At 43.3% G+C, this 121,896-nt stretch overlaps 9 protein-coding genes across 12 annotated transcripts; 2 read left to right on the top strand and 7 right to left on the bottom strand.

Annotated features, from left to right (window-relative positions):
• Positions 1-6,984: 6,984 nt before the first annotated feature.
• Positions 6,985-12,357, bottom strand: tspan34b (tetraspanin 34b). Its single transcript, XM_076753013.1, has 8 exons — positions 12,140-12,357; positions 10,216-10,293; positions 9,437-9,652; positions 8,470-8,544; positions 8,270-8,377; positions 8,048-8,185; positions 7,847-7,939; positions 6,985-7,551 (listed from the first exon to the last, which is right to left on the bottom strand). The coding sequence occupies exons 2-8, from the start codon at positions 10,270-10,272 to the stop codon at positions 7,492-7,494; spliced, it is 747 nt and encodes a 248-aa protein (XP_076609128.1). The 5' UTR covers positions 10,273-10,293; positions 12,140-12,357; the 3' UTR covers positions 6,985-7,491.
• A 3,229-nt stretch (positions 12,358-15,586) lies between these two features.
• Positions 15,587-21,061, bottom strand: znf653 (zinc finger protein 653). Its single transcript, XM_076752715.1, has 10 exons — positions 20,732-21,061; positions 20,508-20,548; positions 19,406-19,723; positions 18,772-19,277; positions 18,508-18,685; positions 17,117-17,201; positions 16,845-16,962; positions 16,633-16,747; positions 16,455-16,554; positions 15,587-16,219 (listed from the first exon to the last, which is right to left on the bottom strand). The coding sequence occupies exons 1-10, from the start codon at positions 21,034-21,036 to the stop codon at positions 16,042-16,044; spliced, it is 1,944 nt and encodes a 647-aa protein (XP_076608830.1). The 5' UTR covers positions 21,037-21,061; the 3' UTR covers positions 15,587-16,041.
• A 250-nt stretch (positions 21,062-21,311) lies between these two features.
• On the top strand, positions 21,312-22,877 carry swsap1 (SWIM-type zinc finger 7 associated protein 1). Its single transcript, XM_076752718.1, has 2 exons — positions 21,312-21,664; positions 22,168-22,877. Exons 1-2 carry the CDS (start codon positions 21,395-21,397, stop codon positions 22,735-22,737), a joined length of 840 nt encoding a protein of 279 aa, XP_076608833.1. The 5' UTR covers positions 21,312-21,394; the 3' UTR covers positions 22,738-22,877.
• A 37-nt stretch (positions 22,878-22,914) lies between these two features.
• On the bottom strand, positions 22,915-28,839 carry epor (erythropoietin receptor). The gene is made up of 8 exons (XM_076752716.1): positions 28,636-28,839; positions 28,297-28,432; positions 27,789-27,955; positions 27,193-27,344; positions 26,906-27,062; positions 26,646-26,733; positions 26,423-26,510; positions 22,915-26,019 (listed from the first exon to the last, which is right to left on the bottom strand). The coding sequence occupies exons 1-8, from the start codon at positions 28,736-28,738 to the stop codon at positions 25,279-25,281; spliced, it is 1,632 nt and encodes a 543-aa protein (XP_076608831.1). The 5' UTR covers positions 28,739-28,839; the 3' UTR covers positions 22,915-25,278.
• A 1,179-nt stretch (positions 28,840-30,018) lies between these two features.
• rab3db (RAB3D, member RAS oncogene family, b) lies at positions 30,019-41,856 on the bottom strand. The gene is made up of 5 exons (XM_076753170.1): positions 41,565-41,856; positions 38,548-38,784; positions 33,630-33,748; positions 33,326-33,450; positions 30,019-33,163 (listed from the first exon to the last, which is right to left on the bottom strand). Exons 2-5 carry the CDS (start codon positions 38,782-38,784, stop codon positions 32,976-32,978), a joined length of 669 nt encoding a protein of 222 aa, XP_076609285.1. The 5' UTR covers positions 41,565-41,856; the 3' UTR covers positions 30,019-32,975.
• Positions 41,857-43,948: 2,092 nt separating this feature from the next.
• Positions 43,949-46,302, bottom strand: tmem205 (transmembrane protein 205). Its single transcript, XM_076752669.1, has 4 exons — positions 46,178-46,302; positions 45,276-45,384; positions 45,020-45,183; positions 43,949-44,910 (listed from the first exon to the last, which is right to left on the bottom strand). The coding sequence occupies exons 2-4, from the start codon at positions 45,373-45,375 to the stop codon at positions 44,608-44,610; spliced, it is 567 nt and encodes a 188-aa protein (XP_076608784.1). The 5' UTR covers positions 45,376-45,384; positions 46,178-46,302; the 3' UTR covers positions 43,949-44,607.
• A 1,129-nt stretch (positions 46,303-47,431) lies between these two features.
• elof1 (elongation factor 1) lies at positions 47,432-49,763 on the top strand. Of its 2 annotated transcripts, none has more exons than XM_076753067.1 (4): positions 47,432-47,508; positions 48,108-48,239; positions 48,318-48,388; positions 48,792-49,763. In XM_076753067.1, exons 2-4 carry the CDS (start codon positions 48,124-48,126, stop codon positions 48,854-48,856), a joined length of 252 nt encoding a protein of 83 aa, XP_076609182.1. In that variant the 5' UTR covers positions 47,432-47,508; positions 48,108-48,123; the 3' UTR covers positions 48,857-49,763. The 2 variants fall into 2 exon arrangements, with proteins under 2 accessions (XP_076609182.1, XP_076609184.1); XM_076753069.1 differs by lacking the exon at positions 47,432-47,508 and adding an exon at positions 47,896-48,015.
• On the bottom strand, positions 49,754-61,011 carry cnn1b (calponin 1, basic, smooth muscle, b). Its single transcript, XM_076753066.1, has 7 exons — positions 60,758-61,011; positions 55,224-55,345; positions 55,046-55,112; positions 54,018-54,155; positions 53,506-53,622; positions 53,024-53,170; positions 49,754-51,954 (listed from the first exon to the last, which is right to left on the bottom strand). Exons 1-7 carry the CDS (start codon positions 60,815-60,817, stop codon positions 51,709-51,711), a joined length of 897 nt encoding a protein of 298 aa, XP_076609181.1. The 5' UTR covers positions 60,818-61,011; the 3' UTR covers positions 49,754-51,708.
• An 8,953-nt stretch (positions 61,012-69,964) lies between these two features.
• On the bottom strand, positions 69,965-107,525 carry tlcd4b (TLC domain containing 4b). Of its 3 annotated transcripts, none has more exons than XM_076753003.1 (7): positions 107,427-107,525; positions 82,119-82,591; positions 79,714-79,803; positions 75,705-75,763; positions 75,194-75,288; positions 74,998-75,071; positions 69,965-74,892 (listed from the first exon to the last, which is right to left on the bottom strand). In XM_076753003.1, the coding sequence occupies exons 2-7, from the start codon at positions 82,262-82,264 to the stop codon at positions 74,544-74,546; spliced, it is 813 nt and encodes a 270-aa protein (XP_076609118.1). In that variant the 5' UTR covers positions 82,265-82,591; positions 107,427-107,525; the 3' UTR covers positions 69,965-74,543. The 3 variants fall into 3 exon arrangements, with proteins under 3 accessions (XP_076609118.1, XP_076609117.1, XP_076609119.1); XM_076753002.1 differs by lacking the exon at positions 107,427-107,525 and adding an exon at positions 85,537-85,894 and having other exon boundaries at positions 82,119-82,271; XM_076753004.1 differs by lacking the exon at positions 107,427-107,525 and adding an exon at positions 84,572-84,787 and having other exon boundaries at positions 82,119-82,271.
• Between the last annotated feature and the right edge of the window lie 14,371 nt (positions 107,526-121,896).

Raw genomic sequence — 121,896 nt, 5'->3', positions numbered from 1 at the left:
TACCCATAGTTAAAGATCAGAGGGGGTTTTGAAATGAGTGTTGAGCGCAGCGTTAATAAATGAACTTTGGGCTGCAAAGTGAACATGGAAATCTGGGAGTACAGAGAACATTTGTTTGTCGATGGTATGCTGTGCTTAAGCTCCACGATTCAGAAATGTGAAATGATGAAAGTCAACTCCAGCGCTCTTCCTTATATTGCAAATTCTTAACATTGGTTGGACAAGCGATCCTCGGTTGGACAATTCCTCCCTCATTGGCTTGTCAGCGGATCTCGGAATACAGAGAAAATTAAGTTTACTCGTAGAAAAATAACAGTCTGTATGACAACCATCCATCCATCCATCCATTTCCACCCGCTTATCCGGAGCCGGGTCGTGGGGGCAGCAGTCTGAGCAGGGACGCCCAAACTTCCCTCTCCCCAGACACTTCCTCCAGCTCGTCCGGGGGGACCCCGAGGCGTTCCCAGGCCAGCCGAGCGACATAGTCACTCCAGCGTGTCCTGGGTCTTCCCCAGGGCCTCCTCCCGGTGGGGCATGCCTGGAACACCTCCCTAGGGAGGCGTCCAGGGGGCATCCGGTACAGATGCCCGAGCCACCTCAGCTGACTCCTCTCGATGTGGAGGAGCAGCGACTCTACTCTGAGCTCCTCCCGGGTGAGCTCAGAGTAGAGTCGCTGCTCCTCCACCTTATCGTGGTGGAGGAGTATGAGTACCCGAATGATCCTAGAGGCTATGTTGTCCGGGGCTTAATGTCCCTGGTAGGGTCTCCCAAGGCAAACAGGTTCTAGGTGACGGGTCAGACTAAGAGCGGTTCAAAAGCCCTCATGGATAGTAAAAAAAACGAGGATGTTCACGTCGCCCGGATTGGCGTCACCGGGGCCCCACCCTGGAGCCAGGCCTGGGGTTGGGGCTCGCAGGCGAGCGCCTGGTGGCCGGGTCTTTGCCCACGGGACCCGGCCGGGCTCAGCCCGAAGGAGCGACGTGGGCCCGCCTTCCCGTAGGCCCACCACCCGCAGGAAGGACCAGAAGGGGCCGGTGCTTTGCGTTTTGGGTGCAGTCGTGGGCGAGGGCCCCGACGACCCAAACCCTGGACAACGACTCTGTATGACAACCGACTGATAAAATCTGAAAATGTAGTGAGATAGCCGAGTTTGATTTTTAAGTGTCACCCATATTCAATCAGAACAAAATGACTGAAACATAGAAAAAGCTGTAGTGACAACGGAAATAAGATAGAGATAAGGCTGAAAATAAAAATAAAGACAATGCATAAAACTGCACAATAAAATTTAAAAAATCAAGGTAAAAATCGAATAAGGCAAATCACAGAATAAAACGGTAAAATGTTGTTAAAGTAGATGACATAGAATGCATAAAATCAAGTAAAATACATTTTAAAAGAAAGAATGACAACGGAGGAATATGAGCAAAAATGATTTTATGTGTTCACTGACAGAATGACAGAAGAAGAATTTAGTTGTCTTCATTTCTTAGGCTCATCCGCAACACTGAAACGGTTTGGTCTTATTATAGTGGAGCCAGTCCGTTCTGTGTGGTACGGTACGGAATCCATGTTTGACAGACATACGGAGCTTTACTGAAGAGGAGGAGCGCGCCGGTCTCCCCTGTGTCATCGTGTTTCACGAGGTTTCCGCCGTGGAGACACAAACTCTCGATCGCTCTCACGTCGCCTATGTCCTCCTCGCGGACAACGACGGAATGCTCAGTGTGAGCAGTCTGCCTGTGGCTGGCTGTCTGAACCTGAGACTGCAAAAACTGCTCCTCCTCCTGGAGCCAGGTGACTCACCTGAGGTGACATCACAATGGGCTGGACTCTTCACAAACCAAGAATTGGCACATAAGGAAGAGCGCAGGAGTTCACTTTAATCACTTGTGTTGTGTGTTGTGCAGTGGGCTCTTCTCACTCATTTCATACATGAAAGCTTGCTGCAGTTATATGTTCACATTGAATCTGAGCACACTGTCAGCACTGGTTGTATTTTTAGTTTGTTCAAATACTTGATGTCACTTGTGAGGCACATAGCTGGAATTTTCTTGTTATTCTGCCTACTTTGTTAAATAAGTTGTTGATTTATTTGGTATCGTTTTATCTCATAAGTCCATTTTGAGTCAATGCTGTGCAAAGAAGTGATTTCTTCAGAAGCAACTGTTGCTTATTGGGTTGCATGATATTCTTCTTATTATTTGATTGATTTCTCCTCCTTTCATAAACTAGACACACACAGACACACACACCCTGTTGTGTCGGGTCAGAATTAAAGTTTTCCTCACTGGAAACTCTGGACTGTGTGTGATTTAAGCAGTCACTTCAGTAGTGGGCCGTGATTTGTTGGAACCCCAGTAGATGAGAGAAGCCACTGTCAGCCCTTTAACTTTATCTTACTGAATGACAACCGGCTTCTAAAATCTGAAAATGTAGTGAAAGAGTCGTGTTTGATTTTTAATTGTCGTCCATATTCATTCAGAATAAAATGACTGACAACAGAGAAAACAATGCAGTGACAGAGGAAACTCTCCTCCGACAGCGTCTCCAGCACATGACGGAATGTGAGTCTGTGCGCGCTCTGGATGGCACAGAGGCGCACAGCGCCAAACAAGCAAAACAACAAATTCCACAAACGACTAGCAGATGAAATGCTGTGTTATTCGGTGTGTTGGTCCGAGATTGTGTTGCATTTTCTCTAAAGTAAGTTGGGTTTGGATCGTTGTTCTTAACTCGCCCTATCAGACATCCTGTGGACCGTGCGTAAAAGTAGGCGCTGCGGATTTACGCACAGGTGTTTTCCAGCGTGTGAATCAACGGGAGAATGTCGCAGCTCTGCCGCTTGGCACATTGATGCTTGATTTTCCATTGGCACATTTCTCTTCAGACATGCTCCTGAACTTCTTTCCCTCCCAGTTCTCATGTGTTTTGTGTGACGGGGTTTTCTGCCGTTTAAATTCTGCAATAAAAGCTAAAAAAAATTAGGGGTGGGACTCGATTAAAAAAAATAATCTAATTAATTAGAAGCTTTGTGATCAATTAATCTCAATTAATCGCAGTTTAATGGTATAACAATATTTGCCACAAGAAGCCACATTTTGCTTCATTTGCTCCAGTGTGGGTTGCCGGCACCGCTTGCTCGTACTCGGACCAGGACTGCTAGCACTAACAGCTCCGGCGGATTCTGTGCTCGCTGCAACATGCTTTGCATTCAGGTGGTACCGTAGGCTTGATGTGCGTCGGTGATATGCAAATTCTTTTTGCACAATTTGCACAAAACCACGCTCTTATCTTGGACTTGGGGCAGTCACGTATCTCAGAATGCATTTCGTAGCAACGATAGCAGAGGACTCACAATTGTAAAGTTACAAGTCTCAAAATACTACTGTTTTAGTAGTACGGAATGTGGTTTTAAGAATATTTTATGTGAGAAAGTAGATGTTAAAACTTAAAATATGTGGTCGATTCATCACGATAGCGCGTAGTTTAAAATTTGCTCCAAAGTTTTCGGAGATAACCGGCAGCGATGGTGACGTCATCAAGTACGCTGCCGTCCCTATTGCAGAATGACCGTCCTGCTCCTCCCGTCCTGGAGAGACTGTACTCCCAGGTCGAACTTCCTAAGTCCGAACTTGGCGTACTTGGTATTGAGAAACGACCCTAGCTCTGACGCGTCTTGTGCATCAGTGTGATCGGTGGACCAGGAACTCGTGCACTTACAAACGTTCCGTGTTGTCTGGAGTGCAAACTGCGATTAAATGCGTTATTTTTTTTTGACGCGGGTTTTTTTTTTTTTTTTTTTTTGTAATTAATTAATCGTAATTAACGCGTTAAAGTCCCACCCCTAATTTTTAGCTTTTATGCCAGAATTTAAACGGCAGAAAACCCCGTCACACAAAACACATGAGAAGTGGGAGGGGAAAGAAGTTCAGGAGCATGTCTGAAGAGAAATGTGCCAATGGAAAATCAACCATCAATGTGCCAGGCGGCACACCTGCGACATTCTCCCGTTGATTCACACGCTGGAAAACACCTGTGCGTAAATCCGCAGCGCCTACTTTTACGCACGGTCCACAGGATGTTTGATAGGGCGAGTTAAGAACAACGATCCAAACCCAACTTACTTTAGAGAAAATGCGACACAATCTCGGACCAACACACCAAATAACACAGCATTTCATCTGCTAGTAGTTTGTGGAATTTGTTGTCTTGCTTGTTTGGCGCTGTGCGCCTCTGTGCCATCCAGAGCGCGCACAGACTCACATTCCGTCATGTGCTGGAGACGCTGTCGGAGGAGAGTTTCCTCTGTCACTGCATCTTTTTCTCTGTTGTCAGTCATTTTATTCTGAATGAATATGGACGACACTTAAAAATCAAACACGACTCTTTCACTACATTTTCAGATTTTAGAAGCCGGCTGTCATTCAGTAAGATAAAGTTAAAGGGCTGACAGTGGCTTCTCATCTACTGGGGTTCCAACAAATCACGGCCCACTACTGAAGTGACTGCTTAAATCACACACAGTCCAGAGTTTCCAGTGAGGAGAACATTAATTCTCCTCACAGAGTGGACCGACAGCTGTTCAAACCCTACGCATATGTGACGAAATGAATTTCTCAAGTGATACACATGTGATTTTCGTGAATCTGGGTAAGATGAAATAACGTAATCAGGTACGAATGAATCAAATGCACATTGTGACTTCGTACACCAAGTGTTCTCATTTTCTCACTTCCTAATAAGTCATCATGTCTGCAGTTTTAGGATTTAATTTGAATTGATGAAAGCTAAAGCTGAAAAGACAGAGCAAGTGTCATGCTGGAGGAATATTTTTCACAACCTGGCAACCCAAACTTTGTTTTCACAAAACCGCCCACCATTACTTGCAGTTTAGAAGCCCTTTACAAAGGGTGGTCCTGTCCACAATGAATGCTTACCTTAGGTGCGGCTACTTTAGTTATAGTGGAAAATCCTGTAGGTTTGTATTTGTTACTACTCTGCAGAGAAAATTCTAAAAATCAAGCGCAAGCACAAATAAAGTGGGCCCTTCCAAACACTGCACAGCGCATTCAGTCTGTTGCCGTTCAGCAGTCTCTGGATTGGAAGCATAGTCTGACATCTTTTGGACAGAAACTGTAATTACAGGCAGCACAGTCCATGCTGTTCAAATGGACTTTCGAATGACAACGTAACCCATAAAGAAATACACACTGCATTTTTGTAAGAGTTGAGAGCTTAAAAAGGTTGGGAGCATCTGGTTTAATCTTTAATAATTCATTGTATTTTATAAGATCATCACGTGTTGTTACAGGTAAAATCTTTATGCACAAATTAATCAGCAACAGCTTCTGTCATCAAAATTGTGCAGTAAAAAGTAGAAACGTTGTGCCGTACAAGTATAAAATGGTACTCAAGTTCAGTACAAGGGCCTGCACCTCAAAACTGTACTGAGTAGATATAATTCGTGCTCCGCTGGACTAGTTTAGTGTTTGTAGCGTTTGACAGAGACTTCTTGTGCCTCCTCGTGGCAGGACTATGATATAGCACGGAAATTTGAACAGAGGAACCACATGATGTTTGTGCCTTTATGTGGATAAACTACTGATATGACGTATAATTTTGCACAGCATTACAGTGAAGACTATGCTCTATCCATATTTAGTAACACAATAACACACACAAACATACACATGCAAACATAACCACGGTGTGTGTGTAGTACCATATCGGCAGGAGGTGTAATATTTCCACATCATGCTGTAATCCTCATTAATTACAGAAGGGGCCTCAGTGCTCCTTAAATTTACCTGAACAGATGTTTGCATGTCTTTTTTTGGTTGGTATGTTCATTAGCAATGGCATTTACGACATCACTACTTGTGTGGCTTGATGAAAGAATTATCCAAACATGTCAATGAAACATTTTCAATGGTTTGATATACTTGTCATGCCCATTTGATGGTATCATATAGGCATGACAATATGACATTGCAAGAAAAATGTATCAAAATTTGATATCCATTGATTCTCTAATCATGTTTGCTCATGTACGCAGCCTGCATTGTCTTCTTGATGCCTTGGTAACATTAGCTAAGCAGTAGTCTATGGTAGGCACATAGCTGCAGTATGATGGCAGCTGGCTGGAAAATTCACTATTACAAGTACTCCAGCAATTCAGCTTTGCACTCAAAGTCCGTGTCTCAAACAAGGCTTTAAACAAACATTTTCCACATATGCAACAGTAGTTCCCACGATCTGTAAACAAACTGATGTGTAACATCAAATCATCTATACTGTAGCAGGTGTCTTTATTCAAAGACAAACTTGGTGTCAGCACATCAGCACAGCTGAGTGACAATAAACAAAAGAGGTGATTGACAGCACATGATTAAGATGATTAAAATGAAACAGCGATGGCAGCTGGCCTGGTACCAAAAGTGCAAAGTCCAGAGTGATTCACAGCTAACTCATGTTGACAAACTGCAGGTTTTGGACTCATAGCTTTCTTAATGGTGGCTGCTCCTTGATAAATGCATGCTGCAGATGCAAAAGCCAAAAGCTTATCTAAAAATAAGGGTAAATACTATATGCTCCAAGTTACACATTAACCACTGCTGTTTTACTTTTATTGAACTAAATAAACCAAGATAATTAGCCTGAACCTATTTCAGATAAACCATACTTGTGTTGTATCTTATCTTGTCTAAACAAAATCTCCAATCTTATGATGGGAAATGAGAGCTCGTGTTTCTGTACTGGTGCTGCCACAGTGGTTTCAGCCACAGAATGGGACCTAGTGGCACAAACCCAGTTATATTTCCAACTTAGCAGCTGAAAACACACTTTTAACCCTCATGTGCTTCTTGGCAAATGTGCATGACAACAGAGGAAACAGAAGAGGAATGACTTTTAGCGACTCGTTATCTGCAGTTTGTAGGTTCTCCTCAAAAAAAAAAAAAAAAAAAAATCCTCACCAGGGTCTACAAAGACTTTGCACTTTATTTCAAAATTGATCACCTTACAACATACGTACAAACAATGCATCATTTGTGTTGCTGTTTTAGAAGCTACATCACGGTCAACGTTCACAATAGAGGGTCCTGCGTCCGACATACCAGCCTTTGTTTCATTATCACAATGAACGGCGCTGTCATGTAATTCCTCATTAACTGGCCATGCGTTACAGGTAGCAGCCCTGCTTGACATTCTAAAATAATCCCAGGTGAAGCAGACAGTGTGTGTAGCGTGTTTTACAAAAGTAGTATTCTTAAGAAAGAGGTACATTCATATATGGCATCTATTAGACGGTGTAAAAATAGATTTGTTATGTCATTCAATAATTCTGATTGCACAAGAGGTGAACTGTTCTAGATGATGAGGCATTTTTGCAAGATAAACGCATGGCCCTCTTCTCCTCTAGAGGCCACATAAGAAGCAGAAAGGCTCCAGCCATTATAATGATCCTTCTAAAGCTTTGGCCATGTGCTCTCAGTCACTCCTGGATTTTATTCTGCAGAAAAGGATCATGGAGACAGCCATGGCACATATCTGAGGAGAAAATACATATTAGTGACACATGCAATTAAAAAGCAAAGTGAATAAATGTGTAGAAAAATGATGTCGAGCAAGTTTTTAACAGCTAATCAAATGTTGATTTTAAATCAAAACGTATTAACGTCTGATAACAGATATTTACTACCTCACATTCATGCATGACATAGACATTAGTCATCATATGCTGAATAATCCTACACTTAAAGTCATTTATCCTCTCTCTATGATGAGCTTCAGCCTCATCTAAAGTGAGTCCTACAAATGAAGAGGATGAGACACAATGTCGTACCTCCAGTGCTGCAATTCCCAGGGCCACTCCCACAATAACCACTGTGTTGTCATCAATCAGCTTCTTGATCTTTGGGAAGCAACCAGTGATTGTCTGAGGAAAATCAAGAGCGGAGGTAGAATAAACACTCGTTCATTCAAAAAGTTTTGGAAGCACTCAGACGGATGCTTTTGTTGTTTCCGCTACTTCCAAAGCCCATACCGTGACGCTGTCAACCGCCGTTTGATTACACGGTCTATCGGCGCCTGGACAGCACTGTGGCGGGTATTGTTGGTTGTGGTCCGTATAAAATGGAGAGCCCACGAAGTCTGAGGAGTTGTAGAATCCACAACATTTTAACTAATGTGGACATAAAAGAGAGTATATGTTACACAGAGCATCGGTGAAATGATGTGAAAAAGATCACATTGTGTCATTGCATACTGTGCTCATTGTGGTATTCCACAGCCCCGTGATGTCTGGATTTTCCCCATAGTCCTTCTTGATGTTCTGGACTGCTGCTGTGCCAATCTTGCTAAACAACTCATCTGCCTGAAATGCAAGCATACATCAGTTTTTTCATCCAAGAACCACAAGGCAGCACCAACATGCTCTGTGTGGCAAAAGATCCTTAGTTTGCTTACCAAAGGTCTGAATACCAAGATCACCACTGCTCCTGCAACCTCTGCTATGAAGACCAGCAGGATGATGATGAAAAACTGTGAATCAGATCAGAGTGTTAAACATTTTCACGGAATGGGATTTTTAAAACCAGCATTTTCAAAAGGTGAAATTTGCTGAAATTTATTGTATTGTATGAATGCTTAATCGGCCTGAAGTCAGATTAAGTGCATTCCCTGCCACCTGTTTGTCTGCGCTTTTCAATTTGCACATTAAAAAACAGAGTAGGAAAAGACAAAATCTCACAAAGACATTTTTATAATAGGATGAAGTTGAAAAATGACTGTTATCAATAGAAGAAAAATACGACTAAGCTCAATGGAAACAGACTGAAACTTAACTTCAGTCATGATGTAGGCCTTTATGAGGCCTGTGACATCATCACTCAACAGACAAAAACTAGCAGCAGATGAAAACATCGGATCTGTGTTGTTGACCATGAATGGTGTATTTCCATCACATTTTCCGCTGTTAGAGCTTTGACTACTCTTTCAATTACATTATCTCATTACGCCCTGTTCCTCTGGATCAATGGAGTTAGCACCATCATCTGTTAGTCACAATGATAAACATGCTCATGATGCTACATGCTCATGATAACAAGTTTGCATGCACCAACAATCAATGCTTAAATTTCAAAGGAAGTACATTTATTCTCCCTTCCTAGCTGCCAGTTTGCTACCAGTAACAACTCTTTCTCTGTCTGCTGATTGTCCAACATGGCTTCAAGGTTCGGGTTATATTGACACCTGTTGGTTTGTCATGGTCTTCACAGTGCTTTAATTTTGGTTTTGCATTTTCATGGGGATGAAGATGGTTTGTTTATACTGCTTGCTTGTGTGGACATGATTTTTTTTTAACTCTCGACAAGAGTGAGGAAATGTTGAACTATTCCTTTCAGCCTCCACAAAGTAGCGGACAACAACCTACCATGAGCAGCATGCACTTGCTTTCTCTGACGGCTCCGCAGCAGCCTAGAAAGCCGATGACGAGCAGGAGCGCTCCTAATGCAATCAGCAGGTAGCCCACATTGAGCACCTGACCGAGCTCTCGTGGTGCATTTTCAATTTTCCCAAGGAGGCTGAGGATGGAACCACTGTCCACCTTCACCCAGATCCCAACACCCAGGATGGCAGCACCCGCCAACTGAGGGAGAGTGACAGAGAGAAGAAGAGACAGGAAGAGAGGAGAAGTGAGGAAAAGCTTCAGGATTGAAGAGAAACTCCAGTTTTACACATGAATGTCAGTTACTTGTCATGAGGGGGTGTCGACATTAACCAAGCAGGGAGGATCGAATGAAAGATGAGTTTCATTAGGGGGAATTGTAGGAGCATTTTGGAGCTTGTCCCACATTAGGGACTTAAACTCAGGTTGTAATGTCCTCTGCAGCTTCTAATTTGACCAGTCTGTCAAAAGTCGACTTTAAAGGACTTTGTGGAAGTGCAATATTGAAGTGAATAACAGCTGCATCACATAGAGGGGATGTTTTCCATTTTGTACACTTTTATTCAAATCAAATCCACTCTTTCAGGTCATGAAATGCCCCATTGATTCATTTCTGTGTCACAAAGTTGTCATTTTTTCTTCACACCTTGCTTACATGTTCTCATACATTTCTCTCACTGCAACCCACTGTTCATGCACACAAAGGCAACCTGTTAAAATAAAACCGTAGATTGAAATATTTCAAATGAAATATCAAAACTTACAAAGATGATGCCATTGAAAACAAACATCATGACTTTGAGGAATCCAAAACATCCCATCTTTGCTGTCGATTGTTCTACCTGTAGAGGAAATAAAGGGGAAAAGGACACAGTTGGTCAAACAACACTGTTGAGCATTTTCTTGTTAGCTTTCAACTTATTTTTACAACCATGCTTTTCATACAGTGAGTCTCAAGCTCTTATAAGGCAGTTTAAAGTTCTTACCATTTTTACCATTTTTTCTTTATTCATTCACTGTGACAGCCGTGTTTCACTGTGTCATTACGCAATGCCACTTAGGAGACAAATGAACTGTCGGACTGAGCTGCTTCCTCTGTGAGGTGGGAAGGGAGAGAGCAGGCGACAGGGAAACACCTGCCACTTTCCCAACTCCTCACCTTTTACCCTTCAAAAGCTTAATAACTTATCTTTCTCAAACACTCAGAGTGCCCTTAGCCTTTCATTTCCACTCTAAGGACATTCACTGGACACACATCAGCTCACATGGAGCTGGGGTGAGGGTTTTGTTTAGTTCAGAGTTGGCCAGGGGTATGCAAATAAAGAGAGGAGTCAAACCTGGAGTTACATATCAACACTATTAACGTGGAAATGTTTCCCCTCTCTGCATTTATTCCCCCATTTGAATTCAAATTCACACCATTTTGCTACAGTACTTGAAAAAAAATCAACTTAGCGGTGATATGGTTGAAATTATATGGACACAAATGTGGCATATCAAAGGAACAAAGACTCTAGTGTGTGTATTTGCATAGAGAACTCTGTGGCCGGCCGGCTGAGTCACCACTCCCAGCACTCGGGGATGACTACGATGCTAATTTTAAGAACCAACAGGGGTTCAGCTCATTAACGAGATTGATATCTGTCGACACACGCGGACACAGCAGGAGTGTGTTCACACACGTGCATATCATTGATCTTCCTTCATCAAACCCATCAAACACAGACACACACACAGTATCTGCAAATCCTCTCCTCCCACCCCCTTTTACAACCTTGACTATTCTAGAGTCACTTCAAGACTGTCACTTTGGGGGGGGGGGGCTCCCTGATGGGGAACAATGCTCTTTGTGTGGTGTGACAAAACAGACAAATTGTTATCCCCAACAACAATGACTGAGCACTACCCTGTTGTTTATAGCAGCCGGCTGCCTTCTGAGAATCGGCTTCTCCTCACTATTATTTCACTTTTCTGCTCCAGCCGTCATGGTTCTTCTCTTTGCCTGACAAAATCTGAATATATCAAATAACCCCAATCCAGGAAGTGGCTTGTCAGTTCATTTAGCCTGCGTCAGCTGTTACTGTAAAGCTGGTTGTCATCAAGTTAATCATACATTCAGGGCCAGGATGCCCTAAGAAACAGTAACGAGTGGTTGCCTTGACTCCCCAAACTCCCTCTATCATTTCACTCCCCCATGCTTTTACCACTTCCTCATGGTCTGTGATTGCACTCTGACACCCAGGAGTCAGCCTGGTGATATATTAACAAGCTAGAATCACATGCAAGTCTTCAAATGGCCCAGCAATGACAGAAAAAAGGATGCAGCGTGCCTGTCCGTTGTGTCTTAGAACACACGTCAAATACAAAAAGAGATGCTCCAGGTTGGAGGTGACATATTTACTTAATGTGTTAAATATATGAGCAGATAGAGGGGGTATATTTGTTGCTCTGAGATCTCTGACTGACCAACTTTGACCAAAAAAACACAGACAGACAAATCTCAAAGGACACCATTGAATGGAATAATGCAGGCAGGTCTCAGGAGACAAAGGATCATTGTTGGATGGATCCCTCCCTCTGTTGGTACGGCACTTGAAAAATAACCAAAACACTTCAAACTCACGTGGAGAAGCTAGCACGTAACTTTAAATCACAGTCAGGCCTAAGTTAAGTCACTCTTAGGCTTACCTTTCACGGGAAATATCCGGGGACAGTGCTCTGAGGCTGAGTCGCTGCTAGGAGTCCTTCACTGTGGTGATGGAGGCTGCTGCTGTGGGAGCAGACTGACTGTGAGATAACAAGAGTACAGTAGTGTATTATTCTGCTCTCCTCTCAAAATGACCCACAATATACTGTCGCTGTTAGATATGAAGAGCCTCCGAGCGCCTGATTCAGGTTTCTGCTTTAATTCGAAGGCTGCCGGCTGGTTCTAAGCCTTTGGAGGGGAGGGGAGAGCAGGTGGGTGTGACCAAAGCGGCTGAGTAATAACACACATCACCATGGAGTCAGGCTGGTCACCCGAGGGCGGGGAGGCGAGGAGCCAGAACACCTGTACGCAGTCACACCAGGCTTCTAACACACATATTGTATGAGCCTCTGCTTCAAGGTGTTCATTTGAAAACAGTTTGTAAACATGTCGAAATAATGTGAGCATTTCCGTGAATAACTGGATTATTATCATGTTTGCATCTGCAGAGCTTACAGTGCGTTCCACTCTGGTGTCAGATCTAACCACAGCGCTGATGTTAAACAGCTCTTATCAGAGCAATGACCTGAAGATCAACAGTGACTCAAAAATCATTTCCATTGTAGTTTTGCTTGACCTTGATGCTGCCGGCATGTTTGAGCATGATATTATGTGGAATTATTCAGTTGTCTCTACACTTCAGTCAGTCCTGTTTCAAATCAGCTGAAACATTTTCTCAGGGCTTCATCATTATACACATTCCCACTTGAGAGCATTAAAGTTGCATTAATCAATATTTTTCTATTAACAGTGGATCAATTGACTACCTATAATGTAAAAGGTGTCGCTCGTCGTGATCAATCCACTGAGAATCATCACTCTGCAGTTCATCTCAGCCACATAGCTGAGGGAGAACTCCTTGTTGAAGCTCCTAGTTTTAGTTGTATGACCTGAAACTGTTCACTCGCTCTTCGCGCTATCACCGGCCTTGTTTCCAGCCACAAACTCTGTGAACAACCTCTGATAAACCTCTGCTCTCTACCTGGCCCGCACTAAACAGCAGCTGGCTCATGGCGACCCAAACAGAGCTATAAGGAAAGTCAATATTGGATTTCCGTTCACCAGGTGGACAGAAGCACAACTTCACGTAAATGGTTTCACAAATTACTGAAACTAGTTGTGACGACGCAACTTGAAACACCCACACCGACTTGAAATTGGAGGTGTTAGCATTTCTAATTAATCTTAATAAACATTCATGTTTCTGAAGTGCTCAGAACGTCACCACACGAGCTGATACATGACCCCTCGCGCTGGCAGGGTGTGTTTTTCTGCAGAATGGAAAGGTAAAAGAGGCTGTTTACCTTGATGACGTGTTGGAGGTGTGCTCATTTTCATAACGCCGCAGAGCAGAATGCTCTCTTTCAAAACTGCCCACACAATTAATAGAAAGGCTCATAAAAAGCCAGCGGAGGCCTCTTGTGTACATGCAAACATTCGCCTCCAGTACTGAAAGAAAATTTACCTGCTGAAGCACTTAATGGTTTGGTTTCCAGTGTCATTTCTGGCCTGCTCACTGAATACAGTCCAGCCTGACCGGTCAGGATCTGGTTCTCTAGTGTGTGTGTCTGGCTGTGGTTTGTGTCTGCGGGCTGGATGCAGGGTTTATGAATTTCTTTTGGAGGGATGATGGTCATTTCCTCTAATTTCTCTTTCCTTTTATTGCTGTTTGTGCTCTCGTTTTTTTTTCTTCATTACACTCGTATTCATGTCGCTATATGCATTTCACCATAGCACAGTGAGTTTACTTGGAGTGAAATTCTAATATAAAATATTCATGCTTTACTCCTCAGACTTTGGCCTCGTGTTTGTTGCATAGGACAGTGTGCCATTTGCTTCACGTGAAGTTCACAATCCTTTTAAAACAAAGTTAAAAGAACACTGTGGCAGGCGGAAACGACTAACTCGACCTCAAGAGAACGGAGAACAGGCGATTTACAGCAGCAGAACCCTGGTGATCAATCACAGCACGTTAACAGCTGATCGGAGTAGGTGTGGGTGGGCTTTTCTGAGGTAAATGAATGAATAATAATAACTCATCACAGATTCAGATTCTTTATCAAATCCATTTTATATTACTTAATATTTCAATCTTAAAATCCCAAACTGAACTCCCACACATGCCTTGGTCTTCTTGTGACCTGAAGATGAACTCATGTTCCTTCATGCTAAACTTTACTCCCATACAAACATCAGGAAACAAATTACATGTCCAACACTGAGCTGACTGAAAGGGTCCAGTATCTGTGAAGTGAGTTTATGACTACGTGTCATGTCACTTATGCTTTTCATGCCTTTTCTTTCTATTTATGCACACCCACACCCACCCTTGAGTGCATTATGCAAGAGGCATGAACACGCTGCATATTATTAACCATTCGTGCCAGCAAAAGTCTTTCAGAAAAAAGATACAAAAACAAATACAAGTCATATTCACATATTTTAGTGATTCATCAGTGATCAAAACTGACAGGATAGAGTAAAAGTGCATTTGCTTAGAAAACACAACAGACACAAGAAGAGAAACAGAGGAGGACAGAGGGGAACTTTCCTGAGAAAATGTCACATTAAGGATTTCTCGTTGGTGCCGTGAGTCAGGACACTGGGATGGTGACAACACATTTTAGGAAAACGAAGATCAAGACAGCTGGCCGACACAACAGATGCTCAACTCTAGAACAAATGAGATGCAGGAACCTATGGCTGTGTCAGCACAGGCAGCGTGGCTCAACACACAGCGCTCAAACCTCAAAGGCGTCACCTTCACAGCCTTCATTTCAAGTGTGTTTAACAGTCGTGTAATGATCTCTTAATGTTCACCCAACACGCTGGTATGTGCTGTATGTGGACTTTTCATGGAGAAAAGGACAATGAACCAAGCAATCACATTTAAATCATCCTTAATCGTCTTTAATGGACCATATCCGTGTTTTAACCCTGACATGATGTGCCCTTTACACCACTGCACGACACTTTCCAATGCTACATTTCTTTTTGCTTTATCAAGTTTGTTATTGACCATCCATTAATTTATTATTATTATTATTATTATTATTGTTCTAATGTAACTCTGCTTCAGGTTAGCTGCTTAGCTTACACACTCAGACAAGCCAGATAAAGGTTAGATTTCTGCTTTATTTGTGCGCATATTTTCAAATAGTATGTGTTACTTTAAACTTTTTGGATGTGAACTAAGTTTGGAGAATGTAACATTATCCCGAATATCAGGTTTAGCTGGAGTTGCTGGAATGTAAAGTTTCCCAGATCCAATACGGAGCAGGACAGAGCCGCTAATGTTATCCTAGCATCCTGGACTGGCTCCCACACAGTGGGGAATACTACACAGTGAATGTGCTATCGTGAACAGGGCTTTTTTTGTTTTTTTTTTTTGAATAATGGATGAAAAGATGCTGCCTTTGGAAGTAACAGAGGGTTACTACTGTAGGTAGTAAGCTCGTTAGGCAGCCATGCTAATGTTGGTTACATTAGAGCAGATACACACACTGTTTAATCCATCTCTTACAAGTGCCGTGCCTGGTTCTGGATGTTAAGCTATGAGTTGTTTGGGGGAGGGGTTTCACGAACGGTCAATTGGACATCATTAACCAACACTGGATTCATTTTTTTTCCCGCTGTACTGTGTTCAAATCCCACGTCTGGGCGCTGTGCTCTGGCACAGCTTGTATTCTGCACAGCTGTTAGACTGGCCCACTGCTTTTGTGTTCGCAGGTTCCTGGACATGAGAGGCAAGACAAACACAGGAAAGAAGACACTGGAAGCCTCCCTTTGGTTGTCCAGGGCCAGCCTATACTTGTTTAGCTCCTACCAACAGTGTCCGAGCACCTCAGGTGGCCTGCTTGTCTGGGTGGCTCTTTAGCTTATGGAATTTAACACTGTCCAGCTTCTCGAACCTCTTCTCACAGAACTCGCAGGTGAAGTTGTAGTGAGCCTCTGGAGTGTGTTTCTTCATGTGCCAGTTCAGGGACGCGCGCTGGCGACACTGGTAGCCACAGATTTCACATCTGACAGAGGACGTGGGTGAGGAGACAAGAAGGAAGGAGCAGGAGGGAAAAGAGGAGTGATGATTGTGGGCTGTGCTGTATTTATGAACTTTTATCCTCTAAAATCCTGCTTAATTTTCATTCCTGAATCCATGCGATGAAATGAATCCAAGTTGTGAAGCTGGACCCTCAGTCAAACATGCTCAGTGATAAAAATGCATTATGCTCGGATCTGTTTTCGGCTGTAATAACTTACTGGAGTGGTGTCTCCCCTGTGTGTGTCCGCCGGTGAACCTCCAGGTGATTCTTACGCTTAAACGATTTTCCACATGTCTCACAGATGAAATCTCGGACCCCTGCAAACATATTCTGTTACATCCAGAGGTTTCTGATGACGACACTCAGACATGACACGTGTGTCTTTGTGAGCCCACCTGAATGGATGATCATGTGCCGATGCAGGTGGTTTGACAGGTAGAACTTCTTCCCACAGCCTGGATGAGGGCAAACCTTGGTCCTCCCTTTCCTGTGAACAAGGTTGACGTGATTCTACAAAGAGAGGGAACCAGAAAGATGGTTATTTTAATCTCAGGTAAACAAACTGAAGCTGAAATGTAAAGTATGAACGAAAAAGCTGTTGTTTTACCTGAAAGCTGCTAATGGCTACATAGACTTGACTGCAGCCCTCATATGGACAGTGGAACATCTTGAGCATCCCATCTGCCTCAATGACCGGGCCTCGCCGGTTTCTCTTTGACCTGACACTGCAAAAACAGCCACTGCAGACTTCAGTTCACAAAAACAAGAAGACAATAAGGGGAGTGGATCTCTGCCGAGCTCCTTGACTTCAAATCCCTACCAATGTGTGTGAATGTCACCCGCAGTGGAATTCACCACGCAGAGCATGTGGGCACTAACCTGCTCAGACTCCGCTGCAGCTCTCTGCCACTTCCCAGCTCCAGAGCGTCGACAGTGGGCTGTAGCAGCTGTTTGTCACTCAAACCTGCAGAGAAACAGTGCGAAGACTGATTACGGAACGACTCAAGCAGGTATTGGCTAATTCAACATGTCCGCCCTCTGGAGATGAGGACTGGGTGCTCCAGGACTTCTGTCATACTAGTCAAATCTGGAAGAGCGCCACACAATATACACTATAATATGAGACGCAGATGCAAAGCAGCTCTGCCAGCATCATCCACTGCAGCAAGCTGTTGTATCGGTAACTGAACCCGCTGGCTCCAGCTTTATTTTGTGGCTCTGCAGCTCCAGTGTAACAGTGTGCGGTCATTGTTTTAACACAGTACAAGTTGGCATTTTTGCCAGCTGTTGTTCAACGATCAAACATGAATTTATAACCAATAGCTCGACTGTGTTAATCAAAAATGCCTGGATGGACCCAGAGCCTGTGGTTACCTGCTTTCACTTCAATGGGTCTCAGGGTGTAGAACATCTAAACTTTTACTGTTATATCTCTTGGACATACGTACATGCACTGTATTCTGGTCTTAAGAGTGTCCCAACTTTTTTGGAATCAGGCTTGTAGACTGAATGATAACATGTTTGCCTGGAACATAAATGACTGCCCAGCTATTCATGACTGTGTATACTGTACAGGATTCTTACACAGTGGTGGAAGCAAACTAATCCAGTGGGTCACAGAAAAGGTGGCAGCCAGTGGTTTCAATTAATGAAACAGCTTATCATATCAGCCTGCACATCCCTGCCAGCATCAGGAGTGTAGTGCAGAGTAACAGTTGGTTTTCTTAAGCATCAAACTGGCAATTAAGACCTTTTTTTTTTTTTTGCTTTAACATATCGTTATGAAACTAATGCTGATTGCACAACGTAATGGTTATTGGATAATGGCACCATGTGCAATTATATATGCTCCATATAAGCCTCACTTTAACTGTGCAATTCTGTCTGCCACCAGGTACAATCTCCTGGGAAAATGAAGGCTGACTGGCGATCCTGTCTGGCTGGCACCATTTCTACCAGCTTTCAGGTCTCCATTATAGATTAAATAAATAAATGAACTCACACTTTCGCTCTTAATGTTTTCTTCTACACCCCCCAGCCTTTTTCATTGAGTAAAATTAATAACAAAATTCTTTGTCTTGGCACCCCTGCAACTGGTGGAAGTGACTGCCAAGCTCATCTTCACCTAAAAACCGCCCTTACATCCATGATGATGAGGTCTACACTCTCAGTCTCTACTAATCTGCAAGTCCCACATTTGGATTGAGCCATCCTGTGCACATTTTAAATAGAGCCCAAACAACGCAGAGTCAATTCTGAATGACGCGCACCTGTCATGGAGTCTTCATCCTCCTCTGTTCGGAGTTTGGAATCAGACGTGCAGACCTGGTTGTAGGTGACACCCCCGATGACAGTGCAAGTGACTTCCTCCACGCTTCCGCCGCCCATGTTGAGCTGGATGCCCTCTGATGCCAGGGCCTCGTAGCTGGGGCCAGTGATGATAATTAACTAGGGATGGAAAATCTGGGGTAACTTTTGAGAAAAGAAATAGTACGGTGCATACCGACATCTATGCAAGGTGCTCAATCAGCTACCTGTGAGCCTTCTAGCGTGGTCCTCTGGTCAGGAATCTCACAGCTGGTCACCACAGTCTGCAGAGTCTGAGAGTCAAACAGCTCACTCTGCTCTGGAATGGGAGGCGGGACCGACAGTTCCGGCTGAGCTCTCAGTGGGACTGAGCCACTCAAGCTCTGTGACAGCACAGAGTCCTCGTCCGTCTTCACCAGCTTATCAGCTAGGGACGCTGTCACAGTAACACAGTCGTAACCGTGCGGTACAGTCCTGATCTCTTTGTCTCCCCCTTGCCTCAGATCCTCAGCCTCCTCAGCCTCCTCCTCTGAGGGGATGGAGTGAAATGCTGCAGCAGGGGAGCCTTGCTGTCGCTCCACAACCATCTCCATCTCCCAGACAGGCTGTCCTGTCAGTGGAACATCTTTGGAAGAGGCCTCTACACTGGGCTGGTGGTTCAGAGCTGCAGCCTGTTCTGCCGGGCTCATGGTGTTATTCTGTACCTCAGAAACGTCCATATTTTCTTCCACATCTGCGCAAAGGCAAAAACATGTAAAGAACTTGTTGATCATCAAGGAATTCAGGATGTAGCAGCTACTGATACACATTTAACTACTCAGAAAATCAACAATGAAAGTGAATAAAGTGATCATTCTGCACCTTTGAACTGTTTGTGGGCCTCCTTTCTCCTCTTCCTGCTCACTATGCCTTTAGCCACCGTCACATGTGTTTTTGCTGCATTCTCTCCATCACCTTCTCCGTTCACTTCAGCTTCATGTTCAGAGTCACTTGCCTCCCTCGGTGGTGAGGAAAGGTATTGCACAAATGAGTGGTTATAGTCACACTGCCAGATGGCAGCTGTGGAGAAGTTGGGCTGGGGCTCCAGGGCTCTGAGCTGGGGCTCATGAGGGCAGGAGCGGGAGTGCTCCTGATACCAACACACCAGGCTCTGGAGGCTGGAGACACGCTCCTTCCTGCCTGGGAAACAAGAAAAGTTCGCCGAAGGGACCACTGCAGATGAGTGAAAAGCTGGACTTTCAGAGGATTTTGTCAAGTTCCAATGATATGTGTTGTTTGTGCTTTTTAAGTCAGGTTTTAAGTTATAATTTTGAGACAGAGCAAAAATGGGTTTAATTACGGACTTACTGTCTCACAATTTAAAACTTTTCCGCAAGAAGTCAAAATTACAACTTATCATTTCACTCTTATACTTTATTCTACTACTTCAATATTTGATTTAATCAGAAAAAAAAAACTTTGTAAGGCAAAAATGTGATTATTTACTGACAGCAGTGTTTGGAAATGTAAATATCCAATACAAATATTTAGAAGACAGCGTAAAGACTCTTGCTGCTTTTAAGAGCTGTGACCAAGCTGCATCATCATTTTAATTTATCTGTAATATTATATATAGTATTTTTACTTTGTCATTTCTTAGATTTCTTGTATTCTCTCTCTTTATCTGGTACTTTCTGGCTGTCCAACACAGTTTGGATTTTTGAGGCAAGATTAGTAGTTGGCCTTTGTGAAATGTAAACACTCTTTTGATCTGCACAGCTGATATTTCAAGTCTTGAAGCTATAGATGTAGTAATGTCCACCTGGAATCAGCTGCCTGTTTGCATTCAGTTTTCTCTCTCAGATCCTTTAGCAAAGCAGATTTCAGGGTGAAGAGTTTCAGTAACAGACAACCAGCTATCACACACATCCCAAAGCTGTGACTGATTTATGAAATAGTCCACTCTGTCCATGGCACCACTCACCTTTTTTCTGTTTTACTGAGACTTCTGGAGCAATCTTCTTCCTGAAATGCAAAAACATGTCAACTTGGACAATGACTGCTCAGTTAAAGCAGAATAAAAAACATTCTCAGTGTCGCTAAGGGAAAAGATAACGTTAACAATATCACAGCAGACAATTTGCACGGTCTGATTCGGTTGTGTCAGAGAGTCAGAAATAAATAGGCCATTGTTTTGACGGCACTTACCCGCAGTATTTCTGCTGGTATTTTTCTCCATAGGTGGAGTTGAGCAGGATCAGATACTCTGCCAGTCCAGCATCACTCAGACTGGTCCGCCGGCGGAGCTCACTCCACAGCTTGTGCGACTCTCCCAGATAAACCCTCCTCACATCGTACTTCTTTCGGGATTCAAGGCGCCTCTGAGCTCGGTCGGAGTCTGTGAGTCTGGGTCGTCCTCTGCAACGCCTCAAAACGCCTTTCTCTTGGTCCCCGGCTTGGTCACCGTCCAGGGGAAGTTCCAGCTCTGCTAGGCTGTGCGCCATCTTGGCCATAGCAGCTGATGTTGTGATTACCCGGCATCCCGGAAGTTGTCGGACCTAACAGGAAGCATTGTTACAGACGAGTTTTCTGCGTGTATTTCCACACCATGGATTTGTAAACTTTAACCAAACAGTTTCGAATACAGTCGTGCAACACATGGGTAGGTATCTGTCAAAATGCTGAGGGAAAATACTTCTGTGTGCACCGGGAGCCGCGGTACGTTCCGAAGCGGAACGGTACAGTACTTGAAGTGTTTTCCACACGGACCGCAGTAGCACGAGCACAACGTGAAACATGTAAACAGAAGCGGGAAGCTTCGGCGTAAACATCGTTATCAGAGGACACGTCAGGAGAAAACGTGTTTCAGTCATGACAGACATTTTAACGCTTGTGTTTAATACTTTTACGTCACAAACGGACGTAAGGAAAGACCTGAAAGTCACTCCTCCGTCACCGACAACATGCAGCGCTCTGGTGGTCGGAGACCAAAGCATCAGCCGCTCTGTGCTGCTGCTGGCGGCCGTGACGGCTGCCTCAGAGATGGGGATGAAAGTTATGTTCTTCACGCAGACACAAATACAGAGCCTTCCGGCTTCTCTGCAGAAATGTGTCCCCAGTCTGAGCCCAGAGTGTCTGAAGGTAGAGATTACTTTTCTCTAGGTTATTAGAAATGGCCTGTACGGTGTAACTAATGGATGTCTTTATGGTAAATCATTTACGAGTGCTTTATATATTGATAAACCATTTTTGAAACCGATGTTTAGATCATCATGGACTCAAGCACAGTTTTTTGCATTTTGCTTGATCAATAACTTGAATTCATCTATTGATAAAAGTGATGTCAGTTAGTTGACTAATTGTGCAAACATTTCGGAACGTCGCTTATCATAATATGTCAGATGTTTAAGCAGAACACATTAAGCATAAAACAGTACGGCAGCAGTGGTGCTTGACTCGTTGGAGTCTTTGTCTTATGTGATAAGAAACTGAATATATTTTTTGGACAGAAGACACTGGTCTCTGGCAAACTGTGATGGGCACTTTCATGCTATTCTTTGACATTTCATAGACTAAACAATCAAATTACTGACCAGCTACTTTGACTCATTCAGTTTCTTTCTTTCTTTTTTTTTTTTTTTAAGAAAATCAAATTTTCCTATCCCAGGACAGTGGAGGAGCTGCTGCAGCAGGTGGCCAGCCTTCACGAGTCCACCAACACGTCTCCCACCCCTCCCTCGCTGATCATAGTCGACAGGCTGGAGGGCTTCCTGTGTGCCCCTGGAGGTGGCAGCCATGGTGGATTTCACCCAGGAGAGCAGTCCTGTGCTGCACACCTGTCTGCGCTGCTGTGTGACAGTGCTGCCTTTCTCACACGTCTCCTGAAACAACGCTCCTCAAGCTTAGCCCCCTGCCGTCTCATCGCGTCTTTCCAGTCAGAAGATGACAGTGGGCAGACCAGCCGTGAGGCCTCCGCCACAGATCCCATCCTTGATGTCCTTGATCGCTATTTCCGGGTGCGCTGTACACTGGACCAAGACAGGAGCTATGAGGCTGCAGCAGCTGGACTACAGGAGGCATGGCACATTTACCTTTCTGGGACGGGCATCGCAGAGGCCTCTAGTGCCAAAGACCTTAAGGATGGACCAGATGGAGCCCAAGAGTGGCAGCTTTTCATTTTCCCTGATGGTTTAATGGAGTTTAGGTTGGTTTAAAAATGTCTGTATCAAAGATGGGTGGAGTTTTTATTCATCCAATATTTGTTAAGACTCCTCTGACATTTGATAAAACCAGCCACTCACCAAACCTTGTTGCCTCATCACTGTTAAATCACTGCATGATGTAAACTGCTGCTCACGCTTTCAGATATCAGTTAACAGCACCACAGTGGTAGTAGATGTACAACATTTAATGCGTTAAAATTTCACATGACCAAAAGCTTTATCAAACGCAGTATAAACACAAACACAATACGATCTTACACCAAATCACAAAGACACTGAGGAATGGGATACTTGAACAGTGGTTACTTGCATTTTTGACTTCCTGAAACCAAGCAAAGACTACTTGCAATCCCCCCTAAAAGAAAAAAAAAGAAAATGTCGACAAACACACTGTACATTAAAATAAACATATTTTTGTAAAGCATATTAATGTATTTTCTTCTTTCTCATCTACTGAGTCATCTTGTGACCCCACAGTTTTATCTGCGACCCTTTAAGGAGTCCTGTTCCTCAGGTTGGGAACCACTGATTTACAACACTGGAGCGACTGGTATTTGTTGGAATCAAGTGGATGATATCACAGTTAAAGTGTTTTACAAATCAGAAAAAAAAAGATCAGAATAGCATTCTGAATGTGACCAAAGTATCACTTGACTTCTAAATAAACTACTAATGAGGACATTTTTATTAAAATATTCATCCAAAGAAGATTTTCACCATGTGAGTGTGACAAATGTAAAACTCTTTCTCTTTGAATGTATGTTACATAATAGAAAAAAAAAAAGCCAAAACAATCTGTGATCTACAGATGTGAAACAGCGGTTATGAAAGAATAACATTTTGTTTTTATCGTCTTTGGTAAGTCATGAACTGCTGTTGTGAAAGGAGACAGCCAGTGGGTTGTGGGTTTTGGGCTTTAAACCCTTGTTTCTTTTATGTGTCACACTATGCTATAACAATTTCTACATAAATATGCAATAGAAATGTAGTTATATAACTTTTAGAAGAAAATAATTTCAGTTAAAAGATACTTTCTGAAGACACAAATACTAGCAAGCATGAAAAACAGAAACTCGGACAAGAAATGTTTTGAATAGAAATGATCAGGTTAATAACGAGCTTAACATGGTCTGCTCTTTAGACTAAAGGACTAAAAACAACTTTGACAAGTTCAAGACTTCATAAACAACTACAGTTAAGCAAGAATGAATACTGCCTTAAAACCTACAGTAGTAGTTATTTGACTTATTTTGTTTCAGGTTTCTGTGTTTGGGAAATGACTTCAACTGACTGATTGTCCTCTGAAACAACTGTGATAAGATACAAAAAAGCATCACAATAGTATTTACAAATACAGTGAGTATCTCCAGATTTAAGAAATGACATTGATGACATGATGAGTGATTTCATTTTGCAGGTATTTTAAGGTAGAAGGCTGACAATATTATGGATTCTTTTATTGTCAGCAAACCCAAAAGCCAACAACTCCTACTTAAGACGTAACTCTTTAAAAATGGGTCTGAAATATGTAGTTTAATTAAAAAAAACAAAACAGCTGGGCACTGTAGTTTTTAGCAAACATTAGTCAGGCAAGTAGACAGGAGTACCTGTGAATTTGACTCAAAAAACCACCGTACTCATGTTCATCTTAATGAACATAGCGCAACCACACAGTGCAATGGTTGACTGATTCATATATTGCCAGTTGCTCTTAGTTTCCTAGTGGCAAGTTTAGACCTGGAGGTTGATATGAACGCTTTTTACAAGTCAGAATCTTGCAACCACGATAAATCCAATATGACATGAATGCTATGTGAGTGCAGCCATACAGAGCTGCAATGGCTGTAGACAGAAATGCAGTGTGTCATAGTGGAATAAACTACATCGGGTTTTGTCTACACAGGCAACATTTGAAGATGGATTGGTTCATTGATGTTGGTATCTGTTGAAAATGCCAAAAAATCTAGAATATCAACAGCCCTGCCATTTAAGACGTACCAGAGGAACAGGGGAAGAGCATTGGCCTGTATTGTTCACAATCTTCCATTTCAGGATGTCTACTCTGGATTTTAACCAAATAGGCATTCTTTCATTCAAGCTTGAAAATAAGTGCACTTAGCTCAAATATGAACCAATTACTGCGGACACATGCAAACTTGAATTTTATTGAATTCTTAAAAAAATGCTCATCTGATCTACTGGATAGGATACTTACAGATCAGCATGCAGACCTTTGCACAGAATATCAGTATTTTGGTGTAAATCATAGCTGCCATGTCGTGTATTGGCTTTGTCCTGTACAGATCAGGGATGATTGGGATAAAGTAGTAGAAATGATGTATGTTCATCAAGTGGACTCTTCTTCCTGAGTCCTGTAGCTTACACTTTGGTATCAGTCAGCTCCTGAACCCTTGGTACACCTTTCTTAACAGTTAAAGAGAGGCTGTGTAGCTTTTGGTGAATATTCAAATAACCTTCACTGAGCCTGCTTCAAGCTCAGTCCATATGCAGTCTGTCCAGCTGAGCCCCTTTTCAGCCGTCATCATGGACAGGGTGCTGCCTTGACAGGAAGGGTCTCCTATGAGCAGGGATCTCGTTCTTGTACTCATTGGCATAGATCGCCACTTTTCCAATGTCGTCTACTCTGCTCATGGGGCTGTAATCCATAGAGACCCCAGAGTCTGCCACTGCCATGTAGGTGTACCCAGGGCCTTTGGGCATCCAGAAATGGTTTGGGTACTCAAAGCTGGACTGTGATGAAAGACGACCAGACCCAGAGCTCTGCTGAACGGATCCCAGGTCAGAGTGAGATTCACACGATGTTGTCTTTCTGGAGGCAAAAAGCACCTCAAGGGGTAATGTTTCCTCAAGAATGTCATCCAGCTGTTCGTCTTCGCTGCGGTTGTTGGCATTGAGGGTGACGTAGGCATCTTGAGACTCCAGCAGAGAAGACTGGGAGCAGGGAACGGGGTTCTGGTGGAGCGCCCGTAAGCGGTCCATCAGCCAATGGTCATGTGGTGTGGCTCTCCATCCTTCTGTCAGAGCTGAATCACCCCTTTCCAATGGGTCTCTCTCATCGAGCCCTTTCCTTATATTCTTGTCCTCCTTTCTGCTTGTGGTCAAAGGTCTAGAGGCCTTGGGTGGCAGAGGTGGGGACGGCAGTGAGGGGCAAAGGCTGAGCTCTGACAGGACTTCCAGAGGAGAGGGATATTCTTCAGAGCTGAAGAAAGCTGGAGTCAGCCATACGCCTCCGTTTGTCTGCCCCAACCACTCCTGTACAAAAACACAACAAAGATTCATGAAACTCTGGCTTTGACTTAGAATTCAAAGGAGTCACTCTCCTATAAAGCCATTAACATTAACAACATTAACAACACAATAACATTTATGTTATTGAGTGAAATGTCTGAAAAGTATTGGATGAATTACCCTGTTAAGTACAGACATTCATGGTCCCCTTATGGCTGAAATGTCACAATTTTAGTGTTCCCTTTACTAGCACCACCCCAGTTCTCTAACAAATATTAGCATGCTAACTTGCTAAACTAAGATGGTGAACAACATGGTAAACGTTTTACGTGCTAAACACCAGCATGCTTGTTGACGTTAACACTTAGCACAAAGCCTTGTACCAGTACAATCTTGCAGAGCTCCAAGACACTTGCTTTGCTCTTACCTGGAAATTCCCACCATAAATAGTAAAAAGGCCTTGGAACCTGCTGTCAGGAGTTGGAATAGCTGGCCAAATCTTCTTTACAAGAAACCTGAAAAGAGCACAGATGTTGAAAACACAAGTCTACTTTGTCTTTTTCCATTAATCATTTCTGTGAAGTTCTGACAACAGTAACCAAAACATTTTCATGCCTAGTACATAAGCTACATGTTCCTGGTTGACTGACCTGCGATGTGACAGGAGCATAGTGAGAGACAGTCCGATGAGGACAAAGGAGATGATGAGAGTCAGGGACACAATGAGTAGATCGAGTTCTGGTGAAAGCACAGTATGGGAACACACAAGACAAAAGAATAAAAACAATGCACATTGTATCTTTGCATGTGCAGTGAAAATACAGGACCACATATTCCCTTCCAAGGGCTACCTATGCTGCTGTGGATATGTGACACATTTTGTATTGTAAATTTGCGAATAAATACACACCTGCGGGCAGTGTTTCCATGAACACCGGGTCACTCCAGGCACTCCAATAGCCATTATAACTAATCCCATCCAGCTTTACACGAACTCGCACCTTGTACTTTGTACCTGGCTGCAGGCCTCTAAGGATCAACTCTGAGCTCGCTCGTGCCACCTCTACCTGTAAAACAGTCCTCATCTCATCAATACAGATTTGTCCACCTACTATTCACAAAATCTGCCAATGAAAGCTTTATCCAACCCCCAACATATCAGTGAGGCCATGGAGGACATTGAAATAACCACCATACCTGTCCCACATGGCTGTCCGCCGTAGCGTAGCTGACCTCGTACATCATGCTGTCGTCCATGTACTTGAGAGGGGGAGGCACCCAGCTGACATTCAGCTGGCCTTGATGACCTGTGCTGTTCACGGTCACATTAGCTGGAGGGTCCAGTAGAACTGCAGTGCAGATAGACAGGAGGTAGCTTGTTAGGGAGGATTTTGAAAGAAGTCGAGGAAAGAGTATTCCTTAACGAAAAAATCTGCGACACCCTGAAACACCGCATCAGTCAGTTACATTCCCTGATGTCGCATGCATGTTTGGCACGTGTCAGTTGATATGGCAAACACTGGAGTGACTATGTAACTGCTGGAGTGTTTACACATCCAGTAGATACATAACAATATTAACACTGATTTGTAGTGTAGCATTTGTGTCCACTTGAATAATACAAATTCAATATTCACTCTCTTTTTAGCTCTGTTTTTGTTCTCCACCATCTCCCGACGTTAATTTCTGGCTTTTTAGCAGCTAAATGCTCAACTATGTTCACCAGCTAGTCGCCAACTTTGTCTGTCCGCTGTGTTGGTGAACTGAAAAACATCTGCAGTATAATGACTCACAGAGAAGCTCGATGAGAAGGCTGCGATTGTGGATCAGTATTCCCTCTCGATGAACCTTTATGTCCATTTGGACAAACATCTGGGTTCGGTTCAGATGGCAGACGAAAAGCCTCTTCCCACCTGCTGCAGGGAGGGCTCTCAGCGGACACCTGCTGCTGTTTTCATTCCTGTTGGGGCCAGATGAAGACAGATGTACTGTGGTCTTAGAAAGGGCTTTTATTCATCTATTTATTTTTAATGTGATAATTATACTGATACAACATCTAGACAGATATATTTGTGTTTTATTAAACATCAGGTTTCTAAAGCAGTTTGTAAAAACTGTTTGTAACCCATAAATTACAAGCTCCCTGGTTCATCAACTCCTAAATAGTTTTACTTGTGGCCTATTGGTTGCAATAGAAAAAAACTTAGTATATGAATGTCACCTTTAAACAACTACATAGTAACCATAGTGGACACCACATGGCTTCTTCTTATACACTGTCCTGGAGTGAATGTGACTTACTGGTAGGTGTACGTGAAGGAGTACTGATCCACAGAGCCGGCCCTCTCCTCATCTTCCTCCCAGAAGCATGTGAAGTCTTTCCTGCCTTCAGCGAAGCACTTGGGGTTTGCTGGCTCTTCCTTCAGCATCATAGACACTGAGGAGGTGAAGTTAGGGGTGTAACAGACAAGTATGAGTGTAGCCAAAGGGTTTTTTTTTTTCTTTGCTTACTATTGTCATCTTAGACATGATATCCAATCATCTATATTGACAGAAATAACGTGGTGTATCCAATAAAGGTTTTGAGAGATAGTTATGGTGTTATTTTAACGGTAACAGTATGCAAAAATGTTACCTTACCCTTTTTTTCCAAATCTCGTGCGCCCTGGACAACGGAAGGTGTTCGCGTGGCGCAGAATATCACGTAAAGTGCCAGCAGTCGGCTCAGATGATGGCATATCATCCTTTTGTCTTCTTTGTGAACAGACAGACTTTGGCGTTTTGTTGTCCGCCTACATAACTAGTGAATAACCTGCCTCAAACGCGTCTGCTGCAGTTCTCGCCCGGGGAGGTCTGTTTTTTTGTTTAGATACCATGGATAGCGCGACGTGGTTACGCGCCTGCTTGTGAGCGATAAGGTGTGTACGGCCGAGCTGTTTACTTTCTCCTACAGTCAGTGAAGGAGAGGTGGGGGCAAGATCAGCCTTTCAAAACTCTTTACTCTCTTGTCAATGGGCGGGAATCAGGCGCTCATTGATGTTTACGACTTGTTTGTGCCGCTGTGCAACGAGAGCCTTTCACTTGCGCCGTGCGTAAAAGCGCGCAAATGTCGATAGATAGATAGATAGATAGATAGATAGATAGATAGATAGATAGATAGATGGGTTTATGCCAGATTATATGGGGAAGAAAAATCTACTACTTTATCTAAAATAATAGATAAAAAATATTTTTCTATTTTTTATTAATGGGTATGTCCAGAGCACCTGTGTCGTGGGTGAAGCTGAAGCTGACGCCTTTCATGATGCCATTTGAGGAGGCGGAGCTCAGATCCTGGCTGGCCCCGGGCCACTTTAATCCCTGCTTGTGCCCAAGTAACGGAAACCGCACTCACACACCTAAACAGCAGAACCAAACGGTTTCTTATCTACTCACTGCACTCACATGTTTTCTTCGTTCGACCAGCACTATCAGGGCTGCAGACGTCCCTGTTTCTTCATCCATGATAAGTAGCCTAGGGGGGGCGTAGCGGCCCATCCCCGTCAGTTTAAATGCAATGAAACGTTTCTTTACATCATACCAGAGGGGATAAGTGAAGGTGCTGATGTCAAGAAAAGCTGTATTTCGTTCACATGACGACATTCAGCTACAGATGATGACATCTTTCAACATGCTTAATTGAAATCAACTCCACAACAACCAGTTCTGTGAAAATTAAACTCCAGATAAGTCCAGTTTGGAAAGTAAATAGGGGCCCTGCACAGGAAAGGTAGCTGTGTGCCACTGACCACGGTGAGCGGAAGAAGAGGATGAGGAAATCTGTATTGTTGTGGAGGACAATGGCAGAGTGTGGTTTCTCTGGTTTGTCAGATAGCACGTAGGATGAATGGATGATATATGGCCATAAATTACACTTTAGAAGCTGCTGTCACCACAAACACTTCCCAGTCATGTTGGACAATTTGTGACTGATTTGGTAAAAAGGACTGAAGACGTAGATTGAAATTACACTCTAGTTTCTGTAATGAATATATTCATTATTTTAATGTACACATTTCAACATATTCAGTTTACTTTTGTGTATAAGATGCATTTTCTCACAATGCTTCCATTGAACACATCCAGAGCTAAAGGGTTCAAATGATCTGATCTTCAATCAGTCAGGAATATAAGACATAAAAACAAATGGATCGTGAACATAAGGAAGAAACACCCAAGACTAACCGCTCTGAATGCTACAGACATATTTGTACAAAAGCATCAGAGTCAGTAGTTTTTCAATATGGCAAATGCAGGACAAAGTGGTTAAAAAATCAGTATCAGTGGGAGTTTTAGCACATTCAATATGTATTCAAGCAACAGCCGCCACTGTAAGCTCCTTTAGTGAAACTACCACAGATATTATATGCTCTCTGCTGTCTATACATTGCAAACCTGCACAGTGCATCATACACAAATGTTGTAATACAAATGTAGTGTTACAAGTCCCTGGCCTTGCACACAGCTTCCATGTTAAACCCTGCATGACAGCTCAACGTGGTGCAGATGACAGGATAATATCAGCTATCTGATATCAGCAAAGCTATATCACTATTCAGCAGCACAGGCCGGCAGGAGAGATAACTGACCACAGGCTTATACGACAGTAGGCAGTGAGCTGACCACCAGTTGTGACCCCAACCCCCGAGCTGTGTGGAGCTACGATGGGCTTTGGCAGTGCAACGAGAGGCTGCTATCATGATGCAGAGGTTGTGGTTGATACTAACTGACAGTCAGTAGTCAGCACGTGGACGGTGATGGTCAAATGGCACTGGGCACTGTAAATGACAACTAACAGAAAATAATAGCCAAAAAAAAAAATGTGTACCTTAGTTTTGTTTTGTTCTGTTTTTTTTTTCATTCCTGTAATCCAAAGTCACTTCCAATTTCGGCTTCATCAATCAGGACACAGGTTTCGGCAGAGGGAGGCTGACTGTTCAATACTGAAACGTCAAAAAAAAAATGTATAAAAGGAACAAAAAAACCCCCAAACTATTAAATGTACAGTTTAACCGATGGCAAACGTAACATGATGAAATGAAGATAAAACCTCACTTTATTCACTTCAATGTCAAGATGAGACATTACAGTAATGGAATATGTAAAGTGACACACTCTTAACATTGTGCACCTGCTCATTGCTTTTCTTAATAGTGGCAACAGCACAGTTGACGCCTAGACTTCAGTATTCTTCCCTTTCTGAGGACACACACTCTCTCTCTCTCTCTCTCACACACACACACACACACACACACACACACACACACACACACAGTGCTGCTCCACAAAACAGTCATAATGTCAAAACAAACCAAAAAAAGATAATTCACCACTTTGTAAATACTCAGTTATTAAGCATAGTAGGTTTGCCGCGCCAACTGCTCTGCCATGCTGCAGTTGGGGGAGCAGTGTGTGTGTGCGAGTGTGTGTGTGTGTGTGTGTTTGCTGAGAGAGAGGTGGTTTTAAAGAAAGAGTGGCACAAAGGGGTGAGTGAGGACAGGACACAGGGCAGGTCATGTGACAAGTGTCACCAGTGTTAAACGACTTCCTCGTTCGAGCACACTCGCACTGTAAGAGGCTCAACGTTTACCACAGCCCTCCAGACGTCTCTGCATAACTGCACAAGAGCAGGCTTCAGCAGCCTCCGAGAAGCACTGAGGGACAGAGGGCAGCATGAGACTGGCATTAAGACTCAAGTCAAGATGAGCTGTTTAGCTTACCTTATCTTAGCGCAGGGGGAAACAGCTAGCGTAGCTCTGCCCAAAGGTAAAAATGTCAAAAAGTTATATCTTATTAGTTTATTCATACAACAAATTATGCTATTCTGACAGGGATACCCGATCCATGTCTTCCCAAGGACACCTCTCCTTGTTTTACATAAGGTTAATGCTGTTTGTGCATTATCTCTGTTCAAATGAAGAACATTAACATGAAAAAGTCTTTGTGATGCCCTAAGCTAACAGACTTCTGCAATTCTTGCAAAACAAAGCCAATATGCAGATTTCCCAAAACAAACTATTCCCAAACCCTGCAAAGCTAAATATGCCTTTGTTTGAGGCATACATCAATTAAAGAAGGCTGTACAAAACTGATACAGTCTTCTTTCCTTCGATCAGTTGTGAACATGGAGTGCCCTTAATCAAAAAGCACACCACTCTCTGAACTGTCATTTGGCAGCTACTGTGGCATTTTCTTCTATGTATCTACCAAAAATAACTTTCTAAATAAATCTGAGGGACAAAAAAAAGGGCCTAAAGTTGTAGAGACATCATTCATTCGGTATAGTATGGTTTAAATATCTGATCACGAGAGACAATCAGATCATAAGTATGTCAATAAATGAGCTCAACACATGTAGAGTGTCCACTGTAGTAGTAGTAGTAGTAAGGCAAACCTCAGTACACATACTGTATGAAAAAAAAACAAAAAACAATGAATGCCAAAAATACAGCAATCAACAGACCCTACTTGGCATCACTAGCTTCTAGCTATCTGCACAAATATTTGGCAGAGGAAATGAAAGCCAGCCAACGAATGTTTCAGATACAGTACATTTAAAATGTGAAATGGGCAGCAGGGATCAAGGCGACTGATGTGGTGGGTGGACAAAACACAGAACTGATGGGTCAAGGCCACAGAGGCAGAGTAGGCCTCTTTGAGGGAAAAGACAGAAAAACATGCCTGGGGAGGAGAAGGGTCTGACAGCACTGATGAAGAACATCTCAGCTAGCTGTCCTTTGGTTCATGCTGTGCTGTGTGGAAGAGGCAGAGCTGGGCGGTGCTGGAGTGATGAGAGAGGAGGAAGAGGTGCTGCCCTTTGCATGGTTGAGGCACAAAGAAGGAGTTGGTCTTTATGTCTGAGCATCTGTGTGTGTGTGTGTGTGTGTGTGTGTGTGTGTGTGTGTACGTGTGTTAGGGGCCTCGTTACAAAGGCAGGTGGTTTAGCAAGCACAGCCCCCTTGGCTGTCTGAAGTGGAGTCTTTAAGGCCCTGGCTCCCGTGGTTGGATATGAGGTTGATGTCTCCCTCCATGCTCTCGTTCATCTTCTCACAGATGACATCCACCAGACGCTCAAACACCTGCTTCACATTGATGTTGTCCTTAGCGCTGGCCTCGAAGAACTGGAAGCCTGAGGGGGAGCACAACATGATTTCATTTCATCTATGTACAAATACAGTGGATGTATGCGTCTTAGAATAAACACAGATATCATGCATGCATGTGTCCAATATCTGTAGAAGTTTTACAATGAGACAAAACTGTTTAAAAAAGGGAAAAGGAGATTTTTTACCGAGCTCCTCAGCCAGTCGCTGGCCGTCCTCTGTGGGTACGAGCCTATCATCCTCGAGGTCACACTTGTTACCAACAAGGATCACCTGAGCATTATCCCATGAGTATGTCTTAATCTGTGTCGCCCTGTAGGACAGACATAATGTTTAACAGACTGCGTGATTTGTGTGACTGCAGGTCACAAAAAGATCCATTCAACTCTTTTTGAGATAATCTAAATTACAACTAAATGACAAATGGGTCAAACACATCATATCCTGGTGTTTGTATTAATATATAAAACTGTTCAAAAATGTCCAACTCACCAGTCCTGAACTGCGTTGAAGGAGTCCTGGTTAGTGATGTCATACATGAGCAGGAAGCCCATGGCTCCTCTGTAGTAGGCTGTGGTGATGGTGCGGTAGCGCTCTTGCCCTGCTGTATCCTGCATTTACACACACACACACACACACACACACACACACACACACACACACACACACACACACAGACACAAATATATTTATGCTATGCTTCATACATGTTATATTCATCAAGGTCAACAAAACCAACAGAAATCCTCAGTTCTCCTGTGATCATTCAGTACACGATTTGAAACCACAAGGGGGCAATATTATCTAACCACAGCTTGCTGCTGCAACGCTTATCTGTTACAGCTGTGAGATGCCACTGCCACAGCGTAAGAGCAGTGGATCCATCATTTAGCAATTAGAGTGAGTGGTCTACTTCAACGGCACTGTCTAATTCTAGCACTTTGTCAACACCATCATGTTCCAAATCAGTTAACTGGAACTTGAACTGGATGTTATTTAACACTATTAACTATATAAAAGTGGATATTGTTACAATATTCTTTTCATACAATTCAGCTTTAAAGCTTTAGATGTGGTCAATGAAAAGCTTGACATTTCCGCCATTTATCTATTAGTGGCATGGCACCTGCAGAAGTACTCTACTGGTTTAGTTAATAAGTGATAATGGTGGGATGGTAAACTATTACTTCACTCTCAAACTGACACTGATTAACATAACACCCACTCCTACATGAGGAGAAGCTTGTAATAAGGAATTCGAGTCATTAGAAGCATTTTCTAATTAAAATAAAGTAGGTAAAAAACTGAAGAAGATGCTTATGGATCCTGTGCACTGGGAAACATATGACTGCATTCTGTGAAGCCTTCCTGCTTCATTACCACATCAAAATGTCACTTGCGCCATTCCACACAATCGAGCAGAAGACGGCTTTCAGATGTGAGCTCCTGCCACAGTAATTTCTCATCACACCAGGCCTTCTGGTTCGCATCAATAACCAGCCAGCAAGAAGAAACACACAGATGACAGAAATGCGAACGTCAGAGTCAGAGGAGGACTGGCCACTGTGCGGTGTTGCCTCCCAGCCACACTGAGTTTAGGCGTCTTCTAAATGAAGGTAATGTGTGATGTCACAGTTGACGGCTCCAAATAATTTGGCGGATGCTCAAAGCAAAAAGATGAAACAGGTAGACTGAGTTAGCAGAGCAACTCCCCTCCACTCTCACGGTTACTTGGTAACCTGTCGCAGTCCTTCATTTGCATCAGGGGGCCTGTGTGTGTGTTTCTGTGCTTGTATGATGTTTTCCTCACAGTGAGGAGGAGGAGGAGGTGTGGGTTGTCTGGGTAACCTGAGACCATTGAGGGTTATGAATGTTCCATTACAGCCAGGACTGCTCCGGGTGGTCAGCCCAAATGATCCTTCTCACTTTACAAAATGGGCAAGACAGAGAGAGGCCTGCTGCATAAATCCTTCTATCAGAGACAGCAGAGGGGAAAAAGCACTGCTCTGGTGTGATTTATTCTTTTATTCTTTCCAATGTCACAGTCAGAGTCTGCTTTCTGTCCCAGGTTCTTTTTGTTTTAATAACCTGTGAAATATTCCAGGTCCATCTTTATCTCATCCACGCAGAGATGAGCAAATATTTGGCAGTGCACTGGGACATCTAACCCAATAGACAGTCTGCAGGGTTGCTATAATCAACCCCAGCCAGTAAACAAAAGCTGCTCCTTCATGTGTATATGTATGATGACAGATAAGGAAGGGGTTGAAATCAGGCCTCTGCGTGCTCTGACGTCACTGGGACCCTGATATTTAAACATGCGTCACCTGCGTTTCTATTAGCTGCCAACACAAAGCAGTGGCAATCATCCCCTGGGTTACCACATGCAACATATGTGTGGGCGTGTTTATGCAAAGTGTGCAAAAGGTGTGTGTGTTTGTTCAAAGATCAGAAGCATATTTCCATGACCCAAAAAGGGGGGATGTAAACAATACGTGCACACAGTGCGAACACGTACTGTTTACATGAAAGCTTGAGCTCTGCCTATTAATGTGCAAGGGCCATGCAGTGTGTTATCAGGGTAGCCTGTTTCCATGATACGTAAAGGGAGGCTAGCAGCTGGCAGAGTGGAATCATCAATAATACTCTTTGTCTGAGGACCTGGTGAAATTGCTTACAGATGGTGTTCAATGGGAGCGAACATGAATTTAACAGGCATGAAATTTCAGAGTTGATTATTAACACGACATGGAGGAGGACTTGAATTCAGACATGCCTGCTGGTCCCACACCCTTTAAACACACTGTTGAAACAGCACCGCAGTATATCTTCGTTATGTCTCTGTCAAATGCTGATAGGGAACTTCCTCTGCTTCCTGAGCTGAGGAAATAGCAGCTCTCTTTGTAATTCAACAGCACCACCAGTTGTTATGTCAAGGCCAGGCACACACAATAAGCACACCTTCTCAAAATCCGACTAGTCACACAACTACCCAAAGCACATTGCAGAGTCATTATGGTTAATTCTGTGGCCCTCTTCGTCAGCTGTCAGAATATCACACACCACTTACACTGCATGTGGTTTTACCGAACCACATGCTTGGTTGGGTAGGTGAATGTGTGTTTTGGCGTGGACTCCTCTGCTGCTGATTCATCCCGGTCACCATTAGTTGTATCATACAGTGCCCCACACTTTGTTGGTTCAAATGAATCATCTGTTTGCACAGCCTTAACAATGTACATCAATAGGATCTGTGGTGTACTGTGAGGAATGAGCGGGTGGTGGAGAGATAAATTAAGGATACACTTTATAGTAAAGTGGAAAAGCCCTACAGTGAATACAGCCATTAAATGTTTTATTCAAACTGTTGATCTAGCTTGATCTAACTGTTTCTCACTACGGTTTCCCCTTGTGTCCAGTCTTCAGGCTAAGCTAACCAATAATGACCAATAATAATTACCATATATACATGAGAGTCGTGCAACCAGCTTAGTATTAAATTTCTGTAAAGTTGGGGTATGAAAAAGAGAACAGACCAAATCAAAACTGACTTTTTGTGCCTTGCAAAAACATCCCACATTTCCTATAATTCATATAAATCATGGTTTCCGTTAAACTCATCATTAAGTCCAAGATGAGATAACCCTCAAGGCATCATCACAAAGCCCCTTACAGAGCCACTGAACACATTATCAACACATTACTGACCGTTTTCCTGAGGAAACTAACTTTTATGACTTTAAGCAGAACTTGTTCAAACTCTAATGGCTGGCATTCACCTTACTTGCGTAGCAGCCTTTTAAATTGTGAGTTACAGCAATTGCTGCGTGCTTTGCTGCAGTGTCACTAAATAAACAACCACAAACTGAAATAAGGCATTGACAAATTCTCAAAACTCATGACAAGATGTGCTACACACATGAAAAACTGAGTTAACAAAGAGGAACAGTCGGACACAGTCTCACGCAGACAGACCAGCACTACCACTGCAACACACATACGCGTAACAACACAAACTGCAGCTGAATCAACAGCTGAAGGTCAACAAAAAGACACATTCTGACTTCTCCTGTGCAGCCTCACAACATATCATAACTGATTCTATATTTGAAGAAGAAATATTACCCCAAAACATGCAATGAAGGATACAGACGTTTATCGTGATCAAATTAAAACTGCATGAGCAAATTATTATCTAAATCCACAAACCATGAATCTAGAGCAGCAATAATCACTATTTTTACAATTACAATGGGTCAAACGACCATGTAATGTGGGTGAAACCCACAGAGCATTAACAACGATTTGCAGTTCTCATCAGCTTTATGGAACTTTTCAGCATCCTACACTTCTGTTTTGACTTTATGAGTCACAACTTTACTTTTAGTGTTTCAGTCTTACTGTCCTCATAGCATCATTTTCATCCACAGCAGACAGCAAAAAAAAACTTATCCCAATGTACATTATTGTTCCTGCCCAAGAAACAGCAGACAGACAAAGGTAGCAACCCACTGTTGAACATAGAGGAACATTTAGCTGCTAAAAAGATATTCATGGAGTCCAAAAACAGAGTAAAAAACAACTCCAAATAAATGAAACTGTGCTTTGTACCAGATGTAAGTATCGCGTATGCTAACACATTCACCACATCAACGTAAAAGGTGATCGTGTGTTTGTACTGTGTTCACAAGCCAGTTTCTGCTGCCCCAAAGTGGCCTAAAAATCAATTATTGCGGATTCAATGGAGGGCAGCATAACTCCAGATCTGAGGCAAGACAGTTTCTAATTGTCTCTGAACCCTGATCTCCAACTGGGCTCTGTAGCACCAATTAAAAGTATGGAAATATGACACCCTTTTACTGCAGTACATCCATCTTACTTATACAAATATGCAAATATGCAAGTACCCTTACCAGATAAGGGAGGAAGAACGTGTATGAAACCATGAGGAAGTCATGCTTTTTACACTTGCACAATTCACAAGCTAAACTTGCACAAGGGCCAAACCCACAATTCTAGACAAACCTGGTCTTCACAGGCCATCCCTAAATTGGCTGAAAGGGTTTTCTTGGTACTAACAAGCATTTCACATGCGATAATTTTCTTTATCTGGTGTTTTATTTTATTTACATTGAAAGCAATAAAATCTAAGAGACTGGAGCTCCCACTTTCCTTAACAACTACAATTTAAATTAAATGCACATGGAGGTGGAGTGTAGAACAGACTGAGAGAGGCAATGAACTCCTCTATATTACTTTACAGTAAACAAGCATTAATTGTTGTGGCTGTAGTTTGCCAGCCAAAGCCTGTTGTTTACTTGTCTGTTTGCCTATGACAAATGGCAGTGTGGTAACACAATGCAATACAACAAATAAAAACAACAATGTATCACAGCTCTAATCCACTCACCCAGATCTGCAATTTGATCCTCTTGTCATTACGGAAGACAGTCTTGACCTTAAAGTCGATGCCCACAGTGCTGACAAAGGCGGAGGTGAAGGAGTCGTCTGCGTAGCGGAACAGGAAGGAGGTTTTTCCCACACTGCTGTTGCCAATGATCAGCAGCTTGAACATGTAGTCAAAGTTCTGGTCGGCCGCATCCTTCTGGGAAGGCTGCTGCTGGAGCCGCGAGTCATTTGATGCCATCTAGAGAGGAAGGAGCAGCCAATCTCAAAACTGAACGTAACATGCAGCATTTCCAAAGCACCTGACAGCAACACGACTGCAGTCAGTTTCTGAAAAGGGTTAGAGCCAAGTAGGGCGGCAATTTAAGATTTAGTGACACAGTAATCTCAACTCAAGGTCCCTTTACTAGCTTTGTCAAAGCTTTGAACCACATCTCAGTGTGGAACATCGGTCAGGTGATTTCAAGTATATAGTAAATGGTTTCAGAGGGAAGAGGCCATGGAAGACTCAGAGGAAGAGGACATGTTCTCTCTGTAGAGGTAAAGGGTTCATCCTTGGGTAACGAAAACACATTTCTGCATACCATGCATTTTCCTTCCTGAAATTTCTTTGATCAACACTAAAAGAAGTGTAGCAATGTTCCACCACAGCTAACAAGCATCGATGTGAACACGTCATGATTTCAGCACATTTGTCAGTCCTCAATGAAACACACAATGCATTCTGGGGTGTAAAACTGAAGATTCAGATTTAACCCCGATGAACCAAATGATCAACTTGCTCAACTCTTTGGAATATAAAAGAAATGCAGTTGTTATCGATCTACCACTGAATCAAAGCTTGGCCAGATGTTAGTGAAATCCATCTGCGATCAATGTGATGTTACGACTCCACTAAAAGGGTTTGTCGTCGATACAAAAACATAACAGTGGGATAAAGTTTAGAACAGCCAACACTTGTGCTTTTAAATTATGGGAATTATGGTGCCATCTGTCCATCTGATTCATTGCAACCATTCATCTCAGTGTAATCTCTCCTGAGGGCAGGTATGAGATTATCTGCCATTAGCGCCTTTTAGTGTCAGTCATTCAAACGGTGGGAGAAAGGAGAGCCGCCGCACCGCTTTGGGTGCGAAAGAGAGAGCAGAGGGCTTAGCCATGTCCGTCCCTCTGAACACACATACACACAGCTGATCAATCAGTGCGGCTCGGCCCCTCCTCTCTCTGCTGAGACTCGTCTCCATGGAGACTCAGCTAGGACTCAGCTGCCAACAAGACCCATTAGTGGTCAAAGCAGTCAGTTCCCTCAGCTTTTAACTGGCCAGATGGAGGTCTCCAGAGCAGGATACAGATATCTATCACACTACCACCACGGGCTATGGAAAAAAAAGGAGAGGAGAGGAGATGAAGCTCGTTCCTAAGAAATTAGAGAAGCCTGGCAAAAGTGTTTACTGTGTGTATACACGTCTGCTCTCACAGTAATCACAGTGCCAGGGGATGAGAGGACATCTTCTTCACCTGTATACTGATAGCTTGTCTTGTATACAGCTGTGTGTCTGTTGAAACCGATGTTACGGGACTGCATGAGTGAGAAAACACCACCAACCCGAAATGTATTACTCATAAATTATTTAATATGTGCTACAAGAAAATATTCAGCTGCAGTGACTTACATTTAACTTTCAGTCCACGAAGGCATAAAGCAGACTTTCTGCACAAACCAGCCAGTGCAACCTTTTGTTCTGGATGATGTTGTAATGAGAAGCTGTGTTCACTGTCAGTGGGAAAATAACATAACACTCTTTCACAACTTCACTGCTAAATCTAAAGCCCAGGAACGTGCCCTATAAACGCAATCCATTCAGGTCAAAAGTGTTCTCTGGGTGTTACATAAAGGCCCGTGCTCAAGTCATTACTCCCAAGTCTTTCTAATCTCTTGAAACATTGGCTGTGAAATCCCAAAAACACATGATGCCTGTGCTGTGTAAGGGTCTCAGAGGGCACATTTTTTGTGTGCTTAGATCCCATAGGTTGAATCCACTCAAAAATGTATGTTATTTCCTTAACTCAACTCAGTTAAAGCCTGAGGTAAACCCAGTCACATGTCTTTCATGTTTACTGTTCAACCCAGACGTCTGCAGGCAAGTAAGCAGGCTCGTACAGTCTATCCCTTTTTAGAAACATGTCATATAAATTCCAAGATTTACATACAGTTTTCATGCTACTGTGTGGTGTAGCCGAATTTTGTGGTGTCAAGTTCCCTCGATATATGTAAATAACTGCTAAGAATGACACTAAGCCTATTCAAAGCAATACTACTGACTGCGATTAGAAAGCCTTCTTCTTTCACATGATGGAAATAGCTGATTGTCTGGGAATAGTCAGTCTGGGGACAATGTAATGCAACACTGGATAGCAGGTCCCGCTGAGCAGCTGTGATGACTTTGGTAAGGGACTCCCACATCAGCACCTGCTATGATAGGAGGACAGTCGACATCCATATCAATAAGATAGCCGTGTCCTGAGCTGCAGCATGGATGAGAATGGGAGCTCCTTTGTGGCACACTGCATTAGCATTATCTCCAGTAAAACAAATACAGGCATTTATGGCCAATGGAGCCTGATGTTGGTGCAGCCAGGTCCCTCAGCTGGCACTATCTGCTGAGCCAGGAGCCAGTAGTCTGCCTGCCCCGCAGGAAATGTCCAGTATTGATTAGTTGGCAGCTGTCACATCAGTTCTTTCATTAGCGGGAAGAATGAAATGCAAACATAAATGGGCGACGAAGGTTTGGACATTAGTTTTATTCGAAATATCCTTTCTTTCTGCAGCAATACTGTAGCGGAAAAAAAACAGGTTTAACCCAAACAATAGATATCATTCCGCAGGGATAAACCTGGTAGCCTCAAAAAAAAAAACAAACAAAAAAAGGAAACGTGTAACTTAACTGAGTAAAGGACTCGGGCAAGAAGGAAGAAGCAGTTAAAAGCTCCTGAACTCAGAAACTTTAAAAAAAAACTTACCTTCTTGCGGAAGAAAGCAAACTCGGTCCCCTTTCGACGCTGCTGTCTTCCGTTCGGCGGCGAGGTGCCGGCTAAAGTAGCGTACGAAAGTAGAGCGAACACCTGAAATATCCCACCCTGCTGCAGCAACAGCGCCAGCAGCCGGACCTGCTTTCCTCCCTCTGCTACAGGCTACTTTCTTCCCGGTTCTTCGTTCGCGGGCGTGGGCAGCTCCCGGATCTCGGTTGAGTGTTTGAAGCTGACAGCGGAGCTGGAGCCGCCTCTGTTCGCCCGGACACTGACGCGGTAGTTCAAAGCTCTGAAGCTGTGCCAGTCCACGAAGCTCGAGGACAGGGCTGTCCCCAGAGCGTGCGCACGTGAGCGCGCGGCACAACTCCTGCGCACAGACCGCAAGAAACAACAAAAGAAGTTTTGTGCGCGCGCGCGCGTGCGTGCGTGCGTGCGTGCGTGTGTGTGTGTGTGTGTGTGTGTGTGTGTGTGTGTGTGTGTGTCATATTTATTGTACAGTATTCATTATCTCTGTCGGGAGTTTATTAGTTATTAGATATTTTCCCTCCTGTTGTATCGTTTCTTCAATAATCCCATAATCAGAGAGGGATTAACCTCCTAGGGGGGCTCAGGGCAAAAATGAGTTATGGCCTCCAACCGACCCACATCCCACATACTGTATGTACCCTATTATGTTCAAAGGAATACTTCAACATTTTAGGAAATGCGCTCCTTTGTTAGAGAGAGTTACATGAGAAGACTGATACAACTCACATCTGTAGCTACAGTTAATATGCAGTAACGGCCTGCAGCTCATTAGCTTAGCTCAGCATAAAGACTGGAAACAGGGCTAACAGCTAGCCTGGATCTTGATTCATTATTATTATTATTATTATTGTGGAGTCTCAGAATTGGTATCAGGAGAGGCCATGCCCAGTTGGCGCATCCGTAGTGTATTCTTTTGAAATATTCCTACAAAAACTTGGGATAAAAATAATAATCAACTATTCAGTATGTGTTAGTCAGTTATGAGCCATTTTCTTTTCTATATCATTTTCAAATACAATCTCTGATGCTGTGTGTGTGTGTGTGTGTGTGTGTGTGTTTTTAATGGTGGTATCAACTGAGCAGCATTTGATGAATTGCACATTCTTTTAGGATGTCAGTGTTTTTTGCTGCATCCAGGTGCATATCCATCACTGAGACCAGACAATTGCAAATTAGGTCTACATCTCTACGTTACAGATGATAAAACTGCATGAGACTCCCAGGCTCATAATTAATTTAACACACCATATTACTGCAGGGCTGCTCTGCAGTATAACTGGAGTTCCAAATAATGGTCCCTGAACTAGCAGCAGTGTTCAGACTGTGTGACTGCTGCAGTGACTCTCCTTCTTAGACATAAACACACACAAATTCATTTCCTTGTGTGGGTCAGGAATGAGGGAGGATGGTGGAACTTGTCTGGTGCAAGTCCTCAACACTTCCTTTTGTTTCTCTACTTCCTTTTGTTTTGCTTTGCACACACAGAATTAAGGAATTTTTAAACAATGTACATTTTCTTCATGGTCCACATGTCATACTTGGCTGATCCAAATAACCCACATATTGCTATATACACGCCACTTCTCAAGCTCTATTGAAGACATGAACATTTCACTCGAAATCTCTCTCCAGTGATGCCATCAAGAGAGGAGTAGATAAACCTGTTCTCTGTCTGAATGGGGTGTATTTCCTGTTGCCACTGTAGCGGTCAACTTCACAGGACACCTGAAGACCCAGTGTATTTTCAAAGAGTCTCAGAATGTGTAATTGGTTTCCTTCCTCAAGACACTTGGACTAACTTCCTTGTGTATTTTCCAAACTGATTACAGGGCACATTATTACGATGTCAGTGAGATAAAAGTGTTCAGAGTGAATTCTGTCTATATTTTTATTAACTAAAAAGGAAGAACATTTAAAAAAAAATCTGACTCAATGATGACTAATTTCCTGATCACAGATGGAGGAAACATCTTAAAACGGCCAAGATTAATTGCATTTGGCAAAATCTCATCCTTTTACTTTCAGTCCCTGCTCTGTATATTGAAATGCCTCCATTATAATCCATTAGTGCTGATATTGTAGCTGGAACAAGGGCAGTGCATCTCTCATCCTGTAGCTGGCCAGCAAAGCAGTGCTCTCCGCATTCAAGGCCAGTCCTCTCAAAACCTGATGTGCGTCACTGGCAATTTAATTAAAACCTTCATCTTCCAAATCCAGGCAGGTCTGGATTCACTCATCAGTATGAATCTATTAAAGGACAGTTTCTTTCCAAAACAGTCCCATAAAATAGCTGTGTAGACACAACAAACAGACCTGTAGTACCAAATTTAAGGAAATAATAATGGGTGCACATGTAAGAATACATACTGTTTAATTTCACAATATCAGTGTTAATTAAACATTGTTGACACATCTAATATAAATCTAATTGAAAACATATGGAAAAACAATATTTTACAAATAAAATTCAGAATGCTGTGCTGGAGCTCCAAACTTTCCTCACTTGGATACGCTTGTGACCAAACATCGCCACCTGCTGGGGATGCAAGCACACTGCCCACATAACACCTGAGGTTTGGTGATTAAACATTACTACGCATGTTTTTAAAGAAATAGAATTAAAAGGCGGTAAGATCGTGAGCAGTATAGCCATAATTAAAAAAAAGAAAGAAAGCATCCTATTTTCCGAGACAGCGTTAATTAGATACTGACGGACAAGATGAAAAGTGCTTAGCCAGATAAACGTGCAGCAATGGTGCGTTTCTTGGATGCTCAATGGCAACAAAGGCATTCTCCCTCTTAAGGACACTTGGGACACCTGCAGCTCCACCAGTGGTTACAAAAATACAAAATGTCACTTACACTTTCATGTGTGGGCATATTTAACACAATCTGTATATAAGAACCTTGTTGAGTCACACATCATTTTTGCCGTATGATAACAAATGCTGTGATTAAAACAGACATTGACAGCGAGATATTTTATGGATAGAAGTCTGTTCTTCTTCTAAATGGTGGATAAATTCAGAGCTGTGTAGATCAAATTAGTTGTAGTGCAGATGAAACCTATCAGGTTGCAGAGACTGGACAAGCCGTGGTAGCGGCCAAACGTGCTCCTGTAGGCTCTGTACTTGGGGTCTTGCTCTCTGAGCTTAGCATAAGCCTCCTTCTGACTGCCCAGGCCAATCTGGTTCCCCAGGCCATGCTCCTTCTCCACCTCCCTCATCTGGAACATCACCTCAGTGGCTGCTGGGCCAAACCACTGGCCATTCAGACCAGCCATGATCAGTGCCACAAAGTACAGACCCATCTGCAAGACAAGGAGAGACTTACTGTAAAACAACATGGTGATTATTTGCCTGCAAAGGGTGTCATTATAATAAGTACTTAGAATTGCATGTGCACGTGCAATGTCTGACCTGCACACTTTCATGCCAGTCCAGCAGCTCTCTGGGGTGGTACACAGCATACACAGCCAGGCTGACAACACTGCTACCCATCAGACAGTAAAAGTACACAGGGAAGAGTTTACTCTGCACCAGGCCAAAGGTGTGCCGAGTTACCTTCCTCACCAATGCAAAACCTGCAGGCACAGGCAGTGAGATCGAGAAATCTAAATGTAGCACTGAAACACATATGTTACAGCCATGACTCTTCTGTTTGTGCACTTCATACCTGCTATGAAGGAGACCCAGGCCTGCATACCCCAGGAGAACGAGAGCACCAGCAGGTGTAGCACTTTCACCAAGTCCGTGGGCTCCCCCTCTGTTACCATGGTGTTCCTCTGGAAATTATATACACAGATGCATTAACCCTTGTGTTTAGATGATAATGGCTTTACTTCCTCCTTACACCACTGCATATGCACAAATAATAACTGCAAAATCAACTATTTTGAAGTGGCAACCCTTTCCAAATTTTTGACAACACCATATTGTCCAAATTGTTATTACCAATTAAAAAGAAATTTCATGTTAATATGGGCATGAAAATATATATTTGGAGGCGAAGGGCTGTCACAGCCAATCACAGATATAGAGCTTATAAGCAAAAATAAATAAATAAATAAATAAATAAATAAATAAATAAATCATTAAATATCAAGCTGATAAAACAAATGTCAAGGTAGGCTATGTGTTCTTGGGTTATTAAAGGCAGCATTCGGTCTCCAGGACCCCAAACAGGACATTGGGGTTAACCTCCAGGCCACAGAGATAAAGGTCTTGTCTGTCTGTCCAGCCTGCTGCTCCACTCATGAGCAGCACTGATAACAGCTCAGAGGCAAAGAACAGACGGTACGTTTCGGAATTCACTGACAATTATAATCTATTTAAGCATTCCCTCAGGCAACGACTTATCGGCATGAGCTGATAAAAGTCAATGCATGAAAGCAAAGCAGCGAACCTGGACTGTCCACAGCAGCTAACTTTACTGTTCCCAGCATGGCAGTGACGAGCTAGCCAGCTTTAGCCTCTGAGCTAATGGGGACTTCTGACTTCAGTCGGCAGCGTTATGTGCGACATTTTGCGTGTCGCAAGTACAGTTATTCACTCCACGTTACACAAACCTGCACCTACCTTGCTTTCTTCTTCTGTCAGTTATTAGGACTTCAAAATGCGTATAATTATAAACGTAATGACGGTCCAAGGTTCAGCTGAGCCACTTCCTCGGTCATGTTATGATGTGAACGAACCCCGCCCCCGAGCGGAGAGACGGACCAATGGTATGGTTGAAAATGAACATATTATAATATTTAAATCTGTTCATCCAATAGCGTTGAACTTTTACCTACGTAATTACCTGTTTCACCGCATGTGTATACTCGAGGTCAACAACAACGAAAGCGAATGATGTTGCAATGTATTTACATTGTTAAGCACAAAAGTAAAATTTTAATCCGTTTCAATATCCTCTTACTTCTGACCCCCTGCCCTTTGCTGCTGAAGCTGGATCTTGGCCTGTAGAATGAAATGTGTCATATTCTGTGGCTGTACGAGATCCTACCTACCAGTTAGTTTATACCTATTAAGTTCATGTGTTTTATTATCTTTTTATTTCCTCCATTACGGAAGACATTTTATTATAGGAGGTCAGAGGACAGACAAGCGAGTCAGTCAATGGTGGCTAAGTTGGGGTAAGGGTGACAGAATACGTGACAGAAGACAAAACACAATGCTCCTCTTACAAATTAAAAGTTGAAATTGTAAGTAATCAAATCCATCTTTTCTCAGTTCAACACAGGGATTTTAGTGCTTGTGTTTTCTTTCAGAAAAAGATAAAAATACTGCATTACTACTTAACTGAGTTGTAAATGTTTAAAAGTTCTGGGAGAGAAGCCACGTTAATTAACATTCATAAAGGTGGAAATACAAAAAAATACTACATTAAGTATCAGACAGCAGCCTAAGCAAGAACAAAAAAACAACAAAAGTATTGTGAATTTTATTGACAACATTTTAATGTTATGTCCAGGTCTCCTGCCATTTAAAAGTCTAACAATACCTCACATTTTACGACCAGATTATTTTCTTGTATCTCACTCTGCAAAGTAGCCAGTGTATAGACATAGCAGTAAAATTCCCTTTGATGGCTTACTTTAAGAATACTACACTGTAGTATAAGAGCATATAAGAATAATAAGGAAAACTCTATCTATCTATCTATCTATCTATCTACCTACCTACCTACCTACCTACCTACCTACCTAATTTGAGGCATATTACGTTGAACTAGGGGGAGGGAGTTTACGCAGAAGACGGGATCCACTATTGGATGTATCAACTATCAGTCTCGGTTTTTGAGCCAATCGCACGTTGAACAAATATCCAATCAGACGCGGCCCCAGAGAGACGCCGTACCCGGATGAAAGTAAATACTTCAGCATCCTCCGCTGCAGGACATCTCTTTGGTAAGACAGAAAACAGTTACATCATTGATTCAGTCCATAACAGATGAAGCGCGCTCTTCGGTGTTGCCTTTCATATTCAAAGTCTTTTTATTTTAAGCATTCTGTTTATGTCATACAGTCTCTATCCTTAGGCTAGCATCTGTTAGCGGGTTAGCCTGCTAGCATGTAGCGGTAGCCTTTTGGCGCTTGAGCGAAAGTGTTTTTTTTTTTTCTTTCTTTCTTCATCCTGTTTGGCTGAAACTACAGCTGCACACTGGGGTCGTGGCTTCATTTAAACGCAAGTTAGATTTTGCCGGATAAACGAAAGGCAGCGTTAATTACCGTCCACGAGAAAAGGTGTAACTTAATGTTATGACAGGAGCAGGAGCAGGAGCGTTAGTTTTTGTCTTGTGATTTCGCCTGCCCGTGAGCCAGGTGAGCAGCAAGGCTCGGTGAAATAGCTGTTAAAAAAAAAAAAAGAAAAAGAAAAAGCAGGAAATTCACATTTACTCATCATCAAACACACAGGTACATACACATGGGTACTTTGGCATCTCTGTGTTTCATTTGAGTGTCTGGTAATATCCACAGCTGATGTCATATTGTTGTCTTTTCTGCAGATACACATCATTAGAAATGGGGCGCAGGAAGTCAAAGAGAAAGCCACCCCCCAAGAAAAAAATGACAGGTAACCTGGACACCCAGTTCACTTGCCCGTTCTGTAACCACGAGAAATCCTGCGATGTCAAAATGTAAGTAGCTCAAAATGCTTTGGAAATAGAGAGAAATGCATCATGAACATCATAACTAAAATACTAACTGTTTCCCAGGGAGCGAACCCGCAACACAGGAATCATATCATGCAGCGTTTGCTTGGAGGAATTCCAGACTCCTATCACCTGTATCCTTTAAAACATTGTAGTATCACGTGTGGTTAAATGTAATTACTTCTATCTGCCAAGGAGGTTGATTTTGGTCCCATTTGCTGTGAAATGCAATGTAAAAAGTTAAAGTCAGGTCAGGAATCAAGGAACAACGATTCGTTTTTGGTTTTAATCCGCACATTTTTAATGCATTTCTCAATATTGCAACATTTTCTGAATGTGCTTTATGAAGTACTGCACCGAAGACAAAACATATGCATGCTTTGATTGTTTATCTCTATGTGTAAATTCAGCTCTGGATGTTCATGCAGATGGAACATTTCTAAGTACTTCTGATCATTAGAAGTTAGTTCATCCTAGGTGGAGGTAGTGTGTGTATGTGGTCTGCGAATGGAATGTCCCTTAACCTTTTCTCAACAGATCTGTCAGAGCCAGTGGATGTTTACAGTGATTGGATAGATGCCTGTGAAGCAGCCAATCAATAGTCATGCTTTCCTGTGGCTCACCTTCTCTCAAACCTCACGTACATACACCCCCTTCGACTGGCAGCATTATGTTTTGACTCGATGTGTGTGTGACGTGCTTAACTTGACTTCGGTGTGGCTTGCTGAGCATGACACGCTCCTCTGGCTGGGCCAGGGGTCCCCATGTTGTTTTGTCTGCATCACAGTTCTCATTGGAAAAGTTTTCATGTGTCAGTGATTAGTGTATGAGAAGTGTTTTTTTTATGTTTTCCCATTTTTTGGACTAATTTGTCATATAGTCAAGTTTAAAGTGTAATCAGATATTCCCACTAGTGTACAACATTTCATGTCCTCCATCAGTATTCTTTGTGATTTATGGGTGAAGAAAAAAGAATTCTCTTTTCTTTAGGCTGTTGTACAGTTGTATTTAGTAGATTATGATGATACAAACATGCGTTACTTTTGTGGAAGTAGTAGTTGTTTTTTTTTACTTTTCAACCCTGCCTCTACTGCACTGAAACATTTTTGTTGGTTGTTTGTTTGAACTGCCAAATCTTTTCAAATCCTTTGTTTTTTGGGCCAGTATATATTTGTACTGTTGGGTTTTTATTATTTTCCTTTTTTTAAAATCACAATCATGTACTTTCTATTACACTACTGTGTATTTCACACATGAGTATTTTTAGGCAATGACAAGTAATAAGAAAATTAAACCTGAACCATATTTTTCAAGTGTTTTTATTGCACAAATGTCATGTTTAGTGAAAGGCATATAGAAAAAAAGTCAAGAGGTTAGCAAAGATGTAAAGTTTGAACAATGTTGAAACAGAGCCAACACATTGAGGTGGAATGTTACTCGACATTTACTCAACACTGTTGCTGATCTGGATATCACAAGGAAGAAGCGCTAATAAATGAATGCACTGTTAAACAACTACAGTCTCATGTTTGATTGAATAAAATTCATGTTTAAACGAGTGATGGATTGAAAATGCAGTTAATGTACATGTGCTTTTTCAACACTAGATGGCACACTGACACCTGTTCTAAATGGTGGCAACGACGTCTTTGCTATTGAATGACAGTGAACTGTTAAGAAGCTCAAATCTATTGTGTCATTCAGCACGTGAACACAAACCTGAAGCATGTAGAAGAGCTAATTCTGAGCAATTCAAAGCCAGTAAATCCAAACATTTCACAAAGATGTGCAGGTGTTTTGATGTGTAATTCCAGACTACAAGTGCCCGAGCCGCCTGTTTAGAACATTGTAAATGTACATTTCCACCTTCTAATGTGTTGAAAATGACTCCTGTAACAGCTAGTGACACCTCTGACTTCACAATAACATTACATTCAAGACATTTGGTGGGTTAACAGCATCACAAAAGTCTCATCTCTATATTTAGCATGATTCACTTGCCAATTATCAGCAGGTGCTAGCATCTGCGGTGGATGAAGTCCTCAGATACTTAACTTGAATAAAAGTAGCAATACCACAATGTAAAAAAACAACTATTTCAACACAGTCCTGCATTTGAAATGTTACTTAAGTTAAAGGTAAGCATCACTAGCTAAATGTACTTAAACCTGCAGTGAGGAACTGTCTCCTCACAGTGAGAGTAACATACTGTCAACATGCTGATGATGCCACAGGCTCTGCACTCCAGCTTTACTGTATGAAAAGTGAAAAATACTGTGAGCATTATACGTTTAAATTATCCTTACTTAAGGTATATTTTAGAAACTCGATTGTTTTGTATGTAAAATCTTATTGTGTAAAGTTCAATATCATCAGACTTGCAGTGTAGGAAAAGTATATTAAAGTATTACATTGAAGTACCTCAAATTTGTACTTAAGTACCATATCTGAGTAAATGTACTTAGTTACATTCCACCACTATTAACTGCACACAAGGTGAGGCCAAGTAAAGTGCAAATGGAGCAACAGCACTAAAACCAAAGTTCACTGAGGCAAAAGGCAAAACGTCTCCAAAAAGGATAGAAGAAGAAAGAACAGGACAAAAACTACTGGTGACTAAGTTTACCCCAACTTCAAACTAGATATCAACACCTCCATTTGCTCTTTATAAGTATGGTCTCACAGACACCTGACACCTCTACTTCTGCTACATACTTTCTCAAAAACCAAAGACTCCTGCTGCACACAAGCCATGTAGATTAGCCCCGTAAAACGGCGTGATGCGTAATTTGACAAGCTTGTGAACATGACCATTTGTCAACGCTGGTGCTCACGAAACAAAACAAAGTCCGCACAAAGCTACAAGTCCGCCCTGGTCGGCCTGTGGACATGGAACTTCTGTGTCATCCCCAGGAGTTGAATCCTAGAGCCTGCGGAGCTCCAACTGGGTCAAAGTTCAATAGCACCAACACAGTCAACTGTTTCCTTTCAAGGAACTTTCAAATTCTGCTTCGTCAGTGTTCAAACTGGACTGCAAGGGAAGGGAGGTGAGGCGAGGGGTATAAAACAGTTATAAATCTTTAATCACAATGAAAGTATAAAAAGCTGTAGAAAAAAAAACTATAAATAGCACAGGTAATTAAATCTGTGTTGTGGGCATTTTTAGGCGGTAATAAAATTAATCAGAACAAGGAGATACAGAAGTTGGCCACTGCATGAAATTTTTGACCTAAGGTCAGTGTAAACACTATTTCTTCTTTTACTCATCGAAAGACAAACAATAAATCTCTACGAGTAAAAGCATGTTTAGAAAAAGCTGGGGAATGAAGACGACAATGACGTCAATCAGTGTCAAATAACAGTCTGGAGGGTTTGCTCGTCACAGAGACAGCTGTGGTTGGTTGTCTGAAGGTAAGCAAATAGGAGGGGAGGGGAGAGGGTGAGGGTGTTTTCCTTAGTCAGAGTACTGGTTGTAACCATCAAACTCCACCTCACTGCCGTTATCATAGTAGGCCTCGGTGGGGTTGGCGCAGTACTTGTTGTCGTAGACCTGGCGGGGCAGGCCGTAGGTGGTCATGCCCTGCTGGGAGGCCACTTTGTTGGTGCCCATCTGCAGAGAGATGGTGGTTGTGTCACAGTTCTCCAGCTCCAGCTTCTTGTCAAAGATGTGCCTCCTGGTTCCCGGGGCTGTCATGCCAGCCTGGGTGACATAACAACAATGTGAGTACATGATATATGTCAAAGCTTTTTGAACAGACAGTGACTTTATTTAAATCAAAGACAAGGCAGGGGATGTTTTATGTTTTTCTTATTGTTAAACATATCCCATGACAAGACCAAAACCAACAATGAATTGATCTGAATAAGTACAGTCTGCATCTGCAGCCTGATGTATCTTCTCCCTCTGTGCTCCACTCTTGTCCAAAAGCTATTAAAACCACATCAGTGAGCCGCATCATTACACTGGGTGACATGTTCCTTCATCCTGATAGACATGGGGGACTGTAGTTTATTTTTTGTCAGTGCCACATACACTGCCCCGCTGATGGAAATGCTCCCTAGAGCAGTGGTTTACTGATGTAAGCCCAAAGCCCTGTCAGACGAGCTCCAGCAGCTACCTGCACCACCAGCCATGTTCCAAATGTGTTTACTCATATAAAACAGGTGGATATTGTTGTTTTATGGTACTTTGTGTTTGGTACTATTAGCAAAATATTTCAACTGTTTATCAATGATTCTTCACTATCCATTTGAGCCATCTGTTCATTTCTTTTAGCTCATCTGTTTCAATAGTATAGACATTACTTTGGCCTAGTTTCAACTGTTTCTCACAGTCTTTCCTTGTACCCCCTGGCAGCTCCATGATTACCTCTTGGGGAATATTATCTGGCTGGGTATCTACATGTTAGAGCACCAAATATGTATTAATCTGCAGGAGAAAATAGTTTGGAACAAACTCATTATTTAGTCCTGTTAAAGAACCTTTAGCTCAAAACCACAGTGCCCAACCGTTTTAGGAAATAAGGCATAAAATTCTATCCTTCAGTAGAAAGCTATAAGCTCTGGGCCCAAAGATGAACTAATCCATAGTTTTGGTCATTCCTGGGTTGGTGGATGACATGAAAGAATAGAGGAATACCAGTCTTACCTTTAGCATCAGTTTATCTCAGTGTTTAATACATAACAAAAATGTGTGGTGCATCTTAAAGTCTGAGATTCTGTCTGGATTACAGTGTAAAATGAATTATTAGAAGCATCGCTCTCCTCACCTGGCTGGCTCCCTTGTTGGTGCCCATCTGTAAGCTGATAGTAGATTGGTCCATTGGGTTGTCCATGGCTATCTTGGAATCATACAGATGGCGCCGTGTGCCGTAAGAGGTCATGCCCTTTTGGCTGGCAAGCTTGTTGGTGCCCATCTAGTGACACAGCAAAATGGAGAGAAACACAGTTAGTTTGGAGATATAATTGTCACTTTGGGCAGCATCTGCATGACTGAAAACTGATTTAAGATCACACCTTTGATGGCCAAATTCCCACAAATCTGTTATCATTCTATTCTACATCAATTATCCAAAAGCAAGACAGGAGAGAGAAGACTCATTTGAAATGTTTCTGTGAAGATCCATTCAGCATATGTCCAGCAGGGGGCATACTGACAAACCACTGGGAGGTGTCTTGGCCCACAGAACATGCATCTACAATCCCATATGCAAGCATGGTCATTAAGTAGCAGATTACAAGTTGCTCTGACCTGCAGGCCAATGATGTTACGTCCCTCCCTGAGCTTCTCTGGGGCGAAGCGGCGCTGCTGTTTCTCAGCGTACTTCACTCCTATATCATACTTGGAGTGGAAACCTTTGGACTTGGCCTGAGGAAGAGAAATGCCAGATGCAGAAAGGAAAATGGTGGTAATAGAGTGCATTAATATACCCATGTTGTTTTTCATCATGCCACTGCTGTTGCCATATTGTAGTCTATGCAACACAAAGCACTCACGTAGGAAGGCTGCAACATGAACATAATTATCACAATATACCTACATAGATCGTCGTCGGTGCTCATAGTTTCTGCAGCCTGAAAATGATTGACTCCATTTTTTTTTTTTTTTGGAATTGCACCTGATTCTCAGTACAATTCAGCAGTGAGTAAAGCACCAGCATCAGCCTCTAAAACAGATGTCAGTGGAGTAATTGTGTGTGTGTGTGTGTGTGTGTGTGTGTGTGTGTGTGTGTGTGTGTGTGTGTGTGTGTGTGTTGCCCTCACCATTCCAGCCAGAGCGATGAGTGTGCTCTGGACCTGAGTGTGGTTGACATTCTCAAACAGATCGTTGGCCTCAAAGAGGTCATGTGGCTTCAGGCCGTACTCCGTGATCGCACGGACAAAATTCCCTATGTTTTCCAGCTGAGGACAAATAGCAGACAGAGGGAAAAATGGTTGGGAGGACCATATCTTTGGTGTCTTACATACAGCTTGAGTAGCTGCCGTGTGTCTCACCTTCAGGGCTGATTTTTCATTTAAGATTTGCCAGTGTGCCAACACTGTGATGAGAAGATCGATACCATTATCATATCAGGACGGTAAATATGAAGCCACTGCCAGCGAGCCGGTTAGTTTATTTTAACACAAATACTGGAAAAGCAAGGAAACAGCTAGCCTGAGACATAATTGTGTTAATTAGAGACTTTTGAGGTGTCGGCTTTTACCTTTTGGACAGAGTTGCTAGCTATTTCCCCCTCAGTCTTTGTGCTAAGCTAAGCTAACTGTGAGAGTGGTATCGATGTCTTCATCGAAACACCAGAAAGTTAAATGCATTTCCTATAATGTCAGACTATTTCACACCTACAGTTTGGTGTGGACACTATAAAGAAAATAGAAGATCCTAGCTAATGTGTAGAAACTAAATGAAATGACGATTGCTTAGTGTTGACTGTATCTCAAGGCTCCTTGTTCATCTGTGCATTGCCTTTACAATATCTGACTCTGTCTGAAGCTCCGACTTCATTTACAAGTCTTAATTTCACTGGGAGATTTTTTTGGAGAGCGCTTCTATCAAGTCTTAAAAGCCCTGTTTGCTTTTTCAGTCCTGTAAAAAAAAAAAAGGCTAATAAAAGCCACGCTGCGATGGGCTTCATTTGACATGGCAGCTACTTTATGGTATGTAAATACACTCTGTGATGTCAATGCCAAAACAGTAGACTAAGCAAGTTCCACATACTCTGGAAAACGAGCCCGACTTTGAGACGAGCCAGACAAATAAAGCGTCTATTCTTTCCGTGGAGCCAGTGCATTACCTGGTGCCAGTTTTGACTGGAGTTGTTGATCTTTTTCACAGAACCTGGCTGGAGAACATTAATGAGTCTACAAATAGAGACACAAAGTTCAGTCTTCAGGGTGGGGGCTTGGATAACAACCAGCAATAATATAACAAACATCTCTGTGCAGGCATCCTCTCATTGTCCGTCCACTCACTCGCACAGCAAGACTCCGTCCTTCAGGCTGTCCATGAAGTTGTCCCCAATCCTTTTGCCGGTCACGTCCTGAATCCACAGCCTGAGCTCCTCTTCCTTCTGGGAGTCGTACTTCCCTGCAAGCTGAGGGGGTGGAACAAAGGTCGGAGGTTAAACGTAAGACTGGACTTTTGCATTCTATTCAGTTCTGTTACAAGATGACAGCTGATCTCAGCCCATCAAGCTCTTCGTGAGCAGGCCCAGTGCCCAGTGCCCAAGCCTTTAGTCCTTCTGGTGAATTTCACTGGAAGCCCACTGAAAAAGAAGCATGACTTGCAGTCAAGTGAAGACCAGGATGATATATCCTGTGGTACTAAGAGATGGGAAACAGATGAGAAAAAAAAGTATGAACACTTTGCTCCTTGGAACTGCTGCGGAAGAACAAAGCACATTAATGTACGCACCAAACCGTGTCAAATGCTAGATAAGATAAATTACTTTCCAGATTATTCAAATTCACCATTTTAAGTATTCAGCGTTCACACTTTATTTTACTTTTGTCTCATTTCCACATAATTTCCAAAAGGTTTCCTGGCAAGAACTATGTCATTGGTACTGATTACAAGGAAAAATATGAATTTCCCTGAAAGAAAATGGCTTCTTATTCCGTAATGATTGACCATTTTATTCTCCCTGTTCGTTTTTCACATTTGTGTATGTGACCTGCGGTACACTGACAAAAGCAGTTATTTCCAGGAAAACTTCCCATGAAATTAGCTGTAAATTACACACTCATAAAATACGGTCCTACCATTTACATTACGACCAGGAAAAATGAAGTGAAATTGTAAGAGGGGTGGCTTGGAAGCGGTAGAACGTAGAACATGTCATTTAAAATGCTATGAACATGCACACGCAGGCCTCAACTTCAGCTTCATGCACGGTTTCTTTCAGGCCTGATGTCAGGTTTTCGCGAACATTCTTTTCTCACAGCTGCACTGTCTTTGAAAGCCTCACTGTATAATAAAACATACTTTGAGATGAGAGGTATAAAAAGAACAGGAAGAAAACTGAAAATGAAAAAAGCCTGTGGACATTCCTGCATGGAGAAACGCACCGGCCTCTCTCTCTCCTCTCTCCATGTATTTCCTTATTGGCACAAAGACGTTGCCCCTAATACTTTGAATTCTGGCATATGGTTTAAGCCCCCCCCCCCCCCCCCCCGCATGCACACACACACCCTCATCCCCTTTTCCTGAATGTTCTGCAGATAAGTCTTCACAGTCTGGGATCAGCAGCCAACACAAACAAGTATTTCAAAGCAGCAGGGATAGAGTAGCTTCCAGTCCATCACACCAAACTTGGGAGAAACAGCTTTCCCAGACACTCCTCCCTCTTCCTCTGACTGTCTTGCTCTCCCTTTCCGATTGGCCGAGCTCATATTTCTCTCTCACTCTCTTTCCCTCTCTCCCTCTGGGTTTTCCAGAATCTGCCCTTTTACAGAGAGTTGACTATTCAGGCAAACCACTTCTGATAAAGACGGGCCAAGATCGACAGGTCCCGCTTCCAGTCGAGGCGGTTTAGCTGAGAGTTTGATTTAGCCGTGTTGTTCTTCTCATTGTAGAGCTCAGGAATGCAGTCAGAACTGCTTGTTTTCTGAGCTTTAAAGCCATTATTGATCCATAAGCAATGAAGCACATGATGCACAAGCAGCACAGCACACATAGAAATCAGAAGAGGTCGTGTACAGTATTACTTCTGTTTTCTGATATTCTTTTATGACGACTGATGGACTAGTCCTGGTAATGCTGGGCATCACACCTCAGAGGAAACCCGTCCTTAGGACACAGTATCAAAAACTGTAAGCAGTTGTAGAGGAAGTCATTAGATTCTTTACTTTCAGTCAGAGTATAGAACTTTTGCTAAAGAGCTGTCACTGTGGCCACAAGTCGCAATAATAGAAAAATGGTAGATGTGAAAACATAGTTAGCACAAGTAGAGAAGAGACAAAAAGTCAGGAGCAAACTCATCTAATATTAGCTAACATTAGGCAGCTGAAGCTACTGGTCATACCAGACCAAGTATGGCTGCCATGACAAACTGAAGTCAATTAGATTGTGTTATTTCTTCTTTTATAAGCAACATAGTCTCACTTTAAGTAAAAGTACTTGTGCAACAATTTCAAAATAAACAAGCAAAAGTCCATTTAAAACTCTACTTAAGTTGAAGTACTCATTCTGCACAAAAACAGCCCCTGTGGCTCATATTTCATTAAAGGTCCAGCGTGTAGCATCCAACAGCATCTAGCAATGAGGCTGCAGCTCGCAACCAACTGAACACAATGGTGTCCGCTAAAAACGTGAAATGAGCAAAAATCCCTCTCGAGAGCCGGTGCTTGGTTTGTCCGTTGTGGGCTGCTGTAGAAACATGGCAGTGCAACATGGCAGAGGTTATTATACACTCACGAAAACATAATTCTGAACATTCTGGTCCATTTCTTCAATAGATCCTCCTAAATCCTGCACACTGTTCTGTGACACAAAGATGCATTCATAATCATTTGGGCTTTTCTCTCTTTCTAATTGAGATCAAACCATGTAAGAAGTTTAAAGGAGTAATGTCTCTTTGGTGTAACTATACAGACATCTAAAAACATGACAAGGGGCCCCAACTACACAGTTTTTATTGTAAAGGGTCACAAGGCAAAAAGACCAGTGGTCCAGTGGTCTGATTAATGCTTTGGGTTTTTAAGCTCACACTTGTTAGGCTAAATGTGGTGGAGTAAAAAGTCAATATTTCATTCTGAAATGGAGTATGGAAGCATAAAGTACCATCAAATGGAAACACTCAAGTAGAAATACTTCAAAATTGAACTTCAGTATATGTGCAAGTGGCCTACCATTTGCCAATTTTAGACTGTATTCTATTTTGGCAAACTTACTGCACAGCTGCTTTTGTGTAAACAACATTTTATATTTGACATGTTTTGCTTCTTTGTTCAATGTAAATTTCTATATTTCTTGAAGTATTGAAATAAAGGGGATTGTTTTTGGCAGCAATACTCAATAGCAGAATCAAAGCCCTTCAAATGATTGTCTTAAAGCCAGACTATGCAACTTTTGCTGAAATGTGGCCAAAAGTGGGAATTACATGGCAAAATGATAAAACATGATGTAACAACAGCATCAGTAAACAAAGTCATAAAGTCAGTGAACTGACTCAGTAATATCATGTCGTATCAGTTACAAGGGAACACCTTAAGGTCGCAACATTAGCTGCCATGAGCTACTGGTTGCAGCAGAAGAATGTCTGAGCGTACTGAAGCGAGCATGAGTGTGTTTTATTGCCAATGAATTCAACTTTTCATTTGAAAAAGAAAGAATTTCAAAAGTTACACAGGCTCACTTTAAGTTCTGCTCCACAACCTGTGTAGAACCTCCCAGTCCATTCGCAGTACTGCTCTAGCTGTTGGTAACTGATACGTTACACAGATAAAGGAATAGTTGCATTCATTTCTTCGCTAGGCGTCCTCATGCAGTGTAACATGGATGGCTTCGTCAGCGCCACCTATCCCCTGTTCACCTGTGTTCTGTCAGGACAGTGTTTTGTCATTCTTGACTCGGATGTAAACTGTTTAGAGTAAGAACACTTTCTCAAGTTCCAAGTCAGAGCCTGGTCACTCCTTAAAAGGCCATCTGATTATGCTGATGTACCTGTCAGTCTTTCTGCTGCATCTCTGCTGCTCTCTGATGTCATGCTGCTGGAACCTACCATCCCCCCATGAAGCCCTACAGCTCAAATAAGCTTTTTATTTCCCTGGCCAACATTGTTCTACTCCACTGAAAATGGACTGCACTTCTCTGCTTGCCCTTGTGTACACAATCGACCTGGAAATGGTACACAGATGGCGGCAAAACAACAGCCAGACGAACACCATCATCTCAAACCTTCAATTCTGACTAAGACCCTGCTGACTGCTGAACAGCAGTAATGAAAGGAATGTGGGTTTCACAGAGTGCAGCGCACCTCTGTGTGAGATTAAAGCTCTGATGAGAGATGGCACTATTCAGGGAAGAGGCGACATCCCTCCAGGACAATAATGATGATGATCTGGGAGCAGGAACACTCACAGGCTGACCTTTCTCATCCTGAACAGACTGTCAGCAGCTCTGACGCATCCCACTGTTCATTCACCGCTGTCATGATAGAGGCAGCAAAAAAGCGAAAAAATGTATTTACAATCACTGTATAAACACTTCCTGTCAGGATGATGACAGTTTAAATGCGTGGGATGATGTAAGCACACTCATGCTTTGCTGGGTCCAACACCGTGCACTGGTGGAATGTAACTCAGTATATTTACGCAAGTACTTCAATCCAATTTGAGGTTTTTCTGCTTTCTATTTCTATTTATGCCACTTGCTACTTCACTCCATTGCATAGGGAAATATTGTACTCCACGACATGACTTTACAGATTTAGATTTTACGTATAAACTGATTTTTTAATCGATTCAATTACCAACAGAATGTAAAGGAGCTCATGTTAGCACCAACTCAACTCCTGGCAACATCAGAATGCAGCTTACATGTTAATATATCAAAAATAATAATACAATAATATAAAAATGACTTACTTTTACCTTTAAGTAACATTTGGAACACAGTGGGGTATTTTTATATTGTGGCACTATTATCGTAAGTTAAGGAGTATCTTCTTTCACCACTGACTTCACTAAAAACACACAGTAACTTATTCATTGATAGTGGTCTGTGTTATGCCCCTTTAACTTTGCATATAAAAAAACCTTCATACTGTATAATTCTTGACCCTCAATACCAACAAGCTCATATTAATAATCTTACAGAAACGCTGCGTTTTCTCACATCAATGAACCAATACCAGAGGAAAAACAGGGTACATGCAGTACAAGCGAAACTTCCCCCCTCTTGTGCTGCACTCTCACAGACTAAACACCCTGACCCTTCATAATCACACAAATAATTTGGCCACTGAGACCTATTTTCACCTCCAAAGCAAACACCTCTCTCACTGTGTGATCTGTTATTAAAAGGCAGGAGTTTGTCACCAGAGCTGGTTCCCAAGCCTACAACCTGGAATCGCACAGGACTGAGATGCCTTATGACATCCAGGCCTCTTTTTAATAACTTCACCTTAACAGGCAGAGAAAAGTGATTTACGACAATAGCTGCACACACTCAGCACATTTTTTGGTAAGATTTTGTATGCAGCCTCTAGCCAACTAGTCTACACCAAGGTTTTATCCAGCATTATACTACACTTTCTCCATATGTCATATCAACAAGCATTTGACCACAACCTCCACTGAGCAGGACTCTGTCTGAAAGATCCGCATCGTTGTGCAAGTTAGAGTTTAGGGACTATTGACAAAGGGCTGCAGTGTTTACCGTGTTCTGCATCATGCCTGGTGGCCTTCACTGACCCTTGACCTCGCTGGAGCAATCAAAGCTCCAGCTACAACGTGTCTGTATTGTGGACATGAACTTCATAACAGTATAAAATCCTTCCACATACCTTACTCTTGACCTCGGCTGAGAGTCCGAACGCTGGGCCGCTCCTGAAATGTGTTGTCATCCTGTTGTTTTGTCTATTTACAGTGGAGCTGAGGAGGGCTTTAAAAATGGAGAAGCAGGTTACAGCTCTCTGTCCGAGGCAGGGAAACACGCAGGAAAGTCCCGAGCAAATCCGTGGCTATCTTTTTTTCTCTCTTTGAATTATTGGTCGCAGCCGCGCTCGGACCTGCTGGAGAGGCTTTCGGACAACTTTCCGACACTTTTCTGATTCTTTTTTAAACTCTTCCCTTATGTGTGCGCTCTGATTGGCCGAGGCCGCCGTCCAATCCGGACGCAGCCTCCTCATCGAGGGGAGTGATGTCACCGTTCGGGTATTAGATTTAATCAGTGTCACTTTTTCCACCTTCGAGCCGGTCAGAGATGCTTTGCACTGCTGTCGCTCTTCGCTGCAGTTATGTCATTGTCATGTTCAGCTGAATTATCAGTCACTGGCTTAAAATGCATGTCCTCTTCACTAACAAATATGTTGCACGTTTGATTTGACTGCGTATTATTCTATGAAGAATAAATAAATATCACAGTTAGCATCAAAATGAAACTAGAAATATTCTAGTGCTACAGACAAAGATGTTTTAAAAACAAAACAAAACAATCTGAAGCACTAAGATTAATTTAAAAAAAACAAAAAAAACAAACAAACCTATTGCTTGTCCTTACATGATGTTGATAATAATGGGTAGATGTGTAATAATTCATAATACTAAACCTCTAATAATAATAATATTGATAATAATAATAATACCAATAGGATAATAATATATACCTCTCTGAAACTGTCACCTATCACTCATAAGAACTGTGAGTAAAATGACTTCTCATCCAGTCCTAGTATGGTAATGTAATACACGTGAGAGTTTGTAATAAAGTAAGTTGTAATGATGATTACTGTAAGATGCTGATATTGTTATTGATGATGGCACGTAATCATAAGGAATAAGAAATAGTAAGGATTAAAATGTAATCAAGTATAAAGTGGTTAAAGCGCTATAACCTGAGCTAAGTTAATGGGTAACAACATCTTATGACCATGGGTGTGGAAACAAATGAGTCATGTATTTGTTCAAGGAACACTGAAAGAAAAAATAACGTTGGCACTGATTGATTTAAGGCTTGCGTCAAATTATGCCAAAGGCCAATGATTGGTGAAAATGACCACAAAGGACATGCACTCATAAAGTTATACACATACATATGGGTGGGTGGAGGGAGGTCTGCAGGAGGGACTTAGGGGCAAGTGGACAAGGAGCTGAAGAATGGACTGGACAGGGAGCCTCAGGCAGGCAGCCTGGTGACTGGGCATGGACAGAGTAGGGTACCTCAGGAGGCTGGCCTTGGGACTGAATAATGGCGGAGCAGAGGGACGAAAAGATTAGAGGAGTGACACCGGAGGTCTGTCAAGAGGCTGGTCGTGAAGGTGGAATGGCTCGGGAGGTCTGGCAGGAGACCAGCATAGGCAAAACCTCTCAGGAGGACGGGAAGGAGCCTGGTGAAGACAGAACCTCTCAGGAGGACAGGCAGGGGGCCGGTGCCAGCGACAAAGGCGGAACCCCTCTGGAGACAAGCAGTGAAGGCAAAACCCTTCTGGAGGTCAGCCTGGAGAACTGACAGAATATGTGGGTCCACTCTAAAAGTCGGTGAAGTGTTTCAGGACCAACAACCAATGGCAAGAAGCCAGTGAGAGGGCAACAGGACTGGAGACTGGTGACAGGACAGAAGGACTGGAGGCCGGCAACGGGACAGCAGGATTGGAGGCCGGTGAGGGACATGGTGAAGCCAGGGAAACAGACCACTGATGAACCCCCACCACCAAGGAATACTGCAGGTTAGCATTATCTGGAGATAGCTGCCGAGATAGGTGCTCAGCGGATGGCTGCAGCAGAGGAACTGGAGACAGCTGCTGTTCTGGTCCCGGAGAATGCTGCAGCTCTGGCATAGGAGATAGCTGCAGCATGAGCGTGAGTGTCAGCCAAACCACTGATGGAGAATCAGGAGTAGACTTGGCGGAGATCAACCCAGGTGTAGACCGGAACACTGGACAGTGAGACCTCTGGGACACTGGGCAGCGGGACCTCTGAGGCAGTGGTGAGGACGAAGAGCTGGGCAGCACTGAGGCATGACATTGTTGGGAACTCTGCTTCTTTTTGGTAGGGACCATCTTGGGGCCCAAATCAGGAATGTGATATGGTTGAAGGCAAGGAGGTCCCATGCTAAGAGCAGAACTGAAGCCAATGATGGAATTCAGATTCTCCATCCTGGCTTTAAGATGACCCATTTCCCACAAAATTCTCTACACGTCTGGAATTTCGCAAAACTAGCGTTTAGAATAAAGGGTGGACTCTGAGGATGCTCTGGCTCCCAGCCTATCCTTAGGGTCCAGAGCTTTGTTCAGAGAGGAGTAAATAATGTCCACAGTGGATACAAAGTCTTTTGCCTCTTCCAAGTGGACATAAATGTCTGCTGGGTTTATGCTTGGCCAGTTTGTAGTATCAGAAATGTGTCACAGACTGGCAGAGATTGAACACATATGCAGAGCAAACTGAGCTGGTGCAATTCCATAAATTTATTAACTAAGGAGACCAAACCATGACTTACAGAAGGATGAGGCAGGTGAGGCTCAAAACCAAAGTGGAAAAAGTCCAATGTGGTAACTAAATGGACAAAAACAAAGGGAGTAGGATTCCAATAATGAGAAAGCAAGCAAAGTCTCAAGAAAGTCCAAAATCACAGAATCACAGGGGAACACTCACAATGACAGGAAAGCTTGACACAAAAGGTACAAAGCTGAACTGGCAAAGACGGAGGGGAACACACGTACTTGAATACACTGTGGAGGGAGAACTAATGAGAAACAGGTGAAGATATTCAGACAATTACACAGGCGGGAAAGCACAGTAAGTAAAGCAGAAGGTGACACATAAAGTAAACTTTTCAACATAAAACAAAATCTAACAAAACTAACACTCAGAACCGTGACCCTTTAAATGGAGAGCTGGTCCAGTCTTTACCTGTACAGGGATGACTCGGGATCTTAACAAAACACACAAGAGTTAAGAAAATTCAAGAGGACAAGAGTCTGTACTAAGGTGCAGTGGTGCTTTGAACTAAATGTTAGCAACCATGTTAGCCGGCGGCCACAGTGACAGTGCCAACATTTGCTGAGGCTGAGGGGAATGACATTATTTACACAGGTCATTGGTCATAAACCAAAGTTTAGGCCAAAATGAAGTTGGCACAAGATGAAAAGTTAAGGGATCACTGTGGTCATTTGAATTTATCCTTTAGGGACCTTTGATATCTGCCCCCCCCCCCCCCAAAAAAAAAAAAAAAAGTCGCTCTTTTGATGAGACAAGAAGTCAGGAGATGGCCAAAGTCAGTAACATTAATTATCTGGGAACCATGAACCATGTCTTGTGCTGCCAGTCCCTCTAGTAGATGCCATTTTACTGAATGAAATAAAAACAAGAAAAAAAACTAAAGGGATCACTGAAGTCAGCAGGCTTCATTCTCTGGGGACCATGAATAACGGTACAAAATTGTAATCCATCCACTAGTTAATGAGACATTTCAGTCGGGACCACTATTCACTATTAAGGTAATGAAAAATCAGGACAAATCCATTTAAAATATTCTTGCCTAAAAATGAGAAATATTCCCTTTTCTTGTGTGTGTTTTCTTTGATCTCAGAGTATTTTGACCAAATATATACAGTGTACTGTCCATATATATCCACACCCTGCAGCAGCACTGATGCAGCATACTTGACGTGTTTCACTGTGGGTGGAAGCTACTGTAGAACGCCTGACGTCACTCTGGGAACAATGAGGTAGTTTTCCTGTTTTACTCCAGTGTGTTACTTCTCTTTCCCTCATAGGCAAGCAGATGACAAGGAAAGGAATGCAGCAGATTCAGGGGGTCTGTGGAGCGGAGAGTCAGAGGGGGACAGAGGAGGCGGCTACCCGGACAGCATGATTCACCCTCTGTTTTCTCTTTTGTGTGAGTGTTTGTGTGTGTGTTACTAGCAGACACATGGCAGGCATGCCGATGGAGCCAGACACGAACATTCTGGAAAAGCAAGCCAGGGATGGCTGAAAGAAAGAACTGTTACAGTGCAGGACATGTGGCTGCGGTGCTGGTGATAGACAATGACAGAGTGCAAATGCAAGATTACTGGACATACACTGCTACCCAGTGACAATGCGAAGGGCTTCAATCAGTCAGTGGAGGATTTATACACACACAGCTGAAAATAATTACTGCAGAGCAATGGTCTGCATGAGAGACTTTCTCTGGCCACAACACTACAGTTAAGTTCACAATATAGCAGCTGTGATATGTCACTGTGCCCCTGGAGGGGAACTACCAGGTGACTGAAGAATAAAAACATACATCACATGAACTTTTTCTGCAGCGAGTATGGAAAAGTTCAACTTCACTTTCAGGCATCCAGAATCAGACTGATATTGATCCTACAGCATCAAGTGCACTGCAGAACATGTAGTATGATGGATCAATCTGATGGAGGAGGGAGCAGTGGGTCTAATAGCAACATGTTCATGGTTTTATTCTCTAACAGATCTGAGCCATGATATCCTGACTATGTGTTTACAGCAGGGGCTAACAGGGTGATCACTGAGAGAGGGAAAAACTGAAAACAGCATGATGAACTCCAAGGTTATGTCCTCTGTAATGTTTCTGCAACTCAGGGGGCTTTGACCACCTGTGATCAGGTGTTTTTGGAGCATGCCACAACTTTCCCAGTCTTTAGTTGATCCTGTCCCATCTTATTTCAAATTCAGAATAAGCATGAGCATTAAATATATTTTCTTTGTGCTGTTCTTAATTGAGTATATATCAAAAAGGATAAGCAAGTTATCACATTCTGTTCTAGTTGTGTTTTGCACAGCGTCCCAGCTGCTTTGATGTCGGGGTTATACATGTTGACAGCGTGAAGAAGGCTTGGAAACTGCTCTTTGACCATCATGCAGGGAGACAGAGTTTGCAGAAATTAAACATGAAATGTTCCTTTTTTTGAATGAATGAGACAAGGAATAAAAAGGCAAAATGTTCTGAATTACACTGAAGCATGCTCACTCATGCTAAAATTGCTAGTGCAAACACTGTGAAGTGGTTCAAATATCTTACAATGTTAACATGTAGAATTTGAAGCACTGAGAGTCACGTGTGATTCCTGAAAGCATTTGAAAATTTAGCTTCATGTTTTTCAGTTTGCACGTGAACGCTGAAAGTAGTTCGACTAACAGTTGAAGAGTAAGCGCTGAAAGCAGTTGACGTGTCGGCTAAAGCATCATCGATGAAAGCAGCTGAAAGGCACACTGGATCGCAAACGATAAAAGCACTTGAAGTTGAATTTGGCGTGCCTCAGAGAGCTGACAGAGAGTGTGCACCGTTTACACCTGAAGTGTCAGCTGAAGAGCAAAAATGATTGGACGTGTCAGTGACTGCGCAAAAGCTAAAAGCAGTTGAATTGGCAGCTCAAGTGTGAGTGCTGAAAGTAGCCGAACTGTCTGCTATAGAGTCAGAGTTATTGAGTTATCAGACATAAGCAATGACGCTTTTTGTTGAAGCAGGAGGGCGAGAGAAAGCAGAGTGAGCGCACTGCAAGCGGTTGACTTCTCTGTTTACGTTCTGTAATTCCACATGGAGGGATATTTAGATATTTACCAGAAAGCATAATACTGGAGTATAATAAAGAAGATACACCAGAATTATATCCTTGCAGTTTGGTGACGGCTTTTAAAGACGCTGTAACTGAACTCAAATTTTGCTCTTACGTCAATGCTGATGAAAAGGTGGAATTTGGATGTATGACCTCATAAACAGCGTGACCTCCCACCTCGCATCATTACAGTGCAGTGAAAGTTTTATGTTTGTCATTTGTAATGTTTCTAAGATTAAAGATGTAGTGTGTTGTCAAAGCACAGCAGATTACCATAAACAGCCTGTTGGAATATAGAATTCTGCATAGAAAAACTTGCACAAGCACAGGGACATGCTCATTTATGCACAGTTGTGCTTCCCTCTCCACACACACACACACACACACACACACACACACATGCACACACCAAGCGAGGGTCTTATAAACATTTCACAGAGGGAAGAAGAAGAACAAACATGGAATTTGGACACTTTATTTGGGCATGATGGGAGAGGGGAAGGGCCTAAGCTGACTGGGAGAGGGACAGAGATGTAATGTCTTATGAAGGAGGAATCCCTCACACTAAAAATAACAGACTACAGTCAGATATTTACTGTGTGGTGGGCTTTACTGTTTACGCTGGGTCTGAGCTCATCTGACACTAATAAGCTACTTCTGGGTACATTTATTGCAACATGACATGCGGATGGTAGCCAATGAGTAAAGAGGCCTCATTTAAAGGAAAAGACAGTAAATGTGTCACGGTCTCATCGACTGCAGGGCGAACCTCTGTGATAATGTGCTTTGTATTTACTATATTTTTACTTTAAATAGCTGCCGGGGTTTTATGAGAGTATGTTTTTCAAGAGCTCGGTTCAGATGGCAAGGTCGTAAGCAATCCAGCCATCCAAACAAAGGGCCAGTTTAACTGTTCGCTGATTTACAATTTCTAATTTCTGCTGCGACTGAATGTGCCGTACAGCGATGGCTCATCCAGAGGAGAGAGGTGCATCCGCAGACGAACATCATGGGTAGCAGCAGAGCTCCAGCCTGAACATGTGTGTTACGGAGTCATGGGGTTGAGGACAAGTCATGAGTCATGAAATATGACAAAATGCAGGCCGAGTGTTTCAAGGACTAAAACTGTTTAGGAAGAAAGATGCGAAAGCACAGAAAAGGGAGGGAGAGGAGGAGATAGAGAGGGAGATTAGTGCAGTCTCTGAAACCCAGAAGGGCATTTCTACAGTAAGCTGCTTCTCCCTCCACCCACCGACCCCTCTCCTCACTCCATCCACTCCGTCTGGCTTTTTATGGTAGAAGTCCTCGAGATCCTGCGCAACTCAGAGGAGTTCTGAAGGCTGAGTTCATGGCATCGTATTTCCAACCTGTCGCTGCACTAGGACAGGACGCTTTAAACAAACCTGGATTTGGCCAAAAATATTCACATCGTTCACATTCCTCATATTCTCGTGAACCTTTACTAATATTATTATTATTATTCAGGAGGCTTTTTGTCTTTCAGCTTCTTTAACATATTTGATGTTGAAACTTAATTCAAACTCCAAAAGTTTGCTCTTCAAGCATCATGAGCTTAAAATAAAAGTGCTTTCATCACTCATATTTTCTCCTGTTTCGTCAGCTCTCATAACGTCCACAGCTCCGAATGTTCACACACAGTTCACTTCGACTGCTTTCACTGCTCACGCCTCAGCTGACACGCAGACTGGCGTTTCGACTACTTTCAGTGCTTACTCTTGACTCAGACCATCACCTTTCAACAAGAGGTTGAAGTGCATTTCACTTCTTCAGCTCTTCCGGCACCCAAAACGCTTGCTTTTCATAAGCACTTTGCTTCAACTGCTTTCGCCGCTTACACTTCGACTGACATCTGTCACTTTACACATTTGTACTGGCCCCGATGTCCTTCAGGCCTTCACCTAAACTCTTTCCAGTGCTTGAACTTCAGCTTTGATCACATTTAAAATGAACAAAAACCTTCTTTTAGCGCTTGCTTTTTAACCGCTAATCCAATTTCTTTCGGTGTTTTTTGTTCCGTCTGCCACTTCGATCACAACTTCAGCTGTTAAGTATTTCAACTATTTCACATGTTTCAACTGTGAATTTTTCAGCAGTGAGCACATGTACATTTTCCTCACAAACCTTTTCCTCTTAGAACTATGTGAAGATGTGGTACATCTCACTCACCTACCTACCGCTCTACCTTGAGCCACCTGAGGAGCAGGAAATGAGACCCGTCCCTGCTGTTTTCACACGTCCTAATCTTGGCCCTGACTCACAGGCTGGGATGGACTTGTGACATCTTTGGCTGAGGTAGGTGGTGATAGTGAGGTGCTGCTTGTTAACAAATTGGTGTAAAAGTCACTTTGATCGACTCTGGCCAGGGGCATAAGTACCTTGTAAAATAGGCTCCGTTTATAGCCTCTCCAAAGTCTGGAATGTTGATTTCTCGATGTGTTTTGTGTTTTTGTTTCACCAAGTCTGGGAAAAGTCTTCAGCAAAAATTCCTCCTGAAATAGACATATCCCTATAATCTATTTATTTTTACATAACTACAACTTGCTCAAAATATAGTGACTTGCCTGTGCCCGCAAGGAACAGACTCAAAACACAGATATTGGACCTTGTTAAGAGGGAAAGAGGAGACTTGACATTCGTAGAACTGAATTCATCGAGATTAGAAGTCTTACAAACACAGCTGACAGAAGGTAAACACCCATGAGAGGCTGTGGTTTTCATGCAGGACCAGGGACAGAAACACTGCCATATACCGCACATTCTCCTCCGTGTTTGTAATCTGATAGTAATTGTGTTGAACCGGGTGAGGACAGACGGTGTGTTTCTGTGTGTACACGACACGCAGGTGATGATATTCGCTCTGTGCATGAGTGGGGCTGAATAGCGAGTCTGAGCTGCGAATGTGTGCTGCAGTAGCAAGAGGAAATTTTCATTGAGTCTCTGTTATGTGACCATGTTTGGTAAAGCTCCTCAGGCACGGACTCTGACCAAGCCCCTTGACCGATTGGTGCGCACACACGCACACACACACACACAGGAGATGGTTTCAATCATAGACCTACTGTGGCTCAGACAGCCCCTTCCCCCCCAAAAAAATCTTTCACTTTTCATGCTCCTCTCTTTCATCCTTACTCCAGTCAATCCTCTCCTTTCACCCTTTCATCTCATTTAAAATGTCTCAGTCTGTGCTGTCTGTGTCTTTGCTTTTTTGTTGGATAAGTCCATCATTTACACACAACTTAAGAGAAAAGAAAAACATGGAGCAGTGGTGCCAGCTTCCAGTAGCTGGTCTTGACTTGCCTGGGTGGAACTGTTATATTCCCATCCCACAGCTGACGGATGACTGGACCAGTTCAGTCTGGATGCTTTACGCTGAATACAGCAGGTCATTCCCGTGCTGACAAAGTAAACTAAGTTGACATAATGAGGGTAAATCAAAGAACAGACAACTAGTTTCTTGTCTTCAACTTTATTGAAGAGCAACACTTTCAAGTAAGTCTCCGCTTTCAGCACTACAGTTACATGATCATTAGTAGTGGTCATTGTCGACGACAACCATCCGAGTCACAAGATAATGCTCAGACGAGGACCCGGAGGCCTGTGTGTAGTGTAGGCTGTTTCACATTAAAATCTCCAGAAAACAAAAAGACAATCATAAGAAGCAATTGCATTGCAATAAAAGACAAAATAAAAATAGACAAGGGAAACATAAGCCACACTGGCAAGTCATTCAGAAGAAACAAAAAGAAGAAGGTTTTAGATTATCGGTTTGTATTTTTTCCAGTTATTCTTAAACATTATACAAATGTTGTCATCCTCATCACACTGACAGTCAACTCATTCTACTTCATTGTACACCTAGGATTTAACTTGAAATCAAGTATTTCAGAAGAACAAAAACGGGGCAAAAATACTAGCTGTCTATGTACCATGTGTAACCTCGAGAAGTCCGGCAGAATACACTGCTGAAGTACCAGATTGTGATGTAGCTTTGTTATAATGTCCCTAACATGACGTCCTGTCATCCCAACAAAGCCAAATATCAGCAGAACAGAGGTTTAATTAGTACAGAGTGCATCTGTTTTCAATACTGGATCACAGATATATACAGAATTGTATATACCTTAATGCTATTTATATTTAATTATATTCATTCCATAATGAATGTTGGCCTCCCCAAAGAAACAAAGGCAATGCGGTTCTTCTAACCTGATACAATACACGTCATGGCCTTACAATAGCAGCCTCATCAAATTCATTTATCATTAATTCATCCTGTCGATTTTCAAACAGCCCCAGGTTGTGAGATACAGCACAAATATCAGGTCTGGAAAGAGATTCTGTAGAAAACCCTGACAAATACAAAAAACTTTCATTCTGTCCAGTCCAGAGACAACCAGGCCACATGCTGTAATTCTTATATACGTAGCCTTTTGTGCATGAGACCTGCATCAGAGAGCAGTCTAGAGACTACAGTAGTCTCAGTCTAAACTCAACCAAAACCACAGGATGCTGCTATAACAAGTGTTTCGGCATCACTGCGCAGCCAGTCTCAGGAAATCTCCCACCGTGACTCAACGATTACAGTTTTATTCCACAACTATTCACAGCTTTGAGTTCAGGAGGCCAGAGAAAGGAGATGTTAGCCTTCCTGTCAACTATCTGTATATATTCGAGATATGTTCAAAAATAGAGATTGATTACCTTTCTTATCACCTTGGACACTGCGAGCTCATCTTAATGCCACTAAATAACCCATCACAACATTCATAGAGACATTCCCCCGTATTCAGGAGAGCAACAAAACAGGCTCCCCCACAGGGATCAGCTTTGGATTATAATACTTGGCCGGATTAATCATTGTGCAGGCAATTATAAAAATATATACAGAGAGTACACATATGGAATACAGAGGAGATAATCACTGGATATTACATCAGAAAGGTCATGCTAATCCAAACCTGGCTGCATCGCATCCACCATTTGTATAAAGGCACAAGATACTGTAGCCCCTCCTCTGTGGTGACAGACAGAAATACAGGAGATCGCTGAGTTATTGCTCCACAGGGAGTGTGCTTTATAGTTCCACAGTGAAAACACCACCAGGCCTTTTCTGACTATTATAACTATCTATCCGGCTAGAGATACAAAGACTTTGAAGGGCAACGCAATCAATTTTAATCAGCAGTCTGTTGACACGTCTTGTTTAGCACACCTGCGTATGTGAAAAAAAAAAAATGGTACAAAGCCTTTAGTGGCTCCAGAGGGAGCTGTGGTAAGTCTGATAATTTGCCTCAAGTGACATGAGTCAGCGTTTGCTGGGTCTGAAGACTACAGGACTGAAAATGAAAGATGTCTGGCAGTGTGGAGTTAGAAGCGAGAAGTGAGAGTAAGAAGTGAGCTTTCCAGACCTCTGCAGCCCGCTCCTCGTCTCTGCTTGAGGTTAGCGGCTCGTGGCTACATTAGCTGCTACTAGCTTAACACCTCCAAACCTCCAACAGAACTGTCAGTGGGCGAGTTCGGACAAGGAAAAACAATATATGGAGTAAACAAATTGTGCATTTCCATCCACCTGTTTTTATGCACGATTCCAATTTGACTGAAATAAAACTTTCAAGTTATCGGGAAAAAAAAGCTGTTCATCTCGATGTACCACCTTCTCATATTAGCATAACGGTAGTGGATGGAAATTCACATGAATTCACATTCTCTTGCATATTTTTTTTTTTTTTTTTTTGTAATCCGTTAACAACTTGCACATTTGGATGGAAACCTGGCTAAAATCTCTGGGTCTGCCATATGAATTGTGATCATTCTTTAAAAAAAACTGTCCATAGTGAGTCTTCAATGTCATAGGAGTGTAATGCTAAGTCGGTGGAGGACTCTTTAAAGCAAAAAATAAACATAAAAACTAAACATGCGACCCTGTGTTTTGTAAATTTCTCTTTGACTGACCAAAGCCAAATGTGAAACATCCTCTTGTATCTCTGTCTGTCATGCTATCAGCTATGCAGTTATTAGTGTCTGCTACCAGCAGACTGTACGATAGGAGAATCAGTGAAGTTGTAAAACCAAGTAATGCCAACTGGCACACAGAGGATGTGGCAATGATAGCGAGTTAGCCATACAGTATGCAAAAGGTACCTGCATAGCTACTGTATGTGTATATGCTGTACAGACATGCCGGGAGAGGAGAAAATCAACAACACATGCATTCAGTATCTGAGAGGCAAAAACATTAACTGTTTTGGAAGACAAACCCCTTTTAAGCATTAGATTAATGCAATTAATATTTAGATGTTTTTCATCTACCTTAACTATTCACTAAGGCATCACAGAAATATGTCAATCTTACCATGCTATATAGTGATGATACAGTTTATACAGAAAGAAAAACATGCAGATTGCCACAATGCTTTTGACAGTGACAGACTGGTAAATCAAAATTCATCAGATATTAGAAACTTGTGGAAAATGTCATATTGCTAGCGTTCCTATTGCAGATATCCTGCCAAAGGAAGAGCACCCTGTCAGTGTTTCAGAAGGGCACCGAATGCACCGCATGCTATGAATGTGCAAATGTGAGGAATGGAGCAGAAAAAGTTCACGCTGTGTGAACCACTCCCCATTCCTCGGTTACGTTCTCAGAGTCGCTGAGAACAAAAGGAAATAAGTGGAAGGATAAAAGCCTCTGGGGATGTTTCTCTAGAAAGATACACTGACTGGACACGGTTTGGTGAGAACAGTGATGCTGCGCTGCTCACTGCATTCGCTGGGATAAGCTCTAAAGACAGTAAGACCACAGGAGACGCAGAAGTCCCTCTGAATCAGTAATATCACCACAGATGAGGTTTGAAAAGCTAAAATAACTCTTTACAGCAGGAGGAAAAGCAAACAAAGCGTTGATTATCTCATGACTAAGGGATCAACAAGTCTTCATAAGGCAGGGGGAGAGGTAGAACAAAACAGAATGTTCGAGCTGGATGGTGGAATATCCAGTGAGGCAGAGGGTTGCTATGGATGAAATATGAAATAGACATGTCACTGTAATTGCTTATGATTTCAAGCTGTGTACGATCAGAGAATAAAGAGAGCAAATTACAGCACCGTGATGCCAACACGATGAACACTGACAACGCAAAACCGTCCTATGAGAGCCTAAGGATGTTGGAGAGCGTGTCTCTTTCTCTCCCCTGCATGCATATTCCTAGTTTTTTTAGTTTTTTATAATCCAAATTCTACAGAGGGTGGAGGGGCATGGCTGGTGATATAGGCAGGCGCCACTTATTACAAGGAGGCCACAGCAGGTGATACAGTAGAAGAGGCATTATGGTGTTTTTCTGTCTCTTTCTGTGAGGTCGGATGAGTTTAAGACAAGAGCCCTATAGATTTCACAAACACTGTATGGGTCTGATGTGAGAATTGTGGGCCACGTCTCAAGTGTGGACGGAGTATGAACAACAGAAGAAGCCTCCAGTCGTTCAGGAGCAATATTGAGCGAGAGATGGTTTTCTTCTGAAGGGGCTAAGCTCTGTTAGACTTTGAGATCTTAGTCCTTCACAATTATTGCTTTCCTGTCTTTCGCAGGCACTTCAGAGGATTGGGCTTTGGCTGAAGTTGAGCGTGAGAGGAGACTGAGGGGAGATGAGAGAGGAATGGCGGTCGGGACGAAAGAGGCGACTGACAGACGGAGTTAAAAGTGTGCTTGTGAGCTCTACCTTGTCGTCTGCTGCCGAAAGCTATCATCCAGCAGGATGCTCATCTGTCAGTGAAAACACGGAGGCTGCAAAGGCTGGTGCTTGAGTGAGTCAAAGAGCTGTGTCCTTGTCCCGTGTCGGGGTCAGAACCTGAGGACTCTTGGCCTGGTCCACGAGCTGACGAAGTGATCGAGGGCTGAGACTGGGGGATTGGAGGGTGGAGGTGGCCGGGATGCTGAGGCTATAGCAAAAGAGAGAGGCTGTGAGGTTCCTAGATGTCCAGTCTCCCTTCCCTGCTTATGTCTGTGTCTACGTATCCTTCGCTCTACATCTCCTTAGTCTGTGTGGTTGTTGACGTGCTTCCTGTCTGAGGAAGACAATCCCTCCGCTCCTTCCTTCACCTTTCGTCCTCCCCTCCCGGTCATGACTTTGTAGCAGCCGCGAGTGATCTTATACATCCAGACAGTGTTTAAGATATCCAGGGCGATGCAGGAGGTGATCCAGGCCACCTGGGCGCCCAAGCCCAGCCGCTCAAAGTCTGGAGTGCCAAAGGTGGCGAATACACTGGCCCAGTAAGATGGCATGACGGCAATGCGCACCAGGAAGAACACCACCGCCATGGCAACACCATTTAACACCACCAGCCTGTGTGAGCGGGGGTACTTTAATGCCTCAAAGAACCACCTGGAGGGAGAGGGTGATTAAGACATGTCAGGTGAATATATGCAAGCCATACGGTAAAACAAAGGGTGATATGAGGGCGACTATTCACGAGTAAAGCTGACTCACCTTTGGTTCACAAACGGTGTGGACAACTCTGAGATGAGACGAAAGTTAGCAAAGTAGGGAAGCACGCCACGTGTCTGCAATGACCACAGACACATAAGCAAAATCACACACACAGATCAGGATACAGGAATAACCCAGTGTCCCCAATTGCTATTCACATGTACACACTCAGGGTCTTGAGGAGTCATAAACTCACCAGCACATATCCATATGCATAGAGCGCCGCCAAGTGGTGACAGACAAAAAAGCTGTCCCCCATCGTGCTCCAGTTACATGCAAGCAGCACAAGATCTAGAGGACGGGATGACAGGCTGTTCAGAGAGCTGACACACTGATACGTCTGTTTGACTGAGAGGGCGGTTATTCACACAACTGCCTTTAAAAGCACCACTGGTGAAAATGTAGAAAACATTTGTGGGAGACAATGAGCAACACATTTAAGGATGAAATGTTATACAAGTCAAGTATACAGGGGTAGATCAAGATTTAAAAAAAAAAAATCACTAAAATTGTATGTTCACACATCAAAGTGCAGACTGTCAGATGTCTTTCACAGCTGTCAGGTCTGGCCTTCTTAACTACAATCAAGTAGCTTCAGATTATAGTCCTTTTCCCTCTCTGTGTTTACACCATATACACTGACCGGCTGCCCTCATGGACGGTGTGCTAGAAGACGATCAACAGAAGTAAAAGTAAAAGTAGCTCACCGTAAAGGAGGTAACCACAGGTGATGGCTACATTTAGTTTGACGAGACTGGGGTCCCCCCTGTGGAACAGCAAAGAACACGCTGTAAAGGTACTTTCAATAAGCACAGCTGTAACACTCCAACCTTCAAGATAAACAAGGCAGGACTGAGGGAGGGGAGCTACTTACTATTCCAGAAAAATCTAAAGCACTCACACCGTGTTCCTCTGATTGATAATCTACTGCTGTAAACAGAACATGATGCAGTTCTGCAAACTGATTAATGTAACGAACTTAAAAACCATGAAGGTCATTCAAGGCTGATTGTCTAGATGATTGTCAATGCTGATGAGTTTGCTGTGATAATCTTGTACATGTTTAGGTCTCGATTAAGAAGAACAGCACGCTGTTTGAACAACGTATTTTGTCTGTGACTAAGCAGTGATCAGCAGTCCAGTTCATAGAGCCATGATGTGCTCTGTTGACCGTTAGGTGTCCTTGCAAATAACATCTGTTCAAAGTAACAATGACGGTGTCTCTGCTTCAACAGACATCCAATCCTGGTATCAGTCAAGAGTATCGTATAGCCAATGGCTGGCTGAACGCCTCTGTAACAGAACCCACCACACACATACTGTATAAACATACACACCAATGCGCACACACCTGCTGTATGACGGCTCACCTTACTCTCCAGATGACCCTGGGCTTTTATCCTTTAACTTTTGTCCTACAAATTTCACTAAGATTGCTCAGCACACTGTCGACTGAGTCCATATGAGTTATATGAAAACATCCGTACTGCAGTCGCATGCTTGTGTGACATAAATGCATCCCCAATGGCTACAGGTATCCTGAACAAGCAGCTTTGTACGTAACTCAATGTCGATGGTGACTTTCTCACCAGCACGTTGTTAATGAAGCATTTCTTTCTAATGTCTGTTTCTAACGTCTGTTAGAGCGCACTCCTGCTGTTAACTGATCAGCTGGATCACCTTACCGCTTCACTTAGACAGAAATGCAGCCAGCATATATGAGCTTGGACAACATCCAACCTAACTGATAGTGTGTTAGCCAGAGAGTCTGCAGGCTGCTGTCAGAGTCCAAAGGCCTCTTGATAATCACATCAGCGTGATCCGGCTTCAGTTAATTAAACGTACAGTGAGCCTACGCTCCTTTCTCAATGTATGGTTAACTGAATGGAATTTGGCTCAGAAAGAGATAGTGTGGAGCTTTTTACGCAGGAAGTGCTACAAAAGCTTTGACTCAGTGGAGCTAATGTAAGAACGGAAAATGTTTTGCTCTCAAGTGGCACACACGAGTGTTTAAGGGAAACGGTCCAGGCCTGTCATTCGAGCCTGATTTTCTCAGCAGGGGGACAATTATAATAGCATATAAGAATTATAATGCTTTAATGTGAATGAAATGCAAATGGAAATATGACAAAACTAAGAATAAAAATTAAAAACGGCTTACTTTTAATTTTATAAGCGTGAGTATTTTAACATGGAAACAGCAATTCAGCCTTCTCCAACAGCTCTGTCTTCATGTTTAAGCAGACTGTTAACCCTTTGCTTTAAGGCTGATTTACACGGTGCAATTTTAGTACTGAACAGACAAACAGGAAAACCTTATAGAGCTGTGGAGCGGCAGAAGGATCAGATGCTTTTTTTACTATTTACACTGTAGTGCTATAATTCAGCACATATTCGTCGCACAACCTGATATGCCTCATACTGTCACAAACACAGAAGACCATGTTTTCATCAGACCCACCTCACACCGTGTGACATGCAATAAACACACAGGATCGTTGTTGTCGCACAGTCTAAAAGGCGCCTTAAGAAAGATGTTTGAAGCCATCAAATCATCCTGGTACAGCTCAGTGAGGATGGTGTTAACGGCTCTGGTGATATTTTCTCTTTTTTTCCAGGTCCTTTCATATGGCTATTGACACAGCAAAATTATTACTTTTTTTTTTTTTGCTGATGTCTGACAGCAGGACGTGTGAATTTTTGTCTTTTAGCTCTCAGGTAACATTTTTTGGAAATTGTTCACAAATGGAGCAAAACATGCAGCAATTTGCAGGACGGTGTTATTCAAAGGATCATAGGTCACAAATGCACCCTGCTGAATGAACAGGTAGCGACTGAAGCTTTGTTAAGAGAGTTTGGTAAATCTGACTCAGAATACTCTTAAAAACAAGCCTCACAGAAACTGATAAAAGTTTAGGATAAGAACGCGAAAATGTTCTTGCATGAGGCCCAATGTCTTCAACGTCGACTTAGAAGGTATCAAATGTGTTGGAAAAGGTTAAATGTTATATCTACACCAGGTTGACGTTCACTCCACACGACCCTGAAATTATCTCCCTGCACATGTAATGTTTAAATCCAGATAAGCCAATCAAAAAGATGGCGCTGAGGCCACGGTGACACGGTGCTTGTTAACTGAATGGATTATGATAACAGCCGGGGCCATGCTGCCAGCCAGAGCGACACCCTGAAAGAGTCTGAGCGTTGGCTGAAAACAATACAGTTTCTAACCATACGGCCACTCGAGCACTGTTGAGAGCAGCAGAGAGAACAATGCTGCTGTGTGGCTGGTCTTAATGATGCAGTAATACAATCAGATTGACTGGAGAATTTATGCTTGCACCATGGTCGTGTTGCAACTAGATGAGCTTTAAGGCATTAGAATAGTGCTGGGGAATGTTTAGGTGCTCGTGGGTGAAGGGGATAATAAACAGACATGGCAAACTGCAAGGCTCAAGCTGGAACACCAATATTATGCTAACACAGAAACTATTCTAACAAAGAAATCACCTTTTCCTTGCGGGAGCTGAGAGAAATGATGTGACAGAAAACTAAAGTGCATCCCAAAAATGTACGTAAGGACAATGAAGCTCGGGGAAGAGAGCTGATAAAAGCACCTGAACACTCAGCAGATGAAGATTGGTAGGAGGAGAAGGGAGGGAGCCCCCAGCTTCAGTCTGCTTTCTCCTCCCTCTTGACCCCCTACCCCCACTTTCTTTTTTCTCCCCTTTTTCGCTCCATCAGCGATGCTGGCCAGGGCCGACACGGACACAATAAGAGAGAGGGAGGTGTGCTGCATTGATTCGACAGCCAGAGACGTGGGGTACAACAGACAGCTACAGGCAGGAGGAGGCTCATGGAGGGCTGGTGGTGTGTGTGTGTGGGGAGAGGGGGGGGGGTGACTGGGCTGCTGTTGTTTTGCTATGAAAAGGAGCCTTGTTGGTGGGATTCTAGTCTGTCTGCTGGAGAGCCAGAGGAAGCGAAACAGAGGGAAAAGGGAAAGAGAAAGAAGGCAGAGAGGGGTAGGAGGAAGGAAAGAGTGTTGTAAGAATATAAGGGAGAAGTGAGAGATAGAAAGCTGACATGTTTTAAAAGATGATTGAGATATTGGAAAGGAGAAAGAAATGGTGAAGGCAATTACCATTTCTCTTTTTCGAGATTCATTGATGCAAATAGCACAGTCAGCAGTGGCAGATAGGAGGGAGACAGAGAGAAGACGGTAGAGACAATAATCAAAGGCTAAATCCACTGAATCTACAACTCTCTGGAGACTCCACTGACACATTAGATCCATCCTCTGCCGTTCCCTCTTTCATTCTGAGGCAGGGAACACCATCGTCATCTCTCCAAAGGTATTAACTACCAACCCTGACGATCCTTCGCTACCACCCACCTCCCATCTTCAGCCCTTCATCTGTTTCCTACTTCCCTTGTGAGCTAGACATGGCTGCCAGTCTGAAAAGGCAGATGTGAGACGACAGGTTTCTCCTAAAAGAGCCCAAAGCATTCACGCTACTTTCTTTTTTTCACCTGCCAAAATGACGAGGCGTGATGTTTCAGTATTTTTGCCTTTGCCATCATCCTTACGGGGGGGGGGGGGGGGTTTCTGGGATTGTATTTATTTGCATCTCACACATTCTCCTGCCTGACTTTATCAAATTACAGTGTTGGTGGATATTTCACTTGTGAATTAGCTTTTCTTTTTGTTCCTCTTACCAGACGGGGTTGGCGTTGACCGCATCATCATACCATAGGATGTACAGACAAAACAACCCCACAATCAGGGCGTGCACAGTCGACACCAACCTGGGGATGGACACACAAGATGAACAAGTAGTAAATATGATGACAGAGTACGAGGAGTTTACAGTCAGGAATTGCAACTTAGGGGGAAATCGAGGGTGCTAATGTCTCTGCTGTCTGCTCCTGCTTGCATACAGTATGTAATTACATCTGTGATCCCTGTGTCCACATGAGTGTAAGCTTCCTTTTTAATCAGGCCTGATACAACATAACCCTGACCTTTGAGTGGTTATCTGGGCCACTGAAGAGATACTCCAGAGGTCCAGTGGCCCTTATCTCTCCTCTACCAGAATCACAGTTCCTCCTCTGTCACCATGCAGCCTCCGGGGTACAGTGGACCCTGTTCACAGGCCGCAGCTGCTGGCCTGAACCTTGGCCAAGACTGGCTCTACAGATCAACTACTGTATGAGAGGATGAGTCCATTATTACTGCTGAATCAGACTTAAGTGTCTAAAAATGAAGCATCCATGGAGGAAGTGGGCTACAGGAAGTTGGTAAAACAGTGTCAATATTGCCATCTTGTTAACAGTCTCATAGCCACTCTTCGGTTCTTGTATTGAGAAGTTCCTATTTATATACGTAAAAACAAAAGAAGGCAGAATTTAGGACAGACAACAGAGAAAAAAAAAAAAAACAAGGCCGACAGATAAAGAAATTAACACCACTAACAACAGGCTTCTAGTTTATGCAGCTGTGGTCAATACTGGACATGTGATCATGCGTTTTCTTTGGAAATGCTTTCTCCCGCCTCTCCATGCACTTAAGTCGTGGTTACATAAACAACTGACACACTGAGCTCTGGCCGTTATGCAACAGTAGGCCAATCTGAAGTGAACCATCAGTGCCTGGCCTTTGACTAGTTTTGGACTATTCTTTGGTCAGTACAACATGTACTTTCAAATATGGATGGAAAGGCGAATGTCAACTAGAGTTGTATGAAACAAGAATTAGCTGTGAGTGCTGACAGACAGCAAAAGAGACAGCCATTAATAGCCAATAACATAGAGTGAGTGAGAGATGTTATGTAACTACGAGTGATTGCCCTCTGAACTTCACCCCGGAGGTTTCTGCTTAAAACTGCTCTGTGTTCCACCAGCCGTTCACATCACAGCTGTACTTTTGGGTTTTTCCATTGGCACTTTTAGCCGCATCGAGTCAAACTATGCTACATTCATTTGCGTTTCCTCAAAGACGGTTGCGGTGACGTGAAATGGGCTTTGTCGTGATTCAGGGACGATTTTGCGACTTGTTTAAATAACCTCCACTGCTAGTGCCAGACATAGAAGATACTTCGTCAGTTTCAATCATTCCATCTTTGTTTTTCAAGCAATTAGCGGTTAGACAGCCTGAAAATCCAGGATGAGAAGCAGCTGACTATCAAAACCGTTGCACAGCACAGTGGTAAACAGTGCTAAAGAGGGTGCTGATTTTAAATGTCTCCAACTCAAGGCAAGCGCATGGTCAGTTACAGACACCCCTTCAAGCAGGTAGCCCTGTTGTAATGTAAATGCAAATCCCTGCCGCGCTGGGCTGATGCATTGAGTGAAACGAAGTCAAGCCATGCCAGCGCACGTGTATGGAAAAGGGCTCTTTGAGTGGAACGGAGATGAGTTGGCCTGAATCACATCAAGGTCCACCCTAATACAGCTGCATCACAGAAACAGTAAATACAAAGAAATTAAGTGAAACGACAAAATGCCAGTAAGTGTGCTTTCACTCAAGTCTGTATTCCTGTGCACATTTTCAGATATTGTATTATATTTTGTTTTAGAGCTTCAACACCTCGATCCCCAAAAGACCAATGAGCACACAGAGCATCAGAGGGTTTTGTATTCAACATTACGGTCACATTTAGTGACCTTGACTCCCTAACATCCAAATGGGGAAACAGCAAGCCTGGCTCTGTCTGCAGGTAACAAAATCCACCTACCAGCACCTCAAAAGCTCACTAGTTCACACTTCATATCTAATTTTTAACAACAAAAAAAAAAGAAACAAAAAAACAATTCAGTGGATTTTCTCGCCTGCAGACAGAGCCAGTATTTCCCTAACTGTCAAACTACAAACTCTTCAAATGTGCTGACTGATTTTTCAGGCTGGGTTGGCTGGTTATCTTTGTCATGCAACCAATCACACATAAAAACATGACAACCCTTGGCAGAGAGCTGAGATGAAAGATACGATGAACTCGTACTAACAAAAAACAAAAACGTCCAGCTTTGCTTTCCACATGGTCCCTGCCAGAGCATTTACAGGTTAGACACATTTGAGAAAAGGTCTGCCTACAGCAGGAGAGTAGTGGGTTCCTGTTACACACCTGGAGTTCCACTCTGTGAGCTTGGTGGAAGGCAGCCGTCCATAACCTGGTGTGATGGCAGAGGAGAGCCGCGGGCTGGCCACCGAGAAGAGTAGCTGGAAACCCACGAAGCTGCCGGCTACCACGGTCAACTCTCTCGTCTCCATCACTCACCTAAACACACCAGGGGCGAGACAGAATGGGAGGGTTGGGGGCAGGATACAGAGAGGGTGACACACATGGAAAGGTTCAATCGATGACTGTCAGTCATCCTGGGCAATGCCGGAGGAGACACTGAGGCGGCGGCGGTGGTGAGAGGGTGAAGTGGCACCCTGTGTGGTTCATCCAGGACAAAGAAAGGAAGAAAGGGAAAGAGACAGGAGGGAAAAAACAGAAACTGAAAACATGGGCTGTCTAATACAAGTGACATGAGAGCTTCAGACAGGCAGGGCAGTTCATAGAGGGGGAGAGAAGAGGAAAGGTGCAAGAGGGCACTAACGTTAAGGGCAACAGAGGGAAAAATATAGAGTGGTAAAAACAGAATAAAAAGTTATTGGGTGTCGTGAACAGAGTGCATAGCATAGCATTTAGATTTGGAATAACGGTCTGCATTATTATGCATATTTTGCAAGGGGATTACAGTGAGTTGTTTAGGACACACCAAAAACCCCTGAGAAGAAAACAAAGGCTGAGTGAGGAAAGAAAAGAGGATTGTTACAATGAACGGGTTCAGCTCATGAGGCGCTGAACACGTTTTTAGGCTGTATGTTACTTCGACAATGCTCTTTATGTTGCCCAAATCGTTCTTATATTCTGTTTCCTTATTGCTGACACTCTGATTTATCTTACAGATGTAAGCGTCATCAGTGCTGGTCGTATTAGCCAGAGGCAGAGGAGCTGAAGTGGTGGACCAATACAAACTGAAATTAAGAGAGGACTAACACACGCTGGACGTAGACATGCAAGCTACTGACTGCAACCACATGCACATACACTGTGTACACACACCAACGGAAGAGATGTGTTTACTTTGACTAGGGTCAACAAACTACAGGCCTGTCTTTTCAATTCACACACAATCAGTGGACATGGATTGAAACAGCACCGTGTTTGCAAAAGCAGCAAAATCCATTTGTTCAAATGGTCTTTTTCAGGCACAATTTCATGAAAAGGGAGGTAATTCATCTTTGAGTGCACAAAGTCCTTTTTCCATTCACTGTAGATTGACCTTACAGCTTGGACTGTAATCTTATCGGTTTTCTGAGCTGCTTACATTGCAGAACAAAAAATTCTGACTCTGTCCTAAGCCAACGGATGTCTCATGGTCGGGTCGGAGCATCAACAGCACATTGGCCTCATTCCCAGGACCAAGTACAGTAGTCCTCGCAATCTGTAGCCTAAACTTGGACTGAGAACTAGAGATTGTGACATCGCCGGCAGCTTGTAAGCGTTCCTCATTTCCATGTCTGTTTTGGTGCACACAAAAATCCCCTTTCCACCTATTACAACTGCAGTTACAGCAGAAGTGTCCATATACCTGCAACACCCACGAGAGAAAAAACAGAAAATTAAAAAGTTCATAGGAAAGACTCGGTGCTGCAGTGAATCCTCATCCTGACTTCTCCTTTGCTCTTTAGTATCATCAGCTATTGCACAACATCCTGAGTCTATGCTAGTTTGGACTCTGTCCTGACAAATGCACCTGAATTCTGATGAAACCACAGAAATGATGCAATCCATTTAAAAACACTTATTCCTGGAGAGCTGAAAATTAGGATTGTGCAAGGTATAGATTACTGCGAGACAAGGTAGAAACCTAGCTATACACACACACACTATGTGTGTATATATATATATATTTGTGATGGCATTCTCTTTGCAAAGTAAATTAGGTAATTTAGCCTCTGGGAAGCTCATGACACTTCAGGCATGTCGCCTTCATCAAGTTCTATTTTTACTCAAAAATGTCCCATGTCATGTGTGCGTGCTGTTACGTCAAATACAAGGAAACAAGGCTCAGGAACAAGCGACTGAGGAGAAGAAAGCACCACAAGACAAAGTGCCACAAGCAAAACCCATCAATTTAAATACTGCCATGAAGATTACAGCTTTGCTCAGAGCCACCAGAGGCAATCTTCAGAACAATTTTCCACTTGAGCTTGACAAACATCTGCAGAATAAACTTCAAAATGGATCAAAGCAGACAGGATGACAACTTCCAAGTACATGTTTCTAACAAATCAAAGCAGCTGTAAGAAGTGCAACTCCTATTCCACTGAGCCTGCCACTGCTCCATTCACCAGAATTAGGAGGAGGCATGTCCAACAGGGAAGCTGGGACAGGCAACTGTGTCTTTTCGGTGGAGCCGCACCGCACTGAGAGCCTCTTATTGTCCCCAGAAGCAGCTATGCACATTCCAGGGCCACGCTGATCATATGCAGCATGTGCCTGAATAATTCATTGGCATTCTTCACCTGACAGGCTGGTTCACACTGCCCCATGGGAAGAAGCAGCATAACACAGCCTCCTCACTGCGGCTGACAGGCCGGACAGGAGAGGTGCTCCGGCGTCCACGTTTGACCTTGTTCCGCTGGCCAATCCTGCTGCTGTCAGCAAACCATGACCCCGTGACATATCGACCAAACATAAATAATAGCGGTTCAATTTCCCCTGTTCCTCTGGAAATCTAAACCGGCCTCTGTCTCCCGCATTGCTACACAAGACCAGTGGGTTTGACTCGCTCTGTAGCTGCTCTGAAGGCACAATCCTTGGCCAGCCTGATCACACCAATCTCTGCTGGCAGGTTGGATCACGACATGAATACTGATACTTCACCGGCGATTCTTGTCGTTTTAAGCTCATTGAGATGTTTGCTTTTAGCATACAGAGGCTGACTCTAAGTGGACGCACTCCTCTGTGATTTGAAGTGTTGTGCACCCTGCACAACAGCAACTGGCGTGGGCAGTCCACAGCAAAGGGTATATGTACCAGGAACTGGCTACATCTCCATGAGAAGTCCTTTGTGATCATGCTTTGCAGTCGGTGCATACGCACAGTGAAGCACTGCAGACAGTTAACTTAGTGGGAATGGCGAGCAACGAGTCAGTGCCGTACCTATCGGCCACACTGTCACCAGGAAACACAGTTTTACAATACAAACCAGGCAAGTGCTGAACGAGTTGTGACTAGCAGTCGCACCCGGCGGCCAAGACGCAGCCCCGTGGTTTTCTGGAGCAAAGTTGTTGGCTCACACTGAAAGGACGGCTACGTACGCCGTTGTTGCTGCCGCCGCCACCGACAAGGCAAGACAGGCACAGAGCTGTTGCAGTCCCAAGATTTTGTACGGCCAAACGGGTCTAAACAGTGTCAGACAAACACAGCTTGCTTCGGTCTACATTATATTTTGCTGTGGTGGAAGTCGTACAGGGAGCCCCGTTACCTGCTATCCGTCGCATAGGTCTGTGTAGGCGGATAAGCTCCCGTTTAGTCGCCGTCTTCTCCACTTTCTTATAACTTGACGTTAGCTAGCAAGTCGGCTAAAGCGATACAGCCCGCTGGCTCCGGCTGTGCGACCCCCGGAAAGAAAGAGACAAAAAAAGAGCCTCCTCCGCTACGCAAACAACGCCGTGTCCCAACAACCATTACAGCCCGGAGAAAAACGGCTTTTCTCGCAGCCTCGCTTCCTCGCTGCCATGTGTTTCGACTTACGAGTGCGACAGGAAAGTTTTTTACTCGTTTTATTTTGGCATTGACAGTAAGGACCAACCGGTGACGTTGGCACGTACCCACCCACTCGTGCACACGCCCGCCCTCGGCTGAGGCTACACCCACGAGGAACAAAGGCCACATCACGTTACGACTGATGATGACTTGAAGTAGGAGAGACGGTGGAGGCTTGAAGCGCCGCACCAGCACGGACACCATTAATATAAACAGCTTTTTATGATTGCAGCTCGTCAGTGTCTTAGAAACTTGGATGTACCTTTCTACTGTCCATCCGGTGGTTTCCATTTATTTAAAATCAATCTGCACTTCAGATGCATCACCAGACAACCCCACAGCTGGAATATGTATACGCCTCGTGAACTCTGGCCAGCTCAGGATGTAGTCTCTTGTCAAGGTCTGAATATGATAATTGGTATCATGTCATAAGCAAAGACTGATAACCTCTGGCACGCTGAAATGTGAAAAAAAAGAAAAAGAAAAAAACAACCCACAATATGATTCCAAATAACTTCATAGCATATCTTCAAAAAAGTGACGGTGAAAGGTTAGTCAATTATCTGATGGACAGAAAATTAATAAACACTCTCTGGTTCAAGTCTTTTGAGAGGATTCACTGCTTTTCTTCATTTCAGGCCTCCATTATAAACTGATTATCTCTGGGTTTTGGAGTCTCAGACGAAACAAATAGTTTCAAGGTGTGAGCTCACAGTGGTCCAGTCCTTAACAAATCGGTTAAACCCTCTGGTCCTGCAGCGCACAGAATGACCACATAGAGATCATAGAGATTTATAACATCATGAGGAAGTTATCATTTTGTCTCGACTGACATGGCAGATATAGATAAAACCGGATATCACCTATCGCAGCATACTATACAGACGACAGGGGAACACCTGCGGGTGCAAATAGACTTTGGAATGCACTGCTGGAGGAAACAGGCACACCTGGAGGAAAACACATGCGTTTATGTAACCTTCACACAGTGAGGCCAGAGGAATCAGATGCAGATCCTTGTATGCTGCACTGTCAGAGCGCTGAGAAAGTGGACCTGGGGTTCATTACAGCCTGCTAATAAGTTGTCTTTATTCTGGAGTGGGCTGTTCTCTGTCGTGGCAGCTGTCTGACCTCTTTGTTCTGTCAGCTTCTGAGTCACTTTGCAGAGTGATACGTTGAGTCAAGGTTGTCTGTCTGGTTCCACCACAGACACGCACGCACACGCACATGCACACAGTCGTGTTTCCTTCACTTTTGGGAACATTTCATACTACTACCCCTAAGCCTAAACCTAACCTTAACCTGAACCTAAACCTGAGGTCAACCCAGGTCCTCACCTTAAACTGGAATCATTTACACTACTGATACTGGCATTTTGCCACCATAAGGAAGGCAAGTCCCCACACTGTGACTGTGTAAACAGATTTATGTCCCCACAACATGAGTAATACTCGTCCACCAAACACACACACACACACACACACACACACACACACACACACACACACACACACACACACACACGCACACACACACATGTGCACACACAGAGAGGAATGTTTTTCTTACAGTCTTTATGGAAATCTCTAGTTTTTATAAATTGTGCTTGTTTGCTGGGTAGTCTTGGGCTCACATTGTGTGGGACCAAGAGCCCAATAGTACCACTGTGCAAGGTTAAAACAGACACAATGGCAAACATTGAAAAGATAGTTACAAAGGTACTGGTTTTACAAAGAAAGGCAGAGTGAGAACTGGATCGTAGCCCACGGTATTAAAAAAGTGAGTGAGTCAGGCACAAGAGCGGAGTGCACACTGAGTGAGAGATTGTTTGAGACAGACACTGTAGATGAAGCTAGCAGTGCAACCGGATGCAACATAAGAAGCGAACGTGCGGTGGGAGACACCATTCGAACTATTAAAATTAGATCCTGATACAATCCAATACAAATTTAAAGAGAATTAGATTTTCAAAGGAAACTTTACATTTCTTTAATATTTCCTTTCCAGCCTTGAGAGCAAATAAAACTGACTGAGAGAGCGAGTGTGTGAGAAAGCACGCTGGCATGGATAAATGATATTCGTGTCGATTGAAAGAGTGTTTTGAGACAGGATGTGTCAAATCCTTCTTCAAACACTGAAGAGCCTCGCACATTTACTAAACATCAGCTGCTAACTAGAGCAGATCAGATGCCAATCATAGAGAACTAAAGAGGGGTGGGGAAAATAATTCATTCAAGTAATGTCAGATAATATGACAGGAGCAAGCGTGCACGCAGGGGCTGGTGTGCTTGGTTTCTCTGGTGCATTGGATTGTAAAGTGCCTTGAATCTGTTGCTTTAAACCAAAAATATAGCTTTTGTAATTTGGGTGAACAGACACTTTAAAATGCATGCTGAAAGAACACCTTCGGACAGAGGCAGGCCTGCTGTTTTCCTCTTTCCAGTCTTCGTGCCAAGCTAAGCTAATCAGCTGCTGACTGTAGCTTCAAATTTATCGTATGAGCACAGCATCGAGCTTCTCATCGAAACCTTGGCATGAAATCAATAAGCATATTTCCAAAAATGTTCAGCTATTCCTTGACTTTCATCATGTCACATGATTGCATCCATTTTCCATGTGTCCTTCACACTCGTGTTGTATGTTCTCTGTGAATGTGAAGGAAAAGTACAGAGTTTTGATGACTCATGACTGCATGTGAAATGAATTGGAATATAATTCTTTACTCCACTTTAATGCCAAATTGACATGCAGGTACAAAATGAAAGAAGACAGACGCGCGCACACACACACACACACACACACACACACACACACACACACACACACACACACACACACACCTGTCTACATCAGTGGAGCTGAAGTGGAGCAGGTGAACAATTTTCGGTTCCTGGGAATCATCACAAACATCGCAGAGAATCATGGACATCAAACATCTCCATCCTCGTAAAGAAAGCTCAGCTCTCTTAAGGACACTTATGAATTTCTGTGCCAAGTTCTTATTAACTTTTACAGAGGAGCAATAGAAAGCAGCCTGACTGAACATCAGAGCTACCACAGCTTCTCCCCTCGGGCTGTCAGGCTCCTCAAACACACCTTATCCTCCACACTGTAAATAAATGACTCTCTGATAATTGTTTTTTTCAAACAGAACTTGTTATGCTGGTTTTCTCTCATTTCCACACCACTAACTTTTGCACTCATTCCCATTGCGTCATATAACTTATATTACTTAATATTACTCATATGACACAGATATTGTAAATGATATACATATTTCTGTGTATTTGTTTTCTATGTAAATACTTAATTACATATCTTCTTTGTAAATATAGTTTTCCTTTTCATTCCTTTCCTTAGTGTTACTTTTATGTACTATATACTTTATATACTCTTATATTTTATGCTTGTTTTATTCTGTTCAAATTTAGATATATTATATACATTTATACATTTTCTGTCATTAAGCAATCCTGTATTGTATGATCACCATAAAGCTGAACCTTGAACCTCGAAATGAATTAATAATCAACCAACAAAAGCAGGAAATCTCTCTACTGAACTCTCTGAAGAGTTTTCGAAAGCTTACCCGCTTGATTTAATTAATTTAGTCAGACTCACTAAACAAATCCTTAATTTACATTTTCAAGCATGGAAATTTCATGTCCCTGATGGCTTACTGTAATTAACCTGTAATGATGATGATAATGAGGACAACAACGACACTGTTTATTGTATTAGCAGAGTAATTTAATACAGCAGGCTACTTAATCTCGCTGCAGGCCAGAGGGCCGCTCTCATCGAGGTGTAAGACAGAACGAAGGGCAGGCCACAGCAGGGCAGTGTAGAAATCTGCAGGCCAGCTGAGTCTCTGGGTCAGTGCCATCTCTGTTGGTTCTGTTTAGACGAAGCATAAAGTCTGTGTGAAGTGGGTTTTTTTGTTTTTTTCAACCTTGAGGGCATTTGCTACAAGGAGAAAGGTGGTTGGCTTGTAGCCCAGGACAAAGAGGTAATTGATTTACAGTATCCCTGCAGTGGATGTCCATATGCTGAGCACAGAAGCGCGCGCGCACACACACACACACACACACACACACACACACACACACACATTTACACATAAAGTTAAAACAGCAACACTCTGGGACGGATCAACTATGGTTTAATCTTTGACCTTGGTGAGGTAAACTAGTAAAACACTTGTTTGAGCAGGAGGAGAAGATTCAGTGACGTGAGCAAACATCGGCAGAGTCTCACTGGAAAAACTGGTCAACCAGGTCAACATATCAGCTAAACGAGAGTTTATCAGGCCCTAAGCCACCTTTATTTTTCTGCTCGTTCGATAACACCCACCCCTAGAACAGCGGTTTCCAGTCACGACTTTGCAACCATAATGCAGCTACAGTAGACCTGTGAAGTTTTCATTTCTCCACATGTAGAGATGGTGCACATAGACTGCAAACATTAACATGCCAGCTAACTAACTTACTACCTACAATAGTCTAACTAGTGTTACTTATGAGGCCTTCTGTCAGCAACCAGAGCCAGACTTGTTATGTGAGACAGCGTTACATTCACCAGACGCACTGACGAGTCCTCATCTGCCTTTTGTTTTGTGCTGTTAGAAGTGAATACATGATGAGTATTTTATAGGCTGATCACAGTATTTCAAGACTAGACTAAGAGGCCTATATTTAAATTTGACTGCTTTGGGCCAGAAAATAATTAAAGGGTTTTATTACAGGTAGTGTGCAGAATAATGCAAGCCCTAAATAAATAATGACGATGTGAAAAATCTAAATAACACATTTATTTTTGCACAACTTCTTTTTTGTAATTCGTCAAAATATTTTATGGGATGGGAGTTGGTGGTTGTATTTGAGGGACTGAACTAATGACCTCAGAATTTCCAAAATCCGAGCTATGGCCCTGGGCTGCGTTTCTGTATAAAAGCTGTTTCTGTACGTGACTCTTTAACCTGCACTGTGAAACTCACATACAGTAGAAAGATACTTGGGAATTAACATGATTTGGATGCGGGTTCTGATGTAACAGGGTTAAATAACCAGAGTCTTTGTTGCAGTAGACACATGGGCAAAAGCAGAGCAGCAGTCGCTGTCTTTTTTCAGTGGAAAAGATGCAGTCATGAGTCGGAGCTCCAGACGCACAGGAAATGTCAACGGCTCTGCCCCGAGGTCAGGGACATTTGGAGCCTTGATTGGATCTTTTCTCAGATAACCTATAAAACACAATCAAGCACTGGGAGAAGGCCACAAAGGATAATGAAATTATCTGGATAGCACACATAAAGCCCTGTGGAAAAAAAGTGATGACGGTTTACTGAAAACTACATCTGACACGGTGGAACATACTAAAAGAGGAGAAAATACTGAAGCAGGAAGATGAAAATATTGAGCATTTTACTGATGAATTAGCTCTATTTGTACTATCCATGAACTTAAAAATAATATTTGTTCCATATCCATATTGGCATGACTATATGTCCAACATCTGCGCTCAGGACACGTGACCAGACATTCAGCGTGCGGTGGTGTTACGGCAAGAATGCACATTCACCGCACATGTACACACAGTTTCTTGTATGCACACACCTGCACATGCAAGAGTATACATTCATGTGCAGGAACACGTACGCATCTTCATTAGTGTGAGAGCATAATGCAAATTGCATTCATGTATTGCATTAATATATTAATGCCGTGTTCTTCCTCTGCTCACCATTTTATGGGCAGAGTTTCGAACGGGGCTCTTATTAAACAATAACATGAGTTGTAATCCCAAGAAAACACTCGCCAGAATAAATCATTATGCTGCTGTCTTTAGTCAATTACAGTAATTATTAACCTCCCTTGGGCCCTGTGAGTAATGTTTGAACTTACCAAGGCACACAATATTTAATTATCTCAGGAGGAGACTAATTAGTACTTTAATGCAGGTAGTGAGTCCAAAACAGCTATTATTCAAACAAATAAACATGCAATTTAAATTTGTCTTGAGTTCAGTTGTAATGTACAGCAGTGGGAGAGGTGTCTGTGTTTTATGGTGTTTTTCATCGCCTTATACATGATAATAAAGTTGACTTAGCATTTTCTGAATGAACAGTCCGCTACAGCATCTCTGCAGAGGAGCCTATTATTAACTGGAAGGTGCATTTTCTGGAGAAAATGTGTGTGATTGCTGCCAGCCGCTGCTGTTCAGAGCATGTATTGACAAAGCTATTTGGCATGAGGTAATAAATGATTGGGTTTAAATTAAGGAGAGGTACAATTTATTTTTTTACATTTTTGAAGTTTAAAAGTCAACGGCTACAATGTACACATCCCTAACTATTTGAATTTAAATGTAAAAAATCTAAAGCTGTTTCAGATGAATAGATTATTTTTTGGGTTAGGAGAATCCTGAAGGATGAAACATGAGAATGTTTTGGATATAAAGTGCTGTCTCATTAGTGGAACTATTGATATCCGGTTGAGCTTGAGGAGCAGGTGTCCAGTAGGGAACCTGTGTGCAAGCTATGATTGTGTTTGCATGTATAGTATTTGAGATGTGAGACACACTTATCACTTCTCCGAATTTATGAGAAAAACTGAAAATCTATACAGGCTGCAGAGAATGAGCATAAAATCATTTTCTCCCAAAGCTGGAGTTTAATATTCCTCCTCAAAGCACGTGGAAGAACAAAGAAGATGTCTGAAAGAATAAGGGACTGTGTAGAAATTACTGGTGTGGAAAGAGGGGCTGAATCTTATGTTTCCTTTTTTGAAAAGCACAACCATGCTCCTCATTATTCATATTTTTTTTTCACTCAGGAAAATCAACCCTACCATCAACATTTTAGAGTCATGTAAATGTGTTGAGTTCCTTCAGAAAGTGTCTCGGTTGCATCTGTGAAAGAACTGATGCTGTTCAAATCGTCCATGGACTGAAAATGTGCACACAGAGCAGGAATATCATGACACACAGGAAAGCCATCTTTGTGATGTTACTATGGGCTCAATTAAAATATAATATGGATAAAGAAAGAAAAACCCCTCCCCTGCTGCCCCCTCAAAAAGCCCAAACTACACCCCCTTCAGCAAAAATTAAAATTTCTAATCCACCTCCCCTTTTGTGACCACACCTTCCCCCTGATAATTTTTGCACAGTTCCTAAGAACAGCAGCGTGACTGTGCAGTAATCACACATTAAGAAGTGATGAGAACACAGTGTGATTATAGCGTGACTGCAATTTCCCGTCATCAATTGATTTGGAGTTGTTGTTATTCTGATAATGAACACAAGATGGCATGCTTGATACTGTCTTCCAGGAACTGTAGCTCAGAGGGCCCAGAGAGGGGTAGCTTTCCTTCTCATTCAATGGCTGTTACATCAGTGCAATACTCTAAACAATGACCTGTATTTATTAGAAAGTGGAGAGGAAGAGTGAGCAAATAATACTGAAACTTCCAAATCCCGCCGGACAGGACCCATCTCCTGCAAGGCTGAATTTTAACATGTAGCTTTATACCACATTACATAATGTTGGTGGTACTAATGTAAAGCAGTTAGACTCCAACGGGTAGCAGAGCAGCCTATGCCAGGTCCCAGTATGTGTGTGGGGGTGTGTGGAGGCGTCAGAAAGGGAGGGGGGGAAGAAGGGTGCCATAAGTTTGTGCGGTGCCGTGCGCAATCTATTCCACTCTACACCCACACAACTAAACTAACTACTGTAACAAGTAACAAAATGCAGGAGAAAAGCTATTCACGAGTAAACAAAACATGCACAGATATGCAACAAATTCATATGCACCTGTCATTATTTACCCAGACCGGCAACTATTGTCAGTATGATTTAACCCCACTTGTCCTCCGTGCCAGGAAGTTTGACGGGCGCCATCAGACAAGAAGAGCTAGTTCTCCTTTCTCTTGACATGTGAACAGCTGGGGTCTTCTGTGTTATGACTCCTGCTGCCACATCTGGTGTGTGCGCCTGCGTGTTTGTGGGTGTGTGTTTGACGAATCCTGCCACATCTGGGAGGCAGTCCAGCTGTCCCGCTCCTCACACGTCTGGACAGCGTCCTGCAGACACTTAGCTGTCACTCCAGGTTACCTGGAGCCCACCTCACTGTTAGAGGCGAGACACTGGCTACATGTGCATCCACACTGCCACATCTGCCCGGTGTGTACGTGTGAGACCGGCTATGCTTATCAGAGCGTGCACACGTGTGTGTCTGTGCGCGAGTGAGAATCCTTGTGTGTTTGCTCTTGTGTGTGCATGTGACACTGGGTACATGTATATCCTCAGGGCTGGGGCTCCAGTCTTCACACCTCTCAGTTAAAAACACACCCAGAAAGACACACCAGGCACTGTAGCCAGTGTATGTGGGTCAAAGACTTTGCTTCAGAAGAAAGATTTTGAAGCATACCTTTCCAAAATGCAGCAAAGACTTTTAAAGAAATATCCATTTAAGATACACTGTGCTTACTTTTAAACACCACAAATGATATCCTGCAATGACTCTCACTCATAGCAGCAATCCCCATAAAAATAGTTGGTGTTGTACACGAACCAGATGAACTCACAGTCTCCTAATATTCCCCTTCAATCTAAGTAAATATAGAGCTTTTCTTTCCAAACTGCATAATCTCACAGATCCTGTACATTCTGGATCTCCTCGTTCCAGTGCACCACCAAATATATTTGAGTGAAATATTTAAAGGTTGAAACCCAAGGCATCAGCACCTAAACCTCACACAGAAAGCTGTAGATGCCTTATGCATCATTTTAGACATACTTCCACGGTATTAGTCATATTTCACCTTGGAATCTTAACTAGAGTTTTAAAATATTAAATCGTTTTGTGAGAATTTATAAAGATGGCAGCTGAGGAGGTTATTAATTTGGGGTTGAGTTCCTACCAAAAAATGAGTTGACGGCCCAAGAAGGAGGCACACATACAAGGAAAAACATCAAATGCATATATATATATAAACCACTATTTTTATTTTATTGAATTCAGTGACTGTACAAAAATTAGTAGAAGGAGACGGACGAGGGGAGGGGGTCAGAAAAAGTCATAAAGATGCATTTCGAAATATGTCGAGGGGCCCATAGTCAGCAACCGCTTCCAAGACAATCTCAGCTTCTTTAACAACATCACTGTGCATAACCAAAGCGGCTGCACCCAAAACCAGCCAACTATATCGGTTTGAGATACTGCAGTTGTTCTTTCAGTGAGGGGTTCAGGAGCGAAACCTCAATAAGACTCACTGTGAAAAGCTGCTACAGTTTTACAAACAGCATGAGATGAATGAGACAAATGAGACAAAACACTCACCCCAAAATCTGAATTGTAAAACTGCTAATTCATAAGAATATTTACCAATAATAAGCAGAAAAAAAGTCACACCTTATTATGACTTCAGACGATACGAATTAGTCAAAAATGCTGATTTCTTTTAAATGAAAAAAATAAAATAAAAAATAAAAAAGGACTAATAGAGACCAGAGCTGAAACTATTAATTGAATAATCAATTAGCCGGTTAACAGAAAATTAATTTGCTAATGATTTTGATAGTTGATCCTTGAGTCAATTTAAGCAAGAACACCTTAAATTCACTGGTTGGAGCTTCTGAAAAGACATTGAAAAATCTACAGTATTAAATATTTGCTTTGGACTAACAGTTTTGGACTGTTAGTCAGACAAAACAAGTGATACGAAGTCGCCCCTTTGGGCTCTGAGAGGATGTGATGGACATTTTTCTGACATTTCCTCGAGCAAACAACTCCTTAATTGACAGAAAACAATAGGCAGGTTCATTGATAATTAAAACAATCGTTGTTTGCAGCCCTAATAGAGACATGAGGGAGTTCAGAGAATCAAGATGATTTCTACGATGACCCAACAAACGGTCAAACACAATACAGAACATTAGCGTTCAGCGGCACACACACGTTAGACACCGAAATCTCTGATCCCTCTGTCCACTGTTTCAAAGCCACCATTTGTGCCTGGATGAGTAAAAAGGGAGCCTTGGAGTGAGATAGTACAACTGTACTCCACTATTCAGTGTGCCAGCGAGTACGTCTCTTTTTCTGTCTACGTGGAGTGTTGCCAGTTCTGTACCTCCAGATCAGTGCAACATGCATCTCTCCCTAAGCACTCCACCACTGAAGAATCTCCACTCTAATTAACTGAGATTACAGCAATTAGCAGACCATTAATCACACCCTTATTAGTTTAGCCAGGCAGAGAGAGGGGAAGAGTGAAGAGAGGGATAGAAAGACGGAAAGTGCAATCGGATGGGAAATAGAGGAGGAGGAAAGATAGAGAGGGAAGAGAGAGAGGTTCTCCTCTTGGCACTGGAGCCGGCTGTGATTTCACACTGCCTTCTGTTTCCCATAGTGTAGCTTTAGGAGCAAAACAATGCCTCTCTGATTAATATGTTTCTATACTCTGTGGTGTGTGTGGTCATATTTGTGCTTAAGTGTGTGTATGGCGCTGAACAACACTCATGAAGCCAACACACAATCGCACTCGCATGCAGACACACCTTAATGCAATTTCAAACACGCCCTGTGCAGATTTGACATGATAGAGGGAGAGTATATTTAGTGTGTAATGTGCTGAGTCCTTAAGACAACTGAGTGTGTGTGTGTGTGTGTGTGTGTGTGCTATTGTGGTGGGTGGCAGAGTGTGAGTTTGGGCTGGCACGACTACTGGTATGTTAAAGCATCAAGCGTGTGCGTGCGTGCGTGTGTGTCTGAATGCATGGTGTTACAGTATCAGTGAGAATGAGAGTGTGTGTGTGCGTGTGTGTGTGTGTGAGCCAGGGGGAAGAGATTGTGTGTGTTGAGGAAGGAGTGAGAGTGAAGCAGCTTCAGAGGATGAATTTCTAAATACGCTCTATCTGATACCATCTTCTATCTGCTATTCTCTCTATCTCTCTTTTTCTCCCCTCTGCTCCCGTGCCACCCCCCACCCCCCACCCCCACCCCCACCCCCCCCTCGTCAGCAAGCGGGGTCAAATGTTATTCCCTCCTCGTTGTCACGGTTGCCAATCACCTCACATTCTGTAGCAACTGTTTCCAAGGCAACGGAGAGATCCGGTTGCCAGGCACCGAGAGCAATGCATGTGATTGTTACTTATTTATTTAATTCTATCTTTATCTATTTGTTCATTCTAAATGCGTCTGCACTTGCGTTCACGTGCGCGCCCTCCATGCACCAGAAATATACACATATGCAAACACACACACACACACACACACACACATACATTGTATCGCTGTTCCTCTCACACTCTTTCTCTCACTCTCACATGCACACATATAGTGCATACATGAACTGTTATCTTTTTTCCTTTCGCAAACACACAAATACATGCGCACACACATACATACACACACACACACACACACACACACACACACACTCACTGATAAAACCCTGGCTCTAACTAACTAACTAACCCATCTGCATTTACCACAGGTGTGAAACGTGCGCATTGGATGACAAACAGTGATTATCGTAGCAATAAGGATCCTAATCTGAGCTCCGCTCTCCTCCTGGCCTTCTGTTCCCTCCTCTCATCTGCCACGTCTCATAGGAGCTGCACAGTGATAAAGACAGGCCCTAATGAGAGGGCTCTTATTGCACTGTGATTTCCTCCCTCATCCCTCCACCCCCGACTCCCCCTCCATATCCATCCTCCTATACCTGCAGCATCCTTTCTCTCTCCATCCATCTATCCATTCGATCCCTGCAGCCACTCCCGCAGGCATCAGGCCTTTTGTTTGTCTGGATAAATATTACAGGGTAATTGTAATGGAGTGACCCATCGAGGGGGAAATTACCGCTATCACTGTGTGGCCAAATCCAAGACGTACTTATTCATTCAGAGTCTATTGTCTCTGTTTGCTTTAGTGCTGTGGTTATTACAGACAGAAGTGTAGGGGGGACAGCTTGGATGGAGGAGAGAGGGAGGAGGATGGGTGAGGAAGAGGATGGTGGGTCAGAGCAGAGGAGAAAAGACTTCAGTTGACTAGCTTGATTCTGACAGGGGTTGCTTTGATGTCAGCTCTCTCATAGATGTACGGTGCTGGACTGTTTGTCGGCCATGTTTCGCTGCATTCCTGTTGAGAGGCATCTTGCTATTGTAGAGAAAAGACAGCAGATTAATCATGTTCATCATTGTCAGCCCTGTGGGAAATGAAGAATGAAGAAATATAGGTGATTCCAGTGTTGAGCATGTAGGCAGTGTTACTGATTATACGGCACTGTAGATATACAGTGTAGGCAGTTCAGCTGTGCATTGGAACAACGTAATATTCTGCGGAAACAGATGCTCGAATTACTTTCTTCAGATCATTACTTATATACTGGATATTGATATGCATGTACGAGAATGGCTATGCGAATGGGAATACTGGTTTGTTGGTCAGCCCACTGTGGTCCAGACCAAAATGTCTCAACTACCGGACAGATAAAGATGAAATTTTGTACAAATATTCATGGTCCTCAGAGGATGACTCCTAGGTTTTCCCCTGACTTGCTCTATCACGACCAGCAGGCTGACACTGTTGGCTTTTACTGAAAAAGCTCATCAGTGATTGTATGGATTTCTATAAAATTCATGGCGTCAGGAGAATGAACCCCTGAGACTTTGTGACCTCTGGACTTTTCCTGTTGCGGCAACTGCTTTCACTTATCCTGCGAAATATCTCAAAATCTCAATGACAAAGACTGGCACAACATTTTGTACAGAAAATCATGGCTCCCTGAAGATGATTCCAATAGACTCTGATGACCCCTGACTTTTCCTTCAGTGTCCCCATGAAGCTGACATTTGTGTTTTTGACTGAAATGTCTCGAGAACAGCTAAAACTACAGGGAATGGACACAATATATACACAGTACCTGTAGAATACGATGCAATTCAATGTTTTTTTATTCATAAATAGCTGCAGCCTATTTTTATTATTGATTAATCTGGCAAATATTTTGTAATCATTTATTATATAATGTCAGAGAAATTGTTTGAAAAATGTCTGACACGTTCTAAGAGTGAAAGATGACTTAAAATGTTTGTGCAAACAACAAAGAAATTCGGTTTCCTATTATAAAAGACAGGAAAAAAAAACAAGAAATCTTCACTTTGGAAAGGCTGGAACAAGCACGTTTTTTTGCGTTTTTTTATTAAAAATTATTTAAAAGTTAATGGATTATCACAACACATTTTCTGTAGACAGACTCACGGGTTAATTGATTAATTGTTTCAGCTCTATAAATGGCTATTTTTGAGGCCATTTGTGTGGCCATAATGTGAGGTATTCATACTACTGTGTCAGCTCCCTGCATATAGTCTCAGTATTAATCAGATACTATCATAGAAAAACCAAACTAGTGAAGCAGGTAATCAGTGTAGGCAGGGAAATCAATTGGATCTTTAATTGCTGTGTGGAAGAAGAGACAGAAAAATTGCACACGCACCCATGCACAGACATACACACATACACGTGCACTATGACAGAGAGACAGTGGCGCTGATGTGAGTGGAGTCTCTGGGGAGTGGCGTGGAGAATCCTCTTGGCTGGGAATTTCCAGGGTTTAGCACATAGACACAGTTTCTGTCAAAGGACCCTTTTACATGGATGAGCCCCAGCATCACATTCGCCCACTGTGAAATAGAGGGATTTGAATAATCTTATTACACCCCATTACAATAACACTAATATGATCCAGTGCCCTGAAAACTATACCAGTGTGGGGAAATTGACAATTTTGGCCACCCCACAAGGTAACACAGACGGGGCAAGTAAAACACAAACATAACAATATTTTCCCAAGGGAATAGTGAATTTATTAGTGGACTTAAGCAACATTACAGCTCTTAAAACAATGACTTGATTGGTGATTTGACCCAGAAAGTAAAATCTTTAGTAAAAGTAGTAATACCACAGTGTAATAATAATTACTAAGCAAGTAAAAGTCCTGTATTCCAAATTTTACTTGTATGAAAGTACAGTATTAAATCATCAAAATATACTTGAAGTACCAAAAATAAAAGTACTTGTACCTTTAAATGTGTATTTTATATGATAATACATTATGGGTTCGTTATTATTGATGTGTCAGTGTACAAGTAGCATTTCACTGTTATAACTATGCTGTGGACAAAAGCTTAATTTCTTCTTATTTTGCCATAGCCTATATTTCATACTGTATCTAAATGTTTGCTGTATATGTCAGTATGTCAGTATCAAAGGGGACTTTTTAGGTGGGAAAAATCTTATAATGGCAAAAACTAAAAGGCTGGATGTCACTGCTATTTAAACTGTAAACCTGGAACGACAGATTTCTTTGGCCCCTTCAGAACAGCAGACACTCGTTCTAAACACACCACTGACACATCATCACGGTTCGAGTCGATGTGGTGAACTTGTTCGCTAACAGCAGCTGATTTACGCATCCAGCACTGATGGAGGATTATTATCATTCATTCGGTGTCGTCTTCGTGTCACCTGGTGAATATTAGTCCAATTCTCACTCTCTTTTCGCTCTGATTTTGGTCTCTACCAGCTCCTGAGGGAAATATGTGGCTCTTTAGCTGCTTAATGGTCCACTGTGTTCACCAGCTAATTGCTAAGTGTGTCTGTGTGGTGTTTGGTGTTGGACAGGTAGTGCACAGTGGGGTTTTAGAGCTTTTCCTTTGAAAACAACACTATATGAGCGATGAGAGTGAACTAACACAGTGAAGTTGAGGGTCAAAAAGCAAAAAGCTCCTCCATATTGTCACACTGTTTTCACTATTTATTACAAAAACATTGATTGTAGCCGCTTTAAGGGCTCGACTAAAATAACGAGAGGAACAATTTTAGCGCTGAGCATCATGTATATTGTAAAGTTACAGTATTTTCCTGTGAAAGGTAGAGGATTAGAAGTCAAAAGCAGCAGAAAATGGAAATACTCATGTAAATGACAAGTGTCGAGCAACATTGCGGGTCAACAACAACACTGTATGACGCTGCTGTGTGAGTCCTCGGTGATGTATCACACCCTTTCTATTCTGAATATGAGTTGCTACCATCAGGACTTTGCAGGCTTTCCGTCCCCAGAGATCCTTCATACATTCTAGTACAGCTCTGTTCAACAAATCCCGGTGATAAAAGGTGTATGTCACTTGCATTCTGACTTTACGATCAACACTGCTCCCACAAGACCACACACACACCAAAACTGACAAATTCACTCACTGTTTTATGTCAGTGTACGCTACATATGTAATACAAGTATTTCCTATGTGCAATAATGTGAACTCAACCACTCCTTGTTTTACTCATTTTCACTCGTTATAGTGTTTCTTTATGTGTCATATCCTGCTTTTTTCTGAATGTTGCTTCTTACTATTACACAATCCCCTTTTGCTGCCGTAACACTACAAACTTGTCCACTGTGGGATTAATAAAGGATCATCTTATCATATCTTACCTAAGAAACTGTATTTAAGTAGAGACCTTAAGTAAATGTACTCAGTTACTTTCCAGCACAGGACACACTCAGCTTTTCCTCACAGTCTCCTCACTGATACTGTACTCGACTGCTGCTACCAGTGTGTCTGTCTTATTGTCCCCGTCTCTGTTACTCTGTCTCCTTCTCTTCCCGCCCCTCCTCCAGGCAGCTTGGAGAACAGCTGAGAGTAGACTGAGATTTATCTCTGACTTTCTAAATGCGTTCCTGCCTCTGCCCCTACCTGCCTGCAAGCCTGTTTGCCCGCCAGCCTGTCTGGATATTGGATTTGCTCTTTGACTGTGACCTTATACACGGCGAGCCACAGGAGCTAGTGCGACTGCTGGACCTTCTGTCCTGTCGTGCAGAGTCATGTCTTCCTGCCATTGGGGGCCCAGCCTCCCCCCCCCCAACCAAACCCCCAGCACACCTCCATCTCCCTACCCCTCCACCATGTGCACTTATTGGATTCCCCTCTTCACCACGCACTCTGATAAGGGCATCTGTCAAGCGGATGAACAATCAGAGCTAAAAAGGTGTGTGATGCACGCTTGGAAGGATCTTACTTCCTGCAGAGGCCAAGAGGATGCTGGGTGGAGGAACAGGGCGAGTCTCAGGACCAGGACTTTAGGAGAGGATTACCATCACCATGGATGCTCTTCACATCAGGTTTGTGCCCGGAGGAGGGTGCGCACTAACATCCATTTGTTGTCGATGATGATGGCTTCCGCTCAGCTACGCGTATTCTCAAGCAATAACATCGACATCTGTATTATCAACCCAAGAATACCCGTGGTCGAGACGGGAGCAAACGGTCACGCCACCTCACTCCCCTCCACCTTCTCTCCTCTCTCTCTCGCTCACGCTCGTCTCCCATCCCCCCCTTTCTCTGTTCAACGCTATACAGCAGGAGAGAGCTGGAGGGAAGGGTGGGGATTTCATAAGCTGCTGAAACTGTCCAGGTCCTGCAAGAAAAAGAGAAAGAACACAACTCTTTTGGGACTGATTCATCAAAGATTTAGGGCTGCAGCTAATGATTATTTGTATTATTGATTAATCTGCACATTACCTTTTCCATTAATCAGTTAATTGTCTATGAGAATATTTTAAAAAATGCAAAGAAACGCCCGTTGCAACCTCCCAGAGCCCAAGGTGACGCCTAAAAACGTCTTTGTTTTTCGTTTGACTAAAAAACCCAGAGACAACACGTTTAGAATATCGAGATAGATGACAAAGAAAAGCAGCAAATCCTCACACTTGAGAGGCTGGAACTGGAACATGTTTGGCATTTTTCACTATTGTTGTTTGAAAAGCGACTGAAACGATTAATCGATAGTTTCCGATTGTCAATCAGCTCGATTCAGCTTCAAGCCAGGCAAAAACCACATCTTCTCTGAGGTAAGGCTGGTGTCTGTAGCCACTACATGCACGTATTAAAGTTGCATTTGCTTTAGGAGTAGGGAAAATTACTCATGGATGCCGAGAGAAAAGGAGAAGAGTAAATCATTTGCGAGTTTTAACCATCTATAGACGTCGTTTTCCAGTGTTGTAAATATTCTCTACTCACTATTTCTTCTGCCACACCAACTGTATCTGCAGTCAGCAGCAGGCGAGCAATGAGAGAAAAAGCAGAGAGCGAATGTGATGGACTGCTGCGCTCACATGAATAGTCATTTTGTCATCACACACTGGGGTGCAATAAAGTTTTAGATTTTTTTCTCTGCCCCCAACGCTTTGGAACCCCTGACTGAGTGCGAGTAAGGAAGTGGGAGATGTGAGCTTTGCCATCCCTGTCCCTGTGTTTATCAGTGAGCGCCACAGTCGCACGCATACATCTGAGGGAGTGAGGGCTGCCCCCGCAGTGCTGCGAGCTCGAGCCCCCATGCTGCACACATGAGAGAAAGCAGGAGAAAGGGAAGGAGAAAACAGAGCGAAAAGATACAGAGGAGGAGGCAGTGAACAGGAAGAGGAGGCAGACTCGGAGGCGGCGCATGCATGTGTGTTTTTATGTGTACGAGGGAGATGGAAAAGGACAGAGGAAGGCGACATGACAGCATCCGAGTGAGAGAAAGAAAAGGCAGTTGAGGAGAGACAGAAATAAGAGAAATGTCATGAAACAGAATGGGGGGGGGGGGGGGTGTAATTTCAAGAGAAGAAATGGATAGAGAGAAAGAGGGAGTGTGTTTGTGTGTGAGGGAGAAAAAGAGACGGGGGGGGGGTATCATCTGGATTCGGACTGTCATTCTACGACATGATTGGCTGTGTCAGGAAGAGATAAGCAGTCTTCACATCCCTCTGCCCTCGCATCTTCAAGGCCCTGGAATCAAACGGTGGAGAACACCGCCGTGCGCTCCTCTGCACTGAAAAGAGACTACATGAAAGGAGTGATTCCTGCTATTATTCTAAACACCTCTGCATGTGAAATACCACACTTTTTTTTTTTTTTTTTTTCAAAGAGATGGATGTGGAGAAAAGGATGAAAAGGCAGGAAGACAGAAAACGGCTGGTTTGAAAATGTTAGGATTCTTCACAGGAGGTTGTAGCCTGATAGTACCCTTGTGGTTGCGAGACCCTGAGATCTCAAATCCCTGTGTCTTTACAACTCTTTCTTCCTCTTCCACTCACCATAAGCTCTCACATTAGACAACATTAGGGAGGGAGATGGAGCGAGGAAGAGCAACTCCCTTACGCCTCAGTTCCTGCAGGACTTAACATCTCAGCTCTTAACTGTCCTGGCGTCCTGTCCAGCCGGTCTCCTCAGACTCAGTCGACCACCTCCCGTGTGTCATCTAAGAGAAATCCCCAAATTAATCCTTCACCCATTACTATAAGCTCTGACACTCTTGTATAGATCTGCGGGATTATAGAATAGGTAGGTATTATAAGGTATTACTAGGAATTAGTTTTTTTAAGTAGCAGCTTAAACCTTCATGTCTGATGACGCAAAGGTCCAGCGAAAGGAGTTTTAAACATTAATTCTATTGATACAAGTGCTTTCTTGCGGAGAGGAGACTTAAAGGATGATGTAAAAATTCAGATCACAAACCCTTTATAAACCCACAGCTTGGACCTGCACATTGAGGATTGATTGTGCAGATCTGAGCGCACATCTCAGAGTATCAGGATAAGAGTAAGCGTTGTAATGTTTAGACCCTGTGAGGATAGAACACACTAAAACAGACAGACTGTCTGCGAGGCTGCACAGGCATCACCGGCAATCTCTAGTGTGCTCCCAAACAGCTCCCCACTATGCGCCGCATCAATTATTCAACATATTTATCTATGCAATTTGACGGCCTCTCCCCTCTAAAGCTCTGAACAAATTGCGGAAGCAGCTAATATCGCTTCTGGGTCTGTGGCTCAAATCACCGCGCTAGCAAACCCCAGAGGCAGAGCACAAGAGGCTGTAAACAATCACTTGACACTTTAGCACTTATATTTTTTGATCTGTCGGGCTAAATGCAGGCTGTGAACTCATGCACACCTCCGCTCAGAGCCGTGCATACTGTAGGTAGGGCCTTCTTTCATGAAAGAGACAATGGCGGTAAATGCACAAGAGACCTGTGGAGCTTTCACAATACTAACAAATCTAAGCATCCCTTCCCCCATTGGTATAGATGCACACAAATTCACAAATGTATGTGCACACTAACACCCCTGACACACACGCACGCACGCACGCACGCACACACCACCCCTCCTCATTTCTTTCTCTTCTTTTCCACCAAACCGGCATTTAGCATGACACACGCCGAGGAGCCAGGGTAGCCAATTATCAAACAGATGTCAATGTATGCGTTACAATACTAAGGGGAGCCCAATTACCACACAGATGTTTTGTTTTTCCTCCTCTCACTCCTTGCTTCTTCTTCTTTTTTTTTCTTTTTTTTACCCAGCATCCTCTCTGCTCAAGGCCCTCTGAGGATGGCCCAGTCCCTCCCCCGCACCGCCCGAAAAAAACACCCTCCACCAGTCACACTAACTGAAAAGCACACATGTATACACACACACACACCGCCCTTACTGAGCCAAATGGAGAGCATGTGGATGTCAATCAACACGGGGGGGGGGGGGGGTGAGGGGGGCAGGAAGGGAATGATTGGGGATGGAGTGAGGTGTGTGTGTGTGTGTTTGTACATACATGTGTGTGTTGGAAGTGGGTGGTGGGTAGCAGGAGGAGGAGTGTAGGGCCACGGATCAGAACCAAGGACAGCTCCCACTGGAGAGATATGTGCCGCTTTGCTGCGTTACTAAATGGAAGTCTCCCCTGTTCAAACACACACACACACACACACACACACACACACACACACACAAAGTACATACTAACACACACATGCATGGGCATTGCGCAAAAGCACGGACACACAAATGGACATGTGTATGTACACAAAAGGAAACGCTTACAATCACATTCATGCACACACACACACACACACACACACACACACACACACACACGCATATACATGTGCACTCACATGCGCCCGAGCACTGAGTACAATTTAGTAATCAACTGTTAGCTCATTCCTCTTTCCCCTCTTCATCCATCTCTCCTAATGGATTCCCAAGGCTTCAGCCAATCTTTTTTTTTTTTCTCCTATTTCCTCCTCCTCGACGTCTCTTCTTTGCCTCTCCTTTTTCCTCCCCTCTCCTCTTTATAGGGGGTAGGGAGCCTAAAAGACAGAGAGCTAGCTCCGAGCCGAGCCCACATGAAACCGAGGAGATGGAACTTTATGTCTCTCTCTGCTGCTTGATCAATAGGAATTTAATGGACAAGGATTGAGTTCAGGGAGTTCATGCTTGCCAACGTGCCTGAGGGGCTGAGCACATGCACGCTGAGAGGCAGGCAGGGAGGCTCATGCGCACACACATATACACACAGACACACACACACACACACATACTCATTCAAATTGATGTTCTTTCTCTATGGCACACAGATGCACACACACACACACACATACACAGGCACATCACGCTGCCACATACTCTCACAAACACACACACAAGCTGCCAAAAGCCACCAATTGTACAGCTCCAAATGCAGTATATAATACATAAATTCATTGATACAGACTGAAATGAAAATTCACTGATTATTGAATTGCACAACTCTCAGGGGGCATCTATAGGAGGAAGCTTGTTTCATTGAAGTGAGCTGAGGCCAATCAGTTGAAGAGGACATCACATTATGGGAGCCCGTGTGTGAGAGCAGCTCCTGCCTGACGAACGTGATGAGTTTAAGTGCAGTGTTTAGCCCACATAGAGACTGACACGAAACTTACACAAGATTGCCGAGGAACATAAAAGAGCATGTCAAATGAAGGCCTGAGAGCCTGGAGTAGACGCACGTCCACAAACACATCAGCCTCGCGTTGGTCTCGCAACATCAAATAAGGCTTGATTTCATGGAGACACAACTCTGACGAAAGATCATCCTCAGCCCAAACACACGGCCGATCTGTCAGCTTCCCCTAGCCCCCCCAACGTCTCTCTACTTTTCAAAGTGTTTGGAATTTTCCGAGCTTTATTGGAAAAGAGAAGAAAGTCACTCACATCTGCAGTACAGCACAGGCCGTTCACTGTGAAGGGAAGTCATCGCAAAACGCGAGCAACAAGCGGAGTCACGTCAAAACTCTTCTGTCTTACTTCAGCATCGCGGAGACATTAAAACAAAAAGACGGGGAGAAAAAGCTCGGGAGCAAGTTGGAAAACACCACGCGAGGGCCAGAATGGAGAAAGAGAATAAAGAAAGCGGGAGAGAGCCATGTCTGACAAGGTTATGCCACGACACCACTGTTGGCTTTTCAATGCGCCTCTAACACAGCGAGCGCTCCCCACTCCGCCCCGCCGCCTTCACGGACAGGCTGCTCTGCGCGGTGGTCAAACATGTGAAGAAGCCCACCTGACACCACTGACAGCTCCCCACAGAGCTCTGTGGCCATATTGGCCACACATTTCTGCGTGACTTACGGCTCTGCATTAATTCTATTACACAGCATTTAAGTCAAACGGATTAAGAGAAGAATGGCAGCGGCGGCAGCGGCAGCAGCAGCAGCAGCAGCAGCATCTCTGGAGGATTTATTCCATACTCACCCCATTGTTGGAAGTCTGTCAATCCCTCCTCATGCACTCAAGTCGACGGCAGTGTATTGGCAATATCTGGAAATCACACTGAGGGGTGGAAACGCCCCCTCTCTAACTCTCTTTTTCTCTGTCTCCCCCCACAGCCTCCCCCTCCACCCCCCCAAGAAAAAGCCTCTCCCTCATCAGAAAAAAAAAAAAAATGAAGGTAAAAACGAGGAGGAAAAAACATCCGAGAGGCAGACACTCTACACCCTTTATCCTCCCTTCAGATCCTGGAATCTGTGGCTCTGCTTCTGCCCTCCTCTCTCTCTCTCTCTCTCTCTCTCTCTCTCTCTCTCTCTCTCTCTCTCTCTCCTGTCCTCCCATTGTTGCGAATCAAGCGTGGTCAAAGGGGCGCGGCGGAGGCGACTCAACGACTCAGGATCCACGGAGAAGAAGCGGATTCGGGCGCGCACGTCGCGGTGGTGGTGGTGCTGCACACTGATCAGGATGGAGTGACAGCTCACATGCTGAGGGATTCATTAGGCGGAAGACTCATAATAATAAAAATAAAGTCATATAGGGCTAAATCTAAATGTAAAATCTGTTAACCTTTTTTTTTTTGGTCGCTGGACTTTGTGCAGCCTCAGTTTGCTCCTTTGTCTCAGTGTCTTAATTCCATTAGGCTATAATAAGCACATTAAACAATAGTCTCTAACTAAGGCTTGGAAATTATTCAAATGTAACCTTCACCAAAGTGTTCAAATGATAAACCTGCACACCGGGAGACACTCATTAGGCAGTGGCAGGCTGCCTGGAGAGCTCTACTTCGGAGCCGTTTGCCCTGAACATGACCGCGTTGCGCGTTAGGCTAATTAACTTTTCAAAATTACAGATGGTCCCGCATTTAAATTCTGGGCGGAATGATCGATATTTTCTGTTATTAATTCCGGGCCCCGCCTCCCTCGCTACAAAAATCATCATTGTGCATAAAATTAGGCCCATCGAGCTCCTTTCTTTTCCCTTTAAAACTGGTCTTTTTCATCAGCAGCGCATAATGGGAGCTGATGTACAGACGGTAAGTGCATTACTGCCTGATGCACAAGTAAAGGAAGTCTCACCGCCTGCCCATTCAAGAGCACAATCTATGTGTGTGTGTGTGTGTGTGTGTGTGTGTGTGTGTGTGTACCGTGGCCCTCTGTGAGCATTGCAGCTCCCTGACAGCAACTTCTCAGTGACTGGCTCTATATCCATCCTAATCCAATCCCATGGGATTTCCAGCCGTTGCATTTCCACAGCAAGAGGACTGGCAGCTTCAGCGGGATCTCTGCTTCCCAAATCTCCCCAAACCTCGCCTTATCCGCCCGGGGATTACACAGCTCAGCTCCCTGGGTAGCAGTGGAAGTAGAGGTAGTATATTCCAGTAGTAGTAGTAGTAGTAGTAGTAGTAGTAGTAGTAGTAGTAGTAGTGGTGGTGGTGGTGGTGTTGCTCCATCATTGTGTAATAGCTCAGTATAGCTGACGAGGTGGGCATATTGTGAGACTGCGCCACCATTCATCATGGTTTTATTATTTGTCAAACAGTATCAGGATGCAGGGTTTTACTGGGCTGACACTGAAAGCAGATTTGCTTTATATCTTAGAAAGGCCAGGCAGAAAGAGCACACACATACACATACGCGCGCGCGCACACACACACACCCTGTATCTGACCATCTATCACTCTGCGGCTGATACAGCTGTAGCATTACATAATACTGCTGCATGCTGCCTGTCAATCACTCAATGGCTGTTCGATTTTTCATCACATGCATACTGCGTGTGCACGATGCGGAACGACACGGCTGTGTCTTCGGACCCCGAGCGGCCCCCCACATGAGGCAACATTCTGAGGTCATTTCGGAGCCGAGGTGACCCCGGCGGTCAGGCGGTGGGTTCGGGAATCGGAGGAGGAGCAGTGAGCCCAGACAGGACAGTTGGAAGTCCTGCGCCCCGTCCTGTTTCCTGCCTCTTTGGTTCTCTAATTTCTTCTCTCTGTCTTTCCTCTGTCTCTCTCCCTCTTTTGCAGTCTGCTCAGATCCCTGTGGTATGAGCACATTTCTCATTCCCTCTCCTTCTCTCCCTCACCCTCGCTCCCTCAAGATTGCTGCTTTATTAAACAGGCTCTCCCTATCTTTCATTTGCCACTCTCCCCGCCATGCTCCCCTCTCTCAGACTCTCTGTGTTTTTTATTTATTCTCTATTTTGCCCCCCTCCTCAACACACACATCACAGCTGGCTTTGCATGCATCAATGCATCGCTCAGCGGTGATTTCTGTAGATACTTTTCAGCTCCATCTATACCCACCGTATTGTCTTTTTGCACTGAAACCAAAGGATACGGAGAGAAAGAAAGGCTTCTCGTATATGTTCTGTGCTCACTTCTCTCTTCGCCCTACCTCATCTCTCTCTTTGTTCACTCTCTACATCGCTCCCGCCCTATGTGCTCCCTCCATCTCTCTCCCTCTCCCCGTGCTCCCTCCATCTCTTTCAGACCCAGGGCAGCTATATTTAGCGGCAGGTTAACTGCTCCTGTCAAAGGTCTGATTTGTATTCTCTGCATGCAAGTCTGACTCGGGCCTCGCAGCAACACAAACAAAAGGCCCTAGTTTGAATATGCACTGAGCCCACTGGCTTAGGAATCAAAGCCCTCTCTCTGCCCCGCTGCCAGTGGCGCCACCTGCTATGGAAGGGGAGGGTGGGTGAGGGGGAGGAGGTTGTGGTGGTGGGGTGGGGGGGCTGGGTCGTGGGGACTCAAAGTCAAGCTCAATTCACTCCAAACGTACACATTCATGCAGGGAGGAGCAACTGGGCTCAATGGGCCTACTTCACTCTGTTGCACCACACAGTCTGAATGTGCAATGTTTGAGTAAGAGGGGGGAATAAGGAAAGGGTCGCGCCCCTGAACCTTCTTCTCTGGACGACATGAATATGGGATGGCAGGAGGGAGGGACGGGACAGGAAAATAGAAAAGGAGCCCTCGCACAGGAGACGAATTGCGAATAGAAATCTCCTTTTCCTCAAAGTCTGCCTCAGGCTGAAGTGACAGGGGAGATTAAAGTGAAAGGCACATACATTACACGCTACTGTACATATAAGGACACATGGGGAGTCCGTGGATTTGAGCTGGAGGAGAGGTGTGATACACCCCGCTGCTTTCCCCTCGCTTTTGCTGCCTGGTCTCATCTGGTCCGGCAGCAGGCTGTGGGTGACAGGCTGAAATGGCACCCTGCTACATCAAGAGATACAGTCGCTCTGCTCCACATAGCCCACATACCGAAGCAACGCCAGCTGACAGTCTGCTAAGGCCTGCCCCCCTTATTTGCTGTTGCTACGCCTGTCAAGTTTATAAGTTTGTCATGATAACGGTGGCAGGTGTACAATTGAAATTCATAGTCATTTTTGAAGCAACGGGTCCTTGAGTTCAGACGGAGGTAGACGAAAGCAGGCGTCTCATTTCCAGCCAGTGATGTTAATTATGAAGGATGCAACTACTGCGCTAGTGGATTTTATCAGCTGTAGCTTGCTAGCTAATGTCCACAAATCTAATAGAGTGCAGGACAGGATTGCTAACGTTACGCTGAACTCCGTTAGCATCAACACTTCCTTGCACAGGTTAAATACTACACAGTTACTTGTCGTGGGCCGTCTTTAAACTGTCACTCCACAAAATCATACATGATGAAATGCTCCCTAGCTTTAAAAGTAATACTCAGTTACTACTGTAATTAATAAACTTGTTAGCCAGAGATGCTAATAGTTTTGGAAAGACTTAAAAAAAACAATGCTCCATATTTTTTATATATAGACAATCGCTCATACCACAGGCCCATGCGCATTGTTTTAGCGTGTGGAGGCCTGTTGTACCTTTGGCTGTGATTGGACAACTGTGTTTGTGGAGAGGACCTTTGAAAGAGTCAGTTCACCTGAATTTAGTGACGAATGCAGATGCTGGAAAACTTGATTTAAGAGTGTGCTGTATGATGGATCAAAACTGATGAGTAACACAAGCCCTTTCACCCTCCATCCATCCATCATCCTATTCAGCAGGTTCCAGCCTCAGCAGGACACAGGTGTAAACCAGGGCTAACACACACACACACACACACACACACACACACACACACACACACACACACACAGACAAACATTCACATCCACGTATCCCAGTTGATCTAACCTGTGTCACTTTGATCAATTGAAATTGATTGAATCAATTGGTCAGTTGGGTCAATTTGGGCAATCAAATGAGTGAATGAGTGAATTGACATCTTGTCTGTCACATCTGAAAAATCAGCATCTAATCTTTGCTATAATTGTGCTTCTCAATGAAATTAAATCCCAGAAAGGAACAGAGTTGACTCTCATGTTAGCCTCAGGAAACAAAGAGCAGAAACAAGAATATTTAAGGATATAATTTGTCGCAGCTCCCTTAAGGTGTTGTAATAAACATTAATTTGAGCTAGAGTTTTTCCTAACTGCATTATGATCTAAGTCTGAGGTTTATGGCCATGTGGTTGGTAAATATTTTGAATGCAAACAGTGACAGTTGGTGTCCAGTCTGCTCAGTCGGGTACTGACATAGCCAAACAATATCAACAAACATGACCAATGATTGCATGATTCAAAAGGGGGCTTATCCAATCAAAACCAAAAAAACAATCTTCACATAACTGTTTTTGAATTGTCTATTACATCCGAGTGGCGTCTCAGATCCAGACGACTGAAAATGTGGTTGGAAAAATAGGCAGGGCGCAGACATGTAATGAATACATTTCCTGGTTGGCAGAAACATATTTGAATATAATTTCAAATGAGCTGAGGTACACTTTGTGTAGTTTGCTCGCTGAAATAGCTTTGAAAATAGATGAATTACCTGCTGAATAAATCAAGCATTTCCCCCCCTAAACTGGTTAAAGAGTTTCCACAAATACTGTATGGAGGTATATCTGGCAGTATATCAGTCCAAGGTACTCAAGAGCAGCCTCAGCTGTGTCTGTTTCAATGGGGAGATAAATGTTCTAGTCCCCGAAGAAAAGACAGAAAAGACCAATTTTCTGGTGGCATTTCGGATTGCAGTGTCATTATTAGTACATACGTAGCATGTATTAAATACTTAATGGGTATCTGTACAAGGACACATGTGAAAATACAAGGACGAGAGGTTTGAGGAGGTTAGGAGGTAAAAAGTTTGTATTAAGAAGGACATGGAAATAAATTACACTGTAAGTATTTTTTAAAGGACTGTAACTCAGTCATATTGAAAAGCAAGACAGGATAAAATAGAAAAAACGGGTAACAAGGACAACGCCGCAATGAAATTACTCAAGGTAACATTAAAATTCTACATGCAAATGTTTTTCATTATTAATTGCTGTTCTTATTACATTAATATGGTTTACATTACTGCTGCTGGGGAACAGCATCACGCTACATTTGGAAGGAAGGGTCTAAAGCTGTAGCTCTGAAATAGTCAGAATATAGAAAATATATCTGAAATATAAAACCTAAAAATAGAATAATACGTATGGATTTCTGATGTACAGTATATACTGACAGTGCAGACTTCGTTCAGAGGCTCTCTGTTGTGCACATGCATGCAAAAAGGATTACTTCTGCTTCTTTTTTGTTTGTTTGTTTTTTGTCCATAGGCACTATAAACACTTAGATTTACAGTGTATGTGGGCGAATACATGTGTGTTGGTGCTCGCACATCTGTATGCATATACACACGAGTTAGTGTGTGGATGGACCTGTGCATACTGGGAGATACACACATCTGTGCATCGCGTTTATTTTTATTATTATTTCTGGCCCTTCTGTAAAGTTGTGGGGGTAAGTGGGAGGGTTGTGGACAGTGGGCTGGGGGAGTGGGTAAGAGACATTCTGCACCAGTGGTTACAGCATAATATAATACAGTCCATTAGCATGCATTTGTGGTACATCCAAGTGAACTGAAATCGAGCTGAATACGTGTACTTTCACTGACAAATTCACAGGCAAAGTGTTCTGTGGTTTATTGGACAACATGCAGTAAGTAGTGTGGCAAGGTGTTCCCGGTCTGAGGTGTGTGATGTACTATTATCATTAACATTCTTATCATTATTATTATTTACAAGTGCCACATATTGTTGGGCTCCTTTTCATGACACACTTATACAGTTTGTACTGTATAATTAGAAAAGTACCCCTAAACACAAATTTGATACTCTCTTATTACCTGCACTTCTTCCCTTTTAACCATCAGTAGGTACCCAGCAAGTATTTCATTTGTACCCTGTACGCGCAGCATATTTACACGGTCATTTGTAGGCTGTAATTTAAAACATTGCCAATTTTTTTCAATATTTTGTCCAGGAGTCCTGGATGTCAAACTATATTGCTTGAAGATTGTAGCCTCATCCTTCAGATACGTGACAGGCCAAGCTGCCTTCCAATCACAACGCCAGGGGCAACTCATAGTGACAGACAAATGTACCAATATTTACAACGTTTTACAGATGTTTCTATTCCATCAAAGAAATCACAGCTCACCACCTCCGCCCCGTCTCTGTCAGTCCGTCTGTCTGTCTGTCTGTCTGTCTGAAGGCTGAACGCACTGCAGAGCCCACAGCCATAAACACAGAGCGATTTTGCCGTTTGCAGCTGTCTTACGCAGACTGGGAGGTGTTTTCAGCTTTATGGATATTGACTCCTCCTCTGCTCTTTGATCCTGGCTGTCCAGCTTCAGACTGGAGCCTCCCAGCTGGCTGTAAAGCCGGTGACAGCATCAGACAAGTAGCACCGACATAAAACTGCATGTCCATGTATCGTCCAGGCCTAGTCAGACAATAAGCAGGTCTGTCAGTCAATCACTCCTTTCAGTCAGTCAAGCTTGGAATGAAAAGGTTGTGTTGTAAGACAGATCAGGGGAGAGGGTGCCGTAGAGCTATTCAATGCTTCACACACAATTAGGATTACGATATGCTTGTTCTTCATTTATCCTGATAAGTAGGGTGAAGTAGTGCAAATATGACAGCTGCAGTGCGGTTTAACAATCCCAGAGTGCAGTGCTTTGTCTTCACTGTACTTACACCCATCAGCCTGGTCTCCTCTCAACAGCTCACTCAAGGGGAATGTCCTCATTGACTATTAGCTCGCTGTTTGTCCGTGTGTTTACGTGTGTGTGAAAGAGGTCTTGGGCCTGTCATCAGTCAGATTTACTACAGCAGCAGCATTGGCAGGCAGGCAGGGGTTATACGGGCTGGGATGGGAAGCTCAGCTTGGCTCGGTCCCTCGGGTCCTGCTGCATGTGTGTGTGGATGAGCGCGTGCGCGTGCGTGTTCGCATGTGTGTGTGTGTTTTTCAGGTCAGCACCTCGCCCACAGCCCGCTGATGATGTCCACGCCTGATGATGTCATGGTATCGATCAGCAGGGCGTCTGTTGTGGGATTTGGTGTCAGTGTCTGGAGAGAGAAGAAGAGAGAGGGAAGGGAGGATGGGGTTGATGGGGTTAGGTGGAGAGAGATGGAGGAAGAAGAGATAGATAGATAGATAGATAGATAGATAGATAGATAGATAGATAGATAGATAGATAGATAGATAGATAGGAAAAAAATGTGTTTCAGGAAAAGATTTAATCTTGACTGTCCCTTCTAGTTTAACAGTATCCTACAGATGAGCCTCTGACTGAGGAGCTCAACTACATACAAGCTCATATGGGACTGAAGGTTTTTACAAACAAAACACAGGATCTTGTAAAATATGGTCAATCTTTAAAAGCTAAAACGGTAGCTCAGCATTTGGATAAATACATGTATCTGTTTTCTAGCTGAGAGTCAGATGAGAGGATTGATACCACTCTTGTCAGTGCATTAAATATGAAGCAACAGCCAGGAGCTGGTTAGCGTATAGTAGCTTAGAATCAACAGGGGGGAAAAGCAAACCTGGCTCTGTCTGAAGGTAGCAAAGTCCATCAATTTCACACCACAGCGTCTCATGAAGTACACACCTTTTTCTTCAGATTAAACACATTATAACAAGTCAATCAGTAAGCTTTAGCAAAGGATGCTAAAATGCGACACACAACCCAGCTGCACCCTGCTAATCAGTCATTTATATCATTTTTTTTAATGACAGTTAGTAAACTTAAGAGGTGCAGGTATGTGGATTTTATTCCTTTTCCAGAGCCAGGCTAGCTGTTTAGCCCTGTTTCCGGTCTTTATGCGAAACTAAGCGAACCAGCTTCTCAGTGTAGCTTCATCTTTCATGGACAGATGGAGTTATATCAATATTCTCACCTACCTCTCTGCAAGAAAGTGACTAAGTACATTTCCCAAAATGCCAGACTGTTGCTTTGAGTAAGACTTTGAATGCAGGAAATATGAAACAGAGTATTTTTACATTGTGGTATTGCTACGTAAGTAAAAGTCACTTATGCTTGATATATTTCTTCCACCACTGCTTTTATGCTACATCATTTCCTTGTTTAGATAGAGAGACGGACAGACAGACAGATAGATGGATAGATAAACAGACAGATAGCCAGTGTGTGGGGAGGACGGTGCCTTCAGTGGCTTACTGTGAGGTGAATCAAGCCCTGTTACCATCCAGCAGACACAGGGGACTTGTATGGGGGAGGATTACAAACCTTACTGCCAGCTCCGGCCATCATTTAAACCTACTTTAACATCTCATGCAGCTTTGATCGATATGTTGCTAAGCATTAGGATCACATTAACAGCGTGAATATATAGACTTATGGGATATTCTTATAAACATTCACTGCAGTCACCTCGCAAGAACGGCCTGCTCTGCGCCGTCATCGTGCCAATAATTACTTTAATGAACATCCTCCTGTGTGATAGTGGGATTTTATGAAGTGGGCAGAATCATAAAATATACAGTGGGTTGTTTTTATGGATTTGTGTCCTCTGGGTTTCCCTCCAATGCCTCGGCGTAGTGCAGCACCTCCATCACATTGACAGTCAGTCAGTGGGCTGAGCCTTGCTGATGTGTATTGTGTAGGCTTGTACAGTACAGTTAAGCTACAGCTGCTGCATCAGGGCTCGCATGCTCTGCTGTGTGTTATACAGAAGAAGAAGAAGAAGAAGAAGAAGGGAAAAAAAGACTTCACCTCCTCCTCTATCGCTCACTATCCACTTCCTGGAACCTGCCCATGCAATTGGATTTAGTGTCGGTCTGTGTGCCTGGCTTGTCTCAACCCTCTCTTTCTGTCTCTCCGCTGCTCCATGGCACTCCACTTCCCTCTTTACTGCCCTCCTTGACTCGTCTCTGCATTCTAATTGGACGATAATGCAACCAGTGTGGTCCACAACTACAACACTACATGACAGTGCAACAACAATGGCGCTCCTTCAATGTATCGAGCTGCTGCTTCTGTGCGTGCGTGTAGGTTATGCTGCGTCTGTTTACATGTTTGTGCGTGCTGAGTGTGATACCCGGGTCTGCTGGTACAGTTGCTGTTTGTGTTTAGATAAGGGGGCTGAAAGAAGGAACAGGGATGGGGGGGGGGGGGTTTGACAGTTCATTGTTTACCTCTATCGATTTCACTCCCTTCTCCTCTCGTGCTCACATTCCTATCTTTTCTACTGCATGCGCTCAATTTTATTCACCCTCCCCTCCATCCGTCCATCCGTCCATCCATCCCCTCTCTACAAACCCTCCTCTACACCTGACCCTTTGCACACTTATCGCTGCACCCATTGCCCTGCGCTGCTCCCTCTGCATCTGCTGCACGTTCAGCATGGCAGTGCGGAGCTGGCCGAGTAATGGCTGTAGAAACGGCCTAATAACATTACAGCTGCCATAAGGGTGGGGAGGGGTCAGGGAGGGTGAAAAAAAGAGGGGGGGGGCTATGTATGAAGGGTGAGGGTTGGTGGGGGTCTAAAGGGTGGGTGCTGTGAAGGAGGGAGGGGGGTAGGGGGAGGGGCAGGTGCATCACTAATGGCTTTTTAAAAAGGTTACAGCATGTCGCTCCCTCTTCATAATGGGGCCCTGGCTGTGCTGGAAATGCAATTTCCGGGAAAGATAATGCAAGGAGTGAAGGGCTGTGTGTGTGTATGTGGGGGAGGGGTGGAGGGGATGGGGGTGGGGGGAGTCGAAGTTGGGGGTGGGAAGGGAAGATGGGCGGGCGTTGTGTACCTTGCGCTTATGTTCAAGTGAAAGAGAGAGAGACGTGGAAGGAGAGAATGAAGGCAGAGATGAGGGAGGAGAAAAGTGGAGGGGGAGAGGAGAGTGCAGGCGTGAAAAACCATGGGGGGTGGAGGAGGTGTGTGTGTGTGGGGGGGGTGGGGGGGTGGATTTACAGATTTACCAGGATGCTCAGATAAAGGAGAGGAGACGGAGTGAAAAAGGTGTAGAGGTGGAGGGAATGCAGCATAGAAGCTGGAGGAGATACAGGGGCTTTCTGCCTGCATGTGTGAGCGCATCAATACTTAATGAAGACATTATCTGTGGACACTATGCCCATGTATCTAAACAAACATTATCCTTCAACCCTTCAACATCCTGCATGGTTGGTTAAAGCCACGTATACTAATTAACCCCGCTCCACCACTGGATATGAGTCTCAACTTTGCCTGATTGAATCTTCCTTCTTTTCAATGGGTATCTGTAATTGCTAGTCGTGTTAAAGGGACGATTTAAGTGTATACATTATGTTCTTGTCGGCGCTGCACACTTTGATGCCGTAGTAATACTTTCAATTTATTTCACACCCTCTGCACATAACACAAAATCAATAACTCACGGTTATGTGTAATTTCATTGAGTCAGCCTGTAGTTCTGCCTGAACAATTATAATTTAACTAAATTAATATTGAGCTGACATCTGGTATCTGTGCATGTGTGTGAGAGAAGCGTGTGTGTGCATTATTTTTCATGTAAGGAGAAAAGGGGAGAATAAGAGGCAGAGCAGTGAGGAGCAGGGACATAATAAGTTGCTCTACACCTGCTCTGTAGCTTACATTCTATACAAATTCAATACCAGCCGCGCACACGCACACACACACACACACACACACACACACTCCACCCTCTCCTCCCCTCCCTCCCCTCCCTCCCTCCCTCCACATCTCTGTCTGTCCCATCATGACTCATCCGGCTTGTCTCTCCTCCTCTCCTCCACTTAACCACCATGATGACATGTGCAACTTCCTCAATGGAGCGCTTCAGCTGACTGCGCCTCACCTCCAAACTGTCAGGGGAAACTGATGCCCCGAACCCACAGCACCTGCTTTTAGAAACAGGTCCCGTATCCCGGCAGATAGAAGACAACACGGAGCGGGATGGAATTTGAGATTCGAGTGGGAATGCCCCATTGTCTGGTTGTTATAGATTTTCTGTGGTGCCTCTTTCTGCTCTCCTCCTCATCTGCCACCTGCCTGCTCGCACCGCGCTGAAAAACTCACACAGGAGCGAGAATATAAATCAGGGCCTGCAACTAAATTTGCAGATGCAAAATGAAATAAATTAAAATGTGTTGGATTTTGTTTGCGACGTGATGTGATTCACTAAACATTCCGCGTTGGGTTTATCTCTTCCCTTTTGTCCTCGACAAACTTGCTACTGAAATAGACTAGTCTGGTGGAAAGACGACAGATTGTGCGCAGTGACCGTGGCACAGCTAGCTCTTGAAATGCTAAGTTTGTCTAATTTTCAAACAATGGGCCCTTGATTGCAGACTAAGTTAGCAGGCTTCTCATTTTATGTGGCAAAATCACTTCAACTGCACGAGCTGAAAATGCTGTACGTAGTTCACTTTTACATTTTTTCAGCATGTCCCATAAAGTCAGCATCCTCACAAGCTGATGACCCTGACTAAAAACATGGAAATGAAAAAACATTGCTAACAATAATTAATAAATAATAATAATCTGTTACCACTGCACTGCAGGTGGTTAGCTGGTTAGCCGGACATGCTAAATGCAAATGCAGGTGATGTTAGAGCAGTTCAGTCCATTTGTTACACTATGACTCCTGTGTTCTTGGTGTTAGAAGGACAGTTAAGTCTTGCTAAGGCTGCTAAAGTTATGGCTGAACGGTCACTGTTCAGAAGGGGGATTTTAGCAATTCAGTCAGTTCAAATAATGAATTATGAAATGTTCAATAAGCCTAATTAGGGCTGCAAATGATTATCCTCCGCTTGATGTCATCTCCAGGGTCAAAATGTTGAGGTCACAGATCTGTGCTGGTGTTCAAGCACTTTCTGATCATTTCATCTTTTTAACTATTTTTCCATGAGCTTTATACCTAACATTAGCATTTCCCCCCCCTTACAGTCAAATGAAAAGACTTAACTCTATTGGCTCTGTGCATTACTTTCATTTGATGGTGCGTTGCCTTCATCCTCCTCTAACACGCCGCCTTACACTGCACTCACAAAATGACTGTAAAATGTGATAGTTTCATTTTCATATTTTCCTTTTCGGGGCAAAATGCAGTTATCCTCCAAGAGCTGTCGCACACTGCTTATTCTTACTTCACTTACTTCTTATTCTCTAGTCCCTTTCCTCTGTGGCTTCCTCCCCTTACATGCACCTTCATCCACAGCTTGTAAACCACTCAGCGCTGTGTCGATATTAAAACGTTTTGTCACACTGATCACGTTTACCTTCAAAACCAAATGAGCGTGCTGGTTGAAAATAAAATTACCTAAAATTACCAGAAAACTCCTGTGATTGGAATGCGGAGAAGAACGCCGTGGAATTAAAATTCCCAGCAAACTAACAGAGGGAGTTGTGCTGCCCACACTAATGAGGCCTGTACGGGCAGAAAAAAAGAGGCAGAAAGACGCTGCAGGTGGGATTTCACCAAGGAAACAGCGTCATCCTTTGAACCTCTCTGACTGGGATGTTTGGTGGTCGTTTAAATTCAGTCAAGCAGAGGTTTTTTAGGAATTGCAGGTGCATCTCTCTAAAGTCTGGAGAATTGAGCTGGCTGTAATTAGTGTCAGCTGTACTGTAAGGTTTCTTTGATCAGCTTTTCAGTGTAATTCACGGATAATGTTCTCTGTGTTTTATGGCTGCGTATTCCTAAAACGAGTCAAAAAGGCACTCGCTGTGGAAATCGAGCATGCAGAGTGAAGGGTGTGGAGACGTTGATGTATAAGTAATTCTTTCCATTATCTGTGACATTAAGAAAATGGATGTCATTATGTCTCATTAGTGTACACAGGTGCAGATCTTCTCTAAGTACTGTGATTGTTCCTTTCATTTCATGACACAGCTTGAGAAATCTCATGTAAGATGTCTGAAAAGATGAACGCTGGGTTAGAACTGTCTCTCAGCAGCTCTTTCAAAACATATACATGTCTATGATGTGCATTGCCATCTTGTGGACTTTACCTGCAAATGCATAACCTCTCGAGAGGGACGGAAGTCATGAAGCTATTCCGAACAGGCGTGCGTTAGAGTCGCCGGACAGAGAGGAAATGTTGGTTTTATCTTTAAATTTCATGTGTTTTAGTTTCATCTTGTTATCCCCAGACCTGCCTGAGTTCCAATTCAGCTTCCTTATAATCCACATGGGAGAGTCGCAAAGCAACAACCTGGTTGACAGTGTCTAAAAATGAATATGCTGAAATATTAGAATCTCTCTTTGTGTTCCTGCCTGATGCATCGTTATCAAGAAGATTCAGAGCCATCTCTGGTGCATGGTGGGTAAGATCGCCTTAGACCACATGATGGCAGCCCTGAGCCTGTCACAGCATAGAGACTTTCCAGATGAAGGTCAGTTATGGAGAGGAGTACTCACTCTGCTGGAGGAGCCTGTCTGAGAAACTAACCTTGATGAAGTCATAATCGGGTGTAGAATGAATGGATCAGTGTGTGATCAAGCTCCAAAGGGCCTGATCCACTCAAGGTACTGACAGTAAGGACAGCTCAGCCTCCGCTCCATCGATTTTGACCTGTCTTTACTGTAAATGGAATAATGAAGCGCTGCAGCAGCCCTTAAATGAGGGACAGACAGCAGAGGAAAGAAGCTAAACACACTGACTCAAGAACTGTTATGTCACATTTCCAGGTACTTCTACATCACAACTGTGCGTTTCAGAAGGAATTATTGTACGTTTTACTTATTTACTTGACTTATTTGACAGACATGCTTTCAGTTTACTCTACACAACAGGTCAAGCTGGGATCCCTTGTCATGTTTCAGATGTCTGTCAGCAGTTCCACCAAAGACAGATTTTCACTCTAAACCTCTCACACAATTTCATTTAAAGATCCAATACTTCACAGAAAAGCAAAGACAAGTCCAAAAATCACCTCATGAGCCCTCACATTTATCTTGTGACCCACTGGGGGACGAGTTGGGAGCCACTGGACTAAACTACCGAGTGTGCGTAGGGTGGGTAAAACTAGCTCCACCTCAACGAGCTACAGCACCAACATGCTGCTTACACATCGATGCTTCAGTGATGACACGCTAATGATGTCAGTGGTCATTTTTCTGCAAA

Source organism: Chaetodon auriga, chromosome 16 (genome assembly GCF_051107435.1).
Source record: "Chaetodon auriga isolate fChaAug3 chromosome 16, fChaAug3.hap1, whole genome shotgun sequence".
NCBI lineage: Eukaryota > Metazoa > Chordata > Actinopteri > Chaetodontiformes > Chaetodontidae > Chaetodon > Chaetodon auriga.
This window is presented reverse-complemented; position numbering and strand designations above follow the sequence as displayed.

Bases quoted from the DNA above. Each gene is read 5' to 3' on its own strand.
- znf653 (XM_076752715.1), bottom strand. From the start codon at position 21,036: ATGGCCAAGATGGCGCACAGCCTAGCAGAGCTGGAACTTCCCCTGGAC. The intron at 18,686-18,771 runs GTAGCTGATTGA...TTCCATCCCTAG, and splicing joins CCACGCTAGAAGGCTCACAG to TTAATTATCATCACTGGCCC. The intron at 16,963-17,116 runs GTTAGTGCCCAC...CTGTTTTTGCAG, and splicing joins CTGCAGCGGAGTCTGAGCAG to TGTCAGGTCAAAGAGAAACC.
- elof1 (XM_076753067.1), top strand. From the start codon at position 48,124: ATGGGGCGCAGGAAGTCAAAGAGAAAGCCACCCCCCAAGAAAAAAATG. The intron at 48,240-48,317 runs GTAAGTAGCTCA...ACTGTTTCCCAG, and splicing joins AAATCCTGCGATGTCAAAAT to GGAGCGAACCCGCAACACAG. The intron at 48,389-48,791 runs GTATCCTTTAAA...TTTTCTCAACAG, and splicing joins ATTCCAGACTCCTATCACCT to ATCTGTCAGAGCCAGTGGAT.
- epor (XM_076752716.1), bottom strand. From the start codon at position 28,738: ATGATATGCCATCATCTGAGCCGACTGCTGGCACTTTACGTGATATTC. The intron at 28,433-28,635 runs GTAAGGTAACAT...TCACCTCCTCAG, and splicing joins ACGAGATTTGGAAAAAAAGG to TGTCTATGATGCTGAAGGAA. The intron at 27,345-27,788 runs GTGAGTCATTAT...TCTGCACTGCAG, and splicing joins CCTTCTCATCGAGCTTCTCT to TTCTACTGGACCCTCCAGCT.
- tspan34b (XM_076753013.1), bottom strand. From the start codon at position 10,272: ATGGGATGTTTTGGATTCCTCAAAGTCATGATGTTTGTTTTCAATGGC. The intron at 9,653-10,215 runs GTAAGTTTTGAT...ACTCTCCCTCAG, and splicing joins TTTTCAATGGCATCATCTTT to TTGGCGGGTGCTGCCATCCT. The intron at 8,378-8,469 runs GTAAGCAAACTA...CTTGCATTTCAG, and splicing joins TCTTGGTATTCAGACCTTTG to GCAGATGAGTTGTTTAGCAA.
- swsap1 (XM_076752718.1), top strand. From the start codon at position 21,395: ATGACAGACATTTTAACGCTTGTGTTTAATACTTTTACGTCACAAACG. The intron at 21,665-22,167 runs GTAGAGATTACT...TTTTTTTTTAAG, and splicing joins TGAGCCCAGAGTGTCTGAAG to AAAATCAAATTTTCCTATCC.
- rab3db (XM_076753170.1), bottom strand. From the start codon at position 38,784: ATGGCATCAAATGACTCGCGGCTCCAGCAGCAGCCTTCCCAGAAGGAT. The intron at 33,749-38,547 runs GTGAGTGGATTA...GTGTAAATGCAG, and splicing joins GGATCAAATTGCAGATCTGG to GATACAGCAGGGCAAGAGCG. The intron at 33,164-33,325 runs GTAAAAAATCTC...GCTCCCCCTCAG, and splicing joins GCGACTGGCTGAGGAGCTCG to GCTTCCAGTTCTTCGAGGCC.
- tlcd4b (XM_076753003.1), bottom strand. From the start codon at position 82,264: ATGGAGACGAGAGAGTTGACCGTGGTAGCCGGCAGCTTCGTGGGTTTC. The intron at 75,289-75,704 runs GTGAGCTACTTT...CCCGTCCTCTAG, and splicing joins CTGTGGTTACCTCCTTTACG to ATCTTGTGCTGCTTGCATGT. The intron at 74,893-74,997 runs GTGAGTCAGCTT...CTCTCCCTCCAG, and splicing joins ACACCGTTTGTGAACCAAAG to GTGGTTCTTTGAGGCATTAA.
- tmem205 (XM_076752669.1), bottom strand. From the start codon at position 45,375: ATGGTAACAGAGGGGGAGCCCACGGACTTGGTGAAAGTGCTACACCTG. The intron at 45,184-45,275 runs GTATGAAGTGCA...CTGTGCCTGCAG, and splicing joins CTGGGTCTCCTTCATAGCAG to GTTTTGCATTGGTGAGGAAG. The intron at 44,911-45,019 runs GTCAGACATTGC...CTTGTCTTGCAG, and splicing joins ACTGGCATGAAAGTGTGCAG to ATGGGTCTGTACTTTGTGGC.
- cnn1b (XM_076753066.1), bottom strand. From the start codon at position 60,817: ATGACAACACATTTCAGGAGCGGCCCAGCGTTCGGACTCTCAGCCGAG. The intron at 53,623-54,017 runs GTGAGGGCAACA...TCTCTTCCTCAG, and splicing joins TCATCGCTCTGGCTGGAATG to GCCAAGTCCAAAGGTTTCCA. The intron at 53,171-53,505 runs GTCAGAGCAACT...CTGTGTCACTAG, and splicing joins GTAACATCATTGGCCTGCAG to ATGGGCACCAACAAGCTTGC.